The following is a 144,179-nucleotide window of genomic DNA, read 5'->3' as shown; positions in this document are numbered from 1 at the left end:
ACTAGGACATCACACCACTATGACATCACTATACCACTATGACATCACACCACTATGACATCACACCACTATGACATCACTATACCACTATGACATCACACCACTATGACATCACACCACTATGACATAACTATACCACTATGTCATCACTATACCACTGTCATCACACCACTATGACATTAATATACCACTATGAGATCACACCACTATGACATCACTATACCACTATGTCATCACTATACCACTATGATATCACTATATCACTATGACATCACTATACCACTATGAAATCACACCACTATATCACTATGACATCACATCACTATGACATCACTATACCACTATGACATTATATCACTATGACATCACTATACCACTATGACATCACACCACTATATCACTATGACATCACATCACTATGACATCACTATACCACTATGACATTATACCACTATGACATCACTATACCACTGTGACATCACACCACTATGACATCACTATACCACTATGACATCACACCACTATGACATCACACCCCTATGACATCACTATACCACTATGTCATCACTATACCACTATGACATTATACCACTATATCACCATGACATCACATCACTATACCACTATGACATCACACCACTATGACATCACTATACCACTATGACATTACTATACCACTATGACATAACACCACTATACAACTATGACACCACTATGACATCACTATACCACTATGACATCACTATACCACTATGACATCACACCACTATATCACTATGACATCACATCACTATGACATCACTATATCACTATGACATCACACCATTATACAACTATGACCCCACTATGACATCACTATACCACTATGACATCACACCACTATGACATCACTATACCACTATGACATCACACCACTATACAACTATGACACCACTATGACATCACTATACCACTATGACATCACTATACCAATATGACATCACTATACCACTATGACATCACACCACTATATCACTATGACATCACATCACTATGACATCACTATACCACTATGACATCACTATACCACTATGACATCACACCACTATGACATCACACCACTATATCACTATGACATCACATCACTATATCACTATGACACCACACCACTATACAACTATGACCCCACTATGACATCACTATACCACTATGACATCACACCACTATGACATCACTATACCACTATGACATCACACCACTATACAACTATGACACCACTATGACATCACTATACCACTATGACATCACTATACCACTATGACATCACTATACCACTATGACATCACACCACTATATCACTATGACATCACATCACTATGACATCACTATACCACTATGACATCACTATACCACTATGACATCACACCACTATGACATCACTATACCACTGTCATCACTATACCACTATGACATCACATCACTATGACATCACTATACCACTATAACATTATACCACTATGACATCACTATACCACTATGACATCACACCACTATGACATCACTATACCACTATGACATCACACCACTATGACATCACTATACCACTATGTCATCACTATACCACTATGACATTATACCACTATATCACTATGACATCACATCACTATGACATCACTATACCACTATGACATTATACCACTATGACATCACTATACCATCACACCACTATGACATCACTATACCACTATGACATCACTATATCACTATGACATCGCATCACTATGACATCACTATACCACTATGACATCACATCACTATGACATCACTATACCACTATGACATCACACCACTATGACATCACTATACCACTATGACATCACACCACTATGACATCACACCCCTATGACATCACTATACCACTATGTCATCACTATACCACTATGACATTATACCACTATATCACGATGACATCACATCACTATACCACTATGACATCACACCACTATGACATCACTATACCACTATGACATCACTATACCACTATGACATCACTATACCACTATGACATCACTATACCACTATGACATCACACCACTATACAACTATGACACCACTATGACATCACTATACCACTATGACATCACTATGACATCACTATACCACTATGACATCACTTTACCACTATGACATCACACCACTATATCACTATGACATCACATCACTATGACATCACTATACCACTATGACATCACACCACTATGACATCACTATACCACTATGACATCACTATACCACTATGACATCACACCACTATGACATCACTATACCACTGTCATCAATATACCACTATGACATCACACCACTATATCACTATGACATCACATCACTATGACATCACTATACCACTATTACATTATACCACTATGACATCACAATACCACTATGACATCACACCACTATGACATCACTATACCACTATGACATCACACCACTATGACATCACTATACCACTATGTCATCACTATACCACTATGACATCACACCACTATGACATCACTATACCACTATGACATCACACCACTATACAACTATGACACCACTATGACATCACTATACCACTATGACATCACGATATCACTATGACATCACTATACCACTATGACATCACACCACTATATCACTATGACATCACATCACTATGACATCACTATACCACCATGACATCACACCACTATACAACTATGACACCACTATGACATCACTATACCACTATGACATCACTATACCACTATGACATCACACCACTATACAACTATGACATCACTATACCACTATGACATCACTATACCACTATGACATCACACCACTATGACATCACTATACCACTATGACATCACACCACTATGACATCACTATGTCATCACTATACCACTATGACATCACACCACTATATCACTATGACATTATACCACTATGACATCACACCACTATGACATCACACCACTATGACATCACTATACCACTATGTCATCACTATACCACTATGACATTATACCACTATATCACTATGACATGACATCACTATGACATCACTATACCACTATGACATCACACCACTATGACATCACACCACTATGACATAACTATACCACTATGTCATCACTATACCACTGTCATCACACCACTATGACATCACTATACCACTATGATATCACACCACTATGACATCACTATACCACTATGTCATCACTATACCACTATGACATTATACCACTATATCACTATGACATCACATCACTATGACATCACTATACCACTATGACATCACTATACCACTATGATATCACTATATCACTATGACATCACTATACCACTATGAAATCACACCACTATATCACTATGACATCACATCACTATGACATCACTATACCACTATGACATTATATCACTATGACATCACTATACCACTATGACATCACACCACTATGACATCACTATACCACTATGACATCACACCACTATGACATCACACCCCTATGACATCACTATACCACTATGTCATCACTATACCACTATGACATTATACCACTATATCACCATGACATCACATCACTATACCACTATGACATCACACCACTATGACATCACTATACCACTATGACATAACACCACTATACAACTATGACACCACTATGACATCACTATACCACTATGACATCACACCACTATATCACTATGACATCACATCACTATGACATCACTATATCACTATGACATCACACCATTATACAACTATGACACCACTATGACATCACTATACCACTATGACATCACACCACTATGACATCACTATACCACTATGACATCACACCACTATACAACTATGACACCACTATGACATCACTATACCACTATGACATCACTATACCACTATGACATCACACCACTATATCACTATGACATCACATCACTATGACATCACTATACCACTATGACATCACACCACTATGACATCACTATACCACTATGACATCACACCACTATGACATCACACCACTATATCACTATGACATCACATCACTATATCACTATGACATCACACCACTATACAACTATGACCCCACTATGACATCACTATACCACTATGACATCACTATACCACTATGACATCACACCACTATATCACTATGACATCACATCACTATGACATCACTATACCACTATGACATCACTATACCACTATGACATCACACCACTATGACATCACTATACCACTGTCATCACTATACCACTATGACATCACACCACTATATCACTATGACATCACATCACTATGACATCACTATACCACTATGACATTATACCACTATGACATCACTATACCACTATGACATCACACCACTATGACATCACTATACCACTATGACATCACACCACTATGACATCACTATACCACTATGTCATCACTATACCACTATGACATTATACCACTATATCACTATGACATCACATCACTATGACATCACTATACCACTATGACATTATACCATCACACCACTATGACATCACTATACCACTATGACATCACTATATCACTATGACATCACTATACCACTATGACATCACACCACTATATCACTATGACATCACTATACCACTATGACATTATACCACTATGACATCACTATACCACTATGACATCACTATACCACTATGACATCACACCACTATGACATCACTATACCACTATGTCATCACTATACCACTATGTCATCACTATACCACTATGACATTATACCACTATATCACTATGACATCACACCACTATGACATCACACCACTATGACATCACTATACCACTATGTCATCACTATACCACTATGACATTATACCACTATATCACTATGACATCACATCACTATGACATCACTATACCACTATGACATCACACCACTATGACATCACACCACTATGACATAACTATACCACTATGTCATCACTATACCACTGTCATCACACCACTATGACATCACTATACCACTATGAGATCACACCACTATGACATCACTATACCACTATGTCATCACTATACCACTATGACATTATACCACTATATCACTATGACATCACATCACTATGACATCACTATACCACTATGACATCACTATACCACTATGATATCACTATATCACTATGACATCACTGTACCACTATGAAATCACACCACTATATCACTATGACATCACATCACTATGACATCACTATACCACTATGACATTATATCACTATGACATCACTATACCACTATGACATCACACCACTATATCACTATGACATCACATCACTATGACATCACTATACCACTATGACATTATACCACTATGACATCACTATACCACTATAACATCACACCACTATGACATCACTATACCACTATGACATCACACCACTATGACATCACACCCCTATGACATCACTATACCACTATGTCATCACTATACCACTATGACATTATACCACTATATCACCATGACATCACATCACTATACCACTATGACATCACACCACTATGACATCACTATACCACTATGACATCACTATACCACTATGACATAACACCACTATACAACTATGACACCACTATGACATCATTATACCACTATGACATCACACCATTATACAACTATGACCCCACTATGACATCACTATACCACTATGACATCACACCACTATGACATCACTATACCAGTATGACATCACACCACTATACAACTATGACACCACTATGACATCACTATACCACTATGACATCACACCACTATATCACTATGACATCACATCACTATGACATCACTATACCACTATGACATCACGCCACTATGACATCACTATACCACTATGACATCACACCACTATATCACTATGACATCACAGCACTATATCACTATGACATCACATCACTATATCACTATGACATCACACCACTATACAACTATGACCCCACTATAACATCACTATACCACTATGACATCACACCACTATGACATCACTATACCACTATGACATCACACCACTATACAACTATGACACCACTATGACATCACTATACCACTATGACATCACTATACCACTATGACATCACTATACCACTATGACATCACACCACTATACAACTATGACACCACTATGACATCACTATACCACTATGACATCACACCACTATACAACTATGACACCACTATGACATCACTATACCACTATGACATCACTATACCACTATGACATCACTATACCACTATGACATCACACCACTATATCACTATGACATCACATCACTATGACATCACTATACCACTATGACATCACTATACCACTATGACATCACACCACTATGACATCACTATACCACTGTCATCACTATACCACTATGACATCACATCACTATGACATCACTATACCACTATGACATCACTATACCACTATGACATCACACCACTATGACATCACTATACCACTATGACATCACTATACCACTATGACATCACACCACTATGACATCACTATACCACTATGTCATCACTATACCACTATGACATTATACCACTATATCACTATGACATCACATCACTATGACATCACTATACCACTATGACATTATACCACTATGACATCACTATACCATCACACCACTATGACATCACTATACCACTATGACATCACTATATCACTATGACATCACTATACCACTATGACATCACACCACTATATCACTATGACATCACATCACTATGACATCACTATACCACTATGACATCACTATACCACTATGACATCACACCACTATGACATCACTATACCACTGTCATCACTATACCACCATGACATCACACCACTATACAACTATGACACCACTATGACATCACTATACCACTATGACATCACTATACCACTATGACATCACACCACTATATCACTATGACATCACATCACTATGACATCACTATACCACTATGACATCACACCACTATGACATCACTATACCACTATGACATCACACCACTATGACATCACTATGTCATCACTATACCACTATGACATCACACCACTATACAACTATGACATCACTATACCACTATGACATCACTATACCACTATGACATCACTATACCACTATGACATCACACCACTATATCACTATGACATCACATCACTATGACATCACTATACAACTATGACATTATACCACTATGACATCACTATACCACTATGACATCACACCACTATGACATCACACCACTATGACATAACTATACCACTATGTCATCACTATACCACTATGACATTATACCACTATATCACTATGACATCACATCACTATGACATCACTATACCACTATGACATTATACCACTATGACATCACTATACCACTATGACATCACTATATCACTATGACATCACATCACTATGACATCACTATACCACTATGACAGTATACCACTATGACATCACTATACCACTATGACATCACACCACTATGACATCACTATACCACTATGACATCACACCACTATGACATCACACCCCTATGACATCACACCCCTATGTCATCACTATACCACTATGACATTATACCACTATATCACCATGACATCACACCACTATGACATCACTATACCACTATGACATCACTATACCACTATGACATCACACCACTATATCTCTATGACATCACATCACTATGACATCACTATATCACTATGACATCACACCATTATACAACTATGACCCCACTATGACATCACTATACCACTATGACATCACACCACTATGACATCACACCACTATACAACTATGACACCACTATGACATCACTATACCACTATGACATCACACCACTATGACATCACACCACTATACAACTATGACACCACTATGACATCACTATACCACTATGACATCACTATACCACTATGACATCACTATACCACTATGACATCACACCACTATATCACTATGACATCACATCACTATGACATCACTATACCACTATGACATCACACCACTATATCACTATGACATCACATCACTATGACATCACTATATCACTATGACATCACTATACCACTATGACATCACACCACTATGACATCACACCACTATATCACTATGACATCACATCACTATATCACTATGACATCACACCACTATACAACTATGACACCACTATGACATCACTATACCACTATGACATCACTATACCACTATGACATCACACCACTATATCACTATGACATCACATCACTATGACATCACTATACCACTATGACATCACACCACTATGACATCACTATACCACTATGACATCACACCACTATGACATCACACCACTATATCACTATGACATCACATCACTATATCACTATATCACTATGACATCACACCACTATACAACTATGACCCCACTATGACATCACTATACCACTATGACATCACACCACTATGACATCACTATACCACTATGACATCACATCACTATGACATCACTATACCACTATGACATCACTATACCACTATGACATCACATCACTATGACATCACTATACCACTATGACATTATACCACTATGACATCACACCACTATGACATCACTATACCACTATGTCATCACTATACCACTATGACATTATACCACTATATCACTATGACATCACATCACTATGACATCACTATACCACTATGACATCACACCACTATACAACTATGACACCACTATGACATCACTATACCACTATGACATCACACCACTATGACATCACTATACCACTATGACATCACACCACTTTACAACTATGACACCACTATGACATCACTATACCACTATGACATCACTATATCACTTTGACATCACTATACCACTATGACATCACACCACTATACAACTATGACACCACTATGACATCACTATACCACTATGACATCACTATACCACTATGACATCACTATACCACTATGACATCACACCACTATGACATCACACCACTATGACATCACTATACCACTATGACATCACACCACTATACAACTATGACACCACTATGACATCACTATACCACTATGACATCACTATACCACTATGACATCACATCACTATGACATCACTATACCACTATGACATCACACCAATATGACATCAATATACCACTATGACATCACTATGTCATCACTATACCACTATGACATCACACCACTATATCACTATGACATCACATCACTATGACATCACTATACCACTATGACATCACTATACCACTATGACATCACTATACCACTATGACATCACACCACTATGACATCACTATACCACTATGACATCACTATACCACTATGTCATCACTATACCATGTTCATCCTATAGGCCAATAGCATTATTAAATATTGATCTTAAAATATTGACAAAGATATTAGCATTAAGATTACAACCCCTGTTAAGAACCATCATAGACGCAGATCAGACAGGATTTATGCCACAGAGAACAACTGATGTTAACATACGTAGGCTCTATACAAATATAAACATGTGGGGGAAACAACTGCGCTAGCTAACAAACAAAAAAGGAAAAACAATATAGCAGCCAGCACACAAACAAACAAAGTCAATGGCAAATGGGGAACAGGAAGTGCAGCGCTAAACAGAAATAATCTATGAAGATGCTGTCATAAGCATATGACATGTAAAGGTGAAATCCAAGAGGACAATTCAAAAAAAATGTGAGGTATTGTAAAAAGAAAAAATCAAGACATCACACAGCATACAGGTAATACTATATAGAGCCCATCAATGTGTTTCCAGTGAAAACACTACACAGGTGCAGTGAGCAATGTGAGTAGTTCATAGGTATTCTTCCCAATGAATAAATCAAACAACACTTCACAAATGATGTCAGTTCAAATGAATGAAGACAATAATCATGGCTTGTCTGTAGTAATCTTCAAAATATCAAGTAAAGGAAATGGGTACTCTTACCAGCTGTGATGGACTTACTTGTTAATACTAAAAGCAAGTCAGACAAGGCATGGTGGTCTCAGCGGACCCTGGGCTCTGTGCGGATGGCTCTGTAGAGGTGGTCACTCCGGTTTGGATGGCTCTGTAGAGGTGGTCACTCCGGTTTGGATGGTGAAACCAATCTGGTCAGATACCTCCGGAACAGGACCCCAAGTGGATAGGGCCAATGGTGAATGGCCAGGCTCATGAATCAGCACAGCAGGTGTGGATGTGTGGAAACAAAAAATAATTGCTCCCAATAGTGCAGATCAAAAATAAACCCGTGAAGGCTTTATTTAAAATTAAATAGATAAAATCACGTGAAAATTAAAATAAAAAGCAGTATGGGGTACTCGGCATGTTACCCAACGCGTTTCTGCTCAAAGCCATCAACAGGGGCATGTATCTGTACCCCCCCACTGCTAGACTTAAATACAAAAAATATCCAAGGCTCCTCCACAGGAAGGGAGGAAACAGGAAATGAACAATCCTGACAGGATATGATAAAACAAAACATACACTTTAACATACATGTTATATCATGCTTAAATCTAACACAATTAAGCTGTTAATGCTAATAAAAATGCCAAAAAGACAAATTTGACCCCAGGGGACACCTATGTAAAGGTAAAGAGGATAACCTGATATTGACAAAAAGTTTAACATAATACAAAATGACAGAACCGATACATAGATCAGTTAGATATCAAATTGAACAAGTGAAAAACTTTTATAGGAGTGTTAATTACTCAGTGCACACCTAAATGGGATTAAACGTCTCAGCCGCCCAATAGATGGACGCGTGTCCCAATAGGGAGGCACTGGAAAAAAGAGAATACAAATATACATAGCCATCCTATTCAGGAGAGATCCAGGACGGTGGCCTCGTTGGATATAGAGAAGGCCTTCGATACAATCCAATGGCCTTTTCTGTGGGAAATACTTAGAAGGATGGGATTCCCATTAGTATTTATTAAATGGATTCAAACAATATATAGGAGACCCAAGTCAGCGGTCAAATTGGGAGGAAAATTATCGTCTTCTTTTCAGTTGTAAAGAGGTACGAGGCAGGGATGCCCTCTTTCTCCAGCACTCTTTGCAATAGCGATAGAACCATTGGCAGAGGCCCTTAGGACGTCGCCAAATATTCAGGGACTGCGTGTGGGGGGGGGCTGGAGGAGAGAGTGGCCCTGTACGCAGATGATATGTTGCTTTTTTTGAGAGACACGGGACCATCTCTAAATGGAGCTTTAGAGTTACTAAATACCTTTTCACTTTTTACAGGGCTTAAAGTGAATTGGGGTAAGTCCCTATTGTTCCCTATTGATCAGGGAGCACATGATACAGCTGCCCCAAATCTACCATTGAAATGGGTGACGGAATTCAAATATCTTAGCATAATTATATCTAGACAGGTTAAGGATTTCCGAGTTATGAATTTAGACCCAGTGGTATAAGAGTTAGGAAAAAGATTAAAAACTGCCTTTGTCACTACTGGGACGAATAAATTTAGTGAAGATGAAGATCCTGCCCAAATTGTTGTATATATTCAGAAATTCTCCACAATGGCTGCCAAAAGTTTTTTTTACACAGTTACACAGAATGTTCTCTACATTCATATGGGCAAATAGACCAGTCAGAATTAAATTAAGTACACTCATGAGACCGGTAACCCAGGGAGGGTTGGCCTTTCCAGATCTTTATAGGTACTATCTAGCCACACAGCTGGTGACGGTAGGGAGATGGTTGAACCCTGATGGGTTTGACTCCGCTACTATGTTAGAAGCAGCAGTGGTCCAATCAGTGGAGGCACTGCAGGAGCTGTTGTATAGGGGGATAAAAACGAGACGAGATCTAACCTCTTCAATGATAACAACGGTTAAGATATGGAAAGCTGTTATAAGAAAAGAAGGATACTCCAATACAAAGTTATCCCCAAATACCCCATTGTGGAGAAATCCTGAGTTACCACATTCGGATTCCATTCAGGATCCAGAAGCATGGACTAAGTATGGAGTAAAAAGGATATCACAAGTACTACAGGGGGAGAAATTCTATACATATGCAGAAATGAGGCAGTTATGGAAGCTTCCTGAGAATTATGGGCCAGATCCCCAGACAGCGCCGCAAATTAAGTTACTCAAAACTTATGTCATTTAAGTTACGGCGCCCTAAGTTGGTGTCGTAAGTGCCGTATCCACAGCGCATTTGCGCACAAAATTGCGCTTGCGTAACTTAAATCCCGAGGCGTAAGGCGGGGTTATTGCAAGTGGGAAGGAAGTGGGCGTGCTTCATTGTAATGAGCCGTGACCCCATGCAAATTAAGGGCCGGCCGTACTGCGCATGCGCGCACAAATCTGCTTCTCACTGGGCATGTGCAGAACTTTGCTTGGCGCAATCAGTGAGATAGGTAAAAGGCCAAGCATACTTAGTTTGAGGATCGCCCTGTGTATAAATAGCCCCAGTCAAACACACTTCCCTTGCAAAAGTATTTCCCTGTGTTACCCTTCGTAGAGCAAGTTGCTTCTGCTCTGAATGTTTGTCAGTGTTTGTTGGTGAGTTGTGTGTGATAGAGAAGTTTTGGAGGAGTATTAGATAGTAGTTGGTGTTTGTTTCTGCTAAGTGTATTTTCTGTTTGTTTTTTTCTGAGTGTTTTTTTTTTTTTTTCTGATTGTATTTTGTGTTTGTTTTTTTCTGATTGTATTTTGTGTTTGTTTTTTTCTGATTGTATTTTTTTTCTGATTGTATTTTGTGTTTGTTTTTTGCGTGTTTGTTTTTGAATTTGTAGTAGCTGTCTGCTTGTGTGTTTTGCTTTTTGTGAGTTTCTTCTGTGAGTGTTTTTGTTTGTTTGTTGTGTGTGTGTGTATTTTTGTTTGTTTGTCCTGTGAGTTTCTTCTTGTTGCTGAGTGGTGTCTGTGATGGCACCCAAGCGCAGGAAGGTCAATTTTAATCAGGTTGAGAAGCAAATCCTTGCTAGGTCCATCGTCCTATATGGGCGCTATTTACATGGGCCTGAGAGCCGGAACACCTCCCCGGCCCAAAGGAAGAAGATTCTAAAAAAGATTACGGATCAGATAAATGCGGCTGTGGGGGGGAGACGAGGACCCCCGCTGGCATCCAAAAAAAGATCAACGATCTAAAAAACGTGGTCCGTAATAAGGTGGCAAAGATCAATGCCCATGCCACGGGCACTGGAGGAGGGGGACCCTGCCCCATCCGTCTGAGTGAGGAGGAATGGGCAGTGGCCCGGTGTTTCCAGCCAGAGCAGGTGGTGGGCCTGCGTGGATATCAGACAGGTGTTCCTGTGGGGCCAGGTAAGTTTTTGGTTTTTCTATCTGGTGATTAACATGTGTGGGTGGGGGAAGGGAAGATGTACCAAGTGTGTGGATCCTCAAACCTGTGATTGTTTTGTGTCCTCCACAGATGACCAGGAGATTGCAGGCCCATCAGGCCAGGAGGTTGCTGGCCCATCAGGCCAGGAGGTTGCTGGCCCATCAGGCCAGGCTGCTGCACCACCCCAAGGGCAAGAGGCTGCTGAGGAGTCCCCAGGGGAGGGGAGTGGCCAAACCTCCCCTTATGAGGAGGTTGAGGAGGAGGAGGATGAGGGGGTGGAGGAAGAAGATCTGCAGATTGGCTGGGAAGTCCTTTTGGCCTCTGATATGATGACCTTTGAGGATACCCTTGAGGATACCCTTGAGGCTACCCCAGAGGCTGGCAGCAGTCAGGCCACCATCAGGGGTAGCCCCTCCCACTCCTCCCCCAACAGGCCGCAACCTACAAGGGTCACTCTCTCCCCTCCTCCCAGGCCACAAGCCTCAGGGGCAGGCAGGATGGCGACCCAGGAGACCAGGGGGGTGGCCGAGTGTCTGCTGGCCAGTCTGCAGAAGGACAATGCCCGGCAGACCCGCACTCTGGGTCAGATAAAAGACACTCTGAACCAGATGGAGCACAGCCTGGGTGTAATGAAGGAGTCACTCGGTGATGTGGCCACCAACTCATTGGCGGTCATCACATGTTTGTGTGACCTGCAGACCGCCACAACAGGCGTGGCCCAGGAGGTGACTGCCCTGACCCAGGCTGTGCAGGACAATACCAGGGCTGTCCAGGACAATACCCGGGCTGGCCAGGCCAATGTGGCTGCCCTCACAAACTGTCTGACAAGGATAGCAGTGGCCTTGGAGGGCAGGCCAGCAGGAGGACAGACACCAGGGGAGGCTCCTCCTTCCCCTGCTCACCCACCCCCCCATGAAGATACTCCCTCCCCTGCTAACACCCCCCCATGAAGAGACTCCCTCCCCTGCTAACACCCCCCCATGAAGATCCTCCAGTTGGCCGTGGCCGTGCCTGTGTCCGTGCCCGTGGGCAGCCCAGACGGAGCAATCGCCGTCGAAATTAATTTGCAGGGGTACTTTTGATTATTTTTTTTTATATTTTTATGATTTTGTTTATTATACTGTACTTGTGATTTGTGTGTGTGAATGATGTGTGAATGTGGGGGGGGGGTGGCATTCCTGATTAAATAAGGGTGTCACCCTCAGTTTTGGTGGAGAAGGGATCCCCAGGACCAGGGAGAAGTGATCCCAGGTCCCTGAATGGTGTATGAATGCACAGTAACAGAATTGGAGCCGTGGCGTGGCATTACTGCTCCCAAGTACCAATGGGGGGGTACTTGGACCTAATCCAATTAGATGTGCATGTGATATGTCTGTGCTAGGGACCACAGTGGGTGTGCATTCATGCATTCTCATTGTGACATAATTAATGTGCGTTTACTGTGCAAAGATGCCTTCTGCGAGGCGTCTCCTGGCTGCTGTGCCCTCAGCAGACCAGGTAGAGTTTCATGGGGGGGATTGTCTGGGTCGGGGGTCAGGTCATCACATATGTCAATCTCCAGGCCCCTTCTCATGGCGAAGTTGTGCAGAATGCAACATGCCCCGATGATCTGGCACACAAAGTCTGGTGTACCCCCAGACTTATCCAGGCATCTGAAGCGGGACTTCAGGAGGCCAAAGGTGCGTTCCACCACTCCACAGGTACGTATGTGAGCTTCATTATATCTTTGCTCTCCTGGGGTTTGTGGGTCCTGGAATTGGGTCATCATATGGGGTCCCAGGGCATATGCAGAGTCACCTAGAAGGGAAAAGACAGGAGGATGTTAGTCATGCATGTGCCCCTCGTGATGTCTGCATCATGGGGGGGGACAGTCATACCTGACACCCATGTCACTCACCAACCAGCCAGCTGTCCCCATACATGTTCTGTTCCAATTCTCTTGAGATGTTGCTCTGACGGAAGATGTAGCTGTCATGGCAGGATCATGGGGAATTTCGCACAGACGTGCCATATGAGGTATTTGGCATCCACTATGACCTGGACATTGATGGAATGCCAGTGCTTCCTATTATGGAACATGTGCTCTGTCTCATGGGGGGGGGGGCTGTAGTGCCACATGGGTACAATCAATTGCCCCGATGGTGCGTGGGAATCTGGCAATTTTGTAAAAATCGGTCATTGTGTCCATTCGCTGGACCTCCTGGGAGGGTTGGATGATTTGGTTGGCCATGCGTCTCAGGATTGCAGGGACAACCTGGTGCACACACCTGCTCATGGAGGATTGTGCCATCCCAGCCACACCCCCACTTGTGCACTGAAAAGAGCCAGTGGCCAGGAAATGCAGTGTTGCCATTACCTTGATCAGAGGCTGCAGTGCATGTGAGCGTTGTGTTGGGCTGGTGAGGTCATCCTGCAGGATTGTGGTTAATTCCAGGATGGCTTCACGGTTGAATCTAAAGGTGCGATACACCTCAGAAGCAGTCATGCCAAACACATCTTGGCGTCTGCGGTAAACCCTCTCCTGTGCCCTCCTCCTCCGTTCCCTCCTCCTTCTTAGCACGTCTAAAGTCACTAGTGCAGTTATGATCATGGATGGCCCTGGCATGTTGGCAGACAGATTGTAGTCCGGCAAGTGTGTGTGCTCAGCTCTTCCTCAATGGTGTTGCTTCAGCAGACCTTTACACGGCAGGTGTAAAATTAGGGCTGCTTTTATAAAGTGTAACTTCCCGCCGGGAAACTAACAGGTGCGCACAGGGCGTAATCTACGGCGCACACACTTAATTTTGTGGATCGCCCTATCTTCCTCATTTGCATCTTTGCCTATCAAAAACAGCGGCGTGTCTAGCGTAATTTCGCACGGAAAAGCGCCGGTGTAATTATTTTAGGTAGGACGGAAAAACCTGATTTTAAAGCATATCTCGTTTTGAGGATCAGGCGCAAAGATACGCGCCGTGTAAATCTCAATTACGCCGCGTATCTCGAGTTAAGTCGGCGCATCTGCTTTGTGGATCTGGCCCTCTGTTTTTAGATACATGCAACTTATCCATACTTTGTCAGCCCAATTCCCAGGATGAACCCCACAATTAATAGAATTGGGTTTGGAACAAATGGTAAAAACGGGAAAAAAGTCAATTAGTTAATAAGACAGACACATTTGAGTCAAACAGTTACATTTATTCTAACAGAAAATGTTTATTGCATAATAAACAATGCTCTAACAGAAAATGTCTATGGCCTAATACAATACTGGCAAATAAGATAAAAGTATACTCAACAGTTGCTGTCCCCCTCGGCTGAGCTCATGATGTGAAAAAGAGAGCTTTTGCCCACTGCAGTTCAGTTTTATCCATCCACCCTTCAAGCACACACCCATCGCCACCCATTTGCCACTCACCCAATCATTGCACTTCCGTGTCTATTTCCTTGTTATTAATTGTCCTTCCCTACCTAGCCACTGGGGACAATCTTGACCATACCATCTCCAATACAGAATGAATTCCTTTGATCCTTGTTAGTATGTTGACCTAATCAATGCCATTTGTTTGTGGAGATTGCCTAACAGATGTTTTGTCCTAGACTCATTGGAGTCGAGTGTAACATATTGCATTCCTGTGGGGGGGTGGGTTGTTGGGGCATCCTGTTTTACCAAGGAGATAGCTGTTCTGATTGGAACCAGAGAATGGTCAAAATTCAGATATTTATGTTCTTTTGCAACACAACCATATATGCATATTTAATAAAGACTACGGCCCGGATTCACAAAGCACTTACGCTGACGTATCTCAAGATACGCCGACGTAAGTACAAATGTGCGCCATCGTATCTATGCGCCGACCCACATACTAGGATACGCTTAAAAATAGGCTTCCTACGACCGACGTAACTTGCCTACGCCGTCGTATCGTGGGTGCATATTTACGCTGGGCACATTTGCTGCTCCCATTGATTTTCTATGCACATATGCAAATGAAGGAGATACGCCGATTAACGAACATACTTGCACCCAGGGCATAATATACGCGGTTTGCGTAAGTCGTACGTCCGGCGTAAAGTTACTCCCCATATATGAGGCGCAACCCATGCAAAGGTATGGACCAGGGAACACAGCCGTCGTATTTTACATCGTTTACGTAGTGCGTGAATAGGGCTGGGCGTAGGTTACGTTCACGTCGTAGGCAGTGATCCGTCGTATCTTAGGGAGTAGTTCCGACATGATTGTGAGCATGCGCACAGGAATACGTCCACGGGACGGCGCATGCGCCGTTCGTTTTAAGTACTTGTATGGCAATCGGCCCATCATTTGCATGGGGTCACGCCCCATTAGCATGGCTCACGCCCACTTCCACCTACGACGGCTTACGCCGAGGGAACCCAGCGCAGTTTGGGAGGCAAGTGCTTTGTGAATTCGGTGCTTGCCTCTCTGCGCTACGTCGGCGTAGCGTATATTAGATACGCTACGCCGGCATAAATATGCGCCAATGTATGTGAATCCGGGTCTACATCTCCAGATATAAGTAAAGTAAGCGAAAATTGGAGAAGAGACATTCCAAATTTGGTGGAGGAGGATTGGAGGTTTGCATTTCAGATCTTGGTATCACTCCGAGATAAATTAATACAATTTAAAATAATACATAGAAGTTATTATACACCATATAAGTTACATAAGTTCTCCCCATCAAACCCTCAAAACTGTTGGAGATGTGCAGATATGCCAGGTAATGTTATGCACATATTCTGGTCATGCCCGAAGATAGTAGCATTTTGGAGAGAGGTCCTGAGAGTGATTGCTATAATAACATCAACAGTTCTGGAACAGGAGGCAGAAATCTGCCTGTTAGGATTGGTAAAAAAAGATAATATGTCTGTGGGAAGGAGAACACAACTGGGTTTATTATTATTTTATGCTACAAAGGTGATAGTGCTAAACTGGAAAAAGACAGAAGCCCCCTCGATAGGACAATAGAAAAATATAGTAAATACGAATCTGCCATTGTATAGGGAAACATACTGTAATAGAGGTCATGGGAAGAAATATAAGAGAGTATGGGAAAGCTGGATAGAAAATCCTATGACAGCTTCATGTTAAAATAAGGTCTAAGGGGAGGATAACCACACCATGGAATAAATTAAAGGAGGGAGAAGAGTGTAAAAGGTATATGAGTTAGATGAAATGAATGCAAAATGGAATTTTAACCACTTAAGCCCCGGACCATTTTGTTGCTAAATGCCAAGGCCAGGTTTTGCGATTCGGCACTGCGTTGCTTTAACAGACAATTGCGCGGTCGTGCGACGTGGCTCCAAAACAAAATTGGCGTCATTTTTTCCCCACAAATAGAGCTTTCTTTTGGTGGTATTTGATCACCTCTGCGGTTTTTATTTTTTGCGCTATAAACAAAAATATAACGACAATTTTGAAAAAAAAACAATATTTTTTACTTTTTGCTATAATAAATATCCCCCAAAAACATATATAATTTTTTTTTCCTCAGTTTAGGCCGATACGTATTCTTCTACCTATTTTTGATAAAAAAAATCGCAATAAGTGTTTATCGATTGGTTTGCGCAAAATTTATAGCGTTTACAAAATAGGGGATAGTTTTATTGCATTTTTATTCATTATTTTTTTTGTTACTACTAATGGCGGCGATCAGCGTTTTTTTTTCATGACTGTGACATTATGGCGGACTCTTTGGACAATTTTGACACATTTTTGGGACCATTGTCATTTTCACAGCAAAAAATGCATTTAAATTGCATTGTTTATTGTGAAAATGACAGTTGCAGTTTGGGAGTTAACCACAGGGGGGACTGTAGGAGTTAGGGTTCACCTAGTGTGTGTTTACAACTTTAGGGGGGTGTGGCTGTAGGACTGACATCATCGATCGAGTCTCCCTATAAAAGGGATCACTTGATCGATGCAGCCACCACAGTGAAGCACGGGGAAGCCGTGTTTACATAAGGCTCTCCCCGTTCTTCAGCTCCGGGGAACAATCGCGACGGGGCGGCTATAAACGAATAGCCGCGCCGTCGTCCCGGATCGCTCCCCGAGGTAAGCCGCCCGCCGCACGAAGCGGGGGGGTCCCGATCGGACCCCCGACCCGCTAGAAGGCAGGGACGTATATATATGCCCATCTGCCTGTACGTGCCATTCTGTGGACGTAAATAGGCGTGCGGCGGGCGTTAAGTGGTTAAGGAGGCTCCAGAAGAGCCGCAATAAAGCCTCAATAAAGAGATTTGGGAAAAAAAACAATTTGTGTTCACAACAATCCATGTTCCATGTGTCTCCACCTCCACGTCACCAGAATGTCATGACCCCTTTATGAAGAAAAAATGGGTTTAATGGCAAATTTTATCCTATAGCGATATATTTCAACAGAGGCTTTCATCATTTCTTATGTTAGATCTTATACCATACAGCATATACAATACAGGATACAGGAAAAGAAGAAAGGCACCCATTATTTAAACCTCTTAAAGCCTTTAAACATTTAACATAAAAACAAGTATAAGTGACAACTCACATATTATTGTTCATAAACCCTGCACTAATAACAAAATGCTTATTCCCTTAGGGTGCCAGTCTTTCAGTTTGAGAACCGTTTTCATGTGAATTACGTCACTCCCGAGTGTGCTATGCAACTTCCGGGAGTACCGTGCGGGATGAGGTCAATAAAAGAGGAAGTTATTATACATATAACAGAGCAAAAACAAGACAATGAGAAAGACAAGAGCTTGCAGGGGAGGAAGGAATATCAAAAAATTAAATATACTTCTATTAGAAGGAGTATTCACTCTGACTAAGGTCAAACTGACAGAGGAGGAATTCACCCCCCGGACTCAACGAGCAACTTAGCTTTCGACCAATTCTAGAGGGCTTCTCTTCGGGTGGGTGTTCGGATTGTTCCTTAACACATCCACCCTAAGGGGGCCTTATCTCCCTCTGATACATCATCATGGGCAGCACTTGCATGTCCTAATGTGTGTCAAATGGGCACATACTGTAGGTGGGCCTTGCAATTTAGGCATGTGGCCATGTGATGATTTAGTGTTTGAAATATCACAATCTGTTCATGTGATCTGATATTCAATGACCTGTATGTCTGTAACTGATGTTAGTTTTAATCATCTTAACCCTCCCATGATTTGTCTGACTCTGGAATTCTGTGCTTGGACTGGCTGAGGCCTGTGCGATTGGCCACGATGACCTCCGAGGGGTGGGTCTTCCCCTGTCCCGTCTAGTGCATGTAGGCCTCCCAATATGGGCGGCCTTATCATGGCTTGGGCTGGTGCCCTGTCTCTCCATGCTTCCATTTTGTGCCTGGAACTGTGCCGGCCATTTGGGCTGCTTAGTTGCGTCGGTGAGCGTGGTCTGCGAGATGCCTCCATCATAATGTCCACCCATTTGGGTGGGCCTTGAGTGGGGGTGCCCAGTCAACGCCCAGGGTCCTTGGATGCTGCTAGAGTGGGATTATGCACTGTTGCGTCACAACTACTTGCCCCCAGATACACGCATTTGGTATGGTAATGGTATTGGCCCTGAGTTGTGGAACTGCATGCTGGTCTGTGTGCTTGCGCTTGCTGGGTTGCTAAGCAACAGACGGCATAGGAGGACCTGGCATAGATTTTTGCACGTGCGTGGTGGGATCATCAATGGACGTGAACTTCGATATGATGGAGAGGCGTTTGTTTTGGCAATGCCTGCCACACATGCGCTTTAAGGCCAAATAACGTAGGTCCTGGCAAGCCATGTTGACGTCAGACGAAAGACATCACAATGCCATACGTCACTCCCCTTTTCCTCCCCGCTTTAGGTCGGCCTCACACGCCAGAGCTTGGTCACTGTGTTGGACTGCAGAGATGAGGACAGCTGATCACTGCATAGGAACAAGTGTACTCTGTAGGGAGATCCCTTGTAAGGTATAACTTAATTGCTGATGGATGTACTTTGCCTTGATCCAGACTAAAGTTCATGCCCGCATAAATGCAGGACATGAACTGGGTTTTGAGTGCAATTATAATTGGAGGCCTCCTCTGCTTATATTTAGACTATACGCTACAACAACTTAGGAGGGATTTGGAGGAGTTAACCTTGCAGGCAGCCTGGTCATTGCTGCGTCCCTCAGGTTATTTAGGAAGTGAATAGCAGTAAGGTAGGATTGGATGGCATTTATTGAACTGTGCTATCTCCCTCCTTTTTTTGTGTTTCTTTATGACCATTGTCTTTTTGAAAGGGATAAACCCTGGAGATATGGAGTAATCTTTAAACATTAATGCATACATATCTTCCTATATGTATATATTTTTTATTAGATCTTACATTAAGGAGATTTTCATTTGGCAAGATCTGTATGTCCATTCTCTATTGGTACCTATCATTGGACTTGCAAGGATCGGTGGGGACCTACCCCGTACTTTGTCCTGTGGACATAGGAGGTGTACCTGTGCTTTGCTCAGGCTGTTGCTGGTCCAGCAGTGAATTCCTGTGATGATCCTTTTGGGTATGCCCCCTGATCTATGCAACTACTATGCTGTTTTTCTTATATCTAAAATAGATGACCAATGATCACTGTGTGCATTGTTATTTATTTCTAACATATTCGATCTTTTATTGTATAGTGTGATCCCATCCTAACAGAATCCCCTGACGAAGGGACGGATTGTGTCCCAAAATATGTCGGCTGTCTGGACTCTATTCGAAAACCCACCATTACTAGTATCATCTATGTTTTTAAATTGGTTTGCTATTGCTATGATGTATATTTGTACAATTTGTTAATAAAACTATATTACGGTATATTTTACCTATATTGTTATTGCCGTTAAAATCCCACTTGGGGGTATCTCTTCTTTCAAGGATAAATTTAGGGTTTTGAATCACAGTTTAAAATTTGCACCAAATAGAGACATTGATAAATGTAAAACCTATACTGTTGTTGTGGAGAAATATGTAAGAAAGTTGAAAGTATAGAATATAAAGAATAAGAATATAAAAAGCATTTTGCTAGGAATAAAACAGTGCATGATAAGAGAGTGGAAGAGGATGATTATTTACATAACAAAATAAATCTGTGTTAAATCCAAAAATGTCTAGTAATAATTTTAATCATTAAAACAATGATAGAAGAAGAAAAAATTATAAGAGGCAAAAGGGAAGGTAGCATAAGATATATAAAAAGGCATAAAATAATTGGAAAATAAAAAAAATACGTAGTTATTATCGGTGCAGATAAGGGGGGTGGAATTGTGATCTTAGACAAAAAGGACTATGGAGGAGAAGATTGAGTGGCTGCTTGGAAAAGATTGATGTAGATTGATGGGCTAAATGCAGTGAGGTTGAGCTTGGAAAACACTGTGGTGCTGAGTTTATTCTTGAATGTTTAGATCTAGCAATGAAAAACATATTTTTTCTAGTACAAAAATAAGTACTATTTACAAACAAGGCATATGGCGATGAGGGTTAAATATGCCCTTAGCGTTGCAAACCTATTTATGGGGAAATGGTAATCAGAGAATATTTATGCATTTCATAAATGTTTTATACACAATGTGGTAATAGTATGGGAAGGAAGTGTTGGAATGTTTCCTAAGAGAAATTAGGAACATGGAGATATGAAAAAATAGATTTTTTGGATTTGACCATTTTTACAGATGGGGTAACTGTACACTAATACACACTTCAAGGAAACTGACAGGAACAGTTTTCTGCCTACAAACAGTTGCCAGCATCCTAAATGGATGGAGACATCCCGAAGGAACAAATAATTACGGTGAGGAGAAAAACTATAATGAAAAGAGTAATGTCCTAACAGAGCGTTTTGTCAGAAAAGAGTGTAAGAGACATAAATTGGAAGAAATAAAAAAGGAGGTAGGTAGAATAGAGGTGAAAGAACTATTAAGTAGAGGAGAAAGAAAAATAAATAAGGATATGGAACATACCTTCATAATAGAATACAGTAGAGATGGTAGAAAATATCATAAAGTGCATTGTCCTATCCTATTGAAGGACAAAATTAAAAAGCAACTGTTCATGACTAGAGTTGAGCGAACCCGAACTGTAAAGTTCGGGTTCGGTACGGACTTTGGGTTTTTCCCGAACCCGGACCCGAACCCGAATAATTGGAAAAAGTTTGTGTCCGGGTTCGGAGTTCGGGGAAAAAAATGCGCGGAGGTCCCCGCAAATTCAATAACCAGACCCTTTAGGTCTGGTATGGATATTATAGGGGAACCCTGCCGTCAATTTAAAAAAAAAATGATGTGCGGTTCCCCCTAAATATCCATAACCAGACCCATTATCCGAGCACGTTGACCTGGCTGGCCGCAGAAAAGAGGGGGGACAATGTTGATGGGGACAAGGGTCTCATCCCCACGACCCTTGCCCGGTGGTTGTGGGGGTATGCGGGCGGGAGGCTTATCAGAATCTGGAAGACCCCTTTAACAAAGGGGACCCCCAGATCCTGACCCCCCCCCCCCTGTGTGAAATGTGACGTACCCTCTGCTACATCACTGGGTAAGCCCAGTCTTCCCTCTTCCTGGGCTTCCCCAGTGACGTAGCAGAGGGTGCGGGGTCACGTAACGGGTGGCCCTGCCTCCCCTATATAAGTAATGTCACAGCTTCAGCGCGTCATTCGCTGGGCTGTGTCCAGCGGTGAGAGGAGGTCGGCGATGCTGCGCTCTGGATGGATCTTCTCATCGCTGGAGATCACCCGCACCCGTCGCTGGATCAGGACAACGTTGGAGCAGGAAGCCGGGAACTAGTGGATTATCACCGCTGGAGTTTTTTTCTTTTTTTTTTTAATTAATAAAGGACTTTATTCTACGTTTTTTTTTTACAAGAATTTACACTTCCTTCGTGAAATTACCATTTCACACAGGGGGGGGGGGGGGGGGTCAGGATCTGGGGGTCCCCTTTGTTAAAGGGGTCTTCCAGATTCTGATAAGCCTCCCGCCCGCATACCCCCACAACCACCGGGCAAGGGTTGTGGGGATGAGACCCTTGTCCCCATCAACATGGAGACAAGGTGCTTTGGGGGGCACCGGAAAGCACCCTCCCAATGTTGAGGGCATGTAGCCTGGTGCGGTTCAGAAGAGGGGGGGGGGAGCACTCTGTCCCCCCCCTCTTTTCTGCGGCCGGCCAGGTCAACGTGCTTGGATAACGGGTCTGGTTATGGATATTTAGGGGGAACCGCACTACATTTTTTTTTTAAATTGACGGCGGGGTTCCCCTTGATATCCATACCAGACCTAAAGGGTCTGGTTATTGAATTTGCGGGGACCTCTGCACATTTTTTTCTCTAAAAGTCCGTGTCCCATTGACTACAATGGGGTTCGGAGTTTTGGTTCGGGTTCCCGAACCCAAACTTTTTTTTAAAGTTCGGGTTTGGACCCGAACATCCAGGTGTCCGCTCAACTCTATTCATGACTTCATGTTCTGGTGCCTCTTTGGGATAGATGCAGGGAAGAGAGCTCCCATATGCCACCTATTTATTTCTCACTACACCCCACCAACAAGTTCACTGTCAGTTCTCTCAATGTCTAACCACCCTCAGAAACTGGAGATGGACAAATTCAACTCATGGATCTAGAATCCAGGGTGAGTGAGGGAAAATATTCAGTACAAAAGGCCAAGATATTGACTACAGCTACTGATTAATGCTTTCTTCAACTACTCAAAGAACTAGATGGGCTTGAAAACATAGTTACATAGTCAGTCAGGTTGAAAAAAAGATACAAGTCCAAGTATAAAGAAAAACACAAGTTCAACTATAAAAAAATAAAATAAAAAATATCGTACAATCCCATATACCCTATTCTATACCCACAGTTGATCCAGAGGAAGGCAAAAAAAAACAGCAGAACATGCTCAAATTTGCTACAGCAGGGGAAAATATTCCTTCCTGATCCCCGGATGGGCAATCGGATTTTCCCTGGATCAACTTTACCTATGAATGTTAGTACCCAGTTATATTATGTACATTTAGGAAAGTATCCAGGCCTTTCTTAAAGCAATCTACATTGGAATAATCTTAGAATAGTAGAACTGGCAGAAACCAATTGCTCAATGGACCTGGTGTGCTTCTTTGCAGACACCATCCTTCTGGCACTAGGTGAATCCATGCATTGCAGGGTAGATAGGGCACACCACCTAGGACTAGACATGTGCAATTTGTTTCATTCCAAATTCGTTTTTCAAAAAAAATTGACAAATTAGTTAATTCAAAACTATTCAGAGTTAGTAAATTCGAAAGTTCGCAAATTCATAAATTCAAAAATCCAAAAATAAGAATGAAAATTCAAAAGAACGAAAATCTGAAAATAAGAACTAAAATCCGAAAATTCGGCAACCCGAAAAAGTGAAAATCCAAAATAATGACTAACTAACAATAATAACTATTACTAACTATTAAATTATAGCTATTGGAATTTCCTTTCAAATTTGGCTGTTAGTGAACGTAACGAATACCAATTTATCTGAAGTTATTAATTATCCGCAATAGCGATTGCCGCATCTAAACGTAAAGACCATAACTAATAATACTGCCTGTTCTATATTATGTTCTGTACATTGGCTGCACTGTATTATATTCTGTGTACACTGCCTGAAGTGTGTTGGAAACGGTGCAAACTGTATTATATATTGTGTACACCACCTGCACTGTATTATGTACTGTACCCCTGCTACATTGTATTATATGTTGTGTACACTGACTGAAGTGTATTATAAACTGTACACTGCCGATTGCACTGTATATAGTCTACACTGAATGCAGATGTGTATATATATATATATATATATATATATATATATTTTTTTTTTTTTTTTTTTATATACCACCTGCACTGACTGTATACACTGAATGCAATGTATATGAAGTCTGCACGGAATGCAGAGTATATATTTATACTAGACTGTGTATATTTATTAATACACTGCCTGCAGGCCACTGACTGCCTAATCCAGCTCAAGTTATCTCTAGCTCTGTCCACCCCAACACACTACATACGGGTGCTGTGTAAGTAGCCTTATATAGTGTGGGGCATAGACTTAGCCCCCTGAGCCATGATTGGCTAAAGGCACCCTGCTGTTGGCCAATCATGGTTCTCACAGCAGAGCGTGCTGGGATTGGACTGCAATCTGGCAGTGAATTATGTGGAATCCTGCGGCACACAAATTTGCCACGAATGCCCCATAATGTTTGGAAATCGGCGATTGGGCGAACTTTCAAACACTTGACAATAGATTTGACTACTGCCACATCCAGGTCCTCAACCTGGAGACTCAATTCTGCCTTGCTAACTGACCCATCTTTGCTCCCACAAATCACTATATCACTTATAGATGTTTTTCAACACAACGTCACCCCTGACATGGACCCCTTTATGATTTGGGAAGCACATAAATGCTCTCAGGGGAGAGCTGATCAAATTAGGATCCCACCTTAAAAGGGAACAGGAGAAAGAAATTAAGGGCCAAATTCTCAAAAAAGCTGCCTAACTTAACTTTCAGCAGTTAAGTTACACTGACTTAAAATTTCTACCTAAGTGCCTGATCCACAAAGCACTTACCTAGAAATTACACGCCGTGTAACTTAAGTGCCTCCGTCGCAAGGCGGTCCTCCTCTCCGGGGGGCGTTTAAAATTTAAATGAGGCACGCTCACGCGCCGGCCGTACTGTGCATGCGTGTGACGTAATTTTCCCGACGTGCAGCGCGCGAACGTAATTTACGCCGGGCTTTGTGGATTGCGACGGGACACTAAAGTTGCGACTGGTAAAAAAAAATATATGCGCCGGGAAAACAAATAATTATAAAAAAAATTGACAGCGTCGCTCGGCATGCATTCCTGAGAGGGAGAACTCCATGCCAATTTTCAAAGAAAAAAACGGCATGGGTTCCCCCCCCAGGAGCATACCAGGCCCTTAGGTCTGGTATGGGTTGTAAGGAGACCCCCCCTACGCCGAAAAATCGACGTAGGGGGTCCCCCTACAATCCATACCAGACCCGTATCCAAAGCACGCTACCCGGCCGGTCAGGAAAGGGAGTGGGGACGAGCGAGCGCCCCCCCCCCCTCCTGAGCCGTGCCAGGCCGCATGCCCTCAACATGGGGGGGTTGGGTGCTCTGGGGCAGGGGGGCGCACTGCGGGCCCCCCCACCCCAGAGCACCCTGTCCCCATGTTGATGAGGACAGGACCTCTTCCCGACAACCCTTGCCGTTGGTTGTCGGGGTCTGCGGGCGGGGGCTTATCGGAATCTGGGAGTCCCCTCAAATAAGGGGGCCCCCAGATACCGGCCCCCCACCCTAAGTGAATGGATATGGGGTACATCGTACCCCTACCCATTCACCTGGAGGCAAAAAGTTAAAGTTATTAAACACACAACACAAGGGTTTTTAAAATAATTTATTAGTCTGCTCCGGAGGCCCCCCCTGTCTTCTTTATTAGCTCTAATACCAGGGGGGGCTTCTTCTTCCACTCTCCGGGGGTCTTCTCCGCTCTCCGGGGGGGTTTCTTCTTCCACTCTCCGGGGGGGGGGGTCTTCTCCGCTCTCCGGGGGTCTTCTCCGCTCTCCCGGGGTCTTCTTCTATCTTCGCCGCTCTCCGCTGTTGACTCGGCACACCCCGGTTCTTCTCCAGCTGTCCGGTGCCTTCTTCTTCAGCGCTGGCTGCCTGCTATCTTCGTGTGTTAGCTCAATTACTAACAGGCAGCCAGCGCGGTCTTCTGTGACGTCATGTTCTTCTTCTCCCTTCTTCCGATGTTGACACGTCGCCTCTTCTCACTGCAATGATGGAAGCGCGCCTTGCATCCCATTTATATAGGCATCACCGTCCCATCATGCTCCGGTAGGTACCCACGTGGTGGGTGCCTACCCACGTGCACCCACCACGTGGGTACCTACCGGAGCATGATGGGACGGTGATGCCTATATAAATGGGATGCAAGGCGCGCTTCCATCATTGCAGTGAGAAGAGGCGACGTGTCAACATCGGAAGAAGGGAGAAGAAGAACATGACGTCACAGAAGACCGCGCTGGCTGTCTGCTAGTAATTGAGCTAACACACGAAGATAGCAGGCAGCCAGCGCTGAAGAAGAAGGCACCGGACAGCTGGAGAAGAACCGGGGTGCGCCGAAGATAGAAGAAGACCCCCGGAGAGCGGAGAAGACCCCCCCCGAAGAGTGGAAGAAGAAGCCCCCCCCGGAGAGCGGAGAAGACCCCCGGAGAGCGGAAGAAGAAGCCCCCCCTGGTATTAGAGCTAAAGAAGACAGGGGGGGCCTCCGGAGCAGACTAATAAATTATTTTAAAAACCCTTGTGTTGTGTGTTTAATAACTTTAACTTTTTGCCTCCAGGTGAATGGGTAGGGGTACGATGTACCCCATATCCATTCACTTAGGGTGGGGGGCCGGTATCTGGGGGCCCCCTTATTTGAGGGGACTCCCAGATTCCGATAAGCCCCCGCCCGCAGACCCCGACAACCAACGGCAAGGGTTGTCGGGAAGAGGTCCTGTCCTCATCAACATGGGGACAGGGTGCTCTGGGGTGGGGGGGCCGCAGTGCGCCCCCCTGCCCCAGAGCACCCAACCCCCCCATGTCGAGGGCATGCGGCCTGGCACGGCTCAGGAGGGGGGGCGCTCGCTCGTCCCCACTCCCATTCCTGACCGGCCGGGTAGCGTGCTTTGGATACGGGTCTGGTATGGATTGTAGGGGGACCCCCTACGTCGAATTTTCGGCGTAGGGGGGGTCTCCTTACAACCCATACCAGACCTAAGGGCCTGGTATGCTCCTGGGGGGGGAACCCATGCCGGTTTTGATTTTACAAATTGCCGTGGAGTTCTCCCTCAGGAATGCATACCAAATGCCGTCGCTTGAATGGGCCTTTACAAGGTGTGACTAATTTTACACATTGTAAAACCAGCCCTAGTTTTGCGCAAGCACATCGGAACTTACGCAGAAATCACAATGCTGAAAAGTGTTGTGGATCTGCTTAAGTCCTCATTTGCATACTCAAAGCTGCATTTCAATGAGAAATGCCCCCAGCGGCGGATGCGGTACTGCATCCTAAGATCTGACCGTGTAAGTGTCTTACACATGTCAGATTTTCTGCCTAACTTTGGAAAAAGCCTTTTGAGGATCGTTTCCAAAGTTAGGCACAGACTGAACAGCAGTTCCGCCTGCGTATCTCTTTTGAGAATTTGGCCCTAAATGCCTGACAGACCAGATCTCTAGCTTAGAAACTCATTGACCATACAAACAATCATTGACCATACAAACGTTCTCCTAGAGACAAGGAAAATGTTACAACAGACACCTACAAGCTAAAACAAAACTCTTACTGTCCTTTAAGAAGAAAATATATTATAAATCTGGAAATAAGACATGTAGACTACTTGGCTAGCCTTAAAAAATCCCACCTTCAATGGCAATATTAAGGGCATCAAGAAGCAAGATGGTACTTTAGAAGTTACCACCGAGACAATTGCAAAAAATTTCCACAGATTTTACACTAATCTATACAACCTGCCATCCACAACACAGACTAGCAAGGAAGCAGAGGGATAGAGCACAAATTATTAAGGATTATCTAGATAGGAGTGCTCTCCCCAACCTTAAAATATCTAGATGTGACCCTCTTAGTGGGGGCGATCAAGACTTCAGAAATAAGACAAGCAATTAAAGATTTAAAATCAGCAAAAAGTCCTGGCCGAGACAGGTTCATCCATTTATTATAAAACATTTGTAAATTTTTTAACAGACCCATTTGCTAAAGCTTTGAACCGTCTGTCTCAACCAAGTCATTCCTAAACCCAACAAAGATTCAACAGACTGTTCTTGCTATCGCCCCACATCCTTGCTAAATCTGGATGTGAAATTGTTTGCAAAGATCCTGGCCACGAGACTGAGACCCATTCTACAGGGAATTATCGGTTTCGAACAAATAGGATTTATGCCAGGAAGAGAAGCAAAAGACAATGTAACCATGTCACTTCTTTTGATCCATGCGGCTGCGCACAGAATATCAAGGGCCTTCTCTTGTCCACGGATGTGGAGAAGGCCTTTGATAGTGTAGCATGGGATTTCATGCTGGCTACATGTAAACATATTGGACTAGGATCTCATGTGCTGACCTGGATCACGGCCCTCTACCAAAATCAGTCGGCGAGATAAAAGATCAACTGTTCCCTGTCCGAGAAGGTACTTATAACTAATGATACCAGACAAGGTTGTCTGCTATACCCCCCTGTTCATTATCTCCTTGGAACCATTTATTAGAACAGTTAATGCTAATGCCGCAATCAGTGACTATAAGGTGTTGGACAGAGAGCTCAAAACGGCTGCCTATGCGGACGAGTTATTATTTTTTCTGACCAATGCACAAATTACACTACCCTACCTAATAAAAGCATTCACGCACTATGGTTTTGTGTCAAATTTAAAGATAAACTTTTCTAATGCCACGTACACACGATCAGTTTTCCCGGCGGTAAAAAGTCAGCCGGGAAAACCAAGAACCTTCTCGGTAGCTTTTTCCCCCTACACACGTCCAGTTTTGCTGGCGGGAAAACTGGTGGTGTGTACATTAGTCTGAGGCGCTGAATGTATCCCTACCTGACAATATCCTCAATATGACCAAAGAAAACTCCCTCTTTAAGTGGGGAAATATTTAGGAGTTTGATTAACCCCCCAATTAACTTTCTATATATGCCCACAACTTCCCACCATAGATCAAATTGATTGAGAAGGATTTGAAGAACTGGCACTCAGGATATTTTTCCTGGTTTGACCGAAAAGCCATAATTAAAATGACAATCCTACCCAAGCTGCGTACATTGCCAATTAAGATACCTCAAAATTGCCAATTAAGATACCTCAGACCTAAAGAACACGATGGGATGGGCTTAGGCGACTTCAAGAATTACTACCTTTCCTCGCATCTGACAAGAATAATTGACTGGCACTGTCTTGAGGACCTTAAAAACTGGTTTTCCCCGGAGCAGGGTTTAAGCCCTATCCCCTTGCTCTTCTCCCCCTGGATTCCTTGGTTTAGCTACCCCCCTGGTCTAAAACTTCATCCTCTGACAGGGACCAACCTAGATCTCTTCCACAAGATAGCAATGCGAATGGGGGTTACCTCCTCAATTGACCCTATCACGCCATTAATAGACAACCCTAATTTGGAATTGGGAACCCATTATTTCAACCATCATACTCTAATAAGCCACTTCTAGCAGGAGATTGCTTTTATAAGGGCAGAATCAAAGAACTCTCAATTTTAAAAAAAGACAACAACGTCATTCAACTGCCCTATTGCTCCTACTATCAGGTCTGTAGTTATCTCAAGCCTCGTACACACGGCCGAGGAACTCGACGTGCCAAACACATCGAGTTCCTCGGCCAGTTCAGCCCTGAAGCCGCCGAGGAGCTCGGCGGGGCGAGAGCTCCCATTGAACAACGAGGAAATAGAGAACATGTTCTCTATTTCCTCGCCGAGCTCCTCGTCGGCTTCCTCGGCCGAAAGTGTACACACGACCAGTTTCCTCGGCAGAATTCAGCCAGAAACTCGGTCGGAAGCTGAATTCTGCCGAGGAAACTGGTCGTGTGTACGAGGCCTCACTGGTAAATCATGGAAAGGGGACTTCATTAGACCTTTAACATACTTACTTAGAATTGGTGTGTAGAACTGGTGAGCAATTCAATCAGGCAACATCAATCACCTATACATGGCTCCAAACTTCTAAACCTCTCACCGGGGACAGACTCAGGAGGAAATTGTCAGAGGCCTTGCAGATGAGCATAAAGGTAAACAATGGAGGAATACATGCATCCTTTCAAAAAAAATTCTATTAGCACTAAACTACAAGAAACTACCTACAAGCTCCTAACTCACCGGACTCCAGCAAAACTCCACAGATGGAGTCCACAAATGTCGGATACCTGCTGGAGAAGCCAGAGAGAGATAAATACTCTGATACACATATGGTGGCATTGTCCCTCTCTAGTGACCTTCTGGAATAAGGTTAGGGAAACACATTTTTAAATCACAGAAACAAAACACACTTTCAATGCAGCACGCTGCTTACTTCACATTAAAAAAAATTCCACTCAAAAAATATAAAAACTCCCTATCCAAACACCTTTTAAATGCTCTGGAACTCTCCTCGTGTTCCATCCATACACGACTGGCTGTGCAAAGTAACTGACATATGCAAAATGGAAGAAACCTTAGCACAATCCTGTGATAAGGTTGAGAGATTTCATAAAACATGGCTTACTTTTAAATTCTCACAGGACTACAACTTCATAAATTCCTGCCAAATCTGAAACTGTTCAGATTGAAATATGAGTCCCCTAAGCTAGATATATTCTGTATATGTGCAGTAATTTGGTAACATTTATGCTCCCCCTTGTGAAACTACCCAATTATATCCATCCCTCATTACATTATTTTAATTATGCCAGTTGGCTGAATACTCCTACTTCCTTCTTCTCAGTCATACTATCCCCTTTCTTCCTGATAAAGTGGATGACTCATCTCATTTCAACTATGATATTGTATAACGTTGGTAAGATACAACTGTTCTGCATAGAGATTCTGATCAACACATACAGTTTTGCTCATAAAGTTACATACCCTAGCAGAATTTATGATTTCTTTGTCATTTTTCAGAGATTATGAATGATAACACAAAAACGTTTCTTTCACTCATGTTAGTGTTTGGCTGAAGCCATTTATTATGAATCAACTGTGTTTACTCTTTTTAAATCATAATGAAAACAAACTACTCTGGTGATTTTGGCCTGATAACATGCACACAAGTTGACACAAAGGTTTGAAGGGCTATTAAAAGTAACCATCCTAACCTGTGATCTGTTTGCTTGTAATTAGTGTGTGTGTGTGTGTGTGTGTGTGTGTGTGTGTGTGTGTGTGTATAAAAGGTCAATGAGTTTCTGTACTCCTGACAGACCCTTGCATCTTTCATCTAGTGCTGCACTGACGTTTCTGGATTATGAGTCATGGGAAAAGCACAAGAATTGTCAAAGGATCTGCAGGAAAAGGTAGTTGAACTGTATAAAACAGGAAAGGGATATACAAAAATATCCAAGGAATTGAGAATGCCAATCAGCAGTGTTCAAACTCTAATCAAGAAGTGGAAACATGAGAGGTTCTGTTGAAACCAAACCACAGTCAGGTAGACCAACTAAAATTTAAGCCACAACTGCCACAAACATTTTTCAGGATGCAAAGAAAACCCCACAAATAACTTCAAGTGAAATACAGGACAGGATGTCTGAAAACATGTGTTGTTGTGACTGTTTCAAGATGCACAATAAGGAGGCACTTAAAGTCGCCAGAAGAAAGCCATTACTAAACACATGCCACAAAGTATTCCACTTACAATACATGAAACAGCACAGAGACAAGTCTCAAACCTTCTGGTACAGTCATTTGGAGTGATGAGACCAAAATTGAGCTTTTTGGCCACAACTATAAACGCTTCATTTGGAGAGGAGTCAACAAGGCCTATGAAGAAAGGTACACCATTCCTACTGTGATACACAGAGGTGGATCGCTGATGTTTTGGGGATGTGTGAGCTACAAAGGCACAGAAAATTTGGTCAAAATTGATGGCAAGATGAATGCAGTATGGTATCAGCCATGAAGCTGCACATGGGATGTACTTGGACATTACAACATGACAATGATCCAAAACACAAGGCCAAGTCGACCTGTCTTTGGCTACAACAGAATAAAGTGAAGGTTCTGGAGTGGCCATCTCAGTCTCCTGACCTCAATATGATTAAGCCACTCTGGGGAGATCTGAAACATGCAGTTCATGCAAGATAGTCCAAGAATTTACAGGAACTGGAGGCTTTTTACCAAAAGGAATGGGCATCTTTACCATATAAGAAGATAAAGAGCCTCATCCACAAATACCACAAAAGACTTCAATCTGTCATTGATGTTAAAGGGGGCTGTACACAGTATTAAGAACTGGGGTATGTAAACTTTTGATCAGGGTCATTTGGGTAGTTTCTGTTACCATTATGATTTAAAAAGAGTAAACCCAGTTGACTGATAATAAATGGCTTCAGCCAAACACTAACAATGAGTGAAAGAAAAGTTTTTGTGTTATCATTCATATTCTCTGAAAAATGGCCAAGAAATCATAAATTCTGCCAGGGTTTGTAAACTTACGAGCACAACTATATGTATCACCAGATTATTTCCAATAGAGCAGAATGAAATCCTAGTTTACTATCTAAATTATTGTTGACAATATATACCCTACTCAGGTTTTATCTCTGTTAGCCACATTACCATCATCTGATGGTATATCTGCCTTTACTGTGACTTGTACTTATCTTTTGTTTACAATAAACAGTAATGTTTAAAAAAAAATTGTAAAACCATTTTAATGCATATAGGGGGAGATTTCCTTAAAAAAGGGGCAGCTCTTAATAGAAACCATTCAGCTACTGGGTTTTATTGTCAAAGCCTAATTGAACAAGTTGAAGCCGATTGGCTACTATGCACAGTTGCACCAGATTTTGCACTATCCAGTTTTAGTAAATCTCCCCTATGGTTTACTTATATAAGTAATATCTCTCTCCTAGCTAACAAATTTATAAAACATATTGGCCCGGATTTTCAAAGGAGTTACGCCGGCGTATCACCAGATACGCCGTCGTAACTCTGAGTGTGGCCCGTCGCAACTCGGCGCCTGATTCATAGAATCAGATACGCCTCACAGTTCCCTAGATACGAGCGGCGTAAGTCTCCTACGCCGTCGTATCTTAGGGTGCATATTTACGCTGGCCGCTAGGTGGCGCTTACATATATTTCCGCGTCAAATATGCTAATTAGCTAGATACGCTGATTCACGAACGTACGTGCGCCCGGCATATAAAGATACGTCATTTACGTAAGACATACGCTGGCGTAAAGTTACCCCTCATTAAGCAGGGGTAAATCATGATAGGTATGGACGTCAGAAACGTACGAACAGCGTTGTATTTTACGTTGTTTGTGAAAGTTGTCCATGAATGGGGCTGGACATAAGTTACGTTCACGTCGACTAGGCATTGAGCGGGCGTAATTTAATTTGAAAATTCAACGTGATACTGAGCATGCGCGCGCATGCGCCGTTAGAAAAAAGTGTCATTTACGTGGGGTCATGATTAGTTTACATAATACATGCCCCCCCTGTTCCTCATTTGATTTAGGCGCGCTTACGCCGGCACATTTAAGCTAACTTTGGACGCAAGTGCTTTGTGAATACGGAGGCATAGCGTAACTACGATACGCTACGCCCGCTTACATTTACGCCGCCCTACGAGAATCTGGGCCATTATATTTTTTGTATGTAGACAACATGTCGTTTTTAACATTAAAGGAGTTGTAAAGGAAAAAAAAAATTTGCTGAAATTACTGTTTACAGGGTATAGAGATATAATAGTTAACTGATTCCTTTTAAAAATTAAAAATAGATAAAAATCAATCATATAATGTACCTGTAGTTTCAGTTTTGTTTTTGCATGTTTCCTGCTTCTCTGCTGCACAGAGCCAATACAGGGCAGTTATGGTTTGGAAAACAAAACTGATTGGTATTGAGTGGTTGTAGACACACAGTAATCACACCTCCTTGATTAGTGACCACAGGGAGAAAGCTCCCATGACTTTTTTTCATCAGGAAACAGACAACCAGGAAGTGTTCAGAACAGAGAAGGATTAGAGCAAAAACGAACAATGAGGACATGAAACCAGCACTGCAGTAAGGTAAAGGAAGCTATTTAGCTAAGACCCTTTAAGGCTGATTGTCTATGTAAGTAGGTGTCTTATACATTTGTAATCACATGCTATATCAAAAATGAAGACTATGGCCCAGATCCACATAGAAATTACGCAGGCGTATCTATTGATACGCCGCGTAATTTCTACGATGCCCCGTCGTATCTTTGTTTTTTATCCACAAAACAAGATACGACTGAATGTGGGCTCGATCCGACTGGCGTACGTCTTAGTACACGTCGAATCTTAGGTGCATATTTACGCTGGCCGCTAGGTGGCGCTTCCGTTGATTTCCACGTAGAGTATGCAAATGAGCTAAATACGGCGATCCACAAACGTACGTCCGGCCGGCGCATTTTTTACGTCGTTTCAGTAAGGCTTTTTTCGGCGTAACGTTACCCCTGGGTCTATGAGGCGTACGCAATGTTAAGTATGGACGTCGGGCCAGCGGCAAATTTTCCGTCATTTACGTTGTTTGCGTAAAACGTTCGCGAATAGGGCTTCGCGTAAATTACGTTCACGTTGAAAGCATTGACTATTTGTGGCGTGATTTCCAGCATGCGCACTGGGATACCCCCACGGACGGCGCATGCGCCGTTAAAAAAAAACGTCATTTACATGGGGACAATAGGAATTACTATACAACACGCCCACATCTTATCCATTTGAATTGCGCGCCATTACGCCGACACAGTTACACTACACCGCCGTAACTTACGGCGCAAAATTTTTGTGGATACGGAAAATACGCTGTAAGTTACGGCGGCGTGGTGTATCTGAGCTACGCTACGCCGGACTTAAAGATGCGCCGAGGTACGTGGATCTGGGCCAATGTTCATAATAGATTTGTTTATATTTTTTCTAGATACCTACCATATACTTTTCTGAAGTGAATGCTGTTCATGCAACGTGTAGACAGTTGCCATATTTCTAGTAAATGAATACACAATGCATGCAGTTTGAAATGTCATTAGCATGTTAAATATTAGATGTGTGGTAAATAGTATGCAAGACATTTTCTGTGACAGATATTACCAGCCTTACAATGTATCTATGTTTTTATATGGATCATTTTTTATTCAAGATAAATAATAGATTTTTGATTTTACAAGATTACAATGTGTAAACCTCTATTCTACCAATCTGCAAATATATATTTGTTAAAGTAGCAGAGGAAATGGTACCACCCCATAATAGGAATTGGTCATGGATGCCATTTATTAAATCTATGTTATTTTGTATATAAGTCTTGTAAGTTAAGTTTTCAAGGCTAGTTAGAATTTTTCATGCAACATACTATTCAATTAGCTCGTAAAGCTTGAAATCCAGTCTTATTCACTCAGCCAAGATATCCAATGAATGCCAGCAATCAATTCAACCTGTCTCATTTAATCAATAGCTAACATATCTAAACTCTCTAACACACATGCTGCACATTTTAAACATTTCCTATTTTTTTAACTCTATTATAGTCTATAACTAAATTTTGAGGTTGAAACATGCCAAAACCTATAACTTGATATGTTTACCAAAATTCTTATGGTAATTGTTTTGGTAATTTTGTAATCTTCACAATCCTAAACAAAACACCCATGCATCTGTCTCTCACACTGTTTTTCCATGTCTTACCTGCACTTATCACAGCTATGGCTTTATAATTGTAAACTCTTATTTTCTAATATCATACACTGTATGTGTCTAAACACAAAAGAAAAAACAAATGATAGGTTTAAATCAGAAATATTTTATTAGTTTCTGTTAGATGGCCCATATGGACACTCATTATACAGCTGATGCCCTGGTTTCTGTGTTATCTGGGAGAAATACAGTCTCTTCCCAATAGGCAAATCTACTGTCCAAACAGGCCATCTGCATACCCAGATACAATTGTAAACCCCTTTCAATATATCTTGGACAGTGGTACAAGTACACTAGCAATCCTACATTTCTAATAATATCCAACCTTTGATGTCCTTATTACAGCAGAAAATAGAGCAACGGATAGATATCCCTCTATATCTCAGGAGTAGGGTAAATTTAACAAAAAATATTTTCTTACCTAAACTGTTATGCCGCATACACACGATCAGTCCATCCGATGAGAACGGACCGATGGACCATTTTCATCGGTTAACCCAGGGATCCTCAAACTACGGCCCTCCAGATGTTGTAAAACTACACATCCCATGAGGCATTGTAACACACTGACATTCACAGACATGACTAGGCATGATGGGAATTGTAGTTCCTGAACAACTGGAGGGCCGTAGTTTGAAGACCCATGGGTTAACCGATGAAGCTGACTGATGGTCCGTCGCGCCTACACACCATTGGTTAAAAAAACGATCATGTCAAAACGAAGTTCAATGCTTCCAAGCATGCGTCGACTTGATTCTGAGCATGTGTGGATTTTTAACCGATGGTTGTGCCTACTAACGATCGGTTTTGTCCTATCAGTTAGGAATCCATCAGTTAAGTTTAAAACAAGTTGCCTTTTTTTTAACCGATGGTTAAATAACCGATGGCCCTCACACACGATCGGTTTTGACTGATGAAAACGGTCCATCAGACCATTCTCATTGGTTGAACCGATCGTGTGTACACGGCATTATACATCCTAGCCAAAGTATAGTTACTATACACACACTTTTTTAAACCATGGGCGCTATCTGTTCTACCTTTCTTTGGCAGAAGAAAAATCTTAGGGTTGCTTTCAAAATACTTAGGTTGTCTGCAGGGTCTGCTTTTGTCATAACATGTTTGGGTAATTTGTATGCCATACAAGAGTTTAAGTAGTTCCTACAACCAGAGAAACAATTCAAACTCCCCTCTAATTTTTTATTTCACTATTAGAAAATGTGTTCCACAATTGGTATACAACTTGGAACCTATAGGGACTTCTAATACCTCTGCAATCATCACTCCCCTTAAACAACTCTTCAGAAGACTAGATACCATCAAACAAATCTCTACTTTTTCTTTTTAATCAGGAAACATTTTTATTGAAATAACAAACATTCTATACAGATAAAACCTATACAGATCTACTTATTACTCTACCCTACTAACATCTCTAGAACCAGATGTCAACAAGTGTAAGATCCCTTTCACACTGCAATTCTGCTAAACCAGCGTTAAAGTGGCGGTCATTTTTGCCATACTTTTGCTTTTTTTTAAGCCGTTTGGCGGCACTTTCAAAGAGCTTTGAAAGTGTTGCCAATTAATTTCAATGGGCAGGGGAGTTTTGGGAGTGCTATTTACAGCGCTCCCAACTTGCCCCAAAGATGCTGCTTGCAGGACTTTTTCAAATGTCCCACAAGCACACACTTAAAAAGAATGGAAGGCAGTTCTCAGGCACTTTTTAGAGGCTATTTCTAGTGCTAAAAGGCCTGAAAACTGCCTCAGTGTGAAAGGGGTCTAACTCAAGTGGCCTTTGCCTGCTCTTCAGCTCACTGACCAAGACTGGTTGGAATATTAGGATACATATCAGGGACTAAGTAATACAACTGTAACTGTTCCATTGCAGGTACTTTAACTTACTAGATGCCGCAAAATGAGTCTATGCCTTTCTGCAGTTTGCTTCCAGGAATGTGGAGATACTGTTGATTTTTCCATTGCCTCCGGATCTGTCAATATGTCTAAAACTTGTGGGTAAAAGGTCAATGATTTTATCTCCTCAGCTGTAGAACTTCTCAATATTTACCATCCCAAAAATAGTTTATGAGTATTATTAGAGACTTGCCAATTTCTAAATAAGCTAAAGTACTACCATGTACACTCTATTTTTATGCTAGAAAGACGATCCTTCTAGCATAGAAAGGATCCTCTCCCCCTTCTTTTAAGATTTGCAAAAAGTGATTAATAACAACTTACCACTGCATAAACATGCTTACAAACTCAGGAACAAGCCACATGTCTTTGGCCATAGGTGGGTTTCAACCACACATACACTTGTTTCTCTGGATTCAGAGTCCTGATTAGCCCTTTTTTTGATACTGACTTTAAATGCTTGGTTTTGGGACCATTTTTTTCTTTGCCCTGTGTTTACCTTGATATACTTATAGCCATTTGATGTCAAGAGATATGAGAGACTAGCATGACTAGCATGACTGCTGTACTGCTTGTTGTACTTTGTATACATTTTATTGACAAAATCAATAAATATAATTTGTCAGGATCAGAGGGGATTTTGTCAGACAGTTCTGTAAGCTTAAAGTCCACTTTATTTGTCAGCCAACAGAAGTAACAGGCTTTGTCTTCAAATTCATCTCAAACAAGACAGTTGCAGCCATCAGTGCAAAATACAGTCCTAATACAGAAGTCCGAGGCCCAGATTCACAAAGGAGATACGACGGCGTATCTCCAGATACGCCGTCGTATCTCTGAGTCTGAGCCGTCGTATCTATGCGCCTGATTCTTAGAATCAGTTACGCATAGATTTCAATTATATCCGACCAGCGTAAGTCTCTTACGCCGTCAGATCTTAACTGCATATTTACGCTGGCCGCTAGGGGCGTGTACGCTGATTTACGCCTAGAATATGTAAATCAGCTAGATACGCAAATTCACGAACGTACGCCCGGCCAACGCAGTACAGTTACGCCATTTACGTTAGGCTTTTCACGGCGTAAAGTTACCCCTGCTATATAGTGGCGTACATGCGGCGTACCAATGTTAAGTATGGACGTTGTTCCCGCGTCAAATTTAAAAAAAAATTACGCCGTTTGCGTAAGTCGTCCGTGAATGGGGCTGGATGTCATTTACGTTCACGTCGAAACCAATATGTCCTTGCGGCGTACTTTGGAGCAATGCACACTGGGAAATTCCAAGGAAGGCGCATTGAGAATATGGCACTTGCCTGTAAAAGTTGCGGAGGCGTAACGTAAATAGGATACGTTACGCCCGCACAAAGATTACGCCATTCTACGTGAATCTACCCCCAAGTGTGCTTAGCTTCAGCATAGACGGGATTCAAAGTCCCACTAAAAAGAAGGCTCACCAAGCAGGTAAATCTCAGACAATAAAGTCTTTCCAGGCTGCATGTCTCCTTTTTCCTGACAGCAAACAAAGAGCAACTACATTCTTTGTTCAGCTGATTAATAAACAGGGCTAAAGGGGGAGTACCTGCCCTCTACAATTAACTTCCTCCTGACCTTGTCCCAGGCTGACTCTCTAAAATCTTGTTGCTTATATCAGTAAGGGACCTTTCACATGAGCTTTCCGATCAGGTCCGCCTGTCAGTTTTTCAGGCGGACCTGATCAAACACTCCAAGTACCCCTATGGGGCAGTGGATGTCAGTGATGACATGTCCGCTGACGCCCACTGCTATCCGATCCTGTCTGCCAAGTACAGCAGATAGTGACCCTATTTGTCATCTGTCTGTCGGATTTGATGGGATCAGATGAAAACGGACCGCCTGATCACCCCATAGAGGAGAGAGGGACTCTGACAGGTCCATCTCTAGTCAGTGAAGATAGACAGACTGATCATCCGCCTGCTCAGCAGGGATCAGCGCAGTCCGTCAAACAGACAGGCCCATGTGAAAGGGCCCTAAAGCATAATCCAAGCAATATAATACTATTGATCAACCTTTGCCACACTTAAACATCAAGGCAAAACACATCAGACCCCTGTTAACTAGTGAGCCAACAGACATATGGAAAATACAATTATAGTTGAAGTGGCATTAAACCCCAAAGAAAACATTTATTATATTGCAGCTTACCAATTCTTAGATGTGATGGATGCTTTCTTTCTTCTATTTTCATCTGGTGATCCAGCCAGTAAGTCTGTTGTTTTTCAAAAGAACAAGCTCTCTTGCAGATATATCATTTACAGAGATGAGACAACCCATTTTTCAGATTAGCAGGGATGCTTACAATGATCAGCTTTTATTACTTTATGTAAAACCTATATGCCAAAATGAAAAAAAAAAAATGTTTGCTCTAACTGCTTAGAAAATCAACTGGAGTTTGGCTTCAATTTGTTAGTGTTATTAAATTTGTTAATACAGCTAACACAACTAACGCTTCCCTAGGACTAAATATTCTGCTGTTTAAAGGTGCTCCTGTGCTCCTTAATCCAGAGTTGAGGTAATCTGATACAGGAGGTGTGTTACTTGGCAGACCATAGGTGAAAACAGAGGGAAAAAAACCTAAAGAAGACAACTAATGCAGCCACCATATCTAATGATTGGTAAGCTGGAATACATTAACATTTTTGGTTTTAGGTTTAATACCACTTTAAAGTAAATATGAAAACAGCAATATGAAAAGGGTATATTAGTTATTCATTAATGTTGCTGGGTTGACTAAAATGATAGTACATATGTATAATTTTTTTCTTTCACATCTGATATTTTGGGTAATTATTGCACCATTCAAAATCTGCAATTACTCAAAATATAAAGAACTACCGTTTTAAATTCTACCTAGATGGTATTTAGTTCCATCTGCATTAAAGGGGTTGTAAAGGTTATTTTTTTATTTTCTAAATAGGTTCCTTTGAGCTAGTGCATTGTTGGTTCACTTACCTTTTCCTTCAATTTCCCTTCTATTTTTTTTTTTCTTTGTCTGAATTTCTCACTTTCTGTTTCTCCTCAGTAAGCTTGCCCCCATCATCCGAGTCATTCTGGCTGGGGGTTAGTCAGCCAGAACACCTTACTGAGGAGATGAAGTAATAAAGGCTTTTTTTTTATACAAACATAGTTAAATATTAAGAATATAAGGTTTTTGCAGCTATTTCCTAGTATTCAACAAATCCGTGTTTGGTCAGAAAATGTATTTTCTACATGCATTTCATTATGTATAAACATATGAAGAGTTAGCAATCATTAATGCAATGCTAATAACAGGAAAATAATTAATTCCTAAACACTGGTAATCATCAAGGTACAAAACAATAGGCATTTTATCATCAACAAGCCATGTGGGAGCAAGATGATTGTCTTGGCGTATTTGGTTACACAACTACAAAATCCTAAAGCATATGTAAGGCTATTGAGGAGTATTTTGAAAGTCATACCAGTATAACCATGTTGCTCTGAATTTCTCCTCTTGATGTTGGAGAGACATAAAGCGGTAGTTCACCCCCCCCCCCCCGACACATTTTACCATCGAGACAGGCATTGTAGCGCGAGCTACAGTATGCCTGTCCCGATTTTTTTAACCCCGTACTCACCTTGTAGTCGTCCATCGTAGATTCCGGCTCCCGCGGGGAATGGGCGTGCCTATGGAGAGGGAGGATGATTGACGGCCGGCCCTGGCACGTCACTCTCCCCGAAGACAGCCGGAGTAGGTCTCGGCTCTTCACGGCGCCTGCGCACAGGCTATGCGCACGCGTCGTGAAGACCAAGCCTATTTCGGCTATTTCCGGAGAAGCGTGACGCGCCAGAGCCGGCCGTCAATCATCCTCCGTCTCCATAGGCACGCCCATTCCCCGGAATCTTCGATGGACGACTACAAGGTGAGTACGGCGGTAAAAAATTCGGGACAGGCATACTGTAGCTCGCGCTACAATGCCTGATTTTAAGGTAAAATAAAAAAAAAAAATTTTTTCCCGTCGATAGGGTGAACCCCTGCTTTAAGGGCTTTCAACCTTTGACTCTTGTTGATCACAAAAAAAGACTGAGATTATCTTTTTTTTACCAAAGTCATTGTTCAAATATTTGTGTACAGCATCTGTTTTATTTATTTTAAATTTGGTGTACACATTAAGGATGAGCCAAGAACCCCCCGGTTCGAACGGGTCGGGGGGGGGGCGTGCACGGACACGAAGCAGGGTAGACGTGCTGATACAGAGCTCCTCTCCTCCACCGATAATCCGTTGCCATCCCCTGCCTTCTTCTGCTCTGGCAAGGTCCCGGATCATCTGTGGCTGTCCCTAAACATCTTCTGCTGCTACCTCGGTGGATATTGTGGACTTTGGGAGACTGAATCCGTTCCTGATCGACGGCTGGCTTCACGTTGCCGAAGCCCTCTGCCACCTTGGGGCCTACGGATCCTCTGCCGTTTCCTGCAATTGGAGGTAGTGTCCCGTTGTTTGAACGAGCGTTCCAGCCTCGTCAAGCAGTCGCCCCACCTCCGGAGGATACAGCATGGATTTCCAGCCGGGGAGAGATGCCTGGGGAACCCTGACACCGGGATCCAACATCCTGCGGCCTGCCATCTCTCAGTGGCCTGCAGTCTCAATTGTGGCCAACCATCCACCAGCGGTCCACGGTGCCAGCCTGATCCTCCTTCTCTAAGCCTACCTATCACCAGCTTAGCCCCTGGTCCTTCACGCATCACCAGAGGCAGTCGGCGCTGTGTCCCTCCTTGCTCCAGCTACTCGAGACCCGCGTCTTCGGCCTATCCTTGGAGGTCAAGCGGCCATCTTGCTGCACCCACAGTCTGTGTCTTCTCCTCCTCACGGTCCCTGTGGTCCTTAATCGCCCGGCTTCTCCCTCACAGGGTAAGAACATTTCCCCAATTTATCACCCGCTTTCACGGTGATACCTCACATGTGTGGTTAGAATACGGCATGTGCGACTTACGTATGGGTTCACTTCTGCGCACAAGCACGGAAGGATGGGGGTGTTTTAATTTTTTTTTTTTTTTTACAGTGTCCGTTTTTTTTTATATCATTTTTATTCCTATTATAAGAAATTTAAACCTCCTTTGGAATATAAATAAGGATGACAGGTCCTCTTTATGAAGAGATCTGGGGTCAAAAAGAGTTTTGAACTGTTTTTAAGTTTGAAGTTGCTAACTCTTTGATCGCCTATGGAACCAGATGGCAGCACCGTCCGATCGATTTTCAGGCGAACCGGCGGTAACAGTGGTACCATGACGTTGTTACGTTTGTTCTTTCTGACACGGTGGACAGGCGTTCTTTGATACAGAAAGTAGAGTGAAGATTATGGAGACACTGCGATTTCCACATATTCATATTGAATGATTCACTGGCTGATGAACTTTTTTATTGTAAGTGCAATTCTTATTCTTTATTAAATTGATCCACATATTTGACATACTACACCAGGGATCCTCAAACTACGGCCCTCCAGCTGTTGCGGAACTACAAATCCCATGAGGCATTGCAAAACTCTGACATTCACAGACATGACTAGGCATGATGGGAATTGTAGTTCCTGAACAACTGGAGGGCCATAGTTTGAAGACCCATGTACTACACTGTGGGAGTTTTTTCTTTCATATTTCTGAGCACCATGATCCACTAGCTGGCAACACTAGGAATCACTACCTGGAAGCTCCGAACACTATCTAAGTTTTTGGAGAGACCGTTAAATCACTGTGCTGGGCGAGACTGCCGAGGCAGTCATCGTCATCTGATAAGCAGATTATTAGATCACCTTGGGTGTGCTGACCTGGATGCACCATATAGATTGTGTGTGAAGATTATATGCACTGTTTCATCCCCTATTTCCATGGATGGACTTTAAACAGACACCTTTGGATTTTCTTATGTGAAGGGACCCTGCTTTAGTTTTTCTTTTTTCACTTTTCTTTTTCACCTTGATAAAAAAAAATTGTAATTAATAATATATTTAGCGCTGCATTCACTTTTTATATATCTTGTTTAAAGTTTGTGTACTGGACTTTTCAATGCTGGCTGCTTTTCTTTTGCCACTATTACTTATTTGTTTCCTTGTGGTATAATGTATTATAATTTTTCACTACTGGTTCTAGACACAAACAAGGAGAGAAGAAGAAGGGAGGGGAGGACTTTGTCACTTCGGCACCCCTACCTCTGCAGGCACCTGGGAGCAAAGCACTCTGTGCACCCTGCCTAGGATCGGCCCTGCACGAGATTAACCTCTTTACCACCGGGCTTGTTTTTCAGATTCGGTGTTTACGAGACTAAAACAGTTTTTTTTGCTATAAAATTACTTAAAACCCCCAAACATTATATATATTTTTTTCTAACACACAGGAGAATAAAATGGCAATCATTGCAATACTTTTTGTCACACCGTATTTGCGCAGCGGTCTTACAAGCGCACTTTTTTGGAAAAAAATCACTTTTTTGAATTAAAAAATAAGACAACAATAAATTTGGCCCATTTTTTTTAACATATTGTAATGATATATGATATATGATATAAGATAATGTTATGCCGAGTAAAATGATACCCAACATGTCACGCTTAAAAATTGCGCCCGCTCGTGGCATGACGTCAAACTTTTACCCTTAAAAATCTCGATAGGCAACGTTTAAAAAATTCTACAGGTTGCATTTTTTGAGTTGCAGAGGAGGTCTAGGGCTAGAATTATTGCTCTCGCTCTAATGATCGCGGCGATACCTCACTTGTGTGGTTTGACCACCGTTTTCATATGCGGGCGCTACTCGTGTATGCGTTCGCTTCTGTGCGCGCGCTCGTCGGGACGGGGCGCTTTAAAAAAATTTTTTTGGTTTTCTTATTTATTTTTATTTAGGTAATAATTTTTTACACTGAAATAAAAAAAAAAATTGATCACTTTTATTCCTATTACAAGGAATGTAAACATCCCTTGTAATAGAAAAAAGCATGACAGGTCCTCTTAAATATAAGATTTGGGGTCAAAAAGACCTCACATCTCATATTTAGACTTAAATGCAAAAAAAGAAAAAAAAATTGTCATCTTTTCAAATGACAAAAAAAAAAATGTTGCTTTAAGACGCTGGGCGGGACTGACGTTTTGACGTCACTTCCGCCCAGCAGAGCTATGGGGACGGGTGAAGGAAATTTTTCCTTCACTCGCAACCCAAGTCACTTGCCGAACAGTCCCGATCGCCTCCGCCGCTACCGACGGCTCCGGTAAGCGGCAGAGGGCGCGGGAGAGCGGCGGGAGGGGGGGGCCCTCTCCCGCCACCGATAACGGCGATCTCGCGGCGAATCCGCCGCGGAGACCGCCGTTATCGTGTACACCACCGCCCACTGAAAAGATGGATACCTTGGTTGTGGCAGTAGCTGCTGCCGTTACCGAGATATCCATCTTTAAAAACAGGACATCTTTTGGACATGGGGCGGTGGTCAAGAGGTTAAAGACCTGCAAAAGAAGAAAGGGCGGAAGTCCAGTGCACATTGGATGCAGAAGACAACAGCTAGGATGGCGGCTGCACCTAGAAAGGAGACTATGAACAAAGAAAATAAAAGTACCGTATTTTCCGGCGTATAAGACGACTTTTTACACCTAAATTATACTGCCAAAATACGGAGGTCATCTTATATGCCGGGTGCAGAGGCCGCAATGTGGATGTGACGCCTGCCGGGTGCTCGGTACCTGGTAAGGAGGCCGCCAGTTTCAAGAGAAGCCTGCTGGGTGCTCGGTACCGGGTGAAGAAGCCGCCATAAAGATGTTATAAGCCCGCCGGGTGCTCGGTACTGCTGATGTGGCCGTCGGGTGCTCGGCAATGCTGTGTATACAGTGTGCGCCGCTCAGCCAATCCCGGCAGCGATGCACTCTGTTGCTGAATAAAGCCTGCTCAGATTGGAGCGGTGCAGGCTGATGATGTCAAAGCCTCTGCCAATCCGAGCAGGCTTTGCATCCATCAACAAATTAGTCAAATGCATTGCCTGCCGTGATTGGCCCAGTGGTGCACACTGTATGCACACTGTATTCTGCAGTGTAATAGAGCCAAAAAAGCATTACCATATACTACAGTCTATATACCTACTACTACCAAATATTATACTATATAAGTCATTGATTTTTAAGCCCTACATTAAAAGGTTTTATGGTACCTGGAACAAAGCATCATATATACTGTACCTACTAACAAGGCATCATATTACCGTATACTGTGTGTACCTGGCGCTACTGTACGGTATATTACAAAGCATCATATACTGTGTGTACAGTACCTGGCGCTACTGTATTCGGTATTACAAAGCATCATATACATCCCTTACTGCACATCCAGCTCCAGATCTCCCCTTCATATAAAATACCGGTATGATTTATGGTGATTTGGAGGAGAGGATTTATTGTTGCTACCCATCAATTGTGGGATCTTTAGGACTTGTAGTTCACCAATTTTCTTTTTGATTTCATAAAAGTGATACCGTAATACCTGACAGATTACAATACCTCACAGATTTCAGAAATGGCTGATAGACAGGGCCCCAGCATGGCTCCAGCAAGGAGAAGGAAACATGAAGCCAGTTTTAAGCTCAAAGTTGTAAACTTTGCAAAGGAACATAATAACTGCGCTGCTGCAAGACAATATGGAGTAACGGAAAAGATGGTCCGAGACTGGAAAGCAAAGGAAGATGCATTAAAGAGTATGCCAAGGGCTAAGTGTGCATTAAGAAGAGGCACCCCACATTGGCCAGAACTCGAGAAGCATGTAGCAGACATGGTGCATGAGCATCGTCACAATGGTTATGTACTACCCCGAAACAACATACAAATTTCTGCACTTCAGTGGGCCAAATCTCACCCAGATCACAGCAAAGGATTTAAGGCCACTGTGTCCTGGTGTACTAGGTTCTTGGAGAGGCATGATCTGGTACTGAGGCAAAAGACCAAAATTGCACAAAAATTACCTGCAGAGCTCGACGGCAAAGTAAATAATTTCCATCGCTATGTAATAAAACAGCGCAAGAAACATGGCTATGCGTTAAGTCAGATCGGAAATATGGATGAAACTCCAATGAATTTCGATATGGTTGGAAATAAAACAGTCAATTCAAAAGGTGCAAAAAACGTGTTAATTAAAACAACAGGACATGAGTCCAGTTTTACAGTGGTACTAGCATGTACAGCTGATGGTGCCAAACTAAGACCCATGATTATCTTCCAAAGAAAAACAATGCTGAAAATCAAGTTCCCTTTGGAGTTTTTATACATGTGAATGAAAAAGGCTGGATGGATGAAGCTATGGCTTGAAAATGTATGGAGTTGACGACCAGGTGGACTTCGTAAAGAACGTAGCCTACTGGTGTGGGATATGTTCAGGGCTCATTTAACTGCCAGCACAAAGTAAAGGCTGACACGAATGAACACAGATGCAGTGGTTATTCCTGGAGGATTGACATTGTTGGTACAGCCATTGGATGTGTGCCTAAACAAGCCATTTAACCTGCCTGTCGGTATTCCCGAGTCAGACTCGGGGTTAGATTTTCCTGCTGCGAGCGGTAACCCCGAGTCAGACTCAGGCTTGCCTCGCTGGATGTACAGGGAGTGTTTACTTACCTTGTCCCTGGATCCAGCGATGCCACCGCGCTGTGTGAGCGAGCGGGACCTCGCTCGATTCACACAGCGTCCTCCTCGGCGGCACAGGAGGACACTCAGTGAATCGAGCGAGGTCCCGCTCACTCACACAGCACGGTGGCATCGCTGGATCCAGGGACAAGGTAAGTAACTTTGTCTGCTGCTGCAGCGAGGCGAGCCCGAGTCTGACTCAGGGTTACCGCTTTTGGTATAAAAATCTCACCCCGAGTCAGACTCGGGAATACCGCCAGGGGGGTTAAACTATGTAGAGGGTTATTTACTGTAAGAGGGATTAGGATGTGGAATTCTCTTCCACAGACAGTGATTTCAGCAGGGAGCATCGATAATTAAAAAAAAAAAAAACAATTAGATATGCACCTGAATGACCACAACATACAGGGATATACAATGCAATACTGACATAAAATTACACACATAGGTTGGACTTCATAGACTTGTATCTTTTTTTCAACCTCATCTACTATGTAACTATGTAACATATTCATGGTAATAGAATTTATAATGTAGCATTTAAATAGTCTACATTTACTAGATAGATAGATACATAATACATATTCGTCTGCAGGTGGATCCAAAGTGTTAAGTCAGGGTAAATGACACACTATTGTTATTTCATTTGACTGTTTTTTCCATTTTAGCTTTTGTTCGGCACATACAAAAGCTGATTGCTGACAGAAATAAATTCCAATCCTCTACAAATGACACTGTACATAAATATTCAGTAAATTAGCAGCATACTTTTATAGATGTATCAGTCATTGCAGGCAAGCAATGACAGGCAATGTTGTAGTTGAAATATTAATGCTGACAAATTAATGATTTCTGAGTAAATGATGTCATTTTTGCACTGTTTCATTAAAATTTACTCACTTTTGGTGCCAGCATCATTCCATTTCCTAAAAAATTAAAACTATATTTTTTTACATTTGTACTTGTAGAAGAGACTGAAGTTTGGACATACACCAATTTTCATTCTTTTGAAAGGAAAACTTCTGACTTACCATTTTTAACTGTGTAACATGCGGGAACTGTAAATACTGTAGTGAAAAGTATTTTTTTATAAGAGCTGCTGGAATCATTAAGATTCCACTGAGCATAACATTTAGGTAAGGCTGAATTCTAGAATAAAATAAAAAAAACACTATATAATCTAGTTTTGTATTTATTTAATTTTATTAAATGTGTTTTTGCATGGAGCTTATATTAGTACATAAGGTTTGTCTTTATATGAGCTTCCAACAATCCCCCACACAGCAGGTATAGTAGACAAAAAAGGCTCTATTTCTTTGTCTACAGCTACTAGTCTAACATTGTGAATACACTTTTATTGCTCAGTCAATACCCTGAATGGAAGGGGGATTATTAACCAAGCTGTGCTGTCTAAAGCCAAACTAAACTGTGGTGTGCTTCATGGTGTATTGCCATAATGTGCATGTATGGATAGCATACAAGGATAAGATGGGATGGCAAACCGACCTTACAAGTGTGCCTTCTTCTTCTAGCTGCCCTATCCAGGCTGTCAATAGCCAGTTCATCCCCCTCCACCACCATCACTTCTGCTGATCTTCATTTTTCTGAGTTTAGTTCTACTATAATTGCAACTGTGCTATGGTTATAATGTCTGGCAGGGGTGCCTGCAAAGTTAAAATAATTACAAACCTTTTGGGTAATAATATAACTAACTTACTTGTATTTCAAATCTGTATTTATTTGTGTGTCTGGAGTTCAGCTCTAAATATATTCAGGATTTTATTAAACCTTTCTAAAATAACAGACTGTACAATACGATTTGGCTAGGGTCTGCAATATTTATCTGTCCCAGGTGCCCCAAGAAGCGTATTCTGTCCTGTATTGCTGGAACTGAGACTGTCCCTTTTTAAATAGATTTTGATATTCCCTTACAGGACACTTAATGCCTTACTTCTCCTCCTACCTATCACAGCGCTACTTCAGTGTTACGTACAAATCTGTCTCCTCCTCTCCACTTCCTTTCTGTAATGGGGTCCCCCAAGGCTCTGTTCTTGGACCACTTCTCTTCAGTCCTTCAGTCTCCTCTTGAATTACTAACTAACATATCAGCATGGATGTCACACCACTTCCTTAAACGACATATCTCTATAACCTAGTTAATAATATACCCCTCCTCCGCCCGTGCCCCCCTCCATGAGTTTTCCATCAAAATCAATAATAAAACCATCAATCCCTCCCCCAACGCCAGGGTACTAGGTGTAATCCTAGACTCTGACCTATAATTTCAGCCCCAAATCCAATCATTGTCAAAAGCTTGTAGACTTCATCTCTGTAACATCTCTAAAATTCACCCCTTTTTAACTAACGAAACCACCAAGCTACTCATTCACTCCCTTGTTGTCTTGACTATTGCAACTCCCTTCTCATAGGCTTACCTCTCCATAGGCTATCCCCTCCGATCGTCTCAAGACCTCCTCCTCCCTTGCTTGTCTCTAGGACTTCTGCAGAGCCTCTCCCATCCTCTGGAACTCTCTACCTCAATTTGTCCGGCTATCTCTTATGCCGCGTACACACGATCATTTTTCGGGTTGTAAAAAACAAAGTTTTTCAGGCTCTAGAAAAAAATAAGTTTTTTTCAACTTGATCATTAAAACGGTCTTGCCTACACACGATCGTGAAAAAAAATGCCTTATTAACCCTCTTGTATTGTAACTGTACTGTCTCCCTGTTACATTGTAAAGTGCTGCATAAACTGTTGGCGCTATGTAAAACCTGCATAATAATAATAACTTCACCAGCCCATAAGCCCAAAAATTCAATAACGATTTCAGCCACTATGGATGATCATTTGAAAATTTTTGAGTGGATGCATTCAAGACACACATGAACTCATGCAGTGCTACATTGTGTTGCATCATAAAAACAAAATAAAAAATACTGGTATATTGCATGTCACAAATTTACAAATTTGTAAACTGTGTATTATTGTGTGGCATACATAAGGCATACATAAGTGTTTTGATATGTGTTATGGTATGGTATAAAGCAGCCCTCAAAATTTCCACTCGCCTACTAGCATTTGGCGAGTGGATTTAAGCTGGGGGCGAGTGATGACAGGGCTGCATGACCAATCTCCCTCCAATCTGTGCCTACACTTAGAGTCCCGATGAGATTGGCGGCCGAAGAGGAAATGTGCATGCTCGGGAAAAGTAGTCTGTTGAGCCGCGCACAGGCAGAGCAGTACACAGGTGCTCTCCTTACAATTCTCATTAAGCCATGGGACCTAACAGTATGACCTCTCTGAGCCTGCCCCCCTCCCCCGGGCCCCGACCGGTGCAGCGCTCACTCAAAGTTGCCCTGACATGAGAGCGGCAGCCTTCTGGTTTGTGCAGTTTTCTTCTCCTTGTGCTCTATGTAAGTGTCCAACAGTTTAGCCTGAGCACTGTGAACAGACTGGTCTCAATGTGTGCTGTGCGCTGTCAGTGTGCGCTGTGCTATGGTGTCAATGGCTGTGCAGTTGTGTGGATCTCAGCGCTGGATTGTACTCCCTCCTGCTGTGCTGCAGCTCCTCTCCTCTCTGCCAGCCTGAATAAAAGGGGGAAGTGGGAACATGCAAGCGTGGAGCCGAACACACAGGCTCCTGATGATGAGATGAATGGGAGAGAGAGAGAGAGAGAGAGAGGATGGATGGGAGTTGCAGAGTAAACAGCAAGAGAATGGGGAAGAGACCCAGTTCTAGTGCCCTGTCCCTCTGGTCTGCCCCCAGTGCCCTGTCCCTCTGGTCTGCCCCCAGTGTCCTGTCCCTCTGGTCTGCCCTCAGTGTCCTGTCCCTCTGGTCTGCCCCCAGTGCCCTGTCCCTCTGGTCTGCCCCCAGTGCCCTGTCCCATTTTGTTAAAGTTGTTGTTGGTAATATTTAATTTTGTAACTTGATTCTGCATAAAACATTGTCATTCCATGAGATAATCTACAAGGGCGTGTTTACGGGTGCAATTAGGCGCAGGGCAGTGTATGAATTAGGTGGGGCAACTGATGGCGAGTAACTCTTGAGGCCTGGCTAGTAGCTCAGGACTTGAAATTTTGAGCCCTGGTATAAAGTATGTATTCTGTACCTTGCTGCCTGCACATTGTTCACCCCTGATTCACCTTGATTCTGCTCATGATTTGGTGCCTTTCTGCTCTACTGTTACTGAATTTGACTTATGATCCAACTCTCACCACCACTGGACTTCTCATTTTGTTTACAAACTTTTGTTGAGCAATAGTTGTAACAGATACAAATGATGGCATACAATAAATGAATACAAGAAAGAACGATGAAAAATTGTATATGTCAATTGTATTAGAGACAGAATGCATATTTGTATGAAGATAACAAACCATTACAATATTCAGATGATATAAAAGCAAAATGACATTCAAAGGAAGATAAATACATTTATTTGGCAGGATGAGTACCACAGATTTTTGAAAACATGTTCTTTTAAAAGTCTGCTGGTGGTCTGGATTTACTTAATTTTTGGTTGTGTTTTCTAGCAAGCCGTTTCTCTTGAATTGCATCATGGAACATTATTCACCCTAATTCCATGGACTCAATTTTGAGGCTGGCTCTACATGCCCATATTATCTTCTAGGTATTTTATGGTCTTCTTTAATTTCTAGCTATAGTTTAACCTCCCTCAACACCTTGGTCACTCAATCACTGGGCCTTTGGTTTTGCCATAAAACTTAAATGGGTGACCCTGCTTTTGATCCAGCCTTTACCTCCCCAGAGTATTTTATTTGGTGGCATGCTAACTCCCTTATTACTCTTGCTGCCTTCCAAGTGGGGGGAAGTTTACTTATTTTAACTACTTACTGTACATATGCAGAAAAACATAACAAATCAATTTTACCATTATTTGCAAATCAGACAGTTCTATACTACCCACTATGGTCCCTCTCCTACTTCACCAATTACAGTTTTTACAGAATTTGCTGTGATTCTCCTTATTTTTGACCTTTACTGCTCTTCTGGTGGTATTTTTTTTCTAATCTACCGCCTTATATGATTAAGTGGGAGACAGATTGCACCACTCAATATTCTCCTGAAGACTGGGACGTTATGCTGGATAATTTGCCCAAATGCACAACATTTCTTGCAGTCAGGGGTACTGCTTTCAAATTACTTGCCAGATGGTATTATACCCCTTTTAAACCTGTCTACTTTGGAGTCTCAGAGAAATGCTTCCATGGATGTCTGCTTAAGGGTTCCCTGAAACATATATTCTGGGACTGTGAACAGCTCTCCCCTGTGTTGCGTAAAATTTCCTCAGCAATTTTGGGTACTTTTCCTGAACCTAATAATGTTTATGTGCCTTCTTGGTGCCTCCATTCTGGGGATATTGCATAGAGAGGAAAGTCTGATACACACTATTTGTGTAGCAACATTATGGGCTATTGCCCTGCACTGGAAATCTTAGGTGGTTCCCTTGTCTTCGGTTCTAAACAGAACTGATGCTATCATGTTAATGGAAAAGATCCTCTCTACACTATACAAATTAGAATGTGCCTGTTCTCTCTTAAATGGGATGCGTGGACTACCCACCATCAGATGCTTCTCTCCTCTCTGTACATGCCCACTATATTATTTCGGTCTGTTAGACAAGTGCCTTTTGGCAGTTCTCTTGTAACCTATTTGTCTGACTCGTTGCCATTACATTCTTGATGTTCTAGGTACTCTCATTGTGCTTCTAATTAGTTTTTTCTTTTTTGACAAAATTTTATTGGTATTTTTTATGTATTTTCTCTTTTGTACATTGTTATGATACTTTGTACTGAATTTACTGAAAAAATTACTGAAATATTTACTGAACTATTTTCTTCAATAAATAGTTTGTTAACAAAAAAAAAAAAAAAAAATGACAGTTGTAACTTATGTTTAAGTAGACATAAAAAATCCAATAAAAAAAGAGGATAATGCCGTCATAGTACAAATGAAGTACGAAATAAACAGTAGACATGTGCACTGCCGAAAAATGTGTTCATTTTCGCATTTTTCGTTTTTTCGCTTATTTCGGAAATTCAGGAAATTCGGAATTTGAAATTCAGAAATTCGGAAATTTGGAATTCGAAAATTCGCAATTCGGAAATTTGGAAATTAGAAAATTTGGAAATATGGAAATTTGAACATTCAGGAATTTGAAAATTTGAAATTTCGAAATTAGGAAATTCGGAAATTTTAAAATTCAAAATTCGTAAATTCAAAAATTTTCGAATTCTGAGTTTTAGAATTTAAGAATTTCCGAATTTCGAATTTTCATAATTTTTGAATTTCCGAAATTCAAATTTTCGAAAATCCGAAAATTAAAAAATTCTGAAATTTGGAACTAAACGAATTGCACATGTCTAATAAACAGCCCCGATTAATCAATAGAAGATAAGCGATAAAGAAACCATGTGTCCCACTTGGCATCAAAATGAGATTTAGAATCTTGAATGGTATCAATTATTTTGCCATCAACATAATTGCTTTCATTCTAAAGGATATCATAGGATTTCTAATGGTATGTGATAATCCAATGCATAATAATACAGAGTGTGCGTATTAGTTGTTCCAAGGGATGTGGAAGGTTCAGAATAGTAGAAAACAGTAGGCAATTTGTTTGTGTCAGTGACATGTATGCCAACTAATTTAGCAGCTAGTTTAAAGATTTCTTGCCAGGTCAAAGCTATTTTCTCACAATACCAAAATACGTGTAAGAAGGAGCCAGGTTGAGAGCAGCCATGGGAACAGGGTTCTAAAGATCTGTGGAAAATCATGTGTATTTTAGGCAGAGTGAAACAATTTAACTGTTATTTCCCTAATTTTTGGGGATTTAGTACTTCTTGGTGCAGCTGTGCATGGTAGCCAATCAGTTTCTAACTTCAGCTTTTTCCATTAAAGGATAAGTTCATCTTTCATAACAGCTGCATATTCAGGGGGGTAACATGTAACATGTTATGAATGCACAGGCCCACGCACCTCTCCGATCCCTGCTGGGTCTTGTATGTATATTAAGGGGGACCCCGCACCCAAAAAAAAAAGGCGTGGGGCCCCCAGGCCCTATATACTCTGAACAGCAGTATACAGGCGGTCCCAAGAAAGACAGGGAGTGTAGGTTTGTTATTAAGTTCAATCTGTTTGTAATTTGGAACTGGTACATTTTGTAAGTGTAGCTCCAGCCAAACAATCTCTTTTTAAAGGGGTTGTAAAGGTTTGTTTTTTATTTTCTAAATAGGTTCCTTTAAGCTAGTGCATTGTTGGTTCACTTACCTTTTCCTTCGATTTCCCTTTTCTTTGTTTTCTTTGTCTGAATTTCTCACTTCCTGTTCCTCCTCAATAAGGTGTTCAGTAAGTTGTTCTAAATGACTTTACACCTCTCGGATGATGGTGGAAAGCTTACTGAGGAGAAACAGGAAGCGAGAAATTCAAACAAAGAAAAAAAACATTTAGAAGGGAAATTGAAGGAAAAGGTAAGTGAACCAACAATGCACTAGCTTAAAGGAACCAATTTAGAAAATAAAAGATAAACATTTACAACCCCTCTAACCACTTAAGGACCGCCTCCTGCACATATACGTCAGCAGAATGGCACGGCTGGGCACATCAACATATATGTACATTGAACTTTAAGCCCAGCCGTGGGTCGCGGGCGCGCTCCCGCGACCCGGTCCGAAGCTCCGTGACCACGGGACCAGCAGACCTGATCGCCGCGATTGGTCCCCGGAGCTGAAGAACGGGGAGAGCCGTGTGTAAACACGGCTTCCCCGTTCTTCACTGTGGCGGTGTCATCGATCGTGTGATCTCTTTTATAGGCATCCACAATCGATGACGTCACACCTATAGCCACACCCCCTACATTTGTAAGCACACATTAGGTGACACATAACCCCTTCAGCGCCCCCTGTGGTTAACTCCCAAACTGCAACTGTCATTTCCACAGTAAACAATGCATTTTAAATGCATTTTTTGCTGTGAAAATGACAATGGTCCCATAAATGTGTCAAAATTGTCTGAAGTGTCCGCCATAATGTCGCAGTCATGAAAAAAATCGCTGATCGCCGCCATTAGTAGTAAAAAAAAAAAAAGTTATAAAAATGCAATAAAACTATCCCCTATTTTGTAAACGCTATAAATTTTGCACAAACCAACCGATAAACGCTTATTACGATTATTTTATCAAAAATAGGTAGAAGAACACGTATCGGCCCAAACTGAGGAAAAAATATGTTTTTTTTATATATTTTTGGGGGATATTTATTATAGCAAAAAGTAAAAAATATTGCATTTTTTTCAAAATTGTCGCTCTATTTTTGTTTATAGCGCAAAAAATAAAAACCGCAGAGGTGATCAAATACCACCAAAATAAAGCTCTATTAGTGGGGTAAAAAAAGGACGCCAATTTTGTTTGGGAGCCACGTCGCATGACCGCGCAAATGTCTGTTAAAGTGACGCAGTCCCGAATCGCAAAACCTGGCCTGGTCCTTTAGCTGCATTTTGGTCCGGGTCTTAAGTGGTTAAGCTTTTTTTTGTTTTGCTGTCTGTACCCCTGTTCAGAAGATTTCACCTCACTCCAATGACAATTGGATTTTGAAAACTTTGGGTTTTTAGGGAGACACCTTTTTTAGGGAGACACCTTTTTCCCATATTAACTCTTACAGTAGAGAATTTCCTTTCCTAGGGGTAGATTTCCTCTCACTTCCTGTTGTCTCCCTCCATTTGTAAGTAGGAGTCGTTTGTAAGTCAGATGTTTGAAAGTAGGGGACCGCCTGTATATACCATACGGCCTGCCCTATATACTCTGAAGAAATTTGGGCCTTAGGTGTTGGTGGTACCAGAATACTGTAAGCCCTCACAGTTACTCTTTGTGGGCACTGGAATGGGCCATGATGTGAAATATTATATCAATAAATGTAATTACATTCCCCTGTTAACCTCCCTGGCGGTATGATTCTTTAAGAAAAAACATGCTGAAAGCGGTACCATTATTTGCAAGGAAATTTGTTTTTTTTATTATGTAGGCCTGTAATTTTTAGGAATAACTCACTTAAATCTGACCAAACCAGAGTTTAATAGGCATCCCGGGTATGACATTTTTTTAAAAACAAAATTATAAATTATAATATAATAAATAATTATAAATAATTATAACAAATAATAATATAATTCTAATACAAATTATTCAATAATGTAATCAACTCAAAATCACTGAAATTTGCTCAGTTGCAGAATTGTCACTGTCATTATTTTTTTTTTTGTTATGACGAATTTCCCCACAAATCGCTATCGCACAATTCTGCAAGTGATTATAATTTATTATCGCTGTTTTCTAGCTGATCTAAAACCATTTTTGACATAAAGGGACACTTTTGGTTGCTATGGACAATCTACAGTTTGCAGGCAGAAAGAAAGGTTTTTATTATATAAAAGAACATGCATGACACAGGACAGACCACTAGGGACAAGGGGTGTGTGTTTTTTTTACATACAGTACTGTAATCTATAAGATTACAGTATACTGTATGTATAGTGTTTGTTTACGTTTTAGAATTTGGCGCCGATCTCCGCTCCCGTGCGTCGTAACGTCGCAGGGAACGGAGATCGGCGGCACAGGAGGACGCTGTGTGAATCGAGCGAGGTCCCGCTCGCTCACACAGCGCGGTGAAATCGCTGGATCCAGGAGAAGGTAAGCCAGCACGCGCTGCAGGCTCTGCATAGCTACCTCGAGCGTGACTCGGGGTTACCGATTTTAGCCAAAAAAATCAACCCTGAGTCACGCTCGGGGATACCGCCAGGAGGGTTAAACAGGGGCAGAAAAATTGGGCTTTAGGCACTGGCAGTGATGCTGGTGCCACAACACTGCAACCCCTCACAGATACTCTAGTTGAGCGCAAGAACGAGCCCTACTGCAAAGTATTACAGCACAAATTTTAATTACATGCCCCTTTTAAACAGAAACATTGGACTTTAGGCACTGGTGCTGGTGCCCAGAACCAAAAATGTTCTTATAAGCTATCAACATGAACATTTAGGAGGAATAGGATAGTCACTCAGCATAACAGGATAGTCACTCAGCATCAGCATAGGCAGTCTTCAAGGGATCTCATTCATAGAAAAATTAATCGGTTACATTAGCATCAGGTGCTTGGTAGCTGGTGATCCAAGACTGATTCATTTTTATGAAGGTGAGCCGATCAACCTAGTCGGTGGACAGGCGCACTCTGTGATCAGTTACAAAGCCTCCAGCAGCACTGAATGTGTTTTCCGAAAGAATGCTGGATACAGGACAGGCCAGTAGCTCAATTGCATACTGTGCAAGCTCTGGCCAGTGATCCATCCTCAAGACCCAGTAGGCCAGTGGATTTTTGGTTGGAAAGGTTTCCAAGTCTGATCTTGCCCCTAGGTATTCCTGCACCATTTAAATCAGATGCTGGTGATGGTTGCTGGAACCTATAAGACCATGGGGCTGCGGGCTAAAAGATATTCTGAGCGCATCGGTCAGAAGGCCGAAGCCTCAGCAACACTTTGTCCAGGAGGACCAGGAAATTGTAACCTCCCAGGCTCTGGAAACACATTGCACAAACCTGTCTGCAAGGCCTCCTGAAGATGTTTCATCCTCTGCTTATTCTGAGAAGGCTGGATAAGTTCTGCAACTTTACCCTTGTAATGTGGATCAAGAAGGGTTGCCAGTCAGTAGTGATCCCTCTTCTTGATCACACCAGGAACGGTCTGCAGTGAGATCTAGCTAAACTGGATACAGTGTATATCTACAGTATATACACTGCACAAAAACATAAAGGAACACTTTTGAATCAGAACTCCTGGGATATTGATCTGGTCAGTTAAGTAGCAGAGGGGGAGGGGTGTATACAGAGGGAGTTGTTAATCAGTTTCAGCTGCTTTGCTGTTAATTGAAATTAACAGGTGCACTAGGTGGGCAACAATGAGACAACCTCCAAAACAGGAATGTTTTTTTAGGTGGAGGTGTCTGCCATTTTTTTTGCCTACTCATCTTTTCTGACTGTTTTTCACTAGTTTTGCATTTGGCTAGGGTCAGTGTCACTACTGGTAGCACGAGGCGATACTTGGACCCTGTAAAGGTTGCAAAGGCAGCCCAACTCCTCCAGGATGGCACATCAATGACGAATCATCGACGAATCAAAACCTGCTCTGCATCACCAAGACCCGCTACAAATCGAAAGGAGAACAAAGATTTGCAGTCCAGGAACCATGGCTGTGAAACACGCTATCAACCAGCATCCGTATGGAAGAGAACCATTGCGCCTTCAGAAAAAAACTGAAGACCCACCTCTTCTGAAGGACAAGGATGACTCTGGATACAAGCCCCTTGAAGCGATTTAGTTCGCATTTGTTAGCGTTATATAAGTTATTCACTCACTCATCAATACGTGTCATTGCCAGAAAGTTTGCATGGAGGAGATTCCAGGACACAGGCAGTTACTCTAGGAGAGCTGGACAGAGCTGTAGAAGGTCCTTAACCCATCAGCAGGACCGGTATCTACTCCAAGGAGGCAAGGAGGAACAGGATGAGCACTGCCAGAGTCCCACAAAATGACCTCCAGCAGGCCACTGGTGTGAATGTCTCTGAACAATCAGAAACAGACTTCATGGGGTGGCCTGAGCGCCCGATGTCCTCTAGTGTGCTCTGTCCTCACTGCCAGACACTGTGGAGCTCGATTGGCATTTTCCATTGAACACCAGAATTGGCAGGTCCGCCACTTTTGCCCCATGCTTTTCACAGATGAGAGCAGGTTCACCCTGAGCATATGTGACAGACGTGAAAGGGTCTGGAGAAGCCGCGGAGAACTTTATGCTGCCTGTAACATCGTTCAGCATAACCTGTTTGGTGGTGGGTCAGTAATGGTCTGGGAGTTTTTTCCATGGAGGGACACACAGACCTCTACAGGCTACACAATTGCACCCTGACTGCCATTAGGTATCGGGATGAAATTCTTGGACCAATTGTCAGACTCTACGCTGGTGCAGTGGGTCCTGGGTTCCTCCTGGTGCACAACAATGCCTGGCCTGATGTGGCGAGAGCATACAGCCAGTTCCTGGAGGATGAAGAAATTGATACCATTGAATGGCCCCCACGCTCACCTGACTTAAATACAAAAGAACACCTCTGGGACATTATGTTTCTGTCCATCCAGTGCCGCCAGGTTGCACCTCAGTCTGTTCAGGAGCTCAGTGATGCTCTGGTCCAGACCTGGGAGGAAATACCCCAGGACACCATCCGTCGTCTCATTAGGAGCATGCCCTGATCTTGTCAGGCATGCACACAAGCACTTGGGGGACATACAAACTACTGAGGACCATTTTGAGTTGTTGCAATGAAATTTCAGCAAAATAGACTAGCTTGCTGCATAATTTTTTCACTTTGATTTTCGGGGTGTGCCATCCTTTCATTCCTAACACATTACCCAGTCCATATCAGTATAGATATCCAGCATGAGATTTTTGCCCGTTGAGATCTGATATGTTTTCAAAGTGTTCCTTTTTGAGCAGTATATATATAAAATCAGATATAACATGCTGGTTATCCATCACCTAACACGCACATAGCCCAAGTGTAGAAGTCAATCAATTTTTTTCATTTAGTCTTCCAATTCTGTGGTGTCTACTGCGGTAGACACAGCAGTCACGGGACTGTGCTGTTTCACGCCCGAGGGGGAGCGAAAGTTTGCATGTGCTAGGCAACTTACCAGTAAATATACTGTGGGTGAGCGTAAAGCAGTTAAATTGCAAGCAAAGTACACTTTCAGCTTCTTTACTTGTGTTTGTAAACAAACAGCCATAGGCTTCCTTCATCTGACCCCCATTGATAACGTCCTACTAGTGACAAAACGCGTCTGGGAGGTCAGTGACGTCACCACGCCGAGGAGGAGGGCTCCTGTATGCCGGCCGGCAATATTATATTTATGCTGTTTTCAAGTGCTCGTTTGTTAGTATGTTTTATCTTTTTAAATAAAAGCTAAAGTTTATAGAGTTACGCTATGTGCGCCTCTCTTTCTTGTTTTACCTGAACCGATTGGAGCTGTCAGTCATGTTCCAGAGATAGTCTGCTCCCATTTGGAAACTTCCAAGGATTGAAAGGCCGCTGCTGGGTTATAGCCATCTGCCCGTATTGCTTGCCTTCTGGTAAGCGGCTCTTTTTTCCGGTGGAGGGTGCACTTTTGTTTTATGTGTCACTTGGTGGTGTGGAACGTAGGAAGTATCTCTGCAAGGATTTAATCTGCATACCCCATGGACATATAACTGACAATCTATTCAATTACGGATTCAAATATCACACTTTCAGAGACTGCTGATTTCAATAGACTTTTATTTTGTGGCGCGGCTTTTTCTGTATTTATTTTCCTTCATCTATACTAGACCCTAATTGTAGATAAAGCTCTGGTATATATGTTAATCCCCACCAAAAGGTACCCCCAATGTTGAGTGCATGTGGCCTGGTATGGTTCAGTTGGTCTTCCAACATTTATGCTCAGACAGGGGTCTGGAGTGGACTCCTAAGAGAAAACCCCACTTTTTTCATTGATTTTTGCATGGGGTTCCCCCTTAAAATTAATACTAGTCCTGAAGTGCCTAGTATAAATTATGGGAGGAATCCAATGCTGTTTTTTTTTTTTAAACTGACTGCTTTGTTTACATGGCAGGAGATTACTGGCCAGAGATTGAATGGGGCCAGGTGATATCACTGATTGCTAAGGTCCCCCTTTCATAAAAACCTTGAAGGGGAAAGAAGAAAGCAGCCATAAAAAGTAGTAGGATAAGAAAAACCTGCTACTATATATGACCTTTGACTCTTGCAAAGTTCTGTCTGGTTAATCCTATTAAGACTATAGAAGTCAATCATTTAGACATAATGCATTGATTTACTAAAGACAAATATGATTTTAGTTTTCATATGCAAAGAATGCTTGTATCTTTGCAAAGAATGCCCAACCATGTGCAAGTTAGATTAAAAAAAAAATCCTATGATTTGATGATGGAAGTCAATAGGTGTTCACCTCATTTACTAAGCAAAGCGTAAATTTCCTTGCAAATTGAACAGCATATTCACCTTTAGTAAATCAACCTTATTACCAAGAGTGATTTTAACCAACCTAATCATAGGTGCTCTTTTAATGGTAAGACAGGAATAAAGCATTATCTGTGCAAAGGACAGAACAGACTGAATATTAGACACTTTATAAGCTCTATGATTTGTCAATGTCGTGTGCATTACTGAAAGGGCCACTATTGAAAAAAATTGATGTCAGAACAGTTTTAAAATGTGATAATTATATTTAGCACATTAACTAATATATATATATATATTTTTTTGCATAATGTAACATAAAGTTACATTTAAAGTTACATTTAAAGGGTTGAGAAAATCTGTAACTCTACAAAGGCTGCTTACAATGGCCACCTTTAAAAAACTATCCATTAAATAATATTTAAATTGGAATACTTTAGTGATTTCAAGCGTTGTAAATGTTGGATCTACCCATCCAACTGAAGGATATATTTGTAAATATTACTTGTCATATGTGAACAATCACTGGGGTTGATTTATGAAAGCAAATAGGCTAGCCACTGTGCAAGAGAATTTTCACTTTGTAAGGGAGATTTTCTTTAACTTAGTGAATATGGTGTAAATTCGCTTTGCAATAAATACCAAGTTAAAGAAAAAAAAATGTATTTTTTCTAGCACAGGATTTAATGATGGAATTCAACAGAGCTTCACTTTATTCACTAGGTTATAGGAAATATTTGACTTTAGTAACAGCCCCTACAACCAGCTTTTGCTCCCTTGTGGTTGTGTGCTGGTTTGTTTGGCTGCCTATGGGTGAGGATGCACACAGCTGACATGCTTACTACTGATTATGTATATAATTAAAAATGTTTCTACTTTAAATTGATGTTAAATTCATTGTTTGTTTTTATTTTTATGTCAATTAGATCTCAAGCTCCTGAAGAAGCGCTAAACATGTAGAGTTACCTTCATCATTCCTCTACCACCAACCATCTCTTTACATTACTAGCACTCAAGTTGAATTATCCTTGATCTTTCTATTTTGGTAACAATTGATTATGCAGGTGATCTGTGTAGGTCAAACTACAAATTGTTTTTATGTATGGCAACAATGGCCCGAATTCACAAAGCACTTACGCCGACGTAGTACAAGATAGGCCGACGTAAGTGCAAATATGCGCTGTCGTATCTGTGCACCGGACCCACAAACTAAGATGCGCCTAAAAATAGGCTTCATCCCGTCGACGTAACTTGCCAACGCCGGCGTAGCGTGGGCGCACATTTAAACCGGACGCATGTGGCGCTCCCATTGATTTGCGATTCAAATATGCAAATGAGGGAAATACGGCGATTCACGAATGTACGTGCGCCCAGGCTACGCGATGTGCGCATAAGTTGTACGTCCGGCGTAAAGTTAAGCCCCATAAAGGAGGTGTAACCCAGCAGCAGACATGCAAAGGTCTGCACCAGGGAACTCAAGCCGGCGTATTTTACGTTGTTTACATTGGACATGTGTCTGGCTGGGCGTAGGTTACGTTCACGCCGTAGGCCGTGATCGGCGTAGTTTAGGCAGTTGTTTCGACGTGGTTGTGAGCATGCGCAGAGGGATGCGTCCACGTCCCGGCGCATGCGCAGTTCGTGATACGTATCTGTCTGGCGCTCGGCCCATCATTTGCATGGGGTCACGCCTCATTTGCATGGCTCATGCCCACTTCCACCTACACCAGCCTACGCCTTTGAAACCCAACGCAGTTTTGGGAGCACTGGCTTTGTGAATTCCATGCTTGCCTCTCTGCACTGCGTTGGCGTAGCGTATATTATTTGCGATACAGAGGCATAATGTGCGCCCGCTCTCTGTGAATCTGGGCCAATGTTTTTTATTAATCATGTTTAAATAATAATAAAAAAAAATCTATTAAATTGTATGGGTGTGTCTATAAAATCCATATTGCTGTGTCCAAAATATTTGTCCAATCTAGTTAGGACTTTGGCACACAACTATTTTTGTATCCACAATGCAATCGTGTGGCGATACAAAATACTTTATTTTCTGACATACCAGGGGAGACTGAATGGATAAAGCTCTTCAGATGTAATGTTCTCTTCAAGTGGGACAAAGTATTTAAAACTAAAGCCTCATACACACGATTGGACTTTTCCATGGATTTTGCTCTGAATGGGCGTTGGCCGTGAACTTGGTATGCATACACATGGCAGGTTTTTCTGCTCTTTACCGCCACCCTTTGGGCAACTTCTGCTTTAGTTGTCTAATCTTTAGCATTGGTTCTGAGTATGTGTGTTTGGACTTTAGTCCGATGGACTTGTGTACACATGATCGGATTAGCCGACGTAGGTCATTTGTTGCCAGAAAATGTGTCTGTTCTCACAGTAAACATTTGTCCGATGAAAAAGTGATCAAACAGGTCGGTCGGACAATTGTTGTCAAAAAGTCAGATCATGATCTCAAAAGTGGAAGAAATAAAACGAATAGAGGACCTCATTCTCACAGCACAAGACAGGCAGGAAGCTTTTTCCAACACTTGGCAACTGTGGAATATATTTATATACTCTGCCGAAGGTCAGGCCCTGCGAGGGCCCGCTGCCGCCGTACAGGTGGGTACTCCTCCCTGAGCCAACCCCTGTCCCCTGGAGAAAGGGAGCTTGTTCTAGTATAAACTTACCCTTGGGAATCCCCCCTTCCCCCTCTTTTTCCTCGGCACTCCATGCTCATGGGAGCATCGCCGCCCCCTCTTCCCCCCCACTCCCTACTCTCTGGCCAACTCCACCCCTCCTCTTGTCCTCCTTTTTTAATGTTCTTCTTAGTTCCTTTTGGTGGCAGGTCCCCTTTGGCTTGTCCCCCTTTCCTCTTTCTTACCTACATACCTGGGAAGCTTCTCAGGCTTAAAGAAAAAAGTGCCCCCCTCACCCCATGATGCTCCATGTTTTTGGAGACGATGTACAGGTTGATGTGACACTCTATGACAATGCCTTGTATGTGTGTTGATGTTTGATTACATGCCTTAATTGTTCCATGTCGGTCCGCATGGGCCCCTTCCCTGTTATAAATAAACAGTAAATAAAAAGTCAGATCATGTGTATGGGCCTTTACAGATATTCTAAAGTATAGATTAAAACTTGACTCATGAATACAGCCAAATCAATCATTTCTCATATAGCGAAATACCAAACCATGAAAACAGAAACCACCATGCAAGTTTATAAGTTGTGGATTGTAATACAGCCTGCGGAGCATTTTCAGCCACAAATCTTCACAGTACAGTCATTAAGGAAGAGTTATCCCAAAAGAGGCTCGTAAGTTAAATATCACGCCCAAAGACCGCAGTTAAGTTAAGCCCACAGAAGGATAGAGAATATATACAGTGTCAGTGCAATATAGTGAACCAAATGCATGGTCCCTCATGCACAGTACAGTAAAAAAAAAATACAAATTTGGAACCAGACGTTTACTAATATTATGAATTTAATTTTTTTACATAAAACTGTGATGAAAATAGGTAATTAAGTGATGTGTGTAAAAAGAATGACCAACATTTTATAGATCCCCCATATTTTCACACTTCATTTCACTTGCAAAAACATCCTGCATGCCGATTTTTCAGGATTGTGTTGGTATGCTAATCAAACCAAATTATTATGCAGCTGCTGATTTAGGTATGTATTTTCTACTGAAATGAGTTCTGTGAAGCTGAATCAATAAATATTTGCCAATGCAGAATATCTCTGCTGTGTGCTGTGCACAGAACACGAGGCTAGTCTTATATTTTATGCATTGCACTCTGACAAAAAAACATGAGGAGTTAAATATCTGCACATGCAAACACGAATCAAGCTTCAGATCTGATTCAAATAATGGAAAAACTGATATTTTTTGTGTATGTTAACAGTATGTTTGAATTAATCTATGTATGTAATATTTTCTGTACTGTGTTATCGAAAAATATAACAATAGCAATGGTATGCAGAAAACGAAATTATCTGTAGAATTATATGTGAAATGATGGACTATAGACACAAGTTCTCAGTCAAAATTCTAAACCTAACACTGCGGTATTGTACAGCTGATATTAACTGTGTAAGCATATAACATAATATGATGTGGAGATCTTAGCTTTAAATTGGTTTCCACACTCTCGTGTACAGTATATGTACATAGGTAATGTCAGAATTTAAAATATATTTCACAGTTGGCGATAGTAATTTCTCCTATAACTGTTACAAAATTGTACATTTGGGAGCAGTGATGCTAGCAATCAAATTAATATTGTTATATTTTACAGTGTCGATATGCATAAAGTTTAATTCTTGCATTGAGCGGAACACAATGCAGGCTGGTAAGATTTTAAAGCAAAGCTATACATCTACAGGCAGGCTACACAGCAAAGATTTCCATGGAATTGTGACTTAGCAAAGTATAAACTATATAAAACATATTCGAAAATTAGGGGGACCAGGTTGGGACAGTGCACTAAAACATTTGAGGCACTTGGCCTTTAAAGGAATATGTCACAATTAATACCCATGTTCCCAATATTAAATTCATGGGCTGCACAAAGACACAGATTAGTAAGACTGAATTTGTTCATTATTAGAGGTCATGCAAACTTGAGCCATTGGGCCTGTAGATTTCACCAGGACAGTGGCTATCCCAGTTTAATCAGCAGGGCATCACTTAGGCATAAACTAACACAAAAACGGTGTGCAGTAGATAGTGTGGGTATAAAAAAAAATAGCATATTGCACTTACATGAAAGTGACTTGAGATAGAAGTGACTTGATCAATGTGGGCATGTGCAGCACCTCCTGAGCTAAAATTTGAGGCTGCGTCAAAATTGCGCTGGGGTGGAGGACTTTGAGTCAGAGGCCAAAGCTTTATTTGGGCGACTCTTAGCCTGGGGATATAATAAAAAGGTCCTCAAGTGGGCCTATTAGAGAGCCACATTAAAGCGGTAGTTCACCCTCTCTGACTTGATTTTACCATCGAGACAGGCATTGTAGCGCGAGCTACAGTATGCCTGTCCCAATTTTTTTAACCCCGGACTCACCTTGTAATCGTAGATTGTAGATTTCGGCTCCCGCGGGGAATGGGCATGCCTATGGAGAGGGAGGATGATTGACGGCCGGCCCTGGCACGTCACTCTCCCCGAAGACAGCCGGAGTAGGTCTCGGCTCTTCACGGCGCCTGCGCACAGGCTATGCGCAGGCGCCGTGAAGAGCCAAGCCTATTTCGGCTATTTCCGGAGAAGCGTGACGCGCCAGAGCCGGCCGTCAATCATCCTCCGTCTCCATAGGCACGCCCATTCCCCGGTATCTTCGATCTACGAGTACAAGGTGAGTACGGGGGTAAAAAAATCGGGACAGGCATACTGTAGCTCGCGCTACAATGCCTGATTTTATGGTAAAAGAAAAAAAAATAATTTTTTTGCGTTGATAGGGTGAACCCCCGCTTTAAATCAAAGAGAACACCATGGCCCAGATTCACAAAGCACTTGCGCCAACGTATCTCGAGATACGTCGCGTAAGTGCAAATATGCGCCGTCTTATCTGTGCGCCGTGCCCACAAAAATAAGATACGCCTAAAAACAAGCTTCATTCCACCGACGTAACTTGCCTACGCCGGCGTAGAGTGGGTGCATATTTACGCTGGACGCATGTGGCGCTCCCAGTGATTTTCTATTCAAATATGCAAATGAGGGAGATACGCCGATTCACGATCGTACTTGCGCCCGACACAGGCTACAACTGGTGCGCGTAAGTTGTGCGTACGGCGTAAAGTTATGCCCCATAAAGGAGGTGTAACTCTGCAGCATCCATGCAAAGGCCTGCTCCAGGGAACACAAGCCAGCATATTTTACGTAGTTTACGTTGTACGTGAATATGGCTGGGCGTAGGTTACGTTCACGCCGTAGGCAGTGATCCGGCGTATCTTAGGCAGCTGTTCCGACTTATTTGTGAGCATGTGCACTGGGATGCGTCCACGGGACGGCGCATGCGCAGTTGGCGAAACGTATCTGTCTGGCCCTCGGCCCATCATTTGCATGGGGTTACGCCTCATTAGCATGGCTCACGCCCACTTCCACTTACGCCGATTTACGCCTTGGAAACCCAGAGCAGTTTTGGGAGGAAGTGCTTTGTGAATTCCATGCTTGCCTCTCTGCGCTGCGTCGGCATAGCGTAAAGGAGATACGCTACGGCGGCATAAATGTGCGCCAGTGTCTTTAAATCTAAGGCCTCGTACACACGACCAAACATGTCTGCTGAAACTGGTCCGCGGGCATGTTCGGTCGTGTGTAGTTACGAGCGTACAGAATTTCCGCCGGGCCGTTTTTCAGCAGACATTTATTTCCAAACTTGTTTTAAAACCGTCCGCTGAAATCCTGTCCGCACGGACATGTTTGGTGGTTAGTACACAAAAGCAACGTACAAAAACCCCGCGCATGCTCAGACTAAATGAGGCCACGGAAGCGCTCGTTCAGGTAAAACTAACGTTTGTTTGGGATATGGCACATTCGTCAATAGAAAGATTAATTCTAGCAATAGAACACTGAAGAAAACGAGCCAATAAACAACAGTTGATGCCGTCGTTTTATTCATTCTTCTCTTGCTAGAAAAAACCCGTTATTTTGCTGATGTTATTTCAACTGAGCTGTTCCATACTGAAAAGTGACATTTGTTGCCTGGGATGTAGTAAGATTTTAGCAATCTTTTATAGGCCCGACGTATCATATTTTTTAGGGTCCTCCACATGTATATCTTATTTTTTTTTTCTTTAATGTTTATCTTTGCCACTTTTTTTATGTGTTTATAGTTATGTCACCATTTAGATTTTTGTGTTACGTAATTATTTTTATTTTGCTTTTGTTTGTATTTTTTCCTTGATTATTTTTAAGGTTGTTTCAATTGTCTACCATGTTGGCACACCAAATGCACCCCCCCCCACAGGACTTTGTGTAATTTTTAGATGAAACATTGGATTTGTTTGGAATGTTTGATGCCTAAAATAATCCCCACAGTATAACAACCAATAGGCACGTTTTTAAATTAAACAAAAAGCCATTTATTTTGGCAAATGTTAAAAAGTAAATAAAACAGAATGGCAGCACTTGAACAGCTAGCAAAATACATGCAGACTTGCATTTCAAACATGGTGAAGGATAAACTATCAAACCTCAGGAGGCACACAAACAAAAATTTGAAGCAGCAGCACATAACCAAAGGAACCCAAGCTGTGGTAGTCCAAACAAGATGCCATTTGTGGGGGATCAAATGGAAGGCAGGGAATCAACGTCTCCTCTTCCTTGCAACCTTCCTTCCAGGCTGCCATCCAGCGGATCTTCCCTGGCCCCTTGCAGGTGGGGATGATGTGGCAGCAGGAGGATGGTGTTCAGCAAGCTGGGCCGGGTCACATAGCCCAGTGTCTCTGGTCAGCAGCTCCCTCTCCATCCACCAAAGGGCCTGGTTGATCACGCCCTTTGCCAGTTGCTTCTGCTCCCCCGCCCTTTTGTTCAGATCGTGTGCCAGGGAGGCACTGTAGGCCTCAGTGGGGTTGAGAGGGGCCCTCATGATGGCACTCGCCTCCTGAATCATTTTGAGGCTGGCTTCCTCCACTGGCCCCAATTTCTTCTTTCGGCCTGGTGGCCTCATCTGGAGGGGAGGAGCCTGGCTGGTGGTGGTTGTCCTGGGGAGCTGCTGAATGCCACTGGGCCCGGCCTCCTTCTGGCTGCCACTGACCCCTTCGGCCTGGCTGACAGTGAGGAGAGGATCTGCCACCTCCTGGCTGGTCTCTTCTTCCTGTGTAAAAAAAGGGACATGTTGTAATATATTTATAAATATAATCACTCACATTTTCATGCTTGAATCTACTTTTTTGGGGCTAATTTAAACTTGAACAGACTCTCCCTCTGACCCCTGCAGTTGTCATCCCTGACACCTATTTCTTTGCCCACGACTTTAGAATTATTTTTCCCAGCTTGTCTTTTATTTTACAATATCAAGTCAATAATCCAACAATAATTAATATTAGTCCAAAAATATTTAGGAAACTACTATACCTCATCATCGTAGAGGCGCAGATCTGCCTCTCTGTCAGCCAGGCCCTCTTCATCCGACTCTGCAGGGCTGTTGTGATCTGGGGAAGTCCCGCTGGAAGGTAGCGTGGAGGGAAGGCTGGGAGTCAGACTTGACATTGATGGCCTGCCCTCTAGTTGATCCCGTAAAAACGACATCTGGTTAAAATACCATAGCTTGGGTTCCTTTGGTGGTCTTGCTGCTGCTCCAGATCTTAGCTGCTTTTGGTGAGCTTTGTACGCTCTCCTATATGTGCCCCTGAGGTTGGCAAGTTTATCCTTCACCATGTTGGCACTGCATTCTGGCACCCATGTTCTCATGTATGCTGCTAGCTGCTCAAGTGCTGCCGCTCGTAGGTCCTTGTTGTGGTAAGTGGGCTGCTTGTAATCCCACAGGATGGGCATTTCTCTGAATTTATCCAGCAAGTGCTGGATAATCTCTTGGGTCTGCAGTAGACCAATTTCAAATTTTTCTTGAGCCTAATTTTAGTCTAGATTCCCAAACCAAAAAGAAACCAAAAACACAAATCAAAAAAGGCTCAGCGTTTACATTGATAGAATATGTGGCCCAAAATGTAGGACCTATATAGAAATACAAACACAGTGTCTCTTGTTTACAAAATGCTGGCCAGCTCTGCCCCATTGGTTGTAGCTAACATTGTTTTTATACATGCCGCCCCTTTGGTTCCATTGCAGTAAATAAGTGAAATCTAGAACCATACCCAATTCTTACAAATGACAGCATTCATCAAGGCACTATTTCATGTGTAGATATCCTGCCCCTCAGCATTGATTACATGAAAGACACTTCCTAATGACCTCTGTCCAACCAACACAGAACAATACTTGGCCTGATCTGAATACACCCTACATAAATTGGAATGAGGTAGAGCATTTTTCACATCTTTATTTTGTGATGTCTACAAAAGCATTTGGCTACTAAAATCACATTCTGGGATCCAAGAGACATAATAGCTTAATAAAACTGTGCAACCAACAGACCAAACCCCCATCCCATGGCTCTCCATTTTCTAGCCCGCTGCTGATCCCATGTTTAAATTTCTTACCTTCCTCTCTGAAATTGGTCGTTTGTCACGCTCGATTAATGACCGCGTAACCTACGTAATCACGTCATGCGCCTTTTATACACTCCGCTTATGTATGAAACGCCGCCCTCGTCACCTTTGCCATGCCCCTAATCAATTGGAAATGCAAATATGGCGTTAACTGTGTAGGTTCTGGAATCGCGCGAATATTCTCCGCGTAACCTACGTCAACACGTTGTTTGCATTCTCGACACTCCGCATATGCATGAATCCCCGCCCTCATCTCCGCCCATGATGGAACATTTCCTCGTTTCCACGCCCCTAATCTCTGTGGAAAGGAAAGATGGCGATGTCACACGAGCGGGCATGGAGCTCTCATGGCGCAAGTGAAGGGACAGAGGCAGGACCGTCCCGATCCAGGCCAAAAAGATATAAAGCCACTAATATGGCTTTCGACGAAATGGTGGAGTTAGTTTACATCATGAGGAGGAAGGACTATGATGGTGAATTTGGGCCCTACAAAACACCTAACCGCAGAAAGTCACACATTATGGACAAGGTGGCGAGGAGAATCAGGAAGACGTTTGGTGTCACCAGGCCCAAGGAGCAACTCAGGAAGCGTTGGTCCGACTTGAAATTGAGGGAGCCACATCACATGAAGAAGATCCTCAAAATTCTGAGGAAAAGTAAGTCCATATTATTTAAGGGGGGGGGGGGGAAATGTCTGCAAGAATGTGTTGACATGTAGTTTTGGACATCTGCCTCCTTGGCCTGCTTGTACTTTTGAACACGTGTAGATACTGTATTGTGTTTATGTAAAATAACAACCTTTACCAAATTTCGTGAAATAGTAACACGCGTAATATGACATTGTTTCGCAGAAATGCGAGGTTAGTCCAGGAACAACACACCTGGACATGGCTGACTGGCCCCAAACTTTGTTTGCAAACATTGTTGAAAAGCTAAATCACAGAAATTAAATTGAGTGAATGTGACAGCCAAACAAGATTCATTCTCAACAGTGCTAATAAAGCATATGTTTTAACATCTGGAAATGCAAAGCACCCGTGTCTCAACAATCAAAGAAGATTTTTTTGTAGGGTCTATGAGAATTAATGTTTTGGGGGGACATCCATGTGTGTCACTTCTTAGCAAAAAAGGGGCAGGATCAGAGCTTGGCCTAGAACTCCGCCAAAAATGTTGGATTGCTGAAAGAAGAAACAAACAAAAAACATTACAAATGTCTCGTCTAAGCAATGTGTGCAATTTATGCTCTACAATATCTGTGTGCTGATGAGTATACCTTTTGTTTTTTCTTATTTCTTTTAGGGGAAAGAAGACGCCAGCAATTGGAGGAGGCAGAGAGGGCCAGACACCCCCAAAACCACACACCTCCGCATGTGGAGGAGGAGGAGGATGTGGAAGTAAGAGAGGAGGATGTGGAAGTAAAAGAGGAGGATGTGGAAGTAAGAGAGGAGGAAGGAAGAGAGGAGGAAGACTTAAATTTGGAGTTAGAATTCAGGGAAGATGAGGCGGAACTGGACGAAGCAGAATTGAGTGATTTTGAAGGGGTATTGATGGATAAAGAAGGAGTTCTGGAAGAAGATGGAGGAGTCGTGGATGATGAGGGGGAGGTGGTGGAAGAAGGAGGAGTCGTGGAGGATGAGGCTGAGGTGGTGGAAGAAGGAGGAGTCATAGAAGATGGCGAAATTGTGGATGTGGAAATTAGCAGGCCATCAGGTCAGTGTCACCCCAACTTTAATAGGGCCAAAGATATGCAGATAGGTCGGAAACTCTTTACATATTTTGAATGCCAATGTGTTTGTTTTTAGGGGATGAAGATGGTGTAGCACATTTTTCACGTGCAAGTGCTTCAATAATAGTACAGCAGGTAATGGAGTGCAGCACGGAAATGGACAATATGCGGGAAAGGATGGTCGTCATGGAGCAGAATGTTCGAAATGTCATTTTGGAGAGCAACACGGAAATGGACAACATGCGCCAAAGGATGATAGTCATCGAACAGAATTTCAAAAATATCATTGACATGATGGGCCGTGTCAAAGACTGAAACACCCCCCGCCCATCCCCTGCCCCCCAAACCATTTTTAATTTTTGTACTTAACAATACACCAAAATTTCAAGATGCACACACAGTGTGCCAATATGTGCTGTCTGCCATCACAGAATATCTATTGTCTGTGCTTTGTGGGTACAAACCCCTCCTCGATCCTCAAGTATTTGAGAGGAAGAAGGGTTTGCTCCCACAAAACACAGACATTGATCACCCATGATGTCAGATAGCACATGTGGCCATTTGTCTGTTTAACCAATGCCATTTGGCGAATTCACACTGAATGTGTGCATCTTGAAATTTTGGCGTGTTCCAGTGTGAAAGCACACCATCCATGACTGACTGCTGTTTTGAAAAGATAATTCTTTTTGGTGGTGATCTTGTTTTGGTTGTAAATGTTTACAGTTTCAGATCCCAAAACTATAACAACAAATCAACAAAACCAAAAAAAGGGAAATAAATGTAAGAAAATAAAAGATTTATTAAGAGAAAAAAATTTAAATAAGGACCCCAAAAAATATATGTAAATAGCTATATTTTTCTAAAAGATAAATCTCACATTTTTGTTGGGTTAAAAAAAAATATTAAAAAAAAAAAAAAAATATCCTAACAAAAAAATATTTTGTAGAAAAACACAACCAAAAATTTTTACAATGTTAGAAAAATGTTTTGAAATCCTAAAAAAATATTATCATAAAAAAAAATTTGTTAATTGTTTTTGAAAAACACCCCAAAAATATGAGCAAAAGAATACATCTTGGTTACAGAAAACCAACCAAAAAAAAAACGTTATTTTGATGCTAAAAATAAAGATTTGTACGTTTTGAAGTGTGTGTGTGTATATATATATATATATATATATATATATATATATATATATATATATATATAGACAAGCCAGCAAATTATTATGTAGATTTGCTAAAAATAAATTATAACGATGGGGGCGTGTCCTGGACGCGAACGAGGACGGACGCATTGGTGAAGAGCTCCTTTGGCCCTGACAAAATCCAGCGCCATCCGCGGTCACCGTTGCGGTTTCTTGGCCCGAGACACATCAATCCGGCAACCAGGCGCCCTCCTCAACAAGAATATACCAATCTGGGGACCCACGGTTAGCCGCCTGACCTTGTAATTGGTCTCGGGGCTGCAAACACCCAAAGACACGCCGCCGCCATCTTAAGGCCTACAAGCCTCCGGAACCGGCGCTCTCGATTACCTGGGGGACCACCGACGGACCTGTTGGAGCCACGCCACACTCAGCCTGCATCCGGGGGCCTTCTGGACGGGATTACCCCTGCCTGGAGATCCACAGCGAGCAGCCCACCTTGTCTCCGGCTTCGCGGCTGTGTCCATCCACAGGCATACCGCCGCCATCTTGAGGCCTTAACAGCCGGAGCTATTCCTCCACACTGAAAGGTACGGGACTGACTCGCTACCGCGGGACGAGTGACGTTCACCTCTAGACCCATGCACTGTGGCAACCCCCGGAGGTAAGCCTTTCAGAACCGCACTCTCGGTCCGTCGATCGCGGACCTCCGGCCATCTGTAAATCCAGGCCGCGGCTTGGGCCTACACGCGGCGGCCATCTTGCCCCCCCTAATAGCCAGGCCAGTACTACTCCTACCCTCGGCTGTAGATCCCTGGCCAGACGCTCTCCCACAGACCCACCAGGATTACCCTCCACACATCCTGTGCCCTGTGGTCTAGTCTGTGACACCCCTCTGGAAGTGCCTGCAGGCCCTGGTGAACCTCGGCAGCCATCTTGGTACACCCCAGCAGACTCTAGGCCTGAGATGTGCTTCCATCTATAATGTAGTCTAACATGGGGGGTATGGCCTAGAGGGGACACGAGACGACCTCATGAATTGATAATCTCAGCATATTGAGGACGAACAGAAGCCTTTTTCTTTTGGGGACCTAACTTACACTTCCGAATATGGGAAGAACACACAGGAGCACCTCTACCCCCCGATCATCAACGGAGAACGGATCGCAACTCGGATCCAACATACCGGAGATGTTCCGTACTCGGGCATCGACTCACTCCACGGAGCTCCTGGCCTCCCAGGCCTCCCTGTTACCTCAGACCTTATCTCCATCTCAACCAAGCAGGTCTGCAGCCCAGGTGGCCGGAGATACCAGAAACGCAGCGCCCAGCCTTCTTGATCTGCAAAGAGATCTACAATCGGTTGCGCTAGACATTAAACACACCCTGACGGCGGCCATTTCTGAACTGAAAACCGACCTCCAGGCGATGGGGAATCGCCTGAAAGACGTGGAGGAAGACACACACCTCCAGGCCGCAGCAATAAGGCAAGTGCAGAAGACCTATGACATGCATCTCCCCCACATGTTCGACCTTCACAGACATGTGGAAGACCTCGATAATAGAGGCCGCAGACACAACATTAGGGTGCGGGGCCTCCCCGAAGGGATCGACCAGGCCTCAATGCCCTTGGCAGTATGCGCCATCTTCAATGACCTACTCGAGCGACCTGCTGATACGCCCATCGAGATGGAAAGGATCCATCGTGCCCTGAGACCCCCGCCCAGAGACACTGAACCACCCAGGGATATAGTGTGCTGTATAGTGAACTTTCCCCTGAAAGAAGAGATTCTTAAGAAAGCCAGAATCCGGGGACGTATTTTACACAATGGCGTAGACATAAAGTTGTTCCAGGACCTGTCCCAGATAACTTTGCAAACTAGGCGCTCCCTACGCCCCCTACTGGACACTCTTCGGGCACGGAATATTTAATACAGGTGGAAGTTTCCATTCTGCCTGTCTGCTACCTCCAGAGGGCGCACCGCTCTCCTACGTACACCGGAAGACTTCCCTGCCTTCTGTGAACAACTCGACATACCGCCCATCGACATCCCGGAATGGTACGCATTCTATTTTCCGACGGATCCGTGGAAACCAGTCTCACACGCTTCATCACCCAAAGCACAGCGCCAGAGGTCCAGACGCCGCAGACTGGACCCTTCATCTCCTGAGGACCGCCCATCCCGTCGCGACTTCCAGGCTCACCCTCCAGGTCATGCTGACACCCAGCGGAGGGGCAACCGAGACATGTGAGCACCTCAATGTTCGGCTCTGGAACCGTGGTACCGTGAGTTAAACTGTTTTCTTATTTTTCCTGCTCCCAGTATGCCTCACCTCACCTCTATCCGTGCAAGAGCGCATAGAACTACCCTGGTTGCAGAAGATGCCTCTTTACTGGAAAAAGACATTGACGCCTCTGAGTTACGGTCCGCAATTAAGGACCTGAAAACGGGCAAAAGCCCCGGACCTGACGGGTTTAGTGCCATATATTTTAAGACATTCACAGACATCCTAATCACCCCTCTCAAAGACGCCCTGAATTCATTATCCACTCATAGGGAGGTGCCACCTGATTTCTTATCGGCCTATATCACAGTACTGCCCAAACTGGGCAAAGACCCACTACACTGTGCAAGCTATAGGCCGATATCCCTGCTAAACCTGGACGTCAAGCTGATGGCGAAGATTGTCGCCAACAGATTGAGACCCCTACTACACAAACTAATAGGCCCGTGCCAGGCTGGATTCATGCCAGGCAGGGAGGCCAGAGACAATGTGACCAAGTCCCTGAACCTCATTCACGCAGCCCGTGAACGAAAGATCGAGGGCTTTCTCCTGTCGACGGACGCGGAGAAGGCCTTCGATCGAGTAGACTGGGACTTCATGTTGGAGGCCTGTCGACACGTGGGCCTTGGCTCACAGATGATGGCCTGGATCTCAGCGCTGTACAAGAATCCCTCAGCCAAACTTAAAGTCAATGGCTCACTCTCAAATACTGTAAGCATTAACAACGGGACTAGGCAGGGGTGCCCTTTGTCACCCTTACTTTTTATAATCTCATTGGAACCCTTCATCAGACGGGTTCTGGCAAATAATGCCATTAGGGGTTTTCAGCTGGATGGTAGGGAGTTTAAGGTTGCGGCTTATGCCGACGACCTTTTATTTTTTCTATCAGATCCACATGTAACATTACCGTCACTCCTGAGGGAATTCTCGCTGTATGGTAAACTAGTGAATCTTAAAATTCATTATTCCAAATCTGAAGCTTTAAACATTACATTGCCGGAGGCAACCCTGAAGTTGGCACAAAACAACAATCCCTTCACATGGCAGACCTCTGCCATAAAATACCTTGGTGTTTGGCTAACCCCCAGGCTTCAGTCAATCTTTGAGAGGAATTTTCCTCCTCTCTTTAAAAGCATTGAACAAGACCTGAAGACCTGGCACCCTGGTCATTTTTCATGGTTTGGCAGGGCTGCCATTTGCAAGATGACAGTCCTTCCCAAGGTGTTGTACCTGATCAGGGCCCTGCCGGTCAAGATACCTGCCAGCTTTTTTAAAAACCTCCACTCCATCCAGATGAAATTTATTTGGGCACATAAACCCCCCCGCATAAAATCGAACCTACTGACTAAATCCAAGGCACAGGGAGGACTGGGTATCCCAGACTTTAAGGCCTACTATCATGCCTCCCACATTGGTAGAATTATAGATTGGCACTGTCACTCCGCCAGTAAAGACTGGGTAGAGATTGAGTCTCGCCTCATTTCCATCCCCTTGCAATATTCACCTTGGATGTCTAAGACCTCCTACCCACAGTCGTTGCATATACATCCGCTTGTAAGCACTACACTTAACATCTTCCACCAATTGACTAAGCACACCAAATTCTCATCCCCCCTGAGCCCTCTCACACCATTGCTGAACAACCCAGGGTTCCCACCAGGAATGGAGAACGGATTCCTGAGATCTGACAGCACTAAGGCCCCCCTTCTCGCACGACACTGCTTTAACAAGCGTTTGATGAAAGATCTGACACAATTCAGGACAGACAAGGATATCCCTCTCCTACCCTGGTGGTCATATCTTCAAATCCGCAGCTTTGTTACTAAACCGGCCCACGAAATGCACTTGACCAGAGACCTTACTGAACTAGAAAGGGTATGTGAAAGGGGGGAACAGGTCCCCAGATCAACCTCGATGGCATATTCATTGCTACAAGACGTGACTAACACTGGCCCGAGTAGACACAGGGAGAAATGGTCGGAGAGCCTGGGTACCCAGATCACAGAAACCCAATGGTCCAGAGCATGCATACTGTCCCACAAGTGTTCACTCAGCACTAGAATACAAGAGACAGCTTACAAACTCTTAACGCAATGGTACGCCACGCCGGAAAAAGTTAACAGATGGTTCCCCCAGTCCTCAGACAGGTGCTGGAGATGCCATGGGGAGAAGGGAACCCTATTGCACATCTGGTGGCAATGTGACATGATAAAACCTTACTGGCTTGAGGTCAGAGAAGTAGTGAGGCGGATCACGGAGACCAAGCTTTCTCTAGACGCAGCATGCTGTTTATTGCATATATCACACCTCTCCCTGGGATCCTATAAAAAGTCCCTCTCGAGACACTTGCTAAATGCGGCCAAATCACTGGTCCCTTTACACTGGAAGTCTACAAAGGTCCCCACGGTGTCAGATTGGTTGCACAAAGTGATTGACACCTGTGAGATGGAGGATACCTCAGCCCAGTCAGCTGAAAACGTGGAAAAATATCACGAGATGTGGTCTCCTTGGTTCGCCTTCAGATATTCCAAAGAGTGTGAAATCCTTTTGAGGAACTGAGAGTGGGATTGGTGGGAAAACCCACCCACTCCTGTATACAGAAAGCCACTTGACCTGCACCAATCTTATGCCTAGATACCCTGGATGTCGTGTCTCTTAGCCCATTGATTCACCCAACATTGTGACCCCTGCGATTTCGTGAACTGTAACCACTATCTGAGTTCTCTCTTAGGTATAAATGTAAGATTCACAACCAGCTACCCTTCCTAACTACAACCATTGAAGTGCCCACACAGCCACTATCCATTATATAATAATAATTCGAACAGTAGAACCCCACCACCCTCCCTACCCTCCCCACCCCCCCCCTCTCTCTCCCCAATGTCTACCTTTCTTTCTGGCTCTTATCTCTCTACCCTCTCTTTACACTGAAGCCCTTTGGTAGATTCTTATGACCATATGAGGGGATAATCATACACCCCACCGGAATCCGGGACATGTTCCTGGACCGGCGTAAACTAGATACTCATGCCTCCCTCACGTTGTATTATGATTTACCTGTTTCTATATAACCAAAGTATAAGGCTTTATCTGTGATGTTCTGAATATAACTTCCATTTGTATTTGTATTTGTACATGCAATACTCTTTTTTCTCAATAAACTTTGATGTGAAAAAAAAAAAAAAAAAAAAAAAGAACTACCCTGGTTGCGATTTGCTCTCATTATACACCATGGGGGGGGGCGACCCTCGCTCATGGTCTCATGCCTATGGCTCGTGCACGTCCCTATACACAACAGAAGCCTAGCGGAACTTTAGCTTGCTACCCAACAGGGCCCTACGAACTCTCATGTGGGCCAGCTTGCTCTTTTCCATGACATTGGGTGATCGGAGATGAGGCCTGCTCTGATCCACCCGACGTGCACCCTGAACTAGACGCTCATGAGCAATGACAGGAGAGACTGCTCACTGGCCCTTATGCCTTTTGTGAATCCTTGTTTTGCCCCATGATACCTACGCATAGACTCTGTGCCTGCTCAGCCCTGCTGGGTAGCTACAGACCCTTACTACCTTGATCACGAACCCTGGGAGAGCCCTCACTCACTCCCAGGCATACCTACTAAACTCTGAGGCTAGTTAAAGATTGGGACTGAGACCATTTTTGTTATCACCGTTATAATGCCCTTTAACCTTACTTCTCATTTTCAGGAAATGTTATGTTCTCAAACACGGTTACCTGTCCTACAACTCCAAGGCTGAGCTGAACTAAGTTGCAGTAATCCAGGTTTCTAGTTTATGTTATGCATTTTAAAGTTATGCCTATGCTGACGCAAAAGCCGCTTGCCACCTCACAGCTAGGCTCACTAGTTTGACCCGCACACCGGGGCCTCTGAGGGTTTCCCCCACGCACTTAGTCTGTTGTGCCCCTCCTAGGCCTCCTTCAACTCTCTTGACCCCATATGGTTTCCAAACTGCCTTGCACTGTTTTGTTATTCTTTAAGTAGCTCTGGTAAACCAATTTACATTTCCTTGTCGTCCTCCCTCATGCCAAGTCTCGGGCTCCCCTTTGGGTTCACTACCCCCACACAGTTGTCCAACAGGACTACAACTGACATTCCGGAACCCTCACCCACCTTACCACACCCTCTCTTCCCACTCCCCCCCCCTATTAGGTGTCTCGGCTCGCCTCGCAGTCACCTACGGATTTTTCCCCTTTACCCCCCTCTAAGACTGAGGGGACGTGATTACTGAGTTTTATATTTAAACCCTCGCCCCCCCTTGTCCCACCTGTAGACTCGGGTTCCCAACCCATACCACTCGATTATCTGATTCCCCCCTTCTTCTGCCTGTCCCCTACTACCTTTTAACCCCCCTCCTTGTCCTATCTACATCCCACGCAAACCAGACCCTCAATCCTCTCTTCCCCCTCTCCTTCTCCTTTCCCTCCTAGAGGGACACTCCTCCTCCTCTTCCAGCAAGGTCAAGGCTTTTCCCGAAACCCCTTTTGATCTCTAGAATTCCACTAAATGGATAGGTCCAACCATTTATCTCTCAAATGCCTCTCTCTGAACGTGAAGGGCCTTAACATCCCCGAGAAAAGGTCGAAAGTCCTTGCAGCCCTTTCCAAACACAAAGCACACTTTTTACTGCTTCAGGAGACGCATTTCAAGTCGGGATCAGTGCCAAAGCTTGCAAACAACATATACAAACAAGCCTGGCATTCCACGAACCCCTCCGCGAAGACCAAAGGGGTTTCTGTCCTCATTTCTAAGCATGCCGATTTCCGTCTGACTGACACTTTGATTGATCCAGAAGGCAGATTTATTTTCCTCAAAGGCAAATTCGCAGCTAAACCAGTCACCATAGCTAACATCTACAGCCCCAACGAACACCAAGTTACATTCTTCAGGAGGATGGGAGACTTGCCCTCCACCTTCCAGGAGGGACTGTTGATCCTCGGCGGGGATTTTAACGCTACGTTGAATCCCACCCTAGATTCTTCCACGGGCTCCTCCACACTCCCTTATCGAGCCCTACGCCAGATTAAGTTGCAGCTCCAGAACCTAACGCTACACGACACTTGGCGTACACTATTCCCAAATGTCAAAGACTACACATTCTACTCCTCACCTCATCAAAAATATTCAAGGATAGACTATTTCTTTCTCTCCCAAGCAGACTTATCATTTCTTTCTCACGCCACTATAGAGCCAATGTTCTTATCCGATCACCATCCGATAACAGTGACACTTTCATTCCCGGAAGTTAACGTATCCACGAAAACTTGGCGCCTAAACCCCTCTCTATTGAAGGACCCTGTTACAGTAGCCCAGATCAAGTCCCACATTCAAACTTACTTTCATGAAAACTCTGATCCAGAAGTTACACCTGTCATTCTATGGGAAGCGCACAAGTGCGTAGTGAGGGGGAAACTTATAGCCCTGGCGACAGCTGCCAAAAGACAACACCAAGAGCGTGTCAGATCGCTCATCCAAACTATTAATAGATTAGAGAGAATACATAAACAAGCAGCCTCACAAACTGTCCTACAGGACTTGGTGCAGGCCAGATCTACACTCCTGGATGAACTCGGGAAACGTACGAGGAGGCGTTACGTTTTGCAACAAAAAGTGTTCTATGAACACGGCAACAAAAGTGGCAGGATGTTGGCCCGCATGATACAGGTAGCCAGGCCTTCCTCTAAAATCCACCAAATTCAAGATGCACACGGGTCTCTTCTTTCTAAGAATGAGGACATAGCGAAACACTTTTAGAAATTCTATGCTAACCTTTACAATCTACCCCGAGCGAATCCAGGATGTGGCACTGCCTCCACCCGGGCCTCCCGAATACGGGATTTTCTGGCTGAGTACTGCCCCAAGCCCATCTCCTCACAACAAGCCAAAGCCCTTGAATCTCCCCTTTCCAAAGAGGAGCTTCACTTAGCCATAAAACAGATGAAAGTGGGGAAGAGTCCGGGGCCGGACGGCTTAACCCTGGTTTACTACAAAACATTTCAGGAGACCCTAAACCAGGAGATGCTCAAAATGTTTAACTCCCTAGCGGACCCTCAAACCCAGATGGGCAGGCTCCTAGAAGCTCACATAATGGTCATCCCTAAGGAGGGCAAGGATCCCTTACTAGCCGCAAACTACAGACCCATTTCCCTACTCAACGTAGACATAAAACTCTACGCGAAAATTTTAGCCAATCGACTGCTCCCTCTCATCCCGGGTCTGGTCACGTTAGATCAAGTAGGGTTTGTACCAGGCAGGGAGGCCAGAGACAATTCCATACGTGCTCTAAACGTACAACATTGGCTACAGACGTCGACAGCTAGGGGCTTCTTCCTATCCCTTGATGCGGAGAAGGCGTTTGACAGGGTAGCCTGGGACTACATGCGGGAGGTCCTGAAGAGCATAGGCCTAATGCCTCGCATGGCCACGTATATTGACGCCCTTTATTCCAACCCGTCGGCCAGGGTAAAGACCAACGGCTTCCTGTCAAGCGCCTTCTCCATTAGCAACGGCACCCGTCAAGGATGCCCCCTATCCCCCTTGATTTTCGTTCTGACACTAGAGCCCCTCCTGAACAAATTACGCAATAACCCTGACATTAAAGGAGTTACCATAGCAGGGAGGGAATTCAAGGTTGCTGCTTTTGCAGATGACATCCTGCTGTCTCTACAACTGCCCAGGATCTCACTGCCAAATCTTCTAAAAGACATAAGCCAGTTTGGAGAACTCTCAAACCTAAAGATAAACTATTCTAAATCATATGCCTTAAACGTCTCGCTGCCACACCAGGAAATGCTACACTGCCAGGACTCCTTCCCATTTAAATGGAGGGAGGTGGCTATCACATACCTGGGCATTCAGATTGCCAGGAATATGACGGAACTCTACAGACTAAATTTCCTGAAAGCTCTATCAAGAGCCCAGAAAGACTTGAAGGACTGGGCTAATTTGAACATTTCCTGGTTTGGCCGCGCAGCCCTAATCAAGATGGTGATCTTACCCCGTTTATTATATCTGATACAGTCTATCCCAATCCATCTCCCCCTTCTTTTTTTGCGGCCTATAGACAAGCCTGCTCCAGTTTTTTGTGGAGTAATAAACCCCCACGCATTAAATACTTACGTCTCACTCTCCCTAAAGAATGTGGCGGAATCGGACTGCCAGATCTCTACAAATATTACTTAGCTTGCCACTTGACAAGGATTGCGGCTTGGAAAATCCACTGCCTAGAAAAGGCTTGGGTAGCCTTGGAAAGGCCCTCAATTCACACTCCAACACACATACTCCCGTGGCTCCCACCTCATATATGGCCCCAGACAATAAAAGCTCATCCGCTTATCTACCCAACTCTAGTAGCTTTCAACAAAGCGGTCTCCCAACATAACATCTCCTCCCATCTGGGCCCACTGACGCCACTAAGGGGGAACCCGGACTTTCCCCCGGGCGACCCCTCTTTTCTCCAGAAAGAATGGCCACATTTGGATATTTTCGCAAAACACTTGTTTCGAGGAGGGAACCCGAAGCCTTATGAGAGTCTGGCAGCTGAGTCGCGCACGCAATCTATCCCTTTTTGGCCATACAGACAAATGAGACACTATCTTTCGTCTAAAGCCCCGAATACGACCTGGTCCAGGCCCCTTACCCGCTTTGAATCACTGAGCCTCCGACAAGCCCCACAAAGACACCTCATCTCATCCATCTACACCTTCCTCCAGACAGACTCTTTCCCATCCTCCTCCAAACACCTACATGAATCCTGGGAGAAAGATCTTAAAGTAACCCTCACAGACGAAGACTGGACTAACATATACATGACGGCCCACAAAAGCTCATTAAATGTAGCGATACAAGAAAATGGGTATAAAATCATTACCAAGTGGTACAGGACCCCTTCACGGCTACACAAATTCTCGCCCACAATCCCTAACATTTGTTGGCGATGCAACGCTGATGTGGGATCCATGATTCACATATGGTGGGAGTGTGGATCCATCCAACCGTTCTGGGAGAAGGTGCACTCCATCATTAAGACGGTAACAACATACGAGCTAGACTACAACCCTGCCCAGTACCTCCTACACCATTCAACCCTTCCGAAAAGCTCTTATCACAAGTCTTTAGCCATGCATATGGTGAATGCAGCCAGGTTATGCATCCCTAATCATTGGCGCTCACCTGACGCACCAACCATCAGAGAATGGCTATCTAGAATTGCAAAGATCGCAGAATTAGAAGAACTCATTTACACATCCCAGGAACGCTTACAGAAATTCACCCTAACATGGGCATGCTGGACCCACTTCACATGTTCTGATAGCTACAGATCCTACTTCCCCCCCTGAACAAATGCGTTAATGACTTGACCACATCCTGTAGAATCCAGGCTCTCCCCATACCTCTGTCCAGACCCTTCACCCTTTAGGACCAGCTGGGGGAGGAGTGGCCTTCATTACCTCTCTCCATCCCCTCCCCCCATCTTTTTCATCTCTTTTTTCTTCCCCTCTCTTGGAGTACCCCAACCCCCTATTTGGTAGTATCGTTTGATGGATATTTTCTGTTCACTTATGTTTTACAATGTATGCATGTCACTGAAACCAGTTATATTTCTGTTTTGATACCTGTCTATTGTGACTACCACATATGCTTGTAATGCTTCTTTTTACACCAATAATAAAAAAAAAAATTTGTGGAAAAAAAATAAAATAAATTATAACATTGTGTTTCTATCAGTATTCTTGCTAATCACTGTAAAAAATAATAAAAAAATCTAAAAAATATATAATAATAAAAATATTTTCATCACAAAATTCCTAAAAAATGTTGGACTCCAAAAATGCATCATTTTTTTGAAGTAAGGAATAAAAAAAAAAAAAAATTGGTGACATCAAAAGCTGAAAAATGAGTGGCTTCTTATTTCTCGACTCAATACCCAGTTTGTAGATGAGTGAATGATGTGAAATTGTGGTTATTTACTAAAGCTGCCTAACTTAAATTGGCACTAGAAGTGCAGAAGTTAGTTTGAGAACCAGGAAGACAGAAAAAAATAGAAAAAGCATTAATGACAAACAACTGTATAAAGTCCAATGGTCGAATTATTTATTCGTTCTGTGAATATTTCTTTCTTTAGGGGGCCGAATTAGAAAGAAATATGATCTGGCATAGCAATGGCCCCCCCACCCATGAAGTACTCAACATATTTGTCGCGTACCTCACGAGCAGATAGGGGGGCCAAGCCAGCGCGACCAGTGTCCAGCCCAGGAATGTTATCTGAGGGTAGTCCTACCTCAGAGCCCATGGGGGGTAGGTACGTCTGGGAGTGCCTGCGTAGAAAATTGTGCAAAATGCAGCAGGCAAATACAATGGTGTTCAATTTATATTCCGCCAGTGTATCGCTGTCAGAACAGGCGGAACCGGTTGGTGAGGATCCCAAAGGCATTCTCGACTACCCTCCGAGCCCTGGACAACCGATAATTGAACACCTTCCTCTCTAAGGTGAGGGTCCTCTGGGGAAAAGGCCGCATGAGGTTAGGTCCAAGCCCGAAAGCTTCGTCCGCTAGAAACACAAACGGAAGTCCTTCCACATTATCTTCATCTGGTGGCAGTGCCAGACCCCCAGTTTGTAGACGATCGTAGAATTCTGTCCGTGTGAATACTCCCCCATCTGACAGCCAGCCGTTCTTCCCCACGTCCACATATAGAAACTCATACTGTGCCGACACCACCGCCATCAACACAATACTATGATAACCCTTGTAGTTATAATAGTAGGACCCCGAGTGGGGTGGGGGCACTATGCGGACGTGTTTCCCATCTATTGCTCCACCGCAGTTCGGGAAATCCCACCGCTGGGCAAATTGGGAAGCCACAGACTGCCATTCCTGTGGTGTGGAGGGTAGCTGTGGGGACAAACAAAAAAAGAGATTTAGTACTTTGGCACATAAACATTGCAAACATAATCCTACAAGCATCCTTGTGAAACTTCACAGTTTTCAAATAGCATTTTCAAATTGTGAAGGGAGAATTTCTAGGCACAAATATATAGGGACACTTAATTAAGAAGAGACTCCACAGCCCTCTGATGGGGACAAAAAACACTTTTAAGGGGGGGTGGGGGGTGTTTACCCTGTTTAAAAAACACAAATATTAAATTAAAAGAGGCAAGGTGGGGGTTGGCCCTAGGATAGCATGCTGGACAGGTTAATATTGGGTAAGGTCCAAATATGCAGGTAGGCCAAAAGACAAATTACATGTAAAGGTTATATCAACATGCATAGGGAGAAAAGGGAACGTTAGTTAAACACACAGCATATCTGGGAAATAAAATAAAAAGTTAGTTTGCCACATTATTAAAGACACATTGTGAGGTTAAAATGAGGGAACTTACCTTAATATACTCCTCCTGCAGAACTTTGATGATGGCAGCACACGTGTCCGGTATGATGACCCAAGCGCCTGCGGAGAGATGCCTGCGAGAACTTGAGGTCCTGCAGGCTCCTCCCAGTCGCCAGGTACCGCAACGTGGCAATAAGCCTCTGCTCGGCCGTGATGGCTTGGCGCATCACAGTGTCCTGCCTCGTGATATAGGGGGACAGAAGATCCAGCAGACGGTTGAATACGGGGTCCGTCATGCGGAGAAAGTTCCTATAGTCATTAGGATTATTCTCCTGGAGTTCCCTAAGCAGAAGCATATGTGAGAACTGGTCACGCTGGCGCAACCAATTCTTGGTCCAGGAACGCCTCCCCCCCTGTTCCTGGCCAAAGTACTGGAATGATGAACATATCCAGCAGCCATCCCATAAACAGCACCAACTCGCAAAAATTGACGCTGCTGCTCCATCATGGCTTCAAACCGGCCGGCTGGTCAGTCAAGAACACACTCCAACAGAAAGCACAATCAAATCCAGCGATACCTGCAAAGAACGCACGCACACAGATACGATCGCACAGTACGAAACTGCAAGCAGAACGAACTGACGCCTGTACCCGAATGCCAACTACGTACCCACAAGCACACGCACTGAACCAGAAAATACTACCTGCTAAAGCACGGAGACCGAGAAGCGCGAATCAGCTCTAACCAAACCTTCACTAACACGAGCAAAGCCGTAACTAGCAAAAGCGGAACAGAGGGCGTCGCCATTGACTTTGGCCTTTCCCTTTATAGTGACGTCAAACGTGGTTTTACGTGCAACGCGTTCTGGTCCGCCGGGGAAATATGGTCCGCTGGTGTGTACAAGCCAGCGGGCCAAAAGACAAAACAGCCTTGTACGCCGGAAACAGCCCGTCGGACACTTTCCAGCGAACATGTTTGGTCGTGAGTACCCGGCCTTCGACTCAGAACAACACAATACAACCAAATTAATTACCACCTTCAATGCTCAGCAGGAACAGTTTTGAGAACTGGTAGCTTGCAATTGGCACTTTCTTTGTACAAGTGCCAAGTTTTAAGTATTGTTATTGCCAATCGCCATATGCGATTTTGTTCATTACTTGTTAATCTTTTATGATACTATTTATGAATTCTGTAACATTTCAGGTGGCAGAAACTCTGCACACGTCACCCGCCCCTGACGTTCTTTCTAGTATTTTCCCTGCCCCTTCTCTTTTGGCGCAGTGGGAGAGCACATGGCGGAGACACAGCAGGTGCGTGATAATAGCACTAACGAGGAGGAAAGCACAAAGCCAGAAACATCTCGATTCAGGAAGAGATATACGGCCTCAAATATGTCCTTTGTAGAGATGGTGGAGATGGTGGACATCTTGAAGAGGGTCGACTATGATGGGAAGTATGGACCATACCCCAACCCAAATGTGAGAAAGGCCAAGATCATGACTAAAGTTGTGAGAAGTCTGCACAGGAATTTTGAGGTACAACGATCCAAAGAGTAATTGAGGAAACGCTTGTCAGACCTAAAATCGAGGGAGCACGATCAGTACAGAAGGATCAGGAAACTGCTTCTAAAAAGTATTTGTCCTTTGTTCCTATTATTATTTCTTGCATGTTGCTCCATGTGTTTTTCTTTACTGTTGTATAGGTTAAAATGTAAACTTTCAGGTTCGGGGGCACAGTAATCGGTCGTAGTAAACATTGTTTGTTCGCCTACTAAATACAATGTTTTTGACAGATACAGGTTAACTTAATTTGGTCATGCCTATTTGTATTAAAATAAGTTTATTACAATGTTGTCTAGATGTGTTTGTAACTAGAATGAAATGCAAACTTGATTCAGTGTAAGGAAAGGACACTTAGCAGCTGTTTACACATCTGGACTCCAGAACATCCTTTTTAGAGTGTCTCACATAGGTGCTCCAGTGGATACTTGGGGTGTCTCCATGTGGGAAACTTGGTCAAAAAAGTTAAGTATTCCAGCTTTGGGAAGGAAAAAAAATCATGTCTTTAGCTTGGAACTCTGCCAAAACCGAAAATTGTACTACACTTCCAAGCAATGTTTCATATTCCTATTTCTGACCTCAAATATCTGTGTGCTAAGTATACCTTCTGTTTCATTCCAATAGGGGAGAAAAGACTCAGGAAATATGAGGACTAGGGATGAGCTTCGAGTGCGAGGCGAACTCATGTTCGACTCGAACATTGCTTGTTCGCCCGTTCGCCGATAACAGCGAACAATTTGGGATGTTTGCGGCAAATTCGAAAAGCTGCGGAACACCCTGTTAAAGTCTATGGGAGAAATCTAAAGTGCTAATTTTAACCACTTCTCTACTTTGGGTGTTTTTTAGATTTGGTGTTTACAAGACTAAAACAGTTTTTTTGCTAGAAAATTACTTAAAACCCACAAACATTATATATTTATTTTTTTCTAATACCCTAGAGAATAAAATGGCGATCATTGCAATACTTTTTGTCACACCATATTTGCGCAGCGGTCCTACAAGCGCACTTTTTTTGGAAAAAAATCACTTTTTTTAATTAAAAAATAAGACAGCAATACATTTGGCCCAATTTTTTTATATATTGTGAAAGATAATGTTACGCCGAGTAAAATGGTACCCAACATGTCACGCTTACAAATTGCGCCCGCTCGTGGCATGGCGTCAAACTTTTACCCTTAAAAATCTCGATAGGCGACGTTTAAAAATTCTATAGGTTGCATTTTTGAGTTACAGAGTAGGCCTAGGGATATAATTATTGCTTTTGCTTAACGATCGCGGCGATACCTCACTTGTGTCATTTGAACACCGTTTTCATATGCGGGCGCTACTCACGTATGCCATCGCTTCTGCGCACGAGCTCGTCGGGACGGGGCGCTTAAAAAATTTTTTTTTTTTTTTTCTTATTTATTTTTATTTATTTTATTATTTTTTTACACTGGAAAAAAAAATTATCACTTTTATTCCTATTACAAGGAATGTAAACATCCCTTGTAATAGAAAAAGCATGACAGGTCCTCTTAAATATGAGATCTGGGGTCAAAAAGACCTCAGATCTTATATTTAGACTAAAATGCAAAAAAAAAAAAAAAATTGGAAAATGTCATTTTTTCAATGACAAAAAAAAATGTTTCTTTAAGAGGCTGGGCGGGACTGACGTTTTGACGTCACTTCCGCCCAGCCGAGCTATGGGGACGGGCGAAGGAGATTTTTCCTTCAGTCTCGTCCCCGCTCAGCTCCCGAACGGTCGCGATCTCCTCCGCCGCTACCGACGGCTCCGGTAAGCGGCGGAGGGCGCGGGAGAGCGGCGGGAGGGGGGGCCCTCTCCCGCCACCGATAACGGTGATCTTGCGGCGAATCCGCCACGGAGACTGCCGTTATCGTTACCAGAACCGCTGACAGTAAAGATAGATACCTCGGTTGTGGCAGCAGCTGCTGCCGTTACCGAGATATGTATCTTTAAAGTTAGGCCGTATATAGTCGTACAGCGGTCTGGAAGTGGTTAAAGGCTTATATGCAAGTTATTGTCATAAAAAGTTTTTGGGGACCCAGGTCCTGCCCCAGGGGACATATATAAATGCAAAAAAAGATTTAAAAACAGCAGTTTTTTTCGGAAGCAGTGATTTTAATAATGTTTAAAGTGAAACAATAAAAGTGAAAAATTCTTTACATTTCATACCTGGGGATGTGTATATTATGCCTGTAAAGTAGGGCTTGTTTCCCGTGTTTAGAAATATCCCTGTACAAAATGTATTAAGGGGAACTCAGTGCCAAATAAAAAAAATGATGTGGAGTTCCCCCAAAAATCCATACCAGACCCTTTATCTGAGCACGCAACCTGGCAGGCCGCAGGAAAAGAGGGGTGGTGAGACCACATGCCCTCAACATAGGGAGGATGCTTTGGGGGTCTGTGACCCCTCAAAGCACCATGTCCCCATGTTGTTGGGGACAAGGGCCTCATCCCCACAACCCTTGCCCGGTGGTTGTGGGGATCTGCGGGTGAGGGGGCTTATCAGAATCTGGAAGACCCCTTTAACAAAGAGGACCCTCAGATCCCGCACCCCCACGTGAATTGGTAAGGTGTACCCCTACCATTTCACAAAAAAAGTGTAAAAAAAATGTAAAAAAACACACAGACACACTTGGGATAAGTCCTTTATTAAAAAAAAAAAAAAAGATTCCAGCAATAGTAATTCACTCTCGATCTACACTCCAGCGCTGTCGGTATTCTGCGATGGATGATCTCCTCTCCAGCTCCAGCGATGATGTCCAGCACAGCGAGGAACAGCATCCTGTCTCCACCGGAGACACCCCTGGGATTAACGTCGCGGCAGCCTGACAGGTCTCTTATGTAGCTGAGGATGGGGCCACCCGTCATGTGACCCGCCCCCCTCTGAAGCAAGGGGAAACCCGGGCTTTCCCAGTGATGTGATGGGTGACCCCGCCCCCCTCTGATGCAACGGGAAACCTGCATTACATCAGAGGGGGCAGGGTCACTGAACTTGGGGTGTTCGGCTCATCCCTAATGAGGACACCAGAAAGAAAAGGTGCATGCATGGAGGTTAGCATGGCGGACATGTTGGGCTAGAGCTCCGCTCTGTGAGTGAGAGATACCCGCGATATACAGACAGCCCGTCGCTACCAAAACGACATAATTCGTGGTCTAACAAGCCCGAGAGGTGAGGGGTTCTGTTTAAAAGTGAAATGGTGCTGGGAGGTGTCCGCAATAAGCCAAAACCAAACCCCAACAGCAGGCGCCGTTCTCCTCATTCACATTCTCCTCAGAGAAGAAAAATAAGCCTAAACTGTCACAACCTGGTGGGAGCTATTCCACATGCCTTCATGCCCTTTTCTATCCCTCCTTCTCTCCTTCCTCTCATCTGTTTCTTATCTAACTCTAATTTTCTCACTTCTCCCCCTCTCTTTCACTGTTAGTTGAGTATTTTTGTACTGTTCGTGCTGTTTTACTAAGCTTTTACCTGCGGTGTCACAGGGGTGTCCTTTTTTTTGGGCTACCTGGATGGCCCTCAGGTTCATAGTCGTCTGAGTACTGCAAATCATTATTGTTACTCATGCGTAGGCGAGCCAAGATTGCCGCCACCCTAGAGCCTAACGTAGGGCCACCTTGCCCTCCTCCAGTTTGGAGGGAAGGCCTGTCCACATGGATCGAATATCCGGGTCAGGCCGGGACAGGCGGGGTGCCCCGGGGTTTGTACAATACTGATAGTGGCTCTCCCCGGAGACATGAGATGGTTGTCCATGCTTGGACCAAGCTAAACATACCCCCCTGGGGTTCCTTCCCCCCTCATCACCCTCCTTTTACCCCCACACACCTCATCCTCTGTTCTTTCCCTGGCCTCCTGCCAGTGTTGCCAACCGTCCGTATTTTTACGGACAGTTCGTAAAAACAGGCACTTTTTTCCCTCGTTCGTAAATGTCCGTGGTTGCGGGAATGTGCCAGTAAAAATAGTCGAGATTGGTTCGGCTTGGAACTGCGCATGGAGATTGGAGGCAGGGGGTGATTGGAGACATGGGGTGATGGTGACTGCGGTGGCACCGCAGAGGGGGATGGAAGAAGGGGGCAATGGAGGCAGGGGGAGATTGGAGGCAGGGGCTGTTAGTGGCAGGGGGTGATTGGAGGCAAGGGGTGTTGGTGAATCCGCAGAGGGTGGGGGATGGAGACAGGGGTTGTTTGTGGCACCGCAGAGGGGGATGGAGGCAGGGGGCCTGGGGGAGATTGGAGGGAGGGGGAGATTGTGGCCCTGCAGAGGGGGGTGAAGGCAGGGGGTGTTGGTGGCAGAGGGGGATGGAGGCAGGGGGTGTTGGTGGCAGAGGGGGATGGAGGCAGGGGGTGACCACATTTCCAAACTTCCATTCAGGGACACACCCCTCTCTCACCTTCCCCCAAAAAAGATGAGGGGGGCGGGGGGAAATGTAGTCTCGGTGTTGATGGGGAATTTGGCAGTGGACTATTTGTCAGGTGAATGTGCCACTTTCCACCAGATGCAGTGCCGCTTGCCACCCATAGCCTGCCACCAGATGCAGTGCTTCTGTCACTCCATCTGCATGAGCCACGTGCATAGAAGGAAAGGAGTGGCATCACTATCTAGAGAGCAGGGGAGGGCTGGCAGCCTTAGGCCTGGGGGGCAAGTCCAGTCAAGTGGCCCATAGAGCGTGGAAAAGTGATGGATCGAGGAAAACAGTCTAAGATTTTTCATGATCACAAGAGGCCCCTCTTACATCAGAGTCCGCACAGAGCCTCCCCTTACATCAGAGTCCGCACAGAGGCCCCCCTTACCTCAGAGTCCGCACAGAGGCCCCCCTTACATCAGAGTCCGCACAGAGGCCCCCCTTAACTCACAGTCCGCACAGAGGCCCCTCTTACATCAGAGTCCACACAGAGGCCCCCCCTTACATCAGAGTCCTCACAGAGCCTCCCATTACATCAGAGCCCTCGTGTCTGTGCAGAGAGAGAAGGGGATGTCAGCACTGGTGTGCGCTGAGGCTGAGCTATGTGTGAAACGAGACATAGCTCAGCTCTGCAGCCATCTACCTCGGAGCCGACACAGGCACGGCTGCACAGTGGAAGGTGAGCAGCGGGCATGACCTGTGTTAACAAAGCTCCAGCAGGTCTATTCCTGCTCTGCAAAAACAGCATTTGGTAGTGGCGGCCGGTGGCTGTGCATAGTGTCACCAGCCCGGGAGAGGAGATTTCCACCCTGCCCTCCCTGCCAGCCCTCCCCTGCTGGAGAGTGAAGATCACACCACTTGCTGCTGCTTGCTGCTTGGTGCCGGAGGAGGAGGAGGTGCCAAGGTGGGTGGGGACAGCAGCGCTGAACTAGGTGCTCCTGGTCTCACTTTCTGAGAGTAAATTGTCACTGGTTGCAAGATGCCAGGCAGCGCTGGCCCTAGCAACCAGTTCCGGAAATGTAGTTATTAGTTAGTAGGGAGTAGCTGTGTCCTCTATTTCATTCTGGAACATTGTATTGCCCCAGAATGAAGGTGTCCGGGACCGAGGACAGACATGTCAATTGCGGGACAGTCCCGGGCAAACCAGGACACGTGGGCACCCTAGGGTGATGTGACTAAATAATTTGCCCTTATTATATCGAAAATAACAAAAATATGTTTTTTTACCTTAATATCTACCTTAAATCACGTTGCTATTTCCCTAGCGTACTTGTTTGTAGCCTAAATATTGAAATTTGCACCTAAATGCCATAGTGTCTACAAAATAGGGGATAGTTTTATGGCATTTTTATTATATATATTTTTTTATTATAATGGCAGTGATCAGCAATTTTTATTGTGGCTGCGACATTATGGTGGACACAACGGACACTTTTGACACATTTTTGGGACCATTGCCATTTTTACAGCGATCAGTACTATAAAGATTACTGTGAAAATGACACTGGCAGTGACAGGGTTAACCACTAGATGGCGCTGAAGGGGTTAAGTGTGCCTAGGGATGTGTTCTAACTGTAGGGAGGCTGGGCTATGTGTGACGTGACAGTGATCACTGCTTCCGATTACAGGAAGCTGTGTACACTGTCCTGTCACTAGGAAGACTGGGGTAATGCTTGTTTACATAAGCATTTCCCCCTTCTTCCTCACCGTGACATGACCGCGGACATCGAGTCTGCGGGACCCGCGGTCGGAGTCACGGAGCTCCCGGCGGGCGGGCATGTGCACCCACAATGCCGGTTTCTTAAAGGGGACATATATATACGTCCTTCTGCCTGTTCGTGCCATGCTGTTGACGTATATAGTCGTACGCTGGTTGGCAAGCAGTTAAGATCCTCTAATTGGGATGTGGATTAATTAGGCAGGTTAACTTTCAGAAGTTAGAAATATCAGCCATCAAGGGTTGAGGGGTTGAAGTGTTGTCCTTCAGGTTAAATAGTGAGCTATAGTATGATCTAAGATTCTTGAGAATTACACACTTTTGTCCTGAGGAAGGATGGTAGAGATGGGCAATTCTAGCTTCACATCTATGGCCTTGAAGCTGTCTGTCCAAAAGTTTACATGCCTTATTCTCATTAGCATTGTAGGACGTTTTTATACACCTAAGAGCACGTTTGTGATACTCATTCTGTGTTTCAAGTTCTCTAATGGGGATGAGCCGAACACACCCCCGGTTCTCAGCAGAAAATGCGAACAGGCAAAAAATGTGTTCGAACACCTGCAGCGTTTCCCCGTTGCGTCAGAGGGGGCGGGGTCACCCATGCACATCACGGGTGACCCTGCCCTCAGCCATTTAAGAGCTTCCATAATCAACATGGGGACATCCTCCCCCATGTTGAGGGCATGTGGCATAGTACGGTTCAGAAGGGGGGAGCTCTCTAGTCCCTGTGGCCTGCCAGGTTGCGTGCTTGAATAAGGGTCTGATATGGATTTTGAGGGGGACCCCTACGCCATTATTTTTGATTTGGTGCAGGGTTCCCCTTAATATCCATACCAGACCTGAAGGGCCTGGTATGGAATTTTGGGGGGACGCACACACATTTTTTTTATTTTAGTTCTGGGTTCCCCTTAACCTATGCTGTTTTTTTTAATGACTTTGGTCTGTATTGCCGGGACCCGACAATTCATTAGACATGTGCACAACAACAATTTTCGTATTTTTTTGTTCCGTTTCGTCTCGTTCCGTAGATTCGTAAAGATTCGTAATACTCAAGTTTTCCCATTCGGACCCATTCGTATTTCGTAAGATGCAAGTTTTCCTATTCAGACCCGTTCGTATTTCGTAAGACGCAAGTTTTCCTATTAGGACTCGTTTGTATTTTTGTAACAGTTTTATTTTCGTTTATACTGAATGATTCGTAATTCTGTCTAATTTATTTTCGTTGATTCGAAATTTGTAATTTTGTTAGTATAGAATTACGAATCCATTAAACGAAAATTATTATCTTTCGTAAATACATAGCAACACACGGCTAATCCATATTAACCACTTCCCGGCGGCCGTACGACTATTGACGGCCGCAGGGTGGTTCTAAATCTCTGAGGCAACGTCAATTGACGTCCGCCCCTTTGCTCGTTCCCCGCGCGCGCTCCCGAGCGTGCAGCGGGGAACTGCTGTGCTGGCCGTGTCCCTTGGACACAGCCAATCACAGATCGCCGTGCGGCCAATGAGAGATGATCTCATATGTTTACATATGAGATCATTTCTCATTGCCGGCTCTCACAGACAGCGGTGCTGTCAGGGGAGAGAGGAGACGGATCTGTGTCTCTTGTACATAGAGACACCGATCGGTCACCTCCCCCAGTCACCCCCCTTCCCCCACAGTTAGAACACTAATATTAGGGTACACATTTAACCCCTTCCTCACCCCTTCCCTGCCAGTCACATTTATACTGTAATTAGTGCATATTTATAGCACTGATTGCAGTATAAATGTGAATGGTGCCAAAAATGTGTCAAAAGTGTCCGATGTGTCCGCCATAATGTCGCAGTCACAATAAAAATCGCAGATCGCCGCCATTACTAGTAAAAAAAAAATAATAAAAAAAAATAATTCTGTCCCTTATTTTGTAGGCGCTATAACTTTTGCGCAAACCAGTCGCTTATTGCGATTTTTTTTTACTAAAAATATGTAGATTACGTATCGGCCTAGACTGAGGATAAAAAAAAAAATGTAAAAAAAAATTGAGCTATTTATTATAGCAACAAGTAAAAAAATTTTTTTTTTTTTTTCAAAATTGTCGCTCTATTTTTGTTTATAGCGCAAAAAATAAAAACCGCAGAGGTGATCAAATACCACCAAAAGAAAGCTCTATTTGTGGGGAAAAAACGACCACGCAATTGTCAGTTAAAGCGACGCAGTGCCGAATCGCAAAAAGTCCTCTGGGCAGGAAGGGGGTTTAAGTGCCCAGTAAGGAAGTGGTTAAGATATACTTTCTCTTAAGCCCTGTACACACGGTCAGACTTTTCGCCAACAAACGTCAAAATGAGCGTTTTCAAAAAAATCCGACCGTGTGTATGCTCTATCGGAAAAACTTTTTCGGTTTCAAAAGTCTGGCCAACTCCCTTCAGACAAAAATCCACGGAAAAGTTTGTTTGAAGTCTGATCGTGTGTACGAGGCTTTACACTTTGCAATGTGACTCAGCACAAAAGAGATAAGCTGATTGGCTAAGATATTAAGTAAGATACATCACTCACTAACTACACTGCCCAGTGCCCATTTGAAAGAACGATACAAGTACACAAATTTACGAACAGACAAAGAAACGGATTTACAAAACACACAAATGAAAATACGAACATACGAATGAAAATACGAACAGACAAAGGATTTAAAATACGGAATGCAAATCGTTCGTTATAGATGTCATTTTCATTCTATTGCTTTTTCAGTGTCGTATTGTAGTAAGATTCTCCAATCATACGTTCGTATTTTCGCTTGTTCGTTATTTTGCTTATTCGTAATTCCGTAATTTTCATATTTTGGTTCTTTTTTTTTTTTTTTTTTTGACTTAATCATTAGTATTTCGGTTTCTATGTCAACCAACCATTGGGGCAAAAATGCCTTGACCGTAGTTACCTCCCCAACAACCCCCGTTAAGGCTGGTCGAACCCAATACAAATTAACCAAGCTTCTTGAAATTGTTTATACCCCCCCCCCTCCCCTAATGGCTCCCAGGGATCTCATCCTGTTCCCCTCTGAAATGTCTCCTAGCCGGTTCAGCAAAGGAAGCTATATTTTCGCAACGCTCTAAAAGAGATCCGAATAAAGCATCGGAAAGGTGCAAACGAGGAGGTGCTAGTGGATTGAGGCCCACTTTTACGTTTCTAGTTCCTAACGAACCCTGACTCTCTCCGCGTAACTCCATGTTTTTTTGTATTCCTTCCATTTTGCCCATTTCTCCCTGTATTCACTGTTCCTTTCCAGGTAGCTGTCCTTTAGTTCTTCTAACCTGTACGTTTCCTCCACTTCGTCTATCCAGTTCCAGACGTGTGGGCTTTCCTTCTCCTGCCACTTTTTAGGAATAAGTTTCTTGGCTGCGTTTAAGAGATGGGGAAGTAACGACTGCTTATATTTTTTTACCCCTTCCGGACTGCCGTGGAAGAGCACGGCCCAGGGGTCTTTCTTTATCTCCTCCCCCGTTATAACCTTGATTTGGCTCAGTATTGTGTCCCAATAGTTTTGAATTTTTGGGCATAGCCACCATAAATGGGCCATCGTGCCTATTTCTGAACAGCCCCTCCAGCACTCAGCGGACTGGTTTACTTTAAATTTATTGGCTTTGTCTGGGGTTATGTACCACCCTGATAGGCACTTATAATTTGCTTCGGCAGTGCGAACATCTATTGCGGAAAAGTGGGTTAGTTGAATGATCCTCTGAAAAGTATTTGTCCCTCTAGTGCTTCCTAGCTGTCTTTCCCATTTATCTATAAAAGGTGCTTCTCCCCGAGACCCTATCTTAACCAATATCCCGTAAAGTTTAGTGATAGTGCCCTTTGAATTCTTCGATTTACAAATCCTCTCAAGTGGGGTCAGCTCCGCCTCCGTCCGTAATGGGCGGGGGAGGTGCTGCACAAAGTGGTGTAACTGGTAATAATGCCACCTATCAAGATTCCAATATTTTGGTTCTTTCAGCTTTTCGGATGTTCGAATTGATCTGAATGTACGAATACTAACAAATTTGTACGAAAATCCATTTGTTACGAACGGTAACGCACATGTCTACAATTCATTATAGCCGCGAGTAGTTTTAAATTACTTTTTTCCTTTAGAAATGTCATGTTGTGCAGGGACTGTTCTAAACACGGGAAAAATGTTATGCTATAGTATGCTTTACAGGCATACTATAGACACCCCCAGATACAAAATTTAGAGGAATGTTTCACTTTTTTTGTCACTTTAAGCAATATTAAAATCACTGCTCCCGAAAAAAATGCATTGATCCATGTCCCCTGGGGCAGGACCCAGGTCGAAAAAATACAACAAATAAGTGCGCAACCCAAACAATAAAATACAGGTGACTGAGTCCTGATAAATAAATAGAATAATCAACTAAGTGATACAATCCTAACGCTCGAGAGCGTATAGTCCTAAGAGATCATCCCACATGCGTGTGTTCCTTCCTGGGGAAAAAATTGGATGCTTGAACCGACCAACCCAAAAAAATGATGCATTCAACAAATAAGTGAATAGCCGCTTACCAGATCCAAAGATCATTCAGGCACATCAGCTGGATGGAATGCTCACTCATACACCGCTTCCTCCTCTGCAAATTGCAGGGATGTCACGATCTCCAAACGGATCTCTCAGTGAAGGAACAGATCCAAAGATCATTCAGACACATCAGATGGGTGGGATACTCACTCGTACACCTCTTCCTCCTCTGCAGGTTGCAGGGATATCACGATCTCCAAACGGGTCTCTCAGTGAAGGAACTCACGTGAACGGAGGGTTTTACAGGTAATGTGAATGGAGAGAAAAGAAAGGCTTCATAGTGCAGTGACGTAATAAAAAAGATTCTCTTTATTCCAATTGCTGGAGATAAATCACTGACATCTAAAAGGCTTTTGGGCCTCCGTTCCCCGTTGATGCCCAGTAGGGAGAAACGCAGCATCGGGTGGAGCATCAGTAGCTGACGTCACCACGCTCCCAGCTGATCGGCCAGAGCCAAAGCTGGTTTAAGCCTTTTTCACCCGGACTTTTTACTTTGTTGCTCAGATCAAGTTCACGGAAGCAGAAAAATTAGTGTTAGACAAAGGTTTAAAATTTGTCCCTCCCAAAGGTCTTAATAAATTCAATACATTCAAGGGGGTGAGATGCCTCAAGGCTGGGGAGCTGTGTCTGGGACGGATGAGGAAGGCCAGGTGTGCTTGCATAATAGACACAGCCCAGACAGTATCCGGGACACACAAGGGACTATACAACAACTCCCCCAAGTATCAGCCCCAGATATCAGCCAGCTTAGTAGGCTTATACAGGCTCTCCCAACTAAGGAGGATATTCAGACTATGCTAAAAAACATAACAGGCACACTGAGGGGGGAAATTGAGGAAGTGCGCAGAAAAGTGGTGGGGGATGAACAAAAACTGAACGGGTTGGAGAAGCAACAAGAATTAACAGACTCCAGACTACTAGACTTGGAGGAAAAATTGGAAAAACAGCAGCAGCATATAATCAAGCTACAATTGTATTCAGAAGAGGCAGACAACAGGGCCAGAAGAAACAATCTGCGTATTAAGGGGATACCCGAGAGCTTTGAAGGGCCAGCACTTAGAGAGGTGGTCACATCCATCCTGAATAAAATTAAAAAAAAAACCTAGATACCCCACTTGAACTGGACAGAGTTCATAAGGTCCCAACGACACGGAATCCTGCCCAGATCAACCCCCGGGACGTATTATGCAGAATACATTTCTACAGAGTAAAAGAGGAGATACTCAGAGTGGCGTGGAAGGAGGGGGTAATAACCTGGGAGGGGATGGATATACAGATATTCCCGGATCTTTGTTGGCAGACTAAAGCCCGGCGACGTTTGCTTAAACCTGCATTGGATTGTATCCGCGGTAAGGGGGCCACATATCGATGGGGGTACCCATTGGCTGTGTTCGTGAAAAAAGAGGGGAGGAGCTTTAATCTGAAAGAGCCCGTACAGCTCCCTGCATTTTTTTAGTTTTTAGAAACAGAGCCCATAGAGGTCCCCAACTAGCTGGAACTACCCGAAGTAATAGATCAATGGAGAAAAGCCCCAGATAAATAGCGAAGAAGAGGGCGGGGTGAAGAAAAAGGAGCAAACACCGAGGGAAAAGAAAAACACATATAGATAAATGATAATAGGATTTTTTTTTTACGGCAGCACAGAGGACAGTCCCCCCAGAGGATACCCAACGTACCCCAACATAATGAGTGAAGAAGAGGCAGCTGGCCAAAACTAATACAGAGGAGGCCAGGAGAGAAGAACGTGGCCTAACCTCTTCACTCTTTTTTTTTTTTTTTTTAACTGGGCCCATCTCTTTTTTTTTTTTTTTTGGCCCCCATGCGAAAGGGACACATTATAAAGGGCGATATTTCGGCTTTACAAAAAGAAGCAGTGTTTTTTTTTTTTGCTATGCTCCCATCTTTTCTTTTTTTTCTCTAGCTGAATATTGTATAACGTATGTTTGAACATTTTGGGTTTCGAATCAATCATAAGAAACTACAATACAGCAATATAATAATAATTGTAATACAATATTCTATTAAGAATTGTAACAGGCTTTCCTCAGAGTCCCGAGGCCCAATAGAGGTGGTACGAAGGTAGTGTTGAAGTTGAAGAGGCATGGTGAAAACACATTCTTTTGCCCTCCCCTTTTTTAGGGGTTTTCTTTTTTTTTCTTTTTTGTTTGTTTTTGTTTTTTTGGTAGTTTGGGTGTTCTGTTTTTTTTTAGAGGGAGAGGGAGGGGGAGGGAGTAGGGAGGGAGTAGGGGTAGGTAAAATTGTTTGTTTCTTCTTTTTTTTTTTTTTTTTTTTTTTTTGGGGGGGGGGGGGGGGGGGGTTTGGGAAGACCTCTCTATCTTTTATAATGTAACATAATAATATAATAACTTAATATACTACACTAGACACATTTTGATACACTATATATTTTCACTGTGTATTTACTATATACTTTAATTAATTTTTAATTTTTAGACACAATAATAATAACAATATAACACGGACACTGTATATGTATACTACATATTTTATTTTTTATATTGCATATTACATAATGAATGGCCACAAGAGTCAGACACATAACACATTTCACATTTTAATTAATTATACACATAATAATTACCACTATATTAAATATTACACTAAATATTAAATACACATCACATATTGAATCACCATAAGATTTGAGACTATGGTTCTTCTTTTCTTTTGGGATTCTTAGCTTATTTTCTCTTTCTAGGGGGGGGGGGGGTGAGGGGAGTGAGGACTACAATGTTCCAAGGGTTAAGGTCTCTGAGGAGGCCGAGTGGGAAGCGAAAGATGAGGGAGCAGCTGGGGGCCATGAAGAAGACAAGGGTCCCCATAAGATGTGCCCATTTAAGGAAACAGTAATCAAGGGTATCGTGGGAGTATACTGGAGGGAGGGATAATAACAATGTATGAGAATACCATCTAAAATTAATTAGTTTAAAGAGAAAGTTATGTTAAAGCGAAGGGAGGGTGGGGTGGGGGAGGATCTCTCTCACACCTTTGCCTGTGGGGATTGTCATGTTTTTAAAATGTTTGAAAATGTTTGAAAATTATATAAATGTATTATAAATGTTCTATAGGGCAGGAATTGGGGGGCGGGGATTTAATCTCCCTTCTAATCCATACCCTCCCCCCTCCCCCCTTAGGGGGTGGGGGGAGGGGGGGTCCCCTTGATGAAAAGGGGTGGTGGAACCATTTTTTTTTCTCTCCTCCCATATATTGAAGCGGCGCACCCGGAGCAATAGCCAGGTGAAGCTCTACATAGTGCTTTCATACCTACCCCCACTAGAGCGCCTCTCCTCCTGGTGGAGGGAAGTCGGAGACGCTCAATTGTGTGTTTTTTTTTTTTTTTTGTAATTTAATTGATTTATCTATTTATTATTTTTTTTTCCTCTCCCCCATAAAGCAGTAGGAACCACAACCAAAGATTGGTGTTTGAGCCACTGCAGGGAGGCGTAGCAAATACTCGGTGACTTGGACGGAGGACTAGACTCCGAGATACAGGTTTTGTTTTTTTGTTTTTTTATATATATATTTTTTTTTAGGGGTGTCTCTCCCCCTCTGTCTCCATCTCCCCCGGCTGCCCACCTGCATCAGACCCAAGGGGAACACCTCTACTGGAAAGGGGAAACCCTAGGGAGTTGGGGAGCAGTTGAAAAGTCAATATACAAGATGAATAGAATAAATATTACCTCCTATAATGTCAAGGGGTTAAATATCCCAGAAAAAAGATCCAAAATATTAACTGAATTAAGGAGGCACAAATCACAAATTATTTTTTTACAAGAAACACATTTTAAAAAAGATAAAATTCCCAGATTAAAGAGTCTGGGATTCCCCGTGGTGTATCATGGTGCCTCCCGCTCCTCAAAAGCAAATGGAGTAGCAATACTATTGGCTAAAAGGTTAATATGGAAGGAATCCAAAGTAATAACAGATGAGGAGGGACGTTTTCTCTTGGTAAAGGGGGCATTGAATGGAAACAAGGTCACCTTAGTAAATATATACCTTCCAAACTAAGACCCTGTCCCCGCATTGGAGAGGTATCTGGATTTGGTAAACCGAAACAAAGAAGGGGCGCTGATTCTGGGGGGGATTTGAATATGGTACTGGAGCCCAGTTTAGATTCCTCTAAGGGATCTTACCATATATCTAACACAAAATTACGGAGAGCAAGGAAAATCTTACAAGAGTTGCAGTTAATAGATAGCTGGAGGACAGTACATGTACATGAGAGGGATTATAGTTTTTATTCAGCAAAACATAAAACATACACAAGAATTGACTATATATTCTTAGATCAAAATATATTGCTAAGCTTAAGAGAAGCATCAATGGGTTCATTTACTATATCGGATCATGCGCCAGTGACTTGTACTAAAGAATGGGGGGAACCAGGCCCGAGGGAGTGGAATTGGAAGATCAACGAAACCCTAATCAGAGACCCAGAATATGAGGGTAAGATAGCACAAGAAATAGAATCTTTTTTTTAAATAAATGACTCTGATGGTATAACACCGCTATGCAATTGGGAGACACACAAATGTTACATGAGGGGAATTCTTATCTCACTAGGAGCTCATCGAAAACGCGCCCTGACCGCGAAGTTAGACGCTCTTCTGGGGGAGATTCACAAATTAGAGAATGAACATAAGAAAGTGCAAAGAGCAGATATTGAAAAAAGGTTAATGAGCCTAAGAGATGAATTGAACTTGTTATTGATGGATAAGGCAAAGGCCAAACTAAGTCGCTGTAGGAGGGCGTTCTATGAATATGGGAATAAGCCAAGCAGGATGTTGGCAAACGCATTAAGAGAGACGAGAGCAAAGAACCACATCGAAAAGATAAAAACTCAGGGGGATAATATAGTTAGCTCATCACAGCAAATAGCGAAAGCCTTCAGGGATTTTTATAGTAGATTGTATCAATTAGAGAAGCAACCAGTAACGGGGACGAGACAGAGTAGAGAAGAACAAATAAAAGAATATATAAGGGACTCAGGGATGCCCAAGATACCAGAAGAAAGTATTGGGAGTATAGAGGAACCCATTACAGCTAAGGAATTATTAGAAGCAATTAAAGCAATGAAACCAGGCAAATCCCCGGGACCAGATGGATATACTCTACTTTACTATAATTTTTTTTTTGAAAAGTTGGCATCAAAATTTTTGATTGCATTTAACTCACTAAGAGAAGGACAACCGATGTTAAGGGAAACATTAATGGCCCACATAGCAGTAATCCCTAAAGAAGGGAAAGATCCCTCCCAATGTACTAGTTATCGCCCAATTTCCCTGTTGAATGTCGACCTGAAGATTTTCTCAAAAATACTTGCTAATAGATTAGTGTCATATATCCCCGCCTTAATACATCCTGATCAAGTAGGGTTTACGCCCGGTAGAGAGGGGAGGGAAAATACACAAAGAGTGCTGAGCTCTATCTACCTATCCCAACGACACCAAAATCCATTAGTTCTAGTATCAACTGATGCAGAGAAAGCTTTTGATAGAGTTGATTGGGGATTCCTGAGTGCCATTTTACAACATATAGGCTTAGGGAAAGGAATGCAAAATTGGATTACAAGCCTTTACTCATGCCCGATGGCCAGAGTAAAGGTAAATGAAGTAATGTCTGATCCCTTCCCAATAAGAAACGGAACAATGGCAGCCTGTCTAATTTTAAGGTGAACTATAGTAAATCAGAGGCGATGGGGGTGGAGGTAGATGAACACATGCAGCAGTTATTGGCAACAAATTTCCCTTTTAAGTGGACGGGCTCTCATATATCTTATTTGGAAACGAAAATACCAAAAAAGTTGAATAGAACCTTTGAATTAAATTTTATACCACTGGTGAGATCGATCAAAGCAGACTTTCAACGATGGGACAGGGAGGTTTTCACATGGTTCGGAAGAATCAATATTATTAAAATGAACGTAATGCCGAGACTTCTCTACCTATTTCAGACTTTACCGATAAGGATCCCGCTGGGTTTTCTGAGAGAGCTGAGATCTAGATTCACAAAGTTTATCTGGGCAGGAAAACCAGCGAGATTAAGGAGGGAAGTCTTGACATTACCGAAAGAGAAGGGAGGAGTGGGTTTCCCAGACCCAATGAGCTCCCATGTTGCCACTCATATGGCACGGGTGGCAGAGTGGTGCATCCATCAAAAGGAAAAACCATGGATTCAAATAGAACAAAAGATAACGAATATTCCCTTAGAGGGTATGGTGTGGATCTTAGATGGGGACATTCCACAGGAAGTGAAAAAACACCCTACAGTGGGCGCAACGGTAAGAGTTATAAAAAGGCTATTCAAGAAAACCAAAATTTCAAAATACCCAAGTCCGATGTCACCGGTCCTTGGGAACCCGACCTTCGAATTAGGTCTAACAGACCTTTACTTTAATAAGTTAAGACGATTGGGAATGAGTAGACTCATACATTTTAGGAATGATACTCAAAGAACAAATAGTGAAGAACGCGAAGAGAGAATCATGAGGGAACTAGACCCAATGAGACAAATACAATTAAAAGACGCTATTCGAAAAAATGAGCCAACAAGGGGAAGTGAACCGAGAACTGACAGACTTTGAGGGAATATGTTATAAGGGAGAACCAGTGAGACATGGCCTATCAATAATGTACAGTCTCTTAGTGGAGTCAGAAGCACCGCAAGACCTAACATTTATCCAAGCATGGGAAAGAGACCTGGGGACTACATTCTCGGAGAGTCAAAAAACAAAAATTTTGGGATTTATACATAAGGCCTCGTTGGCCACTAGATATCAGGAAACTGGGTATAAACCAGATGGTATAGGACCCCGGTAGCGTTGAAGCGAATATTTCCCCAGGTGTCAGATCTTTGCTGGAGATGCGGGGAAGTGGAAGGCACCATGATACATCTATTTTGGGAATGCTCTAGACTCAAGGATTTTTGGAAAATGGTAGTCAATACAACAAAAGAAATTACGGGGGTAGATCTAGGAGATAATCCGGCAGCACTTCTGCTAAATGTATTTCCTATCTCCATGGCAAAATATAAAAATTCATTGCTTAGACATCTACTTACAGCAGCAAAAGCCTGTATCCCAATTCTGTGGAAAAGTACGAGTCCGCCGACAAGACAACAATGGCTGGGTAGGGTAACTGAAATACAGCAGATGGAAAACCTGACAATGGGAATGAGAGAGCAGGAAGAGAAATATAGACAGGTTTGGGCGCCATACATCGGCTATAGGGAGCAGAACCCCTGAGGCGGGGGGGGCTGGGGGGAGGGGGAGAGACAGAGATTCCCCCATTCTTTCTTTTTTTTTTTTTTTTTTTTTTAGTTTTTTGTTGGGTTTAGTCTGTGGCTCAGACAATCAGGGTTTGAGCTCGGGGAAGGGGAAGGGGGTAGCTATTATGGTATGGTTAATAATACAAGTTGAATTAAGGTTGTGTTACAATTAAAGGAAGGAAATGTATAGTTAAAATTAAGAACAAGATTGTTGGAATGTATTATACTGTACCTATTCTTTTCTTTTTTTCTGTGAATGAATTACGGAGAAGTGGAAGAAAAAGTATATAAAATAAAGAATTAAAAAAAAAAAAAAAAAAGAAGAACGGTGTTATTTGGTCCCTAAAGTTCCGCGCATCCCAGTGATGTACTATCTGCCAAAGATACATAAAAACATCACCTGCCCTCCTGGGCGACCAATCATCAGCGGAATCAATTCTGTAACCTCGAGGTTGGGGAAATACATCGATTTCCACCTCCAGCCGATCGTTAGGAATATTCCCTAATTTTTGAAGGATACACGGCATGCTATCGCCAAATTACAGGAAGTGGTGTACACGGATGACATTTTGCTTGTCACAGCTGACGTGGCATCCCTGTACACTAGTATAGCCCACCATCTGGGGTTCCAGGCGATTGAGTGCTTCCTGGATAGAGTTACGGACCTCCCTATGACACAAAAGATGTTTATCATGGACCTCCTTAGATTCGCCACCACGCATAACTATTTTTGGCACAGTGGTGAGTTCTACTTACAACAGAAGGGGGTGGCAATGGGGGCCAAGTTCGCTCCTAGCCTGGCCAATATCTTTATGGCCAAGTGGGAGGAGGATGTCATCTATGCCCTCAAGCGACCGGAGATTCTTCTCTGGGCTCGCTACATAGACGACATCCTCCTCCTATGGAGAGGTGACCGAGGGTCCCTGAATGAGTTCATGGCTGTTCTCAACCATAACCAAGTTGGGATCAGCCTGTCATACGAGGCCAGTCCTTCAAGTATACATTTTTTGGATTTGGAAATTTTCGTGCAAAATAATGAATTAAAGACCAAAACTTACTTCAAAAAGACGGACCGCAATGGTTTTATCCCGGTAGACAGCTGTCACCATCCGTCGTGGCTGAACTCAGTACCACATAGCCAAATTTTGAGGATTAGATGGAATTGCTCCAATTTGGGAGACTTCCGGGAGCAGGCCAATACTCTTAAGACCAGATTTGTTGATAAAGGGTATTCAGGGAGGATTATTGATGAGGAAATAGAAAAAATCTCGATTATTGACAGGTCAACACTTACCATGGAGAAAATCAAAGTAGCACAGGATAATAGGTTCAAAAACTCTTTTTTTACAACTTTTTCGACCCAACACAAACAAATCAAAAACATTGTTTGTAAACACTGGAACATTTTGAAGAGTGATTCCATATTAGGACCATCTCTTCCCAAGGATGCTGGTGTGATTTATAGGGGGGCTATGTCCCTCAAGAATCAGATTGCACCCAATATACCAGACCCCCCGGTCAAACCTTCATTTTTCCCTCTATCCAAGTGTTACCACCCCTGCAGGAGATGTAGAGTATGTTCTTTCAACTGCATCAAGAAGAAGTCCACTAGTTTCAGGTCCACGGTCACTGGGATGGACTTCCCGATGAAACAGTTTTCTACGTGTGCCACGAGGTATGTTGTATACCTTATCACCTGCCCTTGTGGGAAACAGTACGTTGGTCGTACTATACTGAGTTTTTCCACAAGGGCAGGTGAACACATTACGAAAATCATTAAAGGTTACCCCAAACACACCGTACCAAGACACTATTTAGAACACCACAACAAAAAAGTGGAGGGGACTACCTTTCATATCATTGATCATTTTGTCCCCCATTGGCGAGGGGAACCAGGTACTCGTGGCGTTTCCAGACTAGAAGTATTTTGGATTTATCAGTTAAAATGTTACACGCCTTACGGCCTCAATGTAGAATGGGATGTCAATTCATTCATCAACCAATCATAATTTAAATGCATACTTTTGAATTTCCCTCCCCTTTGGTGATTTCCTTATCCTATGGGGATGGGTCATACATGTTTGTTTTGTTTTTTATTCTTTTATTTTTTTCTTTGTTTTTTCGCTCAAGCATCCACATGGGACCCATTTTTACATATTATGCTTTCTCCCTTGAGTTAGCTTATATTACATATTTATGGGCCTTCTTTGCTTCCAATCTACCTATGAATATATGGGAATGGTGAGCTGTCAGCTGCCTTTCCACTCTATGAGGCTGATTGGCTGCACTTTTTGTCCCTTATGAGGCCTTAGAAACGGTGGTGGTACATAGTAAGCTGATTGGTCTTTAGGTATTTCCACCCAATCAGGGAAGCTTCAAACAGTGGAGTTCCTCCTAAGCCCTTCAATACTGATGATTCCTGGTTTGCATGAGATTGAACGCATGACGTCACCCCGCGGCGATGTCCTTTGACACGCACGCCGGCGGCGTCTACGCGCTTCCTCCGTCGCCGCGTCACTGCGTATGGGATAGGCAGGGTTAGAGGACGACGCCCTTGCGTCCTCCCCCCTCGAATACAGCCAGTGTATGCAGGGCGGTGCAGACCTTCTCGCCCCCTCACAACAGTCAGTGAGGAGGGGAGGGATGGGAGGAGGTACTTTGAATTGGGCGTTGCTTCCCTCCTAGGTTTCTATCTTCTTTTGGCCCCTAGGGGATATCATCCCGGCATCACTTCCGGTATTTGGAGTGCAAATCCCAGCGGATATGATATGCGGTGGAACGCACACTGGTTCAGCAAGGTATGGAGGGATGTGATCACATGTGGATGCTATGGGGGTTATTTAAACGTGCAGGAAATGTTTGAGTCCAGTTCCATGCCCCAGTTGAAGTCTGTGAAGACGAAACCGGTCGGGTTTATTGGATTCTCAACATTTTTCTCTGCACATTAGACCTGATACTCTATGTTGTGTTTTTTTTGCATGAAGTTGTGGTGTCATTTGCTGGGACTCTTTTTTATATGTACCCTTTTGTATTTCATGCTTGGATTTCTTTGAAGTGCAATCAGTTTTTGGTTTTAATTTTTGTGATTTTTAAATTAAAACGTTTTTACAACATGAGGAGTGTTTCCTCTTTTTTTCTCCTCTCCTTCTAAATTGGAGATTTTCGGAGCATACCCCCCACATCATCCCATTGGAGTTTCCTGTGGCCATCCTTACCAGCATACCTCTGAAAGTACACCTGGAATACCAACTCAAGGAGTCATATCCACGCCGGTGTCCGAGGAGGGCGTTTGGCCATACAAGCTTTGGGATCCACCACCGTATGGTGAGCCTGTGGGTCAACAGCAGCTGGTAAGAGTATTTATACCTTATTATATGCCAAGGAATATCTGCCTGGAGATTTGATGTGCCTGACAGAGGGAATTAAGTACCTTCATGCATCATGAGATTTTAAAAAGACCATCCTCATTTACATATGGGACTGGACATTTTCCTCTTTTCAATTGATTGAATTAATTGTTTGTTTCACCTTATTGCTTTGGATTTATTTTTACATATACAGCAACCTGTGCTTATCTTGGATTCCTCCTTTTTTGCACAGCGCTGTTTTGTACTCACTTTGGGGACTGGATGTGAGATCCATTCCCCTCTTTTGCACAGTGCTGTTTGTACCTACACTTGGGATTGGATGTGAGATCCATCCCATATGGTGTTTTTTACATCACTTTCACTTTTTGTATATCAGGGGTAGCGTGGATCGTTCTTGTTACACTCAGGACCCAGGTCCCCAAACACTTTTTATGAAAATAACTTGCATATACGCCTTTAAACTTAGCACTTTTGATTTCTCCCATAGACTTTTAAAGGGTGTTCCGTGGCTTTCAAATTTGCCGCTAACACCCCAAATTGTTTGCTATTCTGCAAACAGGCGAACACTCGACATTTAAATCGAACATCGGGCTCATCCCTATTCTCTAATATCAGACAAAAGGTAATCAATCTGCTGCTGCCTTCTCCTCTAAACTAGTTTAATAAAACTACCAGAAATATGGCTACCACTGAATATGGCTCCCTGAGGGATAACAAAGTAATCCATCAGAGGGCCCCTCGGGTTCTGCTCCTTTGAGCAATAAGACAGACAATAAAACATTTTTAGGAAAGGGACCAAGCAAAAGGGGAAGATTAAGAGAGGATGTAGGGGAGGAAGGCGGTATCTTCCCAAAGAAAAGAAAGATGTGAAATGTGAGGGAATTTTTAGTTCAAGTGGGGAAACTCTTACGGAATCTGAGAAAAATATTTTGAACCAGGGACTGAAATATGCTCCCAAAACTTTGCTGAGCAAATTTCAGACGTTTATCGATATTCAGAAGTATGCCAGGAAGCTGAGTATAAAACTATACTTTTTAGGTAACCCTATTGTTAAAAATAATGGGCCAGATTCAGGTACATTTACGGCGGCGTAACGTATCGCATTTACGTTACACCGCCGCAAGTTTTACGGGCAAGTGCTTGATTCACAAAGCACTTGCCTGTAAAGTTGCGGCGGCGTATCGTAAATCCCTCCGGCGCAAGCCCGCCTAATTCAAATGATCCGGGTAGGGGGCGTGGATCATTTAAATTAGGCACGTTCCCGCGCCGAACGTACTGCGCATGCTCCGTTTTGAAATTTCCCGCCGTGCTTTTCGCGAAATGACGTCGCACCAACGTAATTTTTTGAACGTAGACGTGAGTTACGTCCTTTTCTATTCACGGACGACTTACGCAAAAAAATAAATAATAATTTGACGCGGGCAAGTGCTTTGTGTATCAGTAGATACTCCGGCGTATTTCTTCTGTGAATCTGGCCCAATGTTTCCAATACTGTGGAAAGTAGGGACAGGCCTCACTTTTTAACCCCCCAGGAAAACTAGCCCCCAGTATTTCAGTTTTCAAAGATCTGGTAATTCCTGATTTACAGAAAATGAATTTTAAAAAGGAACCTCAAAAGGAAACTGATGAAGGAGTGACTACACTTTGTGAAAGGAAGAATCTAATAATACGGCCAGCGGATAAGGGGGGGGGGTTGTTCTGTTAAATAAGGAAGACTATCTAAGTGAGATGGAAAGATTGTTATCTGACCGTAGTACATATCATGTTCCAAAAAATCTCCAAAAAGCCAAGATCTCATTAGGGACCGGTATCTTCAATCTTAGTGGGACTACACTCTCCGAGGATGAAATACGTGTCCTAGGGGCTTAAAATTCGCCTCGATTAGAAATCTCAATAAGTTTCACACTTATGTTAATGTTCAAAAATATGTGCGCGGGTTAAATATGAAGAGGTACTTTCTCTCTAACCCGATCCAAAGGAATGTTTCTTCATCCCTTGCGCAACATACCAATTTAAGGAATAAGTCTGTCTTCAACCCTCAGGGTCAGGACACTAGACATCTTGATGTTTTCAAGAATTTGGTCTGTAAAGATCTAGATGACCTTAAGATCAAAAATGTCCGGGACTCCCACCATATCAAAAAGGGCATTAAGTCTTTAGAGCTCAGGAATGATATTGTGATCCGCCCGGCGGATAAGGGGGGTGGTCTGGTTGTGCTTAGTAAAATTTATTACCAGGAGGAGATGACCAGACTCCTTAGTGACAATGACACTTATTTACTGTTGAGAGGTGATCCGATGGTTCTTTTTAAAAATGAGCTGCATTCTCTTGTGGAAAGGGGGAAACAGGAAGGGGTTTTAAACAAAAAGGAAGCATCCTATTTGGATCCCTTTTATTGTCGTACGCCAATCATCTACTTTCTCCCTAAACTCCACAAGGATTCTGAGCGACCTCCTGGTCGTCCCATAGTCAATGGGATAGATTCTGTTACCTCTAGACTTGGCCAATATTTGGACCATTTTCTCCAGCCTTTGGTGTCCAAAATGGAGGCTTACCTACGAGATACTAAGCAGGTTATACAGATGCTTGATACTTTAACATGTACCAAAGATACTATGTTAGTGACCGCAGACGTTGGATCCCTTTATACTATAATTGACCATGAAGCAGCTATGGCCTCGACCATTTGGGCCTTAAGGGGCACAGATTTGAATAACCAACAGATTCAATTTATTCTGGATGGCTTAAATTTTTGCCTTTTAAAAAATTACTTTTGGTACAATAAGAACTTTTATTTACAGCAACGAGGAGTTGCTATGGGCGCACGATTTGCTCCCAATGTGGCCAATTTATTCATGGCCCACTGGGAGGAAGAGACAGTGTTCAAAAACCGCCCCCCTCAGCTTCTATGTTACAAACGGTACATAGATGATCTGATTATGGTTTGGGAGGGGGATATGGCTAGTCTTCAGCAATTTATGGATTTGCTTAATGCCAATACCAAAAATATAGTTCTTACCTGGACAGTCTCATGTGATAAAATCACTTTTTTAGATCTGGAGATTTTTAAAAATGATTCTAAGTTACAAACTAGGAACTATTTTAAAGCTACGGATCGCAATGGTTATATACCTCTGACCAGTTGCCACCACAGGCTCTGGCTATGCAACATACCCAGGGGTCAGTTTGTGCGATTACGTAGAAATTGCACTTTAGAAGCTGACTATGTCTCACAGTCACAGGTTCTTGCCAAAAGATTTGTACAAAAAGGTTATGCTGCCTCGGATATGGATTCAGAAATTGAAAGGGTACGTTTAATGAATAGGGAGGTTATTGTTTCGGATAAACCACCTGACCCACCAGTTATTGATCAAAATATCAATCACAAAATCCTTCTGGATTACAATATCCAATACAAAAAGTTTGAACGGATTATTGTCAAACATTGGGCAGTGTTAAAAGGGGATGCCGTCTTGGGACCTGTCTTACCTGATTGGCCCCAATTTGTTTATAAGAAAGCCCCAGCCCTGCGTGATGTTATCGCACCAGGGGTTATCGACCTGCCTATTGTACCTAGACCCAGATTATTTAACTTTCTTTCTGGCTTCTACGCCTGTGGAAGATGTGCCACATGCAAACATGCGAAGAACAACATCAAGAAACGGAAAACTTTTAGCTCTACGGTCACTAGTAGTGAATACACCATTAAGGAGCTCGTTACCTGTGACACGGAAGGGGTTATTTATATGTTACAATGTGACTGTGGGCTTCAGTATGTCGGCCGTACCTCACGTGCCCTACATGTTCGTGTAGGCGAACATATCAGTTGCATTAAACGAGGTGTTAAAACACATAGTTTTTCAAAACATTTCAGACAACATCATAACCGTAACCCTAAAAGTTTAAAGTTCTGGGGAATAGAAAAAGTGTCCAGACATTGGAGGGGGGGGGGGGGGCATTTCATTCGCCAGTTGAGCAGACGAGAATCTTACTGGATTTTTGAGCTCAAGGTTGCCTCTCCTGGGGGCCTTAACGTTGAGTTTGATTTAAACTGTTTCATTTCTAATCGTTAGTATTATTGGTCTTTTTATTTATTTTATTTAATTTTATTTATGTAGCACATTAATTATGTATGAATTATTAATTTTAATTAATGTTGTTATTAGTGGTTGAGGAGTGATGATGATCGAGGCTGACGTCCGTTTTTTAATATATATATAATTTATATATATTTCTGTATATTTTTAAATTATTATTTTAAAGGGTGTGTAATTTTTACCTGCACCCCTTTTTTAATTTTAATTAATTTTTAAACTTCTGTAAATAAATGAACATATTAGTCTCTGGGAGGCATTGAGACTCTAACTGTTTGGTTTTAATTCCTTTTTCCATTCAGTAATTGGGGTCCGGTTTATTTATTATTACATTTTTCTTTTCTCACTTCCGCACTATTGAGACTCGGTGCCATGCCCCAGATGTTGATGTCCATTGCCTATTTTCTATTGGCCACATCCGTGAGTGTCTCGATTGGCTGCCGAATCTCTATAGTGATAACTCGGCTTGCCTTTGCCCCGGATGTTGTTTGCCATTTAGGATTCCTATTGGCCGCACTCGTGAGCGATCTGATTGGCTGCTGAGTTTGGTTATTGCTATTTATTCTCTGCCATTGGGGACGTTCGGCGTTCTCTCTCCACCTGACGCTGAGGAAGTCCCGCCCACGGGACGTAACGCGTACGAAGAAGGAGGAGTTACGCTGGACGTCACCTCGATCATTGCCGCTGTTCATTGCAATTACGCTGACTATGCTTACACTCGGCTTTGAGTGATTTTAAATGTGAGTGTTTTGAATTTTTATCCTTTATCTATTAAACCGGTTTTACAGAGAGCACTAGATTTTCTTTGTGTTTTCTTATTTATGGTGGTCTGCGGATACTTATAAGATTTGGTGATCTATCTGGAGGTCGAACCGGACTGTGAATTGTTTGCAGATATGCTTTGTGACCCTTATGGGTCGAAGCAATGAGGTGAGAGTCCATCTGTACCTTGGTGGTGGATTTTCCTCTGGTGTCTCCTCTTCACCCTTACCCCTGCTGGATTTACTCGTGTGATTTTTTCACTTAAGGATATTATTTATGGACACTTGGACACACATTTTTTTCATTGGCATTTATATATTTTTTTCACTGGCATATTTTTATATTTTACATTGACTTTATGTGTTCATTTAATTTTTTGCGCTGCACTTTTCTTCTTTTACTTTTTCCTAATAAGGACCCCACTAGCTTGTATACCAAAGAATTGAATATTATAATTCAGGAGGGTTTAAGAAAGAACATTATTAATCAAAAAGAATTAGAATTCCTGATCCCCTTGGCACCCAGAATACAGTGGGGATCGAAAGTTTGGGCACCCCAGGTAAAATTTGTATTAATGTACATAACGAAGCCAAGGAAAAATGGAAAAATCTCCAAAAGGCATCAAATTACAGATTAGACATTGTTATAATATGTCCAAAAAAGTTAGATTTTATTTCCATCATTTACATTTTCAACATTACAGAAAACAAAAAAATGGCGTCTGCAAAAGGGCACCCTGCAGAGTTAATATCTTGTACTGCCCCCTTTGGCAAGTATCACAGTTTGTAAACGCTTTTTGTAGCCAGCCAAGAGTCTTTCAATTCTTGTTTGAGGTATCCTTGCCCATTCTTCCTTACAAAAGTCTTCCAGTTCTTTGAGATTTCTGGGCTGTCTGTTACGCACTGCTTTTTTAAGGTCTGTCTATAGATTTTCAATTATGTTGAGGTCAGAAGATTGTGAAGGCCATAGCAAAACCTTCAGTTTACGCCTCTTGATGTAATCCCCCGTGGATTTTGAGGTGTGTTTAGGATCATTATCCATTTGTAGAAGCCATCCTCTCTTTAACTTCAGCTTTTTCACAGATGGCATCAAGAAAATATAAAATTAGTGGACAAATGTCAATTGTCTAAGCACCTCATCCCATTGATTAATAGAAAATGCAAGAGGGGAAGGGGGTACCAATAGAACCCAGGGACTATTAATTGGTGCAAATAAAGATTAAAGAATCAAAGAATATGTAAAAAGATTGTATTTTATTATGACAATTATATGACATCCATTACGATAAATAGGTCAGATCTCCATCCGATGATGTATGGAAGATCAAGATGAAGCATTGATTTGTCGATTCGCTCTACATACAGTAAGAGCTTCCTCAGGAGCGTTTATAGACAATGCTGAATATCAAAAAGAAACACACATAATTAATTGACTGTAAATAATTTACATAGCAGTGAGTAGATGCAAACAAATAAATGCAGACATTTTTCAAAAATATACAGGGAGATTGGTTACATCGGTTATGGCAGAAGGTGTATGTTCAACAATTTTAGCTACAAATAACATAGGCGCTAAGATAAAAACTTACCAAAAGGAAAAATAGGTTGTCAAAAACCATGTATAAAATACCAGCAGGTACGGACAGCCACCATAAAGGGGGAAAACCACGGCCTCAAAGGGAACCATAGAGACAAAGCAGGATCATAGCTGAAACAAAGCAACCTAGTAAAAGTATATAGAAAATAAAAAAAATATATGTATATAGCGCATAAAGGCATATATATATATATCTCATAAATATCAATGGATATGAAATCGATATGTAGGTAAGAATGAATACATAAATACCTGTCTGGTTCTACTCAAAGGGTTCTCTTGCTTGAACAATCAAAAATAACCCACAAATGGGATAATTGAAGAGAGAAGCAAAAATTGCCTGTAGTCAAGGTTGACAATTAAAGAAGCCAAAAAGATTGGGATCTGTGTCAAGAAGAAACAAAAAATAAAATATATGGGTGGGTAGGTGTCTTCCAAACAGCGATTTAAGTTACATAAGATTTAAGTCGATTGAGCCTTAAGGCTGATAAAAGGTATTACCTGAAACAATGTGCACAAGGCACAATAATTGCCTGGGTAGCTGAAAGGAAAACGTCCCTGCGGGTGGTGTGTCTGGTCGGCAAATGTACGGCGCCGTGCTTTATAGCAGCCATCGTGGCGGCGTCTGACAAATCCATCCCCGCGATGCAGACATGTGGCCGTGACGTCAACAGCGCTCACCGAACAGCCAATGGAAAAGGCCTGGAACGGCGGCGCTGGGTAAACAGCCACCATCTTGGATGCTGGAAAGGCTCCAGTACTGTTAGCAATAATGAAACATATGAAAGGCGTGTATAGGTGTTGGTCAAAAATAAGGACCAACAGGAGAAAATGCAAAAGGGATTGGTTATACCAATTAACCCTAAAGGTCCCTACATGTCCGTAAGGTCCCGCTGAGTGTACCAGGGTCCAAGATAGAGGCATGGCGCCACCAGGGGCAAGTGCCATCCGGGCAAAAAAGTACAATGCACGCTGGTAAAGAATACAAAGAAAAATATAATAAAAAAAATATATAATATAAAAAATATATTAAAGATTTAGTTTTTTTAAACAGTTGACACTGAATATGTAAATAAATTAATTTAGACGTGATCAAATGGTACGCCAAGTTTGATAGCAATTCCTGAACTACAGGTTCTGTTACATAGATTGGATGTAAAGAACATCCACACATATTACACATGATGATAACACATGAATTCAATACAGTAAATAACGAATCAGAAGAAATATAGTTCCAATAGAAATAAGAATAATGAAGATAAAGTAAATGAAATAAAGATGAAAATGAAAATGAGAATAAATTAAAATAAATAAAAATGAATATAAATACAAAAATAAACTAAAAAGAAGAAAATAGAAAGAAGAAAAAATGTATAGATATATAAAATCAAAACATAAATTATAAAAAAGGTTTGAAACAAAGTGCTTCATTTAAACCAGGGGGAGTCAAAGCAGATAAAGAGTGTATCCATTTGGCCTCTTTTTGAAGCAAAATTGTATCATAATCACCCCCTCTCTCACCAGGGGGGATATATTCAAGAGCCGAAAATTTCATTTTTTGGCTGTTGAATTCATGATAAATGCCTGAATGACGAAAATATAGGGGTCTCCATTTTTTTCTTGGAAGTAAGGGAAATGTGATCCCTTATTTGGTGAAAAATCGGACGCTTGGTCTTCCTACATAAAATGATCCGCATTCACACTGCATCAGATACACTATGCCTACAGATTGGCAAGTCGCAGAAAAAGTTGGTTTGAATATCCGTTCATTGGGGAGCATTACTGTAGTGGAGGCATGGATATAACAGCAAAAGGGACAATTGTGGCAAGGTCGAGACCCCTTGGGTCCACATGGGCGTGCATTTTTAGAACAATAATGGCTGCGGACTAAACGGTCACGGAGAGAGCGTGATTTCTTAAAGGTAATCAGCGGGTGATCTTGTATGTACTTAGATACTGTATTATCACTAAGTAACAGAATGAGTGACCGTGACAGAGTGACAGTGACCAATATGCAAAATGGAACGCACTTTCTGGTGATGACCAGAAAATCGCCTGATTACATGTATACCTGGATCGGTTAGTTTATACTGTTTAGCTCGCATATATGCTTTTTTTTAGACCTTTCTTGCTGTATCCTCTTTCTTGAAAACGTTTTTGTAAAAGTTTGGCCTCAATCTCAAAATTAGAATCATTACTACAGTTACAACGTATTCGTAAGTACTTTCCATAGGGGATGTTGGAAATAAGGGATTTGGGGTGTGAACTGGATGCATGCAGGATAGAGTTTCCTGCTAAGGGTTTGCGGAACAAGGATGTTTTGATCATACCTTCATTGCTAATGGAGATTTGGATGTCCAAAAAAGTTAATGAGATTTGACCCATTTCGAAGGTAAATTTTAGATTATAGTCATTGTTTTTTAGACTGTCCAGAAACAGCAAAAGATCGTCGTGAGAGCCAGTCCAAATGAAAAAAAACATCATCTATAAATCGACGCCAAAGAGGAATATGCTCAAAAAATGAATGCACATTGTCTAGGTGTAAAAGGTTTTGCTCCCACCCCCCCAAGTACAAGTTAGCGTAGGAGGGGGCACATTTGGTCCCCATAGCTACACCTTGTACTTGGAGGTAGTGGGAGCCACCAAACAAAAAAATGTTATTTGAAAGAATGAAGTCAAGAAGTCCCAAAATAAATTTGTTATATGAGGGAGAGGCCTCGCAATTCTCAGAAATGAAGCCCTCTACAACTCGTATCCCCAAATGGTGGGGGATAGAGTTGTAGAGGGCCTCCACGTCCAACGCCACCAACCAAGACCCCTTCGGGATGTTGATGCCGTCTAGGGTCTTGAGAAGATCAGTGGTGTCTTGTAAGTGGGACGCCAGACCATCCACATGGGGTCTGAGGTACTCATCAATTAGCTGACTTGCTTTTTATGTTAGTGACCCATTGCCAGAGACAATGGGTCTACCAGGAGGATTAGTGGAATTTTTGTGGATCTTCGGCAAAGCGTATAAAGTTGGTGTCCGGGGGCTGGTCACATTTAAGAATTCCCACGTCGACTTGATAATCAAACCTTGGTGGTATGCTGAATTTATTAGACTTTGGTACCGCAAAGTGGTGTTTCTGAGATGGGTCTCAGATACCTTTTTGTACCACTCCTTGTTGTCAAGCAGTTTATGAACCATGGATTCATAACATGTTTTATCCTGGATGACCACATTGCCACCCTTATCGGATGGTTTGATCACAATGGTGTCATTGGTTTGTAGAGATATCAAAGCAGATTTCTGTGTTTCAGACAGATTGGAGTGGGGCGAATGAGACCAATTTGTCTGACATATTTCCCTCGTAACTTGATTGGTAAAGGCCCAAATGCTGGGATTACCTTGCAAGGTTGGAAACATCCTAGATTTAGGTTTGTAATCCTTTGGCTTAGAAACCTTGACTGATGTTTCTTCAGAAGTACTTCGCTGGGGGGGGGGGGGTGTGTGGTCATTTCAAGGAGGCCTGCCTCCAAGAGGTCGGTCTCGACGATGCCTCCCACAGCTTCGTTAGCTCCTCAAGAGCTTTAATGTCTTTTAACCCTCCTGGCGGAATCCCCGAGCGTGACTCGGGGTTGATTTTTTCTACCAAAATCGGTAACCCAGAGTCACGCTCGGGGTAGATATGCAGAGCCTGCAGCGTGCGCTGGCTTACCTTCTCCTGGATCCAGCGATGTCACCGCGCTGTGTGAGCGAGCGGGACCTCGCTCGATTCACACAGCGTCCTTCTGTGCCGCCGATCTCCGTTCCCTGCGACGTTACGACGCACGGGAGCGGAGATCGGCGCCAAATTCAAAAAAGTAAACATACACTATACACACAGTATACTGTAATCTTATATATTACAGTACTGTATGTAAAAAAAACACACACCCCCTTGTCCCTAGTGGTCTGCCCAGTGCCCTACATGTCATTTTATATAATAAAAACCTTTTTTTCTGCCTGAAAACTGTAGATTGTCCATAGCAACCAAAAGTGTCTTTTTATGTCAAAAATGGTTTTAGATCAGCTAGAAAACAGTGTTAATAAATTATAATCACTTGCAGAATTGTGCGATAGCGATTTGCGGGGAAATTCGTCATAAAAAAAAAAATAATGACAGCGACAATTCTGCAACTGAGAAAATTTCAGCGATTTTGAGTTGATTACATTATTGAATAATTTTTTATTTTAATTATATTATTACTTGCTATAATTATTTATAATTATTTATTATATTATAATTTAAAATTTTGTTTTTAAAATAATGTCATACCCGGGATGCCTATTAGATTCTTGTTTGGTCAGATTTAAGTGAGTTATTCCTAAAAATTACAGGCCTACAGTATAAAACACCAAATTTCCTTGCAAATAATTGTACCGCTGTTTTTTCAGAAAGAATCATACCGCCAGGGAGGTTAAAGTCATTTGATGCCAGAGGGGATTTTCAAAGTTTGTGGATGCAACTGATGGTTTAGGTTTATCAAAGAGGACCTTTAACAGTAGTTTCCGGGAAAATAAGTTTAAATCTTTAATTAATTTGAAACTATCCGCGTTTTGTACTGGACAGAATGTAAGACCTAGGTTTAAAACTGCAATTTGATCTACTGATAGATGAACAGAGGATAGATTGATTACTTGGAATCCACATGGTGTGATTTCAGCGGTGCTGATTGGCATATCAGTTGTTTCCTGCCGTCCGATACAGGTTGGGTAGAGACCTGGACCGGACAAAAATCCAACTGTGATAGGTTAGGTGTGGAGTTACTCAAAGATGTGCTAGCCAATGGAGTTTTAGAAGTGTTAAAAATAGTATTTATCATACCACCTGCTAGGTCAGATGATCCCGATGTGTTTGCTGAAACAGCTTTCGCGGCGTGTGCTCGTGTATTCATGGGAGTCCTCGATGTTGGTCTGGAAGGATTGCCCTTGGCATTGCCTCTTCCAGATTTGGGCTGAAAAAAGCCATGGGTTTTCATACTTGGGATCTGATCCATTGCCTGGGTGGAGGTAGTGGAGGATAAGGAAGAATCAGAATCAGTGGTTCCCCCCTCGTTTACGATATTTTGGGACTGAGCCCCAGTTATACGCTTGAGAATTGTCGTAGGATAATTTATCCCGAATACATTTCTGTTCTTTATTTTTTAATAAGGTTGAGACATACGTTTCTAAGTTGCTTTTTAGCGTAGTCTCCCGGGTGGTGAATACCTCATCTTCAGTGATAACAATATTCTCATTGTATAATTTTTCAATTTCTCTATCTAGAGAATCCAAATCTGATGTGTATTGTTTACATAAAAGACCCATCATTTTGGAGGAACAAACTTGTAAGTTTGCCTCCCATTCAGCCTTGAACTCAGGATCTACATTGAAAATAGTGGGAAAGATTTGGATTCTCAGGCCCCAGGGGGTAATATTGTCATCTACGTATTTGGTGAGGTACTTCTTGTTCCAGAATAATCTGGACTTCCTTTCTAACATCCTTTGAAGTCTAAGGAAAAAACGATCCATTGACAAGCCTCCGCTTGCTTTGTTTTGTGATTTGTGGATATTGGTCATTAATCCATTAAAGGCATCTCCACAGTAACTAGCCATTGGACTTTAATATTTCCCTACTGTACCAGTGAGCCGTTTTAAGTTGGTTTTGTTCTTTTTGTTGGCAATGATCTGGACAAGCTTTTTCTGACGGACTATAAAGACCTTTTCTTGTACCAGTGAGCCTGTTGTAAATACCCGTTCTAATGTTGTTGTGTGTTTTTTTTTTTGCAGTTATTTTCTTGGAGGGTGGAGGTCGGTGGTATGATGGTATTATGTTTGTTGTTTGTTTTATGTTACTTTGTTTATTTTGTCCATTGTTTAAATTTTTGGTCGAAGTTTAAATAAAAAAAAAATCTCCACAGTAACTAGCCATGGTTTAGAGAAAGGGAGAAAGAAATATGAGGAAGAAAAATGGAACTAAACAATAAATTAGTTAACAAAGTTTAAACATGTGCATGAGTCCAATTACATCAATGTAATTTGAATTTTAGGTAGTGACAGTTATCCACTGATGGTAACGGGTGAATAAACACCCAAGGTATTGAGAAAATATAAAATTAGTGGACAAATGTCAATTGTCTAAGCACCTCGTCCCATTGATTAATAGAAAATGCGAGAGAGGAAGGGGGTACCACAATCAAAAACAAAAACAAGAAAGATATAAAGGTCTTCAGTTCATTATACACTCACACACCCACCAGGGATGTGCTAAAAGAAAAATACAGCTTAGAATGTGGGCATGATATAAAACCCGCTGTATTGGAGAATGTGAATCAAATTTAAATTAGGTTAAAATGCTCTGTGCTGTGCAAGTGTGTCCCATGATAAATAGTGTATGCTGGTGGTTTTATATATATATATATATTTTTTATATTTTAGCCCACTACGCAAGAAAGAAAAATAATGTTTTTAGAAGTGGTTATATGTGTAGGTGCTAATTCATATTGCCTGCACAGCCAACCAGCCAATATGTGCTTAATGGACAAATACATTTGTGCATGATGATATATTTATAGCATATTTATGGGGGATATATTTATTTCACATCGCTGGATACTGTTGTCTGTAATATATTGAGGATAGGTACCATTGCATGGGCTGCAGGACTTGATAGCACCCCGGCAGGTAAAACAGTGTTGAACCAGACCGTACTCATAGGTCACAACCCTCACATTTTTACTTATTGTGATTACACAAGGATTTATTATTAATTTATACACATCCATACCAGCTATTAGGATCTGTTGGCATGTTTTTGATTGTGGGCACTTATTGATATTGCACATATCTAACTTGTGCTGATGCCCTTGGGAGCCAGCCTATTTTAGGTACATGACTCAGGACATCAGAGATCGAACCATTTTTTGAGCACATTGTTTTATAGGTTCTTCCTGTATTTGGCCCACACTAGGGTCGTTTTGAATCACTGACCTACACAGGGTCCTGATCTGAATTGTATGTTTTTTGTCTTTTTATATATTTTTCACCTTTTTTTGATTTTCTTTTATTATTGGGCACCACCTATTTGGAGAAAGTCCAAATAATTAGTCATCTACTTGGAAACAAGTTTCACCTGACACTATTAACAGGTGTGGATTTTAAGGGGAACTACACCCCAAATTTTTTAAAAAAAATGGCGTGGAGTTCCCCCAAAATTCCACACCAGACCCCTTATGCGAGCATGTTAACCTGGCCGGCCTCAGAAAAGAGAGGGGACAGTGTGCGGCCCCCCTCTCCTGAACTGTACCAGGCCACATGCTCTCAACATGGGGAGGATGTCCCCATGTTGATGGGGACAAGGGCCTCATCCCCACAACCCTTGCCCGGTGGTTGTGGGGGTCTGCGGGCGGGGGGCTTATCAGAATCTGGAAGACCCCTTTAACAAAGGGGACCCCCAAAACCTGGCCCCCCTATGTGAATTGGTAATGGGGTACATTGTACCCCTACCATTTCACGAAGGAAGTGTAAATAGTTGGAAAAAAAACATACACACACACCGTAGAAAAAAGTCCTTTATAAATAAAAAAAATAAAAAAAATCCAGCGGTGGTAATCCAGCGATGAGAAGATCCATCCATCCAGAGCGCAGTGTCGCCGACCTCCTCTCTCCGCTGGACACAGCCCAGCGAATGACACGGGTAAAGCTTTGACGTTTCTTATATAGGGGAGGCGGGCCACCTGTCACGTGACCCCGCACCCTCTGACGTACCCTCTGCTACGTCACTGGGGAAGACCAGTCTTCCCCCTTGCGTCAGAGGGGGTGGGGTCATGTGACGGGTGGCCCCGCCTCCCCTATATAAGAAATGTCAAAGCTTCACCGCTGGGCTGTGTCCAGCGGAGAGAGGAGGTTGGCGATGCTGCGCTCTGGATGGATGGATCTTCTCATCGCTGGACCGGAGATCACCCATTACAGACAACGTTGGAGCAGGAAGCCGGGACCGAGAGTGGATTACCACCGCTGGATTTTACCCCATTACAAATTCACATGGGGGGGGCCAGGATCTGGGGGTCTTCCAGATTCTGATAAGCCCCCCGCCCGCAGACCCCCACAACCACCGGGCAAGGGTTGTGGGGATGAGGCCCTTGTCCCCATCAACATGGGGACATCCTCCCCATGTTGAGGGCATGTGGCCTGGTACGGTTCAGGAGAGGGGGGGCGCACTCTGTCCCCCCCTCTTTTCTGCGGCCGGCCAGGTTAACGTGCTCAGATAAGGGGTCTGGTGTGGAATTTTGGGGGAACTCCACGCCATTTTTTTTAAATTTGGGGTGAAGTTCCCCTGAAAATCCACACCAGACCTGAAGGGTCTGGAATGGATATTTGGGGGGAACCCCACGTCATTTTTTTTTTAAATTGATGGCGGGGTTCCCCTTAATATCCATTCCAGACCTGAAGGGCCTGGTAATTGAATTTGGGGGGACCCCCACGCTATTTTTTTTTTTTATGAATGAATTCGCACTGAATTGCCAGAGCCGACAATTCATTATAGCCGCAAGTCCGTTTTAAATGTCTTTTTTTCTTTCAGAAATGACACTTTGTGCAGGGACAGTTCTAAGTGCGGGAAACATGCGCTATTTCACATGCTAACTTTACACCCCCACAGGTACAAAATGTAAAGGAATATTTCACTTTTATTGTTTCACTTTTAGCATTATTAAAATCACTGCTCCCGAAAAACAGCCGTTTCTAAAACTTTTTTTTGCATTGATACATGTCCCCTGGGACAGGATCCAGGTCCCCAAACACTTTTTAGGACAATAACTTGCATATTAGCCTTTAAAATCAGCACTTTAGATTTCAAACGTTCGAGTCCCATAGACTTTAATAGGGTTCTAAAGTTCACACAAACATTTGGTGTGTTCGCAAGTTCTGGTGCGAACCGAACAGGGGGGTGTTCGGCTCATCCCTAATTGGGAGCAGCGATCAGTGTCATGTCACAGTAAGCCCAGCCCCTACACAGTTAGAATTACTCCCTAAGACACACTTAACCCCTTCCTCGCCCCTAGTGGTTAACCCCTTCACTGTCAGTGTCATTTACACAGTAATAAGTGCATTTTTATAGCACTGATCACTGTATAAATGACAATGGTCTCAAAATAGCATCAAACGTGTCCGATGTGTCCGCCATAATGTCGCAGTCATGATAAAAATCGCAAATCGCTGCCATAACTAGTAAAGAAAATTATAATAAAAATGCCATAATTCCATCCCCTATTTTGTAGACTTTTGCACAAACCAATCAATATACACTTTTTGCATTAATTTTACCAAAAATATGTAGAAGAATACATATCGGCCTAAACTGCGAAAACAAATATGTATATATATTTTTTGGGGGATATTTATTAAAGCAAAAAGTTAAAAATATAGGCCCAGATTCTCAAAGGACTTACGACGGCATAGCGCCATGTACGCCATCATAAGTCCGAATGAGAGCCGTCGTATCTATGCGGCTGATTCCTAGAATCAGTTACACAAAAATTTGGCTAAGATACGAGCGGTGTATGGGCCAGATTCACAAAGAGATACTCCGGTGTATCTCGAGATACGCGGCGTAAGTGTAGATGTGCGCCATCGTATCGATGCGCGGTACCCACAGAAGCACATACACGTGAACTTAGGCTTCACCCGTCCAACGCAACTGTCCTCCGCCGGCGAAACTTAGGCGCATATTTAGGCTAGGCGTATTCTTCGTTCCCATTGATTAGCTATTCAATTATGCAAATGAGGGAGAAATGCCGATTCACATGCGTACGATTGTCCGTCGTAGGCTACGCGCGGTGCGCGTAAGCTGCTAGCCCGATCTAAAGTTACCCTTCATAAAAGCAGGGGTAACTTTGCAACGGACTTGCACAGGTCAGCTGGAGAGCAGCAACAGCAGCAGCGTGACAGAGGAGCTGAGCAACAACACTTGCAGGACAACACATCTGTGTGCCAACATGTCAGGGGCAGCCGTGGTCATACTACTACGGCGTCTACGCGCACGCAGGAGGAGGAGGAGGGCACAGGAGAGGGTACCCCGAGATCGCATGGACCTCTTTGGCATGGTGGAATCGGAGGTGTTTCGCTTGTTGAGATTTGACACTGAAGCCATCATGGAAATAGTACGATCCCTGCAGGATGACCTCACCAGCCCAACACATCGATCACAAGCAGTGCCGCCACTGCTCAAGGTCATGGCAACCCTGCATTTTTTAGCCAGTGGATCATTTCAAAGAACCAGTGGAAATTTGGCTGGGATGTCCCAATCCACAATGAGTAGGTGCGTGCACCAAGTTGTACCCGCTATCCTGAGACGGATGTCCCACCACATTGTGAGACCCACCCAGGAGGTCCAGCAGGCAAAGGCAAGAACCGATTTCTATAAAATAGCCAGATTTCCACGCACTGTGGGGGCCATTGATTGTTCTCATGTGGCACTCCAGCCCCCCCGTGACGCTGAACATATGTACCGTAACAGGAAGAATTGGCATTCCATTAATGTACAAGTAATAACCGATGCTCAAGGCCTCATATGGCACGTCTGTGCTAAACACCCTGGGGCCACCCATGACAGCTTTATCTACCGGCAAAGCGACATCCCAAGACAATTTGAAGAGAACGTGTATGGGGACAGCTGGCTGGTTGGTGAGTGACATGGGTGTCAGGCATTACTGTCCCCCCCATGATGCAGACATCACGAGGGGCACATGCATGACTAACATCCTCCTGTCTTTTCCCTTCCAGGTGACTCTGGATATGCCCTGGGACCCCACCTGATGACCCCATTCCGGAACCCACAAACACCAGGAGAAAGAAGCTACAACGAGGCTCATATACGTACCCGGGGGGGGGTGGAGCGCACGTTTGGCCTCCTGAAGTCACGGTTCCGATGCCTAGATAGGTCTGGGGGTACACTGTTGTATGCCCCAGACTTTGTGTGCCAGATTATCGGTGCATGTTGCATTTTGCACAATTTCGCCATGAGAAGGGGCCTGCAGGTTGAAGTCCGTCATGACCTGACCCCCGAACCAGACATTCTCCCCCCAACCGAGGGTCCCCCGTCTGCAGAGGGAAGAGCAGTCAGGAGATGCCTCGTGGAAGGCTTATTTTCACGTGCAACACGCACATGAAACATGTCACAATGCTAATGCACGCATGCACCCCACTGTGGTCCCTAACACCCCCCCCCCCCCAAACACCAATAAATTGGATTAGACCGAAGTACACCGTGCGGTACTTGGGAGCAGCAACGCCACGTCAAGGCTCCAATTATGTTGCTGTATGTTTCTCTGTAAATAATTGTCAATATATATATCCAAAATAATAATAAAATAAATACAACTCCAATCGAGTATCATAATAACAAAATATCACTCATATCATGAGTATCAATTAATAACCAAAAATCAAATTGAATATAAAAATAAAATAATCTAAATGGCACTCATCTGGCCCGACGTGGACTACGCCTAGTGCCAAGGCTCGTGCCCTCTGTTGCCTGGGGGCAGCCGCGGGTGGGGGGGGTGGGTCATTGGGAGGAGGAACATCCCCCGGTCTCTCCCTGGCTGCCTGGATACCCTCTAAAGCCAGGGCTATGCGGGTAAGGACCGCAGTGGTCTGATTCCCCACCGCCTCAATGGCTGCTGTATTGGCCTGTATGGCCACTCCCAGGCTCCTCACCTCTGCCACAAGGCCTGAATTAGTGTCATCCAGGTCCCTAACGCAGGTCACCAACGCAGTGCTGTTGGCACTGACCTCCTGCACATTTTCACTAATGGTGGCAGTGAAAGCAGCCTGGGTCTGCTGCATGGAGGCCAGGCTGGCTGCCACCCGGCGCATATCACATGCAACAGAACCCACATGTTGGGTCTGCCTGGCCAGGTCCATAGCCAAAGTGGCTTCTAAGGCATCAGGATCACCCCTCGTCTTCCTAATTGCCTTCCTGGGTGCAGGTGAGGCTTGGGGACGAATGTATGGGGAGGACCCTGAGGGAACTTCCCTTAGGGAGGATGGGCTTCCCATAAGGTCGGAGGCCCTTAGGGGGCTTCCCAAAAGGGTGGAGGCCCTTGGGGGGGATCCCACATTTGAGGGCCTTGGGGGGGTTAGAATGAAGTTTGAGTCCCTTGGGGGGGTATCCCCTATGGAGGTGGAGGTATGGGAGGGTACAGCGACGGTGGTCTCATCCCCCAGATATATGCCATCATCCAGGTGCCCGTGCTCCTCCTCCACTTCCTCTAATGGAGAGGTGTGGACACTGGTATCCTGGGATGGGCTTGGTTGGCCAGCAGCCGAGGATGGGCCCGCTTCATCCTGCATATCTGTGGATGACACAAAACAGTAACATGTTGGTGGACCCACACACTTGTCACATATTCACTCCCCCCCCACACACATGCTATACACCAGATAAAAGAAAAAACACACTCACCTGTCCTCAAGGGCTGATCAACTGACTCGAAGCCCTCCAGGCCCTCCACCTGCTCCTTCTCCAGGCACCTGGCAATGACCTCCTCATCAGGTGTCAGTCTTAGTTTCAGGGCTGGTCCACCTCCGGTGCCCCTACTGTGTTTTTTTATCTTGGCCACCTTCTCCTTCACAAGACGCCGCAGGTCGTTGATCTTCTTGGCGATCTTGTCTGGGGTCCGGTTGGCATAGCCAAGGGCACTCACCTCCGCTGCAATCTGTGCCAAGATTTGATCCTTACGGACCTTGCTGGTCGAGCCACTTTCCTTGCCGTGGAGGAACTTGTTATATTTTCTCATGGCATCAATAATCACCGCCTTCTCCTCAATAATAAAGTTTTTTTCCCTCCTATCTTTCGAGCCAGCCTCAGACATCTTTTTTGATCTGAACAAAGCAAAAGTAGCCACACCAAACGACCAAAACCAGCAGGTGTACTTTTGCACTTGACTAGCGCATGTCCGTGCGGATTTATGCCCTGGGCGGAAACGGTGGGCTGGGTTATCGTGGGGGGGAATACGAGAGGCGAATTGGGGCGCATGCGCAGTGGGACGCGGGGGATGCGATCACGTGACGGCGCATGCGCCGTTCGTTCGGACCTTAATTTGCATGGGGTCACGCTTCATTTAAATGGATCACGCCCACCTCCTTCCCACTTTGAATTACGTCGGGTTACGCCATCAAAATTACATTACGATGGCGCATCGCAGCGCGCATTTGCTTGCTGAATAGGCTGCTTGCCTCTCTAAGTTTCGACGGTCTAGTGTATCTGCGTTGCGATACGCCCGCCTATTGATGCGCTGAGCTTCGTGAATCTGGGCCTAAGTCTCTTACACTGTTGTATCTTAGGGTGCATATTTACGCTGGCCGCTAGGTGGCGCTTCCGTAGATTTCCGCGTCGAATATGCTAATGAGCTGGATACGCCGATTCACGAACGTACGTGCGCCCGGCGTATCAAGATACGTCGTTTACATAAGACATACGCCGGCGTAAAGTTACCCCTCATAAAGCAGGGGTAAGTCATGTTAGGTATGGATGTCGGAAACTTTGGAACAGCGTTGTGTTTTACTTGTTTGCGTAAGTTGTCCGTGAATGGGGCTGGACGTAAGTTACGTTCACGTCGACTAGGCATTGAGCGGGCACAATTTAATTTGAAAATTCGACGTGATACTGAGCATGCGTGCGCATGCGCCGTTCGATAAAAGCGTCATTTACGTGGGGTCACAAAACATTTACATACAACACGCCCCCTACCAGCCTAGTTTGAATTAGGCGGGCTTACGCTGTATCAGATACACTACGCCGCTATAACTTAGAGCGGAAGATGTTTCTGAATACGGGACCTGCCACTCTAAGTTACGGCAGCGTAGTGTATCTGACATACGCTACGCCCGCCTAAAGATAGGCGATTCTTTGAGAATCTGGGCCATAGTTTTTTTTTCAAAATTGTTGCGTTTTTTTGTTTATAGCGCAAAAAAGAAAAATCACAGAGTTAATCAAATACCACCAAAAGAAATCTCTATTTGTGGGAAAAAAAGGATGTCAATTTTGTTTGGGTGCAATGTTGCACGTTCGTACAATTGTCAGTTAAAGCGACGCAGTGCCAAATCACAAAAAATGGCCCGGTCATTGGGCAGCTAAATCCTCCGGGGCTGAAGTGGTTAATGGTCCTATATTGATAACTATCTTGTCCAGTTGCCTGACTTTTAGACATGACCTATAGACTCTCCCCCTATGCCCCACAGATCCTTTCTTATGCGTATGACACCTAGCAAAAATAGCTGCTGAATGGTAGGTCTCCTTAATGTTCAGTAAGGGAGTCAAAACAGATTAGCAGTTCATATGCATATTTGCATACCACTCTCACCTCTGCCCCTTATATAGAAATTAGTTTGCAGAACTACCGCTGAATTATTATAGAATTTTTCCAAGAGCATCAAATGCTTACTTACGAAGAAATAAACATACTCATATCCTATAATATGAAAATTTCTACCTAGGTTACATGCCGTTACTTACCATCTTTCCTTCCTTACAGTTCTCACACATTTAATTTCTGCATGTTATAGTCACTATGAGAATTCTTACTTTTTTTTTTTGTCTTTTTCAGAAGTGATAAATGCTCCAGCAGTGGTTAATGTAACCTCCTCGAATGTCCTTCATTTGTCAGAGATCGCAGCTTTTTACTGCAGGTCATTATTTCACCAGGAAAATGAAGGGAAATATTTCCAGTACACGGCAAGTGATCTGTTTCTCTTCTCCACCCACCACATTAGCCTTTGAATACTCTCATTATACCATTACTAATTAGAAATTCTCTCCAATTGGCGGCTGCATTAAAAAAGACAGTGTGCTGAGCATATGGCATAATATCCTATTAATGAACACTCTAAATTCAAACTCAGGTCAGCTGCTCATTTCTTGTTCTTGTCACCCAGGCAAAAGAGCATTTTTTCTGCTAGTTTCTGAACATGGAATCAGGTGAATACAATAACGCCTGAGGCTACTGATTCATTTTACTAGATTTATGAGACAGAAGAACAGAAAGATGATAGATAGATAGATAGATAGATAGATAGATAGATAGATAGATAGATAGATAGATAGATAGATAGATAGATAGATAGATAGATAGATAGATAGATAGATAGATAGATAGATAGATAGATAGATAGATAGATTTCATACTAAACCATATCCTCTTTAATTAAAAAAAATATTATATAATTTCCCATATTTACACAGCTCTGATGCAGCATGCAATAATTTTAAATTTAACGTTAAGTTAAAAATAAATGTTGGCTGTTGCCAGTGATCAAATCGGGGAGATTTTCCTTTTTGTGTAGTCATGGGGACAGAATGTAAGCAGAGTCTCTCCAACTGGTGCATACATGGCAAAAAAAACTTGTATCATTACTGCTGCTAAATGTGACAGCTTCCCGTTCAGGATAGTGGTTGGGGAGCTGGCTACTATAAACATTATTATTTTGCACTTTTAATTTGTTACTTTCTGTATTAATAACACTGCTCAGTGGCGGTGCGTCGATAGTGGGCGCAGGAGTACCCCCCCTCTCTCCTGCACCACCACTGAAACAATACATAGATTCATGCATTGCATGAATCTATGTATTGTCGCTGCTGCCCACTATTTAGATGGCCGGTCCCCTGGTGAGCGCCATCTGAATAACAGCAGTTGGTTTGTTTTTGGAAGTGTCTATCAGAGCCAGTGGCTTTCCGATTACAGCCTGTGGGCTGTAATCGGCTTCCAAATAGTTAACCAGGGGACGCAGGGGGTGGGCGTTCCCTGGTTAACACTGACAGGCCTCTCAGCCAATCAGGTTCACTGGGTCTGGTTACCAGTAACCTGATTGGCTGAAGCGTTATTGAGGGCGGCAGAAGACATTGAGGGACAATGGAAGGAGGATGGTTGACCCCAGAAAGGTGAGTGCAGGGCGGGAAGGGGGCAATCTGGCGACAATTGATGGGCACAGTGGCGACAATTCATGGCATGGCACAGTGGCGACAATTGATGGACACAGTGGCCACAATTGATGGGCATGGTGGCGACAATTGATGGGCACGGTGGCTGCGTTTGGCATGGGACAGTGGTGACAATTGATGGGCACAGTGGTGACAATTGATGGCACAGTGGCTGTGTTTGATGGCATGGCACAGTGGCTGCGTTTGATGGCATGGCACAGTGGCTGCGTTTGATGGCATGGCACAGTGGCGACAATTGATGGCACAGTGGCTGCGTTTGATGGCATGGCACAGTGGTGACAATTGATGGCACAGTGGCTGCATTTGATGGCATGGCACAGTGGCTGCGTTTGATGGCATGGCACAGTGGTGACAATTGATGGCACAGTGGTGACAATTGATGGCACCGTGGTGACAATTGATGGCACAGTGGCTGCATTTGATGGCATGGCACAGTGGTGACAATTGATGGCACAGTGGCTGCGTTTGATGGCATGGCACAGTGGCTGCGTGTGATGGCATGGCACAGTGGCGACAATTGATGGCACAGTGGTGACAATTGATGGCACAGTGGTGACAATTGATGGCACAGTGGCTGCGTTTGATGGCATTGCACAGTGGTGACAATTGATGGGCACAGTGGCGACAATTGATGGCACAGTGGCTGCGTTTGATGGCATGGCACAGTGGCTGCATTTGATGGCATGGCAGAGTGGTGACAATTGATGGCATGGCACAGTGGCGACAATTTATGGCACAGTGGCGATAATTGATGGGCACAGTGGCTGCATTTGATGGGCACGGTGGCGACAATTGATGGGCACAGTGGCTGCGTTTGATGGACACAGTGGCTGCGTTTGATGGGCAAAGTGGCTGCAATTGATGGGGACAGTGGCGGCAATTGATGGGCACAGTAGCTGTGTTTGATGGGCACAGTGAGGCTGCAATTGTTTTTTGGGGGGGGTTTTTTCGTTTGTTTGCGCCCCCCAAAAAATTTGAGTATCAGCCGCCACTAACAATGCTGCTGCGGCCCACCAAACAGAATTATATTTATTTCTATACATGTCCCCCAGGGCAGTGCTCAGCACCCATGGCATTTGTTTGACAATCCCTTGCCTATTCTTCTACAAAACAGCCATTACTAATTTCTAAAATTAGGCTATCATTAACTTTAATAGGGTTTAAATTTTCATCCAATTTTCATCCAAACTTCTATACATTTTCTCAACCTACCCCAAACCAGTCTGAAACATAACTTAAGTTTACCAATAGTTGTTGGTGGTGCCAGAACACGGTAACCCCCCCACAGTTACTCTTGTTGGGCACAGGAATGGGCTCTGCTGTTAAATATTATTTAAAAAAATTGTAATTGTAATTGAATGCCCCTGTTAAACAGGTGGTGGTGCCACAACACTGGGACATGTTGCAGCAAACTGTCCGTTCACAGATGAACCAATGCAGTGTGATCTATCTGTTAGAAGGCAGTCTGTGTTTGCTGCCGTTTCATGCGCTGCAGTGCAAAATGAGGGAAGACACATGTGCCAGATGACTGTCAAAAATAAGCCTATTACGGCCTTGCTGGACTCTGAGGCCCAGATTCTCAAAGGAGATACGACGGCGTATCTCCAGATACGCCGTCGTATCTCTGAGTCTGAGCCGTCGTATCTATGCACCTGATTCTTAGAATCAGTTACGCACAGAGGGCCAGATTCACAAAGAGATACGACGGTGTATCTACAGATACACCATCGTATCTCTGATTTTTACTGGTCCTATCTATGCACCTGATTCATAGAACCAGTTACGCATAGATAGGGCTGAGATCCGACAGTGTTACACTGTGTTACACTGTCGGATCTTTTTTTGGATTTAAAAATGGCGCCGGGGGGCGTTCCCGCTGATTTACACTGAATAATATGTAAATCAGCGAGATACGCGAAATTCACTAACGTACGCGGACCCGACGCTGTGTTCTTACGTCGTTTCCATAGCGCGGTACCCGTCGTATACTTACCCCTGCTAAAAGGGGTAAGTATTGTTAAGTATGGCCGTCGTTCCCGCGTCGATTTGTATTTTTTTAACGTAGTTTCCGTAAGTCGTTCTCGAATACGGAACTACGTAGTTTGCGTACGCATCGAAACCACTGACGTCCTAGCGACGTCAGTGGGAGCAATGCACGCCGGGAAATTCCCCGGACGGCGCATGCGTATTTAAATCGGCGCGGGAGCGCGCCTGATTTAAATAGTACACTCCCCCAGCCGCGGAATTAGAATTCCGCCGGGGGAGTTAGGATGCCGCCGTCGCAAGTTTGGAGGTAAGTGTGTTGTGAATTTTGACACTTTCCTCACAAACTTGCGAGGGCGGATCTTAAAACACATAGGTTACACGGATCTAAAAGATCCGCTAACCTTTGTGAATCTGGCCCAGAGTTGTATTAGATCCGACCAGGCGTAAGTCCTCTTACGCCGTCAGATCTTAACCTGCATATTTAACGCTGGCCGCTAGGGGCGTGTACGCTGATTTACGCCTAGAAATATGTAAATCAGCTAGATACGCAAATTCACGAACGTAACGCCCGGCTTGTGCAGATACGCCGTTTACGTTAGGCTTTTTCCCGGGGTAAAGTTACCCCTGCTATATGAGGCGTACATGCGGCGTACCAATGTTAAGTATGGACGTCGTTCCCACGTCGAATTTTTAAAATGTTATGTTGTTTGTGTAAGTCGTCCGTGAATGGGGCTGGACGTAATTTACGTTCACGTTGAAACCAATACATCCTTGCGGCGTACTTTGGAGAAATGCACACTGGGTTATGTCCACGGACGGCACATGCACTGTTCGTAAAAAGCGTCATTTACATGGGGTCACATAACATTTACATAACACACGCCCACTTCTTCCACATTTGAATTAGGCGGGCTTACGCCGGCCTATTTACGCTACGCCGACGCAACTTACGGAGCAAGTGCTTTGAGAATACTGCACTTGCCCGTCTAATTTGCGGAGGCGTAATGTAAATAGGATACGTTACGCCCACTCAAAGATATGCCGCTGCACGTGAATCCGGGCCTGGAAGTCTAGTGACTTTGGTTACAGCTGAGATGGTTGAAATTGTGAAATTTCATGCTAAAAAAGTTGATGTGATCTATGTACATGGGGATACCCGGGAGTATCCTATAGCCACTGTTCAGTTTAAAACTGGCCTAGATACGGTGACCCATCCGGTCGAACTTGTGCCCCACTTGGTGCATGAGGTCATCATTGGTAGGAACTTCCCTAAGTTTTGGGAACTGTGGGATCGTCCCGACCCGGTCGCAGTACATGACTCAGTGGCAGAGCCAGAACTTCATGCCACTACTGACAATGTGTGTTCAGGGGACTTCTCTCAGGGCTCCCCGGGATTTCCTTTCTCAGTTATGGAAGTAGAGCTGGAGGAACCTGAGGAAGTCCCCGCAACCAGTAGAGCTGGACAGCTGTCTGCTGAATCTGAGCCTACGTTGGAGTTTGCTGACCTTAATGTGCACAAGGAAAATGTTGGTACTGAGCAGAGAAAAGACCATACCCTTGTCAGGGCCTGGGAAAATGTATCAGTGATTAATGATGTACCTGTCAAACTAGGAGACAGGCCCTGTTTTCCTTATTTCAGCAGCAATAAGGGTTTACTGTATCGCGTATGCGGTGGTCCCTAAGCCTTACAGACGGGTGGTGTTGGAATTTGCCCATGGGCACTTGCTAGGAGGCCATTTAGGGGGTTTAAAAAACCACAGAAATGGTGTTGCGCAGGTTTTACTGGCCCAGGATACAGAAAGATATTGAGAATTATTGTCAATCCTGTCCTGTGTGTCAGATGTCAGCCCCACTTCCCCACTTCCGAAGTCCTATAGTGCCCTTGCCATTATTGAAGTTTCCTTTGAGAGGATTGCCATGGACCTTGTGGGTCCACTCCCCAAGTCTGCCCGGTGTCATCGGCATATCCTTGTAATCATCGATTATGCTACCTGTTACTCAGAGGCAGTTCCCTTACACACCATGTCTGCTAAAAACATTGCCAAAGAGCTGTTTACGGTGTTTAAAGAAATCCATGCAGACCAGCGCACCCAATTTATGTCACAAATAACTAGTTATTTAGGGTGACGCAGTTGCGAACCTCGGTGTACCGTCCTCAAATGGATGGCTTGGTGGAACGTTTCAATAAGACATTAAAGAGCATGTTAAAAAAGGTTGTTGACAAAGATGGGAAAAACTGTGACTTCCTGATACCATACTTGATGTTTGCCATCAGGGAGGTTCCCCAGTCCTCTATGGGGTACACTCCCTTTGCGTTGCTGTATGGGCAGTGGTGGTGCATGTATAGAGGGCGCTGGAACGCCGCCCCCACTGGCTCCCGCACACGCCACTGATCACAATATACATAGATTCATGCATTGCATTGCATTGCATGAATCTATGTATTGCCGCCGAATATTCACATGGCCGGCCCCCTGGTGAGCGCCGGCCATCTGAATAACGACGGCTGTGGAAGTGCCTATCAGAGCCAGCGGCTCTGATAGGCTTTCCGATTACAGCCCTCAAGCTGTAGTCAGCTTCCAGATGCTTATCCTCGGGACGCACGGGGGTGCGTTCCTTGGATAAGAGTGACAGGCGTCTCAGCCAATCAGGTTCACCGGTTCTGGTTACCGGTAACCTGATTGGCTGAAACGTCACCATCACAATTGCTGGGCACAGTGGTAACAATTGATGGGCACAGTGGTAACAATTGATGGCACAGTGGCTGGGTTTGGCATGGCACAGTGGTGACAATTGATGGCACAGTGGCTGCATTTGATGGCATGGCATAGTGGTGACAATTGCTGGGCCCAGTGGTGACAATTGATGGCACAGTGGTAACAATTGATGGCACAGTGGTGACAATTGATGGCACAGTGGTGACAATTGATGGGCACAGTGGCTGCATTTGATGGCATGGCACAGTGGTGACACTTTATGGGCACAGTGGCGATAAATGATGGCACAGTGGCTGCGTTTGATGGCATGGCACAGTGGCTGCATTTGATGGGCACAGTGGCTGCATTTGATGGGCACAGTAGCTGTGTTTGATGGGCACAGTGAGGCTGCAATTGTTTTTTTTTTTTCGTTTGTTTGAGCCCCCCCAAAAATGTTAAGCACCAGCCGCCACTGTGTATGGGAGACACCCTCGGGCACTCTTAGACATAGCCAAAGAAACTTGGGAGGGGGAGCAGACACCCCAAAAAAGTGTCATTGAGCATATCGCTCAAATGCAGGACAGGATTGAAGCAATCATGCTGGTGGTAAAAAAAACACTTACTGTAGGCCCAAGCAGCCCAACAGAGAATATACAACAGGGGGGCCCAACTCCATGTTTTCTCACCTGGTGACAGGGTCCTGGTGTTAGTTCCCACTGTTAAGAGCAAGTTCCTGGCTAAGTGGCAGGGTCCCTTTTGAAGTAATTGAAAGAGTTGGGGAGGTCAATTACAAGGTATATCAACCAGGTAAAGGGAAGCCTGAACAGATTTACCACATAAACCTGTTAAAGCCCTGGAAGAATAGACTGGCATTAACTGCGAGGTCCCTCCTGGTAACGCCTAAGTACTGAGTCCCCTCTGGTCCCTGAAGTCACAATTCCAGACACCCTGTCATATTCACCCAAAACAGGAAGCTAGAGAGTTCCTGATAAGGAATAGAGAGACATTTTCAGAGTTACCTGGCACAACTTCAGCAGTACAGTATGATATTGTTACTGAACCTGGGGTCCCTGTCAAGCTCAAACCGTACCGAATTCCTGAAGCAAGGAGAAAGGACATCAGTGATGAAGTTAAAAGAATGTTGGAGCCAGATGTCATTGAGGAATCCAATAGTGACTGGTCTAGCCCCATCATGTTAGTCCCAAAACCGGATGGCACTTGGAGGTTCTGTAAAGACTTCAGGAGGCTTAATTCAGTGTCAAAGTTTTTGCACGTACCCAATGCCCAGAGTAGACAAACTCATAGACCGACTTGGCAAGGCTCGCTATCGGACCACTTTGGACTTGACAAAAGGTTATTGGCAAATACCCCTGACTGGTAGCGCCAAAGAGAAGACTGCATTTGTGACCCCGGAGGGTTCCTTTTAATATAAAAAAAAAGGCCTTTTGGGTTGAAAAATGCCCCTGCGACATTTCAGAGGGCCATGGACAGGACCCTATCCAGATTACATAGTCGTACATAGCACTGATTGGGAGTCTAACTTTCCCCGTGTCCAGGCTGTTCTTAATTCCCTCTTCAAAGAAAGGTTTATGGCAAATCCAAAAAAGTGCCATTGGTCTAGAGAAAGTCAAGTATTTGGGCTACACTATTGGCTGTGGTGTCATAAAACCCAAGGAGAATAAAATAGAAGCCATCCAGGAGTGGCCACGTCCTGCAAACAAGAAGCAGGTCAAGGCCTTTCTTGGCATTGTGGGGTATTATAGAAGGTTTATCCCAAATTTTTCAACTATAGCTGCCCCACTGACAGACCTTAGGAAAGGGAAAGACTCTGTAATGGTAAAATGGTCCCCAGTAGCAGAGGAATCTTTCCAAGTCCTGAAGAAGACTCTTTGTGCACAGATAGTATTGTACCTCCCTGATTCTCCAAAGATTTTTTGGTTCAGACAGATGCGTTGGTGATGTTGGTATCGGGGGGCAGTACTATCACAGGTACACAATGGGGAAGAACACCCTGTGGTGTACCTAAGCAGAAAGCTCAATGACCATGAGAAAAAGTATGCAGTCATTGAAAAGGAATGTTCGACTTCCGGTACCGCATGGAGTAGCGCCTTTTCAGTGCAAGCTCCCGTCCACGGACCCTAAGAACCGGCATATAAAGCCCATCTTTCTGCCTGCCGCTGCCTGCAACTCCCATCCGGCCCCCCCGACTGCCCGATGGACTGTTTTCTTGAAAAAAAAACAGGCCGAAACCGCACACGGCCGCACCGAATCCATCCAAAATTGAGGACCCTGGCTTCGGCCTGGTCCGCACTCGCCGCCGAGGAACCAGGAGGTCAAGGACATGGAGGTGAGCGGCAGCCCAGATATTGCAGCCACAGCCTGCTCCATGCCTTCCACTGCCACAGCCTGCCCCATACTGTCCACACCAGGGGGATGTTATCCCTCAAAACACTGAGCTCATCGCTCAAACAGTGGCAGCACTATTGCCCCCCATGATTGCTGCTTAAATGGAGAAAGCTGCAACTGCAGGGATGCAGCAGATCAAAAAACAGCTGGACGAACATAGTACCAGATTGAATGAGGCTGAGAGCCGTATCTCTAACCTAGAAGAGGAATTATACCAGGCACAGGCTACGGAGGAGGCCCAGGACAAGATTAATCAGTATGTACTTCAAAAGCTGGATGATTTGGAGATTAGGTAGCTTTGTTGGTATCCCAGAATCTCTCCAAAACTCTGCTCTCACTGACTTTTGTGCCAGATGCATCCCAGAAGCACTAGGCCTTCCTGGCACTTGTATAGTCGAACAGACCCATCACCTGGGTGCTTTTGCCGCAGAATGCAAATCTCCCCGCCAAATCATCGCAAAATATCTGAATTATTCTGACAAAACGTCCATCTTACAAAAATTCTGACAATCTAGATCTCTTCAAGTGGACGGGATGAAGGTCCTAATTTTCGTGGACTACTGCGCCAAAGTCTCCAAGAAAAGGAAGGCCTTCCAACATGTCTGCACGGAGTTTCACCAACGGCAAGTGACATTCACATTGGCATTTCCAGCTATTCTCCACCTCAAAACCCCCACTGGGGACCAAGTGGCCTTCCATGACCCCTCCGAAGCAGAAGCCTATCTGCGTACGCTGCTCACAGCGCCTTATTCCAACTCCCCGTTGAAAGCAAATCCGACCAACCGCCTGCTGGACCAACAAAGCCCTAGGAAAGACTCTCCCAAAAGTTTCAAGACCTCAGGATCTGATCATCGCTACACTCCTCGCTGATTTGGTATCTACACCTTTTCAACTGTACTTATCCACCTAACCAGTAGATGGGACCCTGATAGCTTCGCGTTTTTTTTGGCTTTATCCGGGAAGGACTTTCTCCAACTTTTCCTGCCTCCTCCCAAAGCCCCCATCCACCCTGTTGGACTTTAAGGTTGTGTTTCCTGTGGGGTACCCCACCTTTATTAAGTTTTGTTTTAGTGTTTTCTTAATCCTGCACATTCTTACCTCATGGGTGATGATACTGCTAACGGCTAAACCCCACTTTGCGCATCCGACATACTGCTGTGTGCTTTCTACCTCTCACCCTATAGGTGGTTATTTTAACGCAGTGTCTCTGGTCTGTAATGGGAGCTGCCCTGCTTGGTATTTCCATGCAGAAAAAAAGTGAAGTTCTTTGAATGTTTGTTTTGCTGCTTCTTTTATTTTCTCACCTTGTCACCCACAAGCCCTCTTTTACCGCATCTCTCCTCTGTCACCCCTAGATCACCACTGGCCCGTGTAACATCTGACCCCTTTGCTATGTCCGCTATGATAAGCTTTGTATTGCTTCCCCCTATCCTCATTTTAACATTGTATGCCCCCCCCCAAATCCAGCCCACATCCCCTTCTCGCTCCCTGCACATGAAAGTCATACTGTATCATGGAATTAAAAGAACTAAAATCCTTTGCCATCTCCAAAGACTTCATACAGACATCGCCCTCCTCCAAGAAACCCACCTCTCCACTCCTGACTTCCATCGCATGAGGAAACTTTGGGTGGGCACGGTCTTAGGCTCTAGTGCGTTAGGTCGCAAAGCAGGGGTCCTCATCCTGATACATAAAAACCTCCCATGCAAAATCATATCTTCAGAATCCAACAACCAGGGGTGTATGTTTACAGCACACATTCGTGTAGGCACCAGGGAATTTGTCCTAATGAATATTTATGCTCCCAACTGTCCGGGGGAAGCAATTCTTTAACGACCTATCTTCCAGACTATTGTAAATCCCACACATCCCCCACCTCATGGGGGGCGACTTTAATGCCACTTTACACCCAACAGATGACAGGTCTCCCCCCAAACGTTAGCCCGCTATCCCTCTTTCCCCCAACCCGACCCTCTTCGCAGACACGGAGGGCTCTGTTCACTTCCAAGATGTTTGGAGACTGTTTCACCCGGTAGACAGGGAGTTTACTTTCTATTCCAACCCACATAAAATATTCACTAGAATAGACTACCTCTTCTGTACTGATAACCTCATCCCACTGATCTCTGGAACAGATATTCATGATATTGCCATCTCCGACCATGCCCCGGTTTCGGTAACTTTGGACAACCCAGACCTATGCCCTAACCCTAGAATTTGGCGCTTCCCCTTTCTTTTCTTCATAATAATTCAGACTTCAAACAATACATGACAAAAGAATGTGAACAATTCTCCACGGCAAACTCCCCACACTGTGGTGATCCCAACCTCTTTTGGGAAGTCGGCAAGGCTTTCCTCCGAGGACGCATCATTTCCTATGCCGCTTCTTATAAGAGACGCATCCTAGCCGAATATAAATTAGCCAGCTCCAAACTTCATGTGGGCCAACGTGCCCTATCTGCCCTAGACTCACCCGAAAACAGATCGGAATGGCAATCAGCAAAAAAAGCTTTTGACGCATGGGCAGAAACCCTAGAACTAACGAAGAAAGCTTACTTAGACGCCACACTCCATAAGTATGGCAACAAAGCTGGGAAACTTCTGGCGAGACTCTGTAAAGGTTCCTTCCGCCCTACACATATCACTGCCCTGCGGGACACCACAGGATTTGTCAGAAACTCACATTGGGATATTAACAAAATTATGCTACAATACTACACCTCTCTATATGCACCTGACCCCATTGACAGCGAAGTTGCGTGTTCTTTTCTCGACAAAATAGCCCTACCCTCGTTAACTCCCTCCCAATTAGAAGCAGTAAATGCACCCATATCCCGCTCTGAAATTTCAACAACTATTCAACATCTAGCCCAGGGATCTCCAAACATTCTAAACAAAGGGCCAGTTTATTTTCTTTCAGACTCTTGGAGGGCCAGACTGGGGAGTGGGAGTAAACATCTGGTATTAGGGGGAGGAATAGTGCCCCATTGCTGGTATCATAGGGAGGAATAGTGCCCCATTAGTGGTGTCAGTGGGAGAAATGGTGCCTCATTAGTGGTGTCAGATGGCAGAATAGGGTCTTGTATCAGTGGGAGGGAATGTGCCCCAAGGGCCAGATAAAGGCAAGCAAAGGGCTACATCTGGCCCTGGGGCCACAGTTTGGAGACCCCTGATCTAGCCCCTTCTAAAGCCCCAGGCCCGGATGGATTCACTGGGGAATTTTATAAAACCCTACAAAACTTAACGGAACCTACTTTGCTCACCGTCTATGAAGGCATTTGGTCAGGGGGCCCATGGGTAATCAGGCCATTATCAAATTACTTTAATAAAAAGGTAAGGATCCCCCTGCCCCGGGTTCATACAGACCAATATCACTTTTAAATCTGGATGTGAAATTCCTATCCAAAATAGTCGCCTCTAGACTTGCAAACATTATCCCTTCTCTAATTCACCCTGCCCAGTCAGGCTTTGTAAAGGGACGAACAGCCACTTTGAATATCCATAAGGTCATGATGGTACTAGACCATGCCAAACGTAACCCCGGGGGTGATTTCGCTATCATCATCCTAAACGCAGAAAAGGCCTTCGATAATGTTAGCTTTGAATGGCTGTCAATGTCCATGTCAAAAATTAGCTTTATGGGCCCTTTTATTTATTTGGTAAATGCCATGTACACTTCCCCTGCAG

The sequence above is a fragment of the Rana temporaria genome, chromosome 2 (genome assembly GCF_905171775.1).
Source record: "Rana temporaria chromosome 2, aRanTem1.1, whole genome shotgun sequence".
Classification (NCBI taxonomy): Eukaryota; Metazoa; Chordata; class Amphibia; order Anura; family Ranidae; genus Rana; species Rana temporaria.
This window is presented reverse-complemented; position numbering follows the sequence as displayed.